Source organism: Oncorhynchus mykiss, chromosome 7 (genome assembly GCF_013265735.2).
Source record: "Oncorhynchus mykiss isolate Arlee chromosome 7, USDA_OmykA_1.1, whole genome shotgun sequence".
Taxonomy (NCBI): domain Eukaryota; kingdom Metazoa; phylum Chordata; class Actinopteri; order Salmoniformes; family Salmonidae; genus Oncorhynchus; species Oncorhynchus mykiss.
The window spans coordinates 75966069-76096574 of NC_048571.1; the positions used below are offsets into that span (position 1 = coordinate 75966069).

The 130506-nt window shown below is 42.2% G+C and overlaps 3 protein-coding genes across 4 annotated transcripts; 1 reads left to right on the forward strand and 2 right to left on the reverse strand.

The window, feature by feature from the left end:
• Positions 1-22751: 22751 nt before the first annotated feature.
• Positions 22752-80207, forward strand: LOC110528499 (histone deacetylase 7). Of its 2 annotated transcripts, XM_036984083.1 has the most exons (25): positions 22752-23583; positions 23885-23953; positions 39474-39655; positions 40065-40158; positions 41129-41249; positions 43612-43718; positions 47399-47521; positions 47964-48070; positions 53942-54188; positions 55434-55627; positions 55940-56128; positions 59003-59240; positions 59609-59742; positions 60459-60579; positions 62031-62080; positions 63360-63467; positions 63742-63797; positions 64585-64672; positions 65039-65158; positions 67077-67174; positions 73192-73310; positions 73964-74097; positions 74195-74276; positions 76046-76199; positions 78123-80207. In XM_036984083.1, exons 3-25 carry the CDS (start codon positions 39527-39529, stop codon positions 78166-78168), a joined length of 2859 nt encoding a protein of 952 aa, XP_036839978.1. In that variant the 5' UTR covers positions 22752-23583; positions 23885-23953; positions 39474-39526; the 3' UTR covers positions 78169-80207. The 2 variants fall into 2 exon arrangements, with proteins under 2 accessions (XP_036839978.1, XP_036839979.1); XM_036984084.1 differs by lacking the exon at positions 23885-23953.
• A 772-nt stretch (positions 80208-80979) lies between these two features.
• LOC110528500 (twist-related protein 2-like) lies at positions 80980-94321 on the reverse strand. The gene is made up of 2 exons (XM_021610603.2): positions 92277-94321; positions 80980-82339 (listed from the first exon to the last, which is right to left on the reverse strand). The coding sequence occupies exon 1, from the start codon at positions 93984-93986 to the stop codon at positions 93381-93383; it is 606 nt and encodes a 201-aa protein (XP_021466278.1). The 5' UTR covers positions 93987-94321; the 3' UTR covers positions 80980-82339; positions 92277-93380.
• Positions 94322-103006: 8685 nt separating this feature from the next.
• Positions 103007-119671, reverse strand: LOC110528501 (heme transporter hrg1-A). Its single transcript, XM_021610604.2, has 3 exons — positions 119229-119671; positions 109410-109577; positions 103007-105026 (listed from the first exon to the last, which is right to left on the reverse strand). The coding sequence occupies exons 1-3, from the start codon at positions 119356-119358 to the stop codon at positions 104890-104892; spliced, it is 435 nt and encodes a 144-aa protein (XP_021466279.2). The 5' UTR covers positions 119359-119671; the 3' UTR covers positions 103007-104889.
• Between the last annotated feature and the right edge of the window lie 10835 nt (positions 119672-130506).

A 130506-nucleotide genomic window follows, 5' to 3' on the forward strand; every position in this document is an offset into this window, starting at 1 on the left:
GGGCGAGGGTGAGCTTTGTACGCATCTCTGTGTGTGGAGTACAGGTGATCTAGAATTGTTTTCCCTCTTGTTGCACAATTAACGTGAGTGGTTTCCTGTTTGCTTATTTCCTTACTTGTAGATTACTACAAGTAATCTAGTAAAAACCACAGAAATCACAGGAGTATAACAAAATCATAAAACAGCTAATTAAAAACATTGAAAGGTCAAGGCATCAGCCTCAACATCCTTCATCAATGATTTAAAAACACCAACCGGGACAAGTTCTTCCAGTTTAAATATCAAGGCACAAGGTGAGACCCAAATGCATATGGTTGGAGTCTTACAATGTTTATTAATCCAAAAACGGGTAGGCAAGAGAATGGTCGTGTACAGGCAAAAGTTCAAAACCACTTCAGAGTCCAATAGGTACCAAAGGGCAGGCAGATTCAAGATCAGGGCAGGCAGGATGATCAATCAGGCGGGAAAGTAGTCCAGAGTCAGGCAGGATGATCAGGCAGGATGATCAGTCAGGCAGGATGATCAGTCAGGCAGGAAAGTAGTCCAGAGTCAGGCAGAGGTCCAAAACCGGGAAGACTAGCCAAATAGAATAGAGTACGGTGGTTGACTTGACTAAACATACAAGACGAACTGGCACAGAGAGACAGGAAACACAGGGATAAATACACTGGGGAAAATAAGTGACACCTGGAGGGGGTGGAGACAATCACAGGGACAGGTGAAACAGTTCAGGGCGTGACATTAAAACTATTGTGCAAGGAGTTCCAAGCCAATGGCGCAGAGTACATAAAAGGCCTTTTAACAAATTCAGTTCGGACATTTGGAACAGTTAGCAGGATAAAGTCCAGCGAACGAAGAGAGTACCCACCACATCTCTGAACAATAAAAACGCCCAAATAAAATGGTGGTAAACCTAAAATGGCTTTCTAAAGAAAAGTATACCAGTGCCTGAGCCTACGAGTGACTAGAGAAGGCCAGCCAACCCTGGTATATAAAGTGCAGTGGTGCATAAGGGTTTTGCAGTTTAAAATAATTCTTACAGCTCCATGGTAAAGGCTGTCAATTGCTCTCAAACACTGAACGGAAGCGTTCATATATAAAATTTCACAATAGTCTAGTATATGCATAAAAGTAGCTGATACAAGCCTCCTTCTGGCTTCAAAAGAAAAACAGCTCTTATTCCTAAAATACTATCCCAACTTCAGCTTACAATATTTTATAAGTTGTTGGATATGCAATTTAAAAGAGGCCATCATCAATTCAAATGCCAAGATATTTATATGAGGTTACAGCCTCAATCTCATTGCCCTGACATTTTGCACATTTTTTGTCTAAATTATTTATATAAACAGGGAATAAGAGGGGACCAAGTACAGTGCCCTGGGGCACACCATTACAGACAGACAATTTAACAGACATGAACCCATCAAATTGAGTGCACTGAGTTCTATCCGACAAATAGTTAGCAAACCATGCAACTGCATGCTCAGAAAGACCTACACTCGACAATCTCTGCCTTAGTATAGCATGATTAATTGTATCAAAAGCCTTAGAGAAATCAATAAAAAGTGAGACACAGTGCTGTTTATTGTCAAAGGCTTCAGTGATATCATTTAAAACGTTCATGGCTACTGTAATTGTGCTATGCTTCTTCCTGAAGCCCGATTGGTACATTGATAAAATAGAGTTAGTATATAAAAACTACTTTAGCTGTTCACTAACAAGGGTTTCAAGTATTTTCGCCAGGGGGTGACAGCTTTGAAATCGGCCTATAATTATTTAAAAGAGTTGGACCTCCCCCGTTTAAAAGTGGTAGGACAAATTCTGATTTCCAGATACTTTGAATGTAATAACTTTCCAGGGTTAGATTGAACAGATATGTAAGTGCTATGAAATCAGCTGCCAGATTTAAAAAGCAGGGATCAAGATGATCAGGACCGGCAGAATTTCTCTGATCTAAGGATTTCAGAACTTCATGTACCCCCTGCACTGAGAATGGCAAAAAGATAAAAGTTTGACCAGCTCTCACTGGTTCATCCATGCAGGGTTGTACAGAGACAGAGGACACTGAATCAAACAGCCTACCAGATGATATAAAGTGCTCATTGAAACAATTCAGCATTTCAAGTCCTTCAATACACATGATGGTAATGCATTAACATTACTGTTACCAGACATAGACTTAATAGCCTTTCAATACGTTCTAGGGTCATTCAGGGTTATCAGTGGTAACAGACATAAAATATTCAGACTTGGCCTTCCTGAGAAGAAAATAATATTTATGTGGAACATTTGTCAATTTCAAATCAATCTGGGTAGATTTCTCTGGACATTTGAGATTTGGGCGGGTGGGGAAGTTAATCAACTGGGTTTGCAGAGGGGGGTCTATAGCAGCAAATCACAGTTATAGAGAGACCATTTAAAACCTCAAGATTCAAAGCAAGAAATTCCAACTGTTTACAAATAGTTTCATACTTTGCCACTTTTACAAAGAATTTAGTCTTTACATATATGGCCACACACCCACCTTTCTTAGCCCGATCAGTGCCTGGATACAGCCATATACCACAAACCCCCAAAGTGCCTTTTAGCTGTTATTAACTGGTTACCAATGTAATTAGAGCAGTAAAAATACACGTTTTGTCATACCCGTGGTATACGGTTTGATATACCACAGCTGTCAGCCAATCAACATTCAGGGCTCGAGCCACCCAGTTTATGGTCATTTCAGGTCATTTCAGGTCAGTTCAGGGATCGAGCCACCCACTGTTATGCCAAAGGGATATTTCACTGTAATACCAAGTTAAGAATTTACAGTAACTGTCAAAACACTACCTTCCTAAAGGATATTTTTCAGTTAAGTTGTTCTTATGGGTGTTATTTGACTTCACTGTTTGTATTTTTGTACAGTGCATCCTGATACATTTCCTGCCATTGTCTATGTCTGCCTCTGGCTGTTACAGTCTCTCTCTCCCTCTCTCTCCCCCTCTCTCTCCCCCCCTCTCTCTCTCTCTCTCTCTCATTCTCTGTCTTACTGTCTGTCTCTCGCTCTCTCCCTCTCTCTCTGTCTCACTCTATCTCTCAATTCAATTAAATTTGCTTTATTGGCATGACGCTTACTTTGGATATTTACAATATTAATATAATAAGAATCAAAATTGTCAACAGTAACAACAATAACCAAGGGTCAAAATAACCATACATTGAACAATACCAATAAGCATACAGTAGAGGACATGTGCAGGTTGATTGGTCTGTCAGACACTGTCCCTCATCTTATGGCAAGCAGCAATGTAGTGCGCTTCCAACCCACAGCTCTCTGCATCCTCCCCCAACAGGACAGGTATTCTATTCTCATCAGAGAGGTCTTTGAATCCTTAAATAAGGGTTTCAAATTTGGGGAAGTGACACTCTAATTGTTTTATATTTTTGACGTTTTGTCAGGAAATACAGCTCTGTCTCAGGTTCTGCTGTGGTGCAGTGGTTGCACAGCCTTTCCTTTACAGGGAGCCAGGTTTTCCTGTCTACCCTTCTCAATGGCAAGGCTGTGCTCACTGAGCCTGTGCTTTGTCAGGGTTTTTCTAAGGTTTTGATCAGTAACCATGGTCAAATAGTTTAGCCAGTGTAATGTCGATTTAGGGCCAGATAGCACTGCCTTTTGCTTTGTTCTTGTGATTGTGTTTCCCAAAAAGCTTTTGACTGTGATGTAAATTATTTTATTCTGATTGATTGGATGTTCTGCTCCTGAGGCTTCAGTTTGTTAGTAGAACAAGTTTGTGAACTCAGCCCCAGGACCAGCTGGATGAGGGGACTCTTTTCTTTGCTCAGCTCTTGGCATTGCAGGGCTTGGTAATGATATGATAATGATACTGTATATGGTATGGTAATGATATCTCTCTCTCTCTCTCTCTCTCTCTCTCTCTCTCTCTCTCTCTCTCTCTGTTTCTCTGTTTCTCTCTCTCTTTTTGTTTCTCTCTCTCTCTCACACACACACACTCTTTCTCATTTTTCCTCTTCCTCTCCGCGTAGCTTCTGGCTCGGGTGCTACATTGACAAAAGTTACAGCAGACTGATAGAGCTGAGCAACTGTGTGAGTCTGAGAGAGAGCGAGAGAGCGAGAGAGCGAGAGAGCGAGAGAGCGAGAGAGAGAGAGACAGACAGACAGACAGTAAGACAGAGAATGAGAGAGAGAGAGAGAGAGAGAGAGACAGACAGACAGTAAGAAAGAGAATGAGAGAGAGAGAGAGAGAGAGAGAGAGAGAGAGAGAGAGAGAGAGATGTGTGTCAACAGTAACCTTGGGAAAATCCTCTGCATTATTATTAACAGCAGACTTGTACATTTCCTCAATGAAAACAATGTACTGAGCAAATGTCAAATTGGCTTTTTACCAAATTACCGTACAACAGACCATGTATTCACCCTGCACACCCTAATTGACAACCAAACAAACCAAAACAAAGGCAAAGTCTTCTCATGCTTTGTTGATTTCAAAAAAGCCTTCGACTCAATCTGGCATGAGGGTCTGCTATACAAACTGATGGAAAGTGGTGTTGGGGGTAAAACATACGACATTATAAAATCCATGTACACAAACAACAAGTGTGCGGTTAAAATTGGCAAAAAACACACACATTTCTTCACACAGGGTCGTGGGGTTAGACAGGGATGCAGCTTAAGCCCCACCCTCTTCAACATATATATCAACGAATTGGCGCGGGCACTAGAAAAGTCTGCAGCACCCGGCCTCCCCCTGCTAGAATCCGAAGTCAAATGTCTGCTGTTTGCCGATGATCTGGTGCTTCTGTCACCAACCAAGGAGGGCCTACAGCAGCACCTAGATCTTATGCACAGATTCTGTCAGACCTGGGCCCTGACAGTAAATCTCAGTAAGACCAAAATAATGGTGTTCCAAAAAAGGTCCAGTCACCAGGACCACAAATACAAATTCCATCTAGTCACTGTTGCCCTAGAGCACACAAAAAAACTATACATACCTTGGCCTAAACATCAGCGCCACAGGTAACTTCCACAAAGCTGTGAACGATCTGAGAGACAAGGCAAGAAGGGCATTCTATGCCATCAAAAGAAACATACATTTCAACATACCAATTAGGATTTGGCTAAAAATACTTGAATCAGTCATAGAGCCCATTGCCCTTTATGGTTGTGAGGTCTGGGGTCCGCTCACCAACCAAGACTTCACAAAATGGGACAAACACCAAATTGAGACTCTGCACGCAGAATTCTGCAAAAATATCCTCCGTGTACAACGTAGAACACCAAATAATGCATGCAGAGCAGAATTAGGCCGATACCCACTAATTATCAAAATCCAGAAAAGAGCCGTTAAATTCTACAACCACCCAAAAGGAAGTGATTCACAAACCTTCCATAACAAAGCCATCACCTACAGAGAGATGAACCTGGAGAAGAGTCCCCTAAGCAAGCTGGTCCTGGGGCTCTGTTCACAAACACAAACACACCCTACAGAGCCCCAGGACAACAGCACAATTAGACCCAACCAAATCATGAGAAAACAAAAAGATAATTACTTGACACATTGGAAAGAATTAACAAAAAAACAGAGCAAACTAGAATGCTATTTGGCCCTAAACAGAGAGTACACAGCGGCAGAATACCTGACCACTGTGACTGACCCAAAATTAAGGAAAGCTTTGACTATGTACAGACTCAGTGAGCATAGCCTTGCTATTGAGAAAGACTGCCGTAGGCAGACCTGGCTCTCAAGAGAAGACAGGCTATGTGCTCACTGCCCACAAAATGAGGTGGAAACTGAGCTGCACTTCCTAACCTCCTGCCCAATATATGACCATATTAGAGAGACATATTTCCCTCAGATTACACAGATCCACAAAGAATTCGAAAACAAATCCAAATTTGAAAAACTCCCATATCTACTGGGTGAAATTCCACAGTGTGCCATCACAGCAGCAAGATTTGTGACCTGTTGCCACGAGAAAAGGGCAACCAGTGAAGAACACACACCATTGTAAATACAACCCATATTTATGCTTATTTATTTTATCTTGTGTCCTTTAACCATTTGTACATTGTTAAAACACTGTATATATATAATATGACATTTGTAATGTCTTTACTGTTTTGAAACCTCTGTATGTGTAATGTTTACTGTTAATTTTTGTTGTTTTTCACTTTATATATTCACTTTGTATGTTGTCTACCTCACTTGCTTTGGCAATGTTAACACATGTTTCCCATGCCAATAAAGCCCTTGAATTGAATTGAATTGAATTGAGAGAGAGAGAGAGAGAGAGAGAGACAGACAGTAAGACAGAGAAAGAGAGAGAGAGACAGACAGTAAGACAGAGAATGAGAGAGAGAGAGAGACAGAGAGAGACAGACAGTAAGACAGAGAATGAGAGAGAGAGAGAGAGAGAGAGAGAGAGAGAGAGAGAGAGAGAGAGAGAGAGAGAGAACTTCATTATCTAGCACGGATCTGAACTCACATCCACTCACTCCCCCCTGTCCCGGCTATGAGATTGACCTGCTGACTGTGTTGGACCTAGCCCTGAATGACCTAACCTAATACTGGTAAGCCAAAATACTTTTACTGTTACAGTATGTTTCAGGTGGGTACTACTTGTGTTTCTCATGGGTTTATCTATGTTATTAAAGATGGGCTGACAAGATAATCAGATGTCACTTTACTTACTTTACTTGTCACTTTACTTCAACTTGAATTACACTGTACTTAACGTGACATGCTCAAGTTAGAGAGTAAGGACATTGGGTGACAAGTTTGCAGATGAGGAGACGTGTTGTTGTTGTGTTTATTTAAGCTGGAAAAGTTAGGCTTTATTGATTCATCATCGTTTTCATCTTGTTTGTTTGATTCAAGCTCCCCGAATTCTGACATCACAAGCAAATGTTTATGTGACTCTGGTTGTGAGCATTTTGACATCACCAGCAAATGTTCATGTGCCTCTCAATGTGAGTATTCTGACATCACCAGCAAATGTTCATGTGCCTCTCAATGTGAGCATTCTGACATCACCAGCAAATGTTCATGTGCCTCTCGTTGTGAGCATTTTGACATCACCAGCAAATGTTCATGTGCCTCTCGATGTGAGCATTTTGACATCACCAGCAAATGTTCATGTGCCTCTCGATGTGCGCATTCTGGTGCATGAATGGCTTTGGCTTGGTTTTTCCTCTCTTTGCATTGCTTCCCACACTTGTGTTGTTGTTAGTGCTAAATAATACCACACAACATATACAAAAAACACAAAGGTGTTCAGAGGAAAAGATCATCATTGTTTTTCCTTCCTTTTTCCGACTTGGCACAGGGAGAGGGGAGAAAATTGCAAACAGACCCACCCACCCCTAGGAGTGAGTCCACTCAGAACTAGGAAACATAAAACACCAGTGTCAGGGAGTGTGTGTGTGTGTGTGTGTTAGAGAGAGAGAGAGAAACAGAAAGAGTGAGACACACAGAAAAAAAGAGAGTACACAGGGTAAGGGGGATTTTCCTAATGATCCAATTTGTTTTGATAACTCTGATGTGCTCCTTTGCCCCATGCGTTAGTAGAGCTTGCAGAGTGAGAGGGGAGAGAGCGATAGCTAGAGGTATAGAGAGTGAATTGGGCTGCTTTCATAATCCGGCCAATGTCTTTCCATGTGTCTCATAGCCCTGATCACTGCCCTACAGGTCCCTAATAAGCAGGGAAATTAACACATCAACTAAATGTGCTTGCAATTTGTCCATATCATTTCCCGTCTCATCCCCTTCCTGTATATTGGCACACGTCATCTTGTTCCTTAAAAAAAAACTCTTTATGACAGTCATATTACAATTTGAAATTGTAAAAGTAATGACACAAAACAGTAATGAAACCAAAGTGTTCTCAGTTGTATAGCTACAAAAGCTGTCCTAGTTGAATAAGATGAACATTTGTGTACTTTACAACTGATAGTAATTCTATGGCGTGGGTCAATCTCAGGTAACCAAACAAAAATTGAAAATATAAATGAATCTTAAACGGGATAAAACGCCATCAAAATTACATGAATAGAGTGCAGAGTTTTCCCAGCTGTTGATTTGTTTTTCCCCACATGATTTTACAGTGCACCATACATAAATCATTTTTGATAAAAACACATGATTGAATGATTGGCTTAGCCTTTTGCTCGCTCTCTCGCCCAAAACACAAGAGTTTCTCTCTATTTTTACACTCCCCAGGACTACTCCATATATAGACCTATGTCTTTGTGGTCTGTTGAGCTCCTAAATCCTACGTTTTATGTCCTTTTTGACAATGATGGTCCATAATGATGACATTCACAGGTTATTTTGCTCTGACTTGGAGGTGACGAACTCAAATTACAGTCCAAGGAGTTGTTGTTGGTTTGAACTCAGACCTGGAGAGCGGAAAGATCTTTGTATAGAGGTTTGGACTGATGTCATCTATACCAAAATACTTTAGAGCAGCCAGAAAACATTAACTGGACTCAAAATTCATATTGTAGATGTGCACCATTTGATACATCAAATAAAATGTTATTGGTCACATATTTAGCAGATGTTATTGCAGATGTAGCGAAATGCTTGACATGCTCACTTCTCACTGATGAAGCTATACGAGACATACAGTAGATTAGAATGCATCGCACATAACAAACCAATGCAGTACTTCCATAACAGAAATGGTCACTCATTCCAGATCAACTCTTCCAGAGTTACAGAAAACAGCATACATTCATGAAACAGTGATGTTTCACAAAATGTCCTCGGTACATAGTTATGAAAAGTAAAACTTGATAACGTTTGCGTATTAACGACTATGATTGCCCTCAGGTTCACCATGTGTTATGCTTCTTGGACCTATGGTATGACTTCTCAGAACATAAAATTAATTTAAATTCAATCAAATAAAATCAATACAATTTTAGTGGAACAAAAACTCTCCCTGTGAAATGCCAGACTTGGCAATCGGCTTCCATTTTAATGACATATGGCCTGTGATAAATATGGCTTCTGTCCCAGTGATAAATCGTCCAAAAGTTTAATCTGTGGAGGTCAAGATGTCAAAAGGTCACTGTCAGCCAGAAGTAGCCTACTGAGACATAACTCTCTGGGACAATAGTTGACTCTCAGTCTTGGTATAGCAGTGACCTGGACCACAGGTCAAATTCAGAGAGGGAAGTGGGGGCATTATGGGTCTGATGGATCATTAACAATATTACAAATGTGAATGTCAATACCGTAACAATGTGAGAATGTGTATACCGTAACAATGTGAGAATGTCAATATCGTAACAATGTGTGAATGTCAATACCGTAACAATGTGTGAATGTCAATACCGTAACAAAGTGAGAATGTCAATACCGTAACAATGTGAGAATGTCAATACCGTAACAATGTGAGAATGTCAATACCGTAACAATGTGTGAATGTCAATACCGTAACAATGTGTGAATGTCAATACCGTAACAATGCTAACAGCAAGAAAAAGTGAGGTAAAATTCCACATTGAAAATTTAAAATGACAAGATGGTTCTTCGTTTGGCTCTATACTCCATGTTTGGATTTGAAATGATACAATGACTATGAGGTTAAAGTTCAGACTGTCAGCTTGAATCGGTGGAACCGTTTAGAAATTACAGCACTTTTTACATCAAGTGTGTGACTGCAAATTTGTTGCATACATTTGCTGTTTCTTTTGGTTGTATTTTAGATTATTTTGTGCCCAATAGAAATGAATGGTAATTAATATATTGTGTTATTTTGGAGTCACTTTTACTGTAACCTGTTATGGATGATGCGAATTTCCGCAGCTTTTTGTAAAAAATCGTGCAACATTACAAGTCCTGCTACTCATGTCAGGAATATAGTATATGGATATGATAAGTATGTGTGTATAGAAAACACTCTGAAGTCTCTAAAACTGGTTAAATCGGGTCTGTGGCTATAACAGAACGTGTTTAGGAGTAAAAATCCCTGGTAAAACTGTTTACCAAAAACACAAAAAAAATATTTGTCCGCCATTCAATGTATTGTTTAAGGCGACCTAAAATAAATGAGGATCCCCTGTAAACGCCTACAGCTTCCACACGATGTCGCCATTGCTGTCAATTTCAACTTGGTTACAACACGAATAGACCCCTCCTTTCTTGAGGCGCACCACAGTATGTTGTGAAACTGAAAAAATGGACGATGATTTCCAGACTTGCTGCTATCGAATACAGATCGCCCCGTGATCAATTAGATACATCATTAACGTTTATTAATACCTAAAGTTGGTTTAGAAAAGTCGTTTGAAGTGATTTGTAAAAGTTTATAGGCGACTTTTGTAATTTTAAAAAGTCTTGTAAATGGGCTTTTTGCAGCATCAGACTGGCCTTCAGCAAATTACATTTTGGGTATACAATGACGGATTTAATCGGGAAAAAGACCCAATTGTGATGTTTATGGGACATATAGGAGTGCCAACAAAGAAGCTCGTCCAAGGTAATGAATGTTTTATATTTTATTTCTGCGTTTTGGGTAGCGCCGGCTACCGCAAAATCTGTTGTTTACGTGTCGTGCTGGTATTTTGGGGGGGTGCATGCTATCAGATAATAGCTTCTCATGCTTTCGCCGAAAAGCATTTTACAAATCTGACTTGGTGGCTAGATTCACAACGAGTGTAGCTTTAATTCAGTACCTTGCATGTGTATTTTTATGAAAGTTTGAGATTTATCGAGTACTATACTCGAGTACTATAGGTGGCGCTCTGAAATTTCCGCTGAGCTGTCCCTGTGCAGGGACCACCTCTGTACCACATTGAACATTTAAAATGACAAGATGGGTCTTCGTTAGGCTCTATACTCCATGTTTGGATTTGAAATGATACAATGACTATGAGGTTAAAGTTCAGACTGTCAGCTTGAATCGGGGGAACCGTTTAGAAATTACAGCACTTTTTGTATGTCGTCCCCCAATATTAGGGGAGCAACAAAATCGGGACGAATTCACTTAATGTGTATTAAAGTAGTAAAAAGCTAAGTATTTGGCCCCATATTCATAGCATGCAATGATACATCAAGTGTGTGACTGCAAATTTGTTGCATACATTTGCTGTTTCTTTTGGTTGTATTTTAGATTATTTTGTGCCCAATAGAAATTAATGGTAATTAATATATTGTGTTATTTTGGAGTCACTTTTACTGTAAATAAGAATATAAAATGTTTCTAAACACTTCATATGGATGCTACCATGATTATGGATAGTCCTGAAAGAATCGTGAATAATGATGAGTGATAAAGTTACAGACACAGAAATATCATACCCCCAAGACATGCTAACCTCTCACCATTACAATAACAGGGAAGGTAAGCATTTTATATCATACACCCAAGACAAGCTAACCTCTCACCATTACAATAACAGGGAAGATTAGCATTTTATATCATACCCCCAAGACATGCTAACCTCTCACCATTACAATTACATGGGAGGTTAGCATTTTATATCATACACCGAAGACATACTAACCTCTCACCATTACAATAACAGAGAAGGTAAGCATTTGGGGGGGGGGGGGGGGGGGGGGGGTATGATATTTGTGTGTCTCAACTCTTTAATTGGGTGGAGGTTGTTACAGGGTGTAGAGCTTTAGTTGGGGGGGGGTTGTTACAGGGTGTGGAGATTTAGTTGGAGGGGTTGTTACAGGGTGTGGAGATTTAGTTGGGGGCATTGTTACAGGGTGTAGAGGTTTAGTTGGGGGGGTTGTTACAGGGTGTTGAGGTATAGTTGGGGGGGTTGTTATAGGGTGTAGAGGTATAGTTGGGGGGGGTTGTTAGAGGGTGTTGAGGTTTAGTTGGGGGGGGTTGTTATAGGGTGTAGAGGTATAGTTGGGGGGTGTTACAGGGTGTAGAGGTATAGTTGGGGTGGGGTTGTTATAGGGTGTAGAGATATAGTTGGGGGGGGGGGTTGTTATAGGGTGTTGAGGTTTAGTTGGGGGGGTTGTTATAGGGTCTAGAGGTTTAGTTGGGGGGTTGTTACAGGGTGTTGAGGTTTAGTTGGGGAGGGGTTGAAACAGGGTGTAGAGGTATAGTTGGGGGGGTTGTTATAGGGTGTAGAGATATAGTTGGGGGGGGTTGTTATAGGGTGTTGAGGTATAGTTGGGGGGGTTGTTATAGGGTGTAGAGGTATAGTTGGGGGGGATTGTTATAGGGTGTTGAGGTTTAGTTGGGGGGGTTGTTACAGGGTGTTGAGGTTTAGTTGGGGGGGTTGTTACAGGGTGTAGAGGTATAGTTGGGGGAGGGGGTTGTTACAGGGTGTTGAGGTTTAGTTGGGGGGGTTGTTACAGGGTGTTGAGGTTTAGTTGGGGGGTTGTTACAGGGTGTAGAGGTTTAGTTGGGGAGGTTGTTACAGGTTGTAGAGGTATAGTTGGGGGGGTTGTTACAGGGTGTTGAGGTTTAGTTGGGGGGGTTGTTACAGGGTGTTGAGGTTTAGTTGGGGGGGTTGTTACAGGGTGTAGAGGTATAGTTGGGGGGGTTGTTACAGGGTGTTGAGGTTTAGTTGGGGGGGTTGTTATAGGGTGTAGAGGTATAGTTGGGGGAGGGGTAGGGGTTGTTACAAGGTGTAGAGGTTTAGTTGGGAGGGTTGTTACAGGGTGTTGAGGTTTAGTTGGGGGGTTGTAATAGGGTGTAGAGGTATCGTGGGGGGGGGGGGTTGTTACATGGTGTTGAGGTATAGATGGGGGGGGCGTTGTTCCAGGGTGTAGAGGGGTTGTTACAGGGTGTAGAGGTATAGTTGGGGGGTTGTTATAGGGTGTAGAAGTATAGTTGGGGGGGTTGTTATATGGTGTAGAGGTATAGTTGGGGGGGGGGGGGTTGTTACAGGGTGTTGAGGTTTAGTTGGGGGGGTTGTTATAGGGTGTAGAGGTATAGTTGGGGGGGGGGTTGTTATAGGGTGTTGAGGTATAGTTGGGGGGGGTTTGTTACAGGGTGTAGAGGTATAGTTGGGGGGGTTGTTACAGGTTGTTGAGGTTTAGTAGGGGGGGGGGTTGTTACAGGGTGTAGAGGTATAGTTGGGGGAGGGGGTTGTTACAGGGTGTTGAGGTTTAGTTGGGGGGGTTGTTACAGGTTGTTGAGGTTTAGTTGGTAGGTTGTTACAGGGTGTAGAGGTTTAGTTGGGGAGGTTGTTACAGGGTGTAGAGGTATAGTTGGGGGGGTTGTTACAGGGTGTTGAGGTTTAGTTGGGGGGGTTGTTACAGGGTGTAGAGGTATAGTTAGGGTTGTTACAGGGTGTTGAGGTTTAGTTGGGGGGGTTGTTATAGGGTGTAGAGGTATAGTGGGGGGGGGTTGTTATAGGGTGTTGAGGTTTATTTGGGGGGGTTGTTACAGGGTGTTGAGGTTTAGTTGGGGGGGTTGTTACAGGGTGTTGAGGTTTAGTTGGGGGGTTGTTACAGTGTGTAGAGGTATAGTTGGGGGGGGGGGGTTGTTACAGGGTGTTGAGGTTTAGTGGGGAGGGTTGTTACAGGGTGTAGAGGTTAAGTTGGGGGGTTGTAATAGGGTGTAGAGGTATAGTTGGGGGGGGTTGTTACATGGTGTTGAGGTTTAGTTGGCGGGGTTGTTACAGGGTGTAGAGATATAGTTGGGGGGGGAGGGTTGTTACATGGTGTTGAGGTTTAGTTGGCGGGGTTGTTACATGGTGTTGAGGTTTAGTTGGGAGGGTTGTTACAGGGTGTAGAGGTTTAGTTGGGGGGTTGTTATAGGGTGTAGATGTATAGTTGGGGGGGTTGTTATAGGGTGTAGAGGTATAGTTGGGGGGGGGGGTTGTTACAGGGTGTTGAGGTTTAGTTGGGGGGGTTGTTATAGGGTGTAGAGGTATAGTTGGGGGGGTGTTACAGGGTGTAGAGGTATAGTTGGGGGGGGGTTGTTATAGGGTGTAGAGGTATAGTTGGGGGGGGGGTTGTTATAGGGTGTTGAGGTTTAGAGGTTTAGTTGGGGGGTTGTCATAGGGTGTTGAGGTTTAGGGTGTTGAGATTTAGTTGGGGGGGTTGTTATAGGGTGTAGAGGTATAGTTGGGGGGGTTGTTATAGGGTGTTGAGGTTTAGTTGGGGGGGTTGTTACAGGGTGTAGAGGTATAGTTGGGGGGGGTTGTTATAGGGTGTTGAGGTTTAGTGGGGGGGTTGTTATAGGGTCTAGAGGTTTAGTTGGGGGGTTGTTATAGGATGTAGAGGTATAGTTGGGGGGGTAGGGGTTGTTACAGGGTGTAGAGGTTTAGTTGGGGGGTTGTAATAGGGTGTAGAGGTATAGTTGGGGGGGGGGGTTGTTACATGGTGTTGAGGTATAGATGGGGGGGGGGGGGATTTGTTGTTCCAGGGTGTAGAGGTTTAGTTGGGGGGTTTGTTACAGGGTGTAGAGGTTTAGTTGGGGGGGGGGGGGGGGTTGTTACATGGTGTTGAGGTTTAGTTGGCGGGGTTGTTACATGGTGTTGAGGTTTAGTTAGGGGGGTGTTGTTACCTGGTGTTGAGGTTTAGTTGGGAGGGTTGTTACAGGGTGTAGAGGTTTAGTTGGGGGGTTGTTATAGGGTGTAGAGGTATAGTTGGGGGGGGGGTTGTTACAGGGTGTAGAGGTATAGTTGGGATGGGGGTTGTTACAGGGTGTAGAGGTTTAGTTGGGGGGTTGTTATAGGGTGTAGAGGTATAGTTGGGGGGTTTGTTACAGGGTGTAGAGGTATAGTTGGGATGGGGGTTGTTACAGGGTGTAGAGGTTTAGTTTGTTGGGGTTGTTATAGGGTGTTAAGGTTTAGTTGGGGGGGTTGTTACATGGTGTTGAGGTTTAGTTAGGGGGGGGTTATTACATGGTGTAGAGGTATAGTTGGGATGGGGGTTGTTACAGGGTGTAGAGGTGTAGTTAGGGGGGTTATTACATGGTGTAGAGGTATAGTTAGGGGGGTTGTTACATGGTGTAGAGGTTTAGTTAGGGGGGTTATTACCTGGTGTAGAGGTATAGTTAGGGGGGTTATTACATGGTGTAGAGGTATAGTTAGGGGGGTTGTTACATGGTGTAGAGGTATAGTTAGGGGGGTTATTACATGGTGTAGAGGTATAGTTAGGGAGGTTATTACATGGTGTAGAGGTATAGTTAGGGGGGGTTATTACAGGGTGTAGAGGTATAGTTATGGGGGTTATTACATGGTGTAGAGGTTTAGTTAGGGGGGGTTATTACATGGTGTAGAGGTATAGTTAGGTGGGTTATTACATGGTGTAGAGGTATAGTTAGGGGGGTTATTACATGGTGTAGAGGTATAGTTAGGGGGGTTATTACATGGTGTAGAGGTTTAGTTAGGGGGGTTATTACATGGTGTAGAGGTATAGTTAGGGGGGTTATTACATGGTGTAGAGGTATAGTTAGGGGGGTTATTACATGGTGTAGAGGTATAGTTAGGGGGTTATTACATGGTGTAGAGGTATAGTTAGGGGGGTTATTACATGGTGTAGAGGTATAGTTAGGGGGGTTGTTATAGGGTGTTGAGGTTTAGTTGGGGGGGTTGTTACAGGGTGTTGAGGTTTAGTTGGGGAGGTTGTTACAGGGTGTTGAGGTTTAGTTGGGGGGGTTGTTACAGGGTGTTGAGGTTTAGTTGGGGGGGTTGTTACAGGGTGTAGAGGTATAGTTGGGGGGGGGGGTTGTTATAGGGTGTTGAGGTTTAGTTGGGGGGGTTGTTACAGGGTGTAGAGGTATAGTTGGGGGGGGGGGTTGTTATAGGGTGCAGAGGTATAGTTTTAGGGGTTGTTGTAGGGTCTAGAGGTTTAGTTGGGGGGGTTGTTATAGGGTGTAGAGGTATAGTTGGGGGGGGGGTAGGGGTTGTTACAGGGTGTAGAGGTTTAGTTGGGAGGGTTGTTACAGGGTGTAGAGGTTTAGTTGGGGGGTTGTAATAGGGTGTAGAGGTATAGTTGGGGGGGGGGGTTGTTCCAGGGTGTAGAGGTTTAGTTGGGGGGGTTGTTACATGGTGTTGAGGTTTAGTTAGGGGGGTGTTGTTACATGGTGTTGAGGTTTAGTTGGGAGGGTTGTTACAGGATGTAGAGGTTTAGTTGGGGGGTTGTTATAGGGTGTAGAGGTATAGTTGGGGGGGGGGGGGGGGGTTGTTACAGGGTGTAGAGGTATAGTTGGGATGGGGGTTGTTACAGGGTGTAGAGGTTTAGTTGGGGGGTTGTTATAGGGTGTAGAGGTTTAGTTGGGGGGTTGTTATAGGGTGTAGAGGTATAGTTGGAGGGTTGTTACAGGGTGTAGAGGTTTAGTTAGGGGGGTTGTTACAGGGTGTGGAGGTTTAGTTAGGGGGGTTGTTACAGGGTGTAGAGGTTTAGTTAGGGGGGGTTATTACATGGTGTAGAGGTTTAGTTAGGGGGGTTGTTACATGGTGTAGAGGTTTTAGTTGTGGCGGGGGTGGGGGTGGGGTTGGAGGGTTGTCACAGGGTGTAGAGGTTTAGTTAGGGGGGTTGTTATAGGGTGTAGAGGTTTAGTTAGGGGGGTTGTTACAGGGTTTAGAGGTTTAGTTAGGGGGGGGGGGTTATTACATGGTGTAGAGGTTTAGTTAGGGGGGATGTTACAGGGTGTGGAAGTTTAGTTAGGGGGGTTATTACATGGTGTAGAGGTTTTAGTTGGGGCGGGGGTGGGGGTGGGGTTGGAGGGTTGTTACAGGGTGTAGAGGTTTAGTTAGGGGGGTTGTTACAGGGTGTAGAAGTTTAGTTAGGGGGGTTGTTACAGGGTGTATAGGTTTTAGTTGGGGCGGGGGTGGGGGTGGGGGTGGGGTTGGAGGGTTGTTACAGGGTGTACAGTGGTCTATGGCACAAAACACCCTGTCCTGATATGACAGGGAACAGGTGTAATGTTAGAGAAAGACAGTAAATAGAATAGACCATAAATATAAATACACCCTCCCCCCCAAACAATAAGATCTTCTAAGTATCAAAGCTAAAGCCCTGTTGTAATCAAGGTAGAAGATTCAGGTCTCCCTCTCCAAATTCCTCAAAGGAATGTGCCTTTGCCAAAACTCTAACTCATCCTATGCGTTGTGCACGTAATATGAAAAATTCTTAATGTTTTTTTGTGAAGAGAGGGATGTGATTTTAGGAGCCATAACAGATAATTGTTTTACATAAACAGTGACAAGTCATGCCCCTGGGTGAGGTCAGAGAGCGTGTCAGCCTGACGGAACCGCCCATTTCGAACAAATTGTATAAATTGGTGGGTTAAGAATGAACATATTGTCTAGTGGTGAACTGGAGCGTGGTAGAATGGATACTCTGTCCGTCCTCTCCCAGCCCACGTTTAGCGACTGCTGCTAATGCAACGGCTAGGAGGTATCACTTCTGGAGTGAATAAGAGTTCAAAGTTCACACCAAGTTGCCTTACTTTTAAGATCATTCTATATTCTGATTGGTATAGTTGAAATTCATCCTTCCTGGGTGTAGGTCCTTCACCTTCACATTGAAATGATATGCTAATTTTGTTAGGTTCTCTAAGGTTGGCTTAGTTCTGTAGGTGGTCTTTGTCCTTTCAATGTGGGGACCTCAAGTCCACACGTCTTTGGAACAGCTTATTTATTATCTGAGCCCTTTTAACGTAGGACTGTTGCCCTAACGTCCTCGGAACAGAAAGTTACATTTTCGTCAAGAGATTTATATAGGAGGGAAGAGAAGGGCGTCTTTCATAGTTTATAACCAATGTCTGTTCACATGGGCAGGGCCACTGAGTTGAGCATAGTTCACTCATGAAACCCCAATTCTCTCATTTGGAAGCTAAAATTAAATTTAATATTTTCACAAACAGTTTCATATTTAAAAATGTAAATTGCACAACAATTCCATGTGAATCTGATAACTAGAATGTGTAGACTTTCCAAGATACAGTTTATGTCATCCTATCATCAGTAATAATGTCTCAGACGCCAACTGATCTGGCATCATATTCATTTAGTACCAATGCATATTTTCAGCTGGTTGGATTATCGAAATATGGTTCCGTTCCCATCTTTTGAGGTCATCAGACTCTCTCTCAATGTTAACCAAGGGATTTTCAATAGTCACATGGGTAGAGTAGAGAGAGGAAAAAGGGGAAAGGCATTTATGGGGGTCATAAACCTCCCCCACTCAGGCCATCGTCATGACAGTACCAACGCTAAGTGTCTCTGTCTATCTCTCTCTTGCCTTCGCCATGTCTTCTGTAACAAGCAGCCATATTGTTGTCATTCTGCTAGGGACCTGTTTAAAACGTATTAAGTGTGTTGGTCCTGTGTTACCATTTAATTAGCTAGTAAATAAATAATTAACCAATTTGTGTAATACTTTGCTCTGGTTTTTGCAGATGCAATGAGGATATGACTGTTCAGAATGATGATATGATACAAGGTTATGATTAATAAATTGAGTGTTTATAGATGTGATAGGTAAAGACCTTTAGAGTTTAATCCGGAAGATGGTAACTCTTTAAAGAACCGCTCTCGTGCTGCCCCAGATCCTAGTTAGTTAATTGTTACATGATTAATTTAATCGGGTCACAATTAAACATAGTTGATTAGATAAATAACAGCCATCAGATTAATGTTAAAGTCAACTCACGACACTGGCTTGCCATTGGAAAAGATTCCCAGTTCCACTCAGTGACACAGCAGTCATTACTCAGAGGCCGTGATGACACACAGTGGCACGGGAGACGTGTTGGACATGGTTCGCCGCACTCGCACGCTGTTCTGATCAGCGTGCCCACACACATACAAAATGCACGCACACTCACAGAGAGAGACAGATAGACTGACAGATTTTGCCGTTGGTTGATGTTTTGGGACGGGGGTGCTCTGCTCATACAGGAGTGATAAAGGCCTAGTGCACTAATTTGGAGGACCCCCCCCCCCCCCAAAAGAAAACAAATAATTAAGTAGTGATTTATCAGGGGGTGCTCCCCTACATCCAGAACTCAACAGAACAGAGAAAAATAGAATAGACAGAGAGAGGCTGAGATAGATACGTAGATGGAGGGTGGTGAAAACAGCCTGTGCCTCTCAATGCGAGGATGGCCACCCAGGGATAGAATTTTCCGTATACCCATCGAAAGGTTCCTACAACCTAGCCTATGTATGAAAGTTTACAACGTGCACAGGTCGAGAGAAATTTGAGTAATCAAGGTAACAGACATTGACACATTCAATACCGCCATGAACAATCTTGCATGCATCTATCTACGTAGCTGATCTAGGGTGTAATCATTAGTCCAACAGATGTAAACAAGAGTATATATTGGACAAATTCAGGTATGATTATCCCCATTTTGTTCCGTTAGCTTCCGTTTAAGAAACGTTTTCAACAGAATCAGCGGAATGAATACACCCCTGATTACACGCAAACATAGTTCCCTTTCATAGCAGCCAGATACAAACATAGTTCCCTTTCATAGCAGCCAGATACAAACATAGTTCCCTTTCATAGCAGCCAGATACAAACATAGTTCCCTTTCATAGCAGCCAGATACAAACATAGTTCCCTTTCATAGCAGCCAGATACAAACATAGTTCCCTTTCATAGCAACCAGATACAAACATAGTTCCCTTTCATAGCAACCAGATACAAACATAGTTCCCTTTCATAGCAGCCAGATACAAACATAGTTCCCTTTCATAGCAACCAGATACAAACATAGTTCCCTTTCATAGCAGCCAGATACAAACATAGTTCCCTTTCATAGCAGCCAGATACAAACATAGTTCCCTTTCATAGCAACCAGATACAAACATAGTTCCCTTTCATAGCAACCAGATACAAACATAGTTCCCTTTCATAGCAGCCAGATACAAACATAGTTCCCTTTCATAGCAGCCAGATACAAACATAGTTCCCTTTCATAGCAGCCAGATACAAACATAGTTCCCTTTCATAGCAGCCAGATACAAACATAGTTCCCTTTCATAGCAGCCAGATACAAACATAGTTGCAGTACTAGCTGTAGCTTATGCTTTCAGCACGATACTAAACAAAAATATAAAGGCAACATATAAAGTGTTGGTCCCATGTTTCATGAGCTGAAATTTAAAGATCCCAGAAATGTTCCATGTCCACAAATTTGTTTACATCCTTGCTAGTGAGCATTTCTCCTTTGCCAAGACAATCCACCCACCTGATAGGTGTGGCATATCAAGAAGCTGATTAAACAGAAGGATCATTACACAGGTACACCTTGTGCTGGAGACAATAAAAGGTCACTCTAAAATGTGCTGTTTTGTAACGCAACACAATGCCACAGATGTCTCAATTTTTGAGGGGGTGTGCAATTGGCATGTTGACTGCAGGAATGTCCACCAAAGCTGTTGCCAGAGAATTGAATGTTAATTTCTCTACCATAAGCTGCCTCCAACGTCATATTAGAGAATATGGCAGTACGTCTAACCGGCCTCACAACCGCAGACCACGTGTAACCACGCCAGCCCAGGACCTCCATATCCGGCTTCTTCACCTGCGGGATCGTCTGAGACCAGCCATCCGGACAGCTGATGAAACTGAGGAGTATTTCTGTCTGTAATAAAGTCCTTATGTGGGGAAAAACTCATTCTGATCGGCTGGTCCTGGGTCCTCAGTGGGTGAGCCTGGCTCTCAAGTGGGTGGGCCTATGCCCTCCCAGGCCCACCCATGGCTGCACCCCTGCCCAGTTATGTGAAATCCGTGGATTAGGGGCCAAATTAATTTTTTCAATTGACTAATTTCCTTATATGAACTGTAACTCAGCAAAATCAAATCCACCCTGTCTACAAAATATGCTGTTGGTCCGGTCCATGGAGATAACTCTAACATTATTTGGGACGATCCACTTCAAGGGTCAAATAGGGGGATTATTGCTTGACGACTCATAATTAATTTAATTCCACTGCTCTATCTATCTCTACATACATCCAGTCTGAGACGGCCATTGTAGAAGTCCTTTCTGCTGATGTCAAAGTTTGGGGCATTGTACAAAACAAGTCATCAGCGATTGGATCGTCTCTAACCAATCTAACCAATTACTATTTCTGAAACACCGCTTTAGGCTCTAGCCCAACCCATCAGTTTCTGGGATCAGTCAAACCAGTTTGAATGTGTTCGCATTCAAGAAGTTTTCAGGGAGGGGATTAAATCTACTCATCATGGAGAAGAAATGTGTGTGGCGTTTAGCCGGAGAGATGTGGAAGGGTAGCCAGGCAAGGGGGATTAAACCAGATACCAAGACTCAAATTAGATCCATTCATCTTTTGGGATCATGTCACCCAGTCTGGCACCGTTTAGACTTCGTCTCTCCTAAATTCATCTGAAGGGAAATTACAACTACTAAAAACAAAGTGATATCAACGAGTTTATCAAAACCAGAATACAACACAGCTAGTGTCTCTCTGGTCTTCTTGGCGAGGGTGTTCAGCCCTAAATCATGAGTTTGACTGTGGCCCCAATCCTAATTTAGGATATGTGCTTGTCATTGCCACAGAAAGTAGTTTGGGGTGGGGGGAGTTTTTGCCCAAGCTGTAGACTGCTTTATTGGTCTGCTAATACCAGACTATTAAAGGCCCAGTGCACAACTTTTGCGCTTTTTTTTTTTTACAATACTTTCAGAAAGTATTCAGACCCCTTGACTTCTTCAACATGTTGTTACGTTACAGCCTTATTCTAAAATGTATTAAATACATTTAAATCTTCAGCAGTCTACACATGATACCCAATAATGACTAAGTGAAAACAGGTTTTTAGAAATGTATGCAAATGTATTACAAATAAAAACAAAAATACCTTATTTACATAAGTAGTCAGACTCTTTGTTATAAGACTCGAAATTGAGCTCAGGTGCATCTTGTTCCATTGATCATGCTTGAGATGTTTCTTCAAGTTGATTGGAGTCCACCTGTGGTAAATTCAATAGATTGGACACGATTTGGAAAGGCACATGCCTGTCTAAATAAGGTTCCACAGTTGACAGCCTATGTCAGAAGTAATTGTCCGTAGAGCTCCGAGACTGTGTTGAGGCGCAGATCTGGGCGAGGGTAGCAAAACATTTCTGCAGCATTGAAGGTCCACAAGAACACAGGGGCCTCCATCATTATTAAATGGAAGAATTTTGGAACCACCAAGATTCTTCCTAGAGCTGGCCACCAAACAGAGCAATCGGGGGGAGAAAGGCCTTGGTCAGGGAGGTGACCAAGAACCTGATGGTCATTTTGACAGAGCTCTAGGGTTCCTCTATGGAGATGGGAGAACCTTCCAGAAAGACAACCATCTCTGCAGAACTCCACCAATCAGGCCTTTATGGTAGTGTCCAGAATGATGCCACTCCACAGTAAAAGGCACATGACAGCCCGTTTGGAGTTTGCCAAAAGGCACCTAAAGACTATTAGACCATGAGAAACAAGATTCTCTGGTCTGATGAAACCAAGATTGAACTCTTTGGCCTGAATGCCAAGTGTCACATCTGGAGGAAACCTGGCATCATCCCACGGTGAAGCATGGTGGTGCAGCATCATGTTCTGGGGATGTTTTTCAGCAGCAGGGACTGGGAGACTAGTCAGGATCAAGGCAAAGATGAACAGAGCAAAGTACAGAGAGATCCTTGATGAAAAACTGCTCCAGAGCTGTCAGGTCTTCAGACTGAGGCAAAGGTTCACCTTCCAACAGAACAACGACCCTAAGCACACAGCAAAGACAACGCAGTAGTAGCTTCGGGACAAGTCTCTGAATGTCCTTGAGTGGCCAAGCCAGAGCCTGGACTTGAACCCGATTGAAAATCTTCGGAGAGACCTGAAAATAGCTGCGCAGCGAAGCTCCCAATTCAACCTGACAGAGCTTCTGTTTTTGTGTATAATCTCGAAATCCTCTTCATCAACACAATACACCACATCCTTGATATAGCCTATTCGTTATTATCGTAATGCAATCTCTAGATTGAGTGGGTGTATGTGCGTGTGTGTACGTGTGAGATAGAGTGCCAGTGTGTTTGCTTGAATGTGCTGTTTCTGTATCACGTACATGTGTGTGTTTAGAGTGAGCTGATTCAGTGTCAGTGTGTGGACATGAGTCAGACAGGTAGATCAGTATGATAAAATGGGCGCGCGCACTCTCGGACAAACGAGCGAAGTATCGTAATGGGTTCAGCAGGTGGAGCTCTGATTCAATAAACTGGTTCAGTTTACTGTTCCTGAAATGAGATGAACGTGAGATTGACAGAGCCGCTCAAAAACAGCTCCGCTTCAAGTTAGCTTCAACAATGCGATAGTTAGACAGATGAAGTCAACAAGTCTCGCTTACTTTTTAGTCTCGTCTTCGATTAAAGACGCGCATCGCTGAGGCGTGTGTCAGTGTATGTGTGAGAGAGAAGTTAACCATATTTTTTAGAGTTGTCAAGATATTTCATTAGCCTGTATCAACAACCTTTTTGTCAAGTGTGCTGTTGGACCAATCAAGAGGAACACATGAATCGCAAAATTGGTGCACATGTTGCTCACTTGTTGCATTTTATTCGCTAATTAATATCAATGTGGAAGACTTCATTCGTCAAGATGGTAGAAAACGGATCGCAAATGTGTCAAATAGCCTAGTGACTGAGGTAGGTTACTTATTTGGTCCACTCTTGTATTTTGTACAATTTGAATTTGCTATATCATCTTGAATCCTCGGTTTACATTTTAATGGAAGAATTGGGGCGATGTTTTAGCGCGTGTGAAATGTCAACGAGCTTTTGCATTTACACACGTTGATGATAATGCATGTATAAACAATCAAACCTGTTGCGTTGTCTTGTGCTTCAGAATTAACTCGAAAGTGATGATGCATCTAAAGGATGCACCTCAAAACGCGCTCAGTGCTGAATGTTGTAAAATCCATGATTGTTTTTCCTTACATAACAGATGGACCTATAGAATCTGGAACTGAAATAGAGACAGATGGACCTGAAATAAGTTTTTCGACAGTGACAGGTAGGATTCCATATTTCACCAATATCAAGGTATAGAGAGAGAGGAAAAAAAAACCTGGACAAATGAGAGTGTTACACACACACAGACAATAGGCTGGATAAGGTCATAGTGGTAGTGTGAGGAAATAGTTACAGTTTCACATGAGCCATGCCAGAGGAATTGACACCACAATTCCAAATCTCTTTCTCTTCCTCTCTTTCTCCATCCCTCTCAGATAACCAACTTAATTCACTGTGTGTGTGTGTTTGTCTGCATTTGTGTGTTGTGATTTTTAAAAATTATCTAAACAGTGTGGCATTGTATTAGTATCACTTTACCTGAAATGTCAATGTGAGGGTTACAAGTTAGTCAAGGTAATTTGTATTGGGGGTGGTTTCGGGGACATAGATTAAGCCTTGTCCTGGATAAAAGAGCATACTTGTAACGGTCTTCTTTAGGTGAAGTAGAGGCGGACCAAAATGCAGGGTGGTGGTTATTCATGTTCTTTAATATATAAAGACACTACACATGAAATAACTAACAAAAACAACAAACGTGAGAGAACCTAAAACAGTCCTATCTGGTGCAAACACAAAGACAGGAACAATCACCCACAAACACACAGTGAAACCCAGGCTACCTAAGTATGATTCTCAGTCAGAGACAACTAATGACACCTGCCTCTGATTGAGAACCATACTAGGCCGAGACATAGAAATACCCCAAAACATAGAAAAACAAACAGACTGCCCACCCAACTCACGCCCTGACCATACTAAATAAATACAAAACAAAGGAAATAAAGGTCAGAACGTGACAATACTCAATGGGGAATCTCCATTGAAATAGCTTTTAAACCCAGGATTGTCTGGAAAACCAGCCCATACATAGTCTTTTAGGAACTTGGTATATTTTTTAAAATTTATTTCACCTTTATTTAACCAGGTAGGCTAGTTGAGAACAAGTTCTCATTTGCAACTGTGACCTGGCCAAGATAAAGCATAGCAGTTCAACACATACAACAACACAGATTTACACATGGAATGAACAAAACATACAGTCAAAAATACAGTAGAAAACAAAGTCTATATACAGTGAGTGCAAATAAGGGAGTTAAGGCAATAAATAGGCCATGGTGGTGAAGTAATTACAATATGGCAATTAAACACTGGAATGGTAGATGTGCAAAAGATGGATGTGCAAGTAGAGATACTGTGGTGCAAAAGGAGCTAAATAAATAAATACAGTATGGGAATGAGGTAGGAATTGGCTTTGGGGGTGACCAATGAGACATACCTGCTGGAGCGTGTGCTACGAGTGGGTGCTGCTATGGTGGCCAGCGAGCTGAGATAGGGCGGGGCTTTACCTAGCAGAGACTTGTAGATAACCTGTAGCTAGTGGGTTTGGCGACGAGTATGAAGCGAGGGCCAGCCAACAAGAGCGTACAGGTCGCAGTGGTGGGTAGTATATGGGGCTTTGGTGACAAAACGGATGGCACTGTGATAGACTACATCCAGTTTGCTGAGTAGAGTGTTGGAGGCTATTTTATAGATGACATCGCCGAAGTCAAGGATCGGTAGGATGGTCAGTTTTATGAGGGTATGTTTGGCAGCATGAGTGAAGGAAGCTTTGTTGCGAAATAGGAAGCCGATTCTAGATTTAATTTTTGATTGGAGATGCTTAATGTGAGTCTGGAAGGAGAGTTTACAGTCTAGCCAGACACCTAGGTATTTGTAGTTGTCCACGTATTCTAAGTCAGAGCTGTCCAGAGTAGTGATGCTGGATGGGCGGGCAGGTGCAGGTAGCGATCGGTTGAATAGCATGCATTTAGTTTTATTTGCGTTAGTTTTAGTTTTATTTAGAGCAGTTGGAGGCCACGGAAGGAGAGTTGTAATGGCATTGAAGCTTGTCTGGAGGTTAGTTAACACAGTGTCCAAAGAAGGGCCAGAAGTATACAGAATGGTGTCGTCTGCGTAGAGGTGGATTAGAGAATCACCAGCAGCAAGAGCGACATCATTGATGTATACAGAGAAGACAGTCGGCCCGAGAATTGAACTCTGTGGCACCCCTATAGAGACTGCCAGAGGTCCGGACAACAGGCCCTCCGATTTGACACACTGAACTCTATCAGAGAAGTAGGCTAGTGAACCAGGCGAGGCAATCATTTGAGAAACCAAGACTGTTGAGTCTGCCAATAAGAATGTGGTGATTGACAGAGTCAAAAGCCTTGGCCAGGTCGATGAATACAGCTGCACAGTAATGTCTCTTATCGATGGTATATGTAAAGTATTGTGTAAAGTATTGTGTGCTATTGCTTGGATAATGTACAAATTGGACAGGGTGACAACAGGAGGCAGTTTGGCTCCAATACTAGGACTGTTTTCCTCATGGAATTAAGTATGCTTCATGTTTTGTCTGCTTGTCTGAAACTATTGTTTGATCGTCTATATGATTTCTGACAATCATTATTCTATTGTTTAAAAGAACACGGGGTACACACAAAACGTGCCAAGTTATTAATTAACAGTACATTTATTATTGAATATCAAATGGATGGCCATTACCCTTTCTCTTTAGAAAGAAGACCACCACAACGACTTTGGTTGCTAGTCAATTGATATGCATCAATGAAGTGATTGTTGTTGGAGCATTACAGAGTGGCACCCATTGGGCTACTACACCTAAAACCACCTGACACATTAGGCTATTGCAATTGTATGTGTGTATTTTCCTTTTTCTACTGAAAAACCACTGGCTAACCTAAAATCCCCAGTGCTTCCCGGCTGTGCGAGAGAGTGCAGTGAGAGAGAGCAGTGCTGACAATGGGGACAGTGTTGTGGGCTAGAAAAGACGAGAGGTGAACATCACTGTTGCCTCTTCCTGGTTTTACATCAATTCAGCTGACCACACACACACTTAAATGGTTTGGATGAATATTGAGTTTTACGGTTACGATTACCACTGAAGAATCTATTGATGTCATGTATGCCCTATTTCCTCCTTTATAATGCTGTGCCTGTCACTGTGGTTGTAGGTATTTACATTGGAATGTACACAGAGTGTTGGAATTGTGTGTGTGTGTGTGTGTGTGTGTGTGTGTGTGTGTGTGTGTGTGTGTGTGTGTGTGTGCGCGCGCGTGTGCATGCGCGCTTGTGGGCGCATGTTTGTCTCAAACTACAGTCCCGTGTGGCTCAGTTGGTAGAGCATGGCATTTGCAGCAACAGGGTTGTGGGTTTGATACCCATGGGGTACTGGACAGAAAAGAGGTATGAAAAATGTATGCACTCACTACAGTAAGTCACTCTGGATAAGAGCATCTGCTAAATGATGTAAATGTAGAGTTATTTATTGAGAGGTGCATTGATACAATATAAATATCAAATGCCTCATCAACAATGGTTACTTTTGGTGTAATGTGTCACACCTGTGTTATACCGTATCTATCATCAAGTCAGCACATGCATCAAGTCAGTCTCATGGCATTAGGGTTGGGCGATGTCAAATGTTGTCCTTTAAGTACACATAAAACATCATGATATACACGATGGTATCGTTTAATAAAATAAAAGACTGCTATAAAGGAGCTTGCATACTACAGGAGGGATGAGAGGGGATGTGGCACGAATAAGGTGTGTGACTGTGTGTGCCAAAGCCTGCATTTCAACACATTTTGCCATATGCATAGACAAAAATGTGCAGTTTTAAAGCAAATTTCGTGTTTATTGGTTAGGGTCCCCCTGGAAGTCGGGGGTCCCGGTGCACGTGTCCTGCGTGCCCGTTCGGTAATCCGGAACAAGAACAAGAAACTCTGCTGATAATTATTCAATGATTCACATTTTGCCTCATCTCCCTCTCTCTTATTAGGCCTAGGCTTCTGTATGTTATGTGTAGGTCCTATACATGACTAATGACAGGCTATGGAAATAGACCTACTCTACACTTTGTTTCTTTCATAAGCTTTGTTTAGCTGTAAGTTTTCTTTTGACTCCTCATTTGATTTTTCCATCTGGTCTCTGACCTTCAAAATTGTTCCCATTTGAAAGCTGCAACTTTAGGACATTAAACACGTTATTAGAATAGCCTATTTGGGAAATACTCTCAACTTGTATTAATGCTTTTGATAGGCTATTTTAATTAGTATGATTTTGCTTTAGTCCATTGGGTTATCAAAAGCAAAGATGCATGAATCATTTATTTTAGACTAAGCTTTGATCAACTGTAAGGTTTGTTCAAACTACTCATTCAATTTTTCTATCTTCTATCTTGGTTTGTTCAATCTCTCTTTATTTATTTAGGCCTATCATGTTTGTTTTTAGGGTATTCAAAAACAACTTCTGAGAACGCTGTTAGATAAATTCATTGTTTGATCATGAAGTGGCGGGAGGAGGCAGGAGAAAGACAGAATGCATAAAGTCATACTCATCAAATGGAGAGAAAAGACAAAATGAGGGTTTTAAAATAATTCAACACTGGAGTGCCTGCGATAAAAAACAAACCGCCATTGAGAGGGAGAAAAAAATGAACCTATTTTCTGACTGGATATTTTGCGCCGCCTTGGTGAACATCTTCGCTCTGTCTACATCGTTCTCTTGCATTCTGTCAATAGTTCATAACATATTTATTGAAATAAGTAATGCAGGCTATAGCAAAGGTAAGCATTTTACATTTCTTGACTGTTCGAGTACTCTCATGATTTTTTCCTAGAAATAAAATAAAGTAAACTATTTTTAGAACACAAGCGATGCACTGGGAAACAATATGTGAGCATTTATCTATAGGCCTCATAGTGAGCAACAATGCCTCATTTAACATAACCATTACAGATAACAAATCCTAATTGCTAAATTGCCCCATATACACTGAACAAAAATGTAAATGCAACATGTAAAGAGTTTGTCCCATGTTTCATGAACTGAAATAGAATATCCCAGAAATGTTCCATACGCACAAAGCTTATTTCTCACAAATTGTTTGCACACATTTGTTTACGTCCCTGTTAATTAGCATTTCTGCTTTGCCAAGATAATTCATCCATCCACATGACAGGTGTGACATATTAAGAAGCTAATTAAACAACATGATCATTACCGAGGTGCACCTTGTACTGGGGACAATAAAAGGCCACCGTAAAATATGCAGTTTTTTCACGCAACACAATATCAATGTCAAGATAAATTTATTGAAACGGGTTATATTATATATCAACTGGATATATTTCTGTGAAACACAATCTTCAAAAAGGCTGTAACCTCAGTAGTGGCTCTTGCTTATAGAAGCCTATGGTTGATTGGATAATTTAGCTGACACTCTTATTTCCCAAGCCCTTATCACTGTCTCATCCCGTTTGGGCAGCCACAAAGTACATTCCACTGAATAGTTTTACAGTATACATTTTTGTTGTTTAGCTCTGCTTAAAGATCGAGCTTTGACGTCCTTTTGAGTACACGATTACTCATGCCTATCCCTAGAATAGGCCACCTGGCATGACCCTGCTGTGGGCTGCCCGGTCAGCTCTTAACTGCTTGGTGCCAGTCAAGTTGAAATAGGCTATACATCGTCCGTCACACCATGATGTCGTCGCCATTGATAATGGCTGTCAATCATCTTCGATATCCGATACTATCGTAATATCGGCCAACCCTGCATGACCTTTTTATGATCCTCTCCTTCTGAGCATGTTACCACAGTTTTTACACTTTGTTTTCCGTACTTTTCAACGTTTACAGCCCAAAAATGGCTCTCATGACCTTCTGAACTGTCTCCCGAGAAAAAACAACAGCAACAATATCGTTTAACAATTGTGAGTCTGTTTTAGCCCTGAAAATTTCTAAAGTACTGGTGAGCTTGTGACTATCTATATTTTTCTCTCTCTTTTTGCACTCTCTCATGTTTCTCTTTCTCACATGTCTCTCTCTCATTTCTCTTTCTCTCTTTTTCTCTCTTTCTCATGTCTCTCTTGCTCTTTCTCACACGTCTCTCTTTCTCTAATCTCTTTCTCTAACTCTTTCTCTCTTTCTCATGTCTCTCTCTTTCTCTCGTCTCTCAACTCTGAGTCAGAGACCCCACATCTTAGCCCTGAGGGGATCGACATTGTGAAAGAACTTGATACCTCCATGACTTTGACCTCTGACCTTTTGATAGATTGGCCAATGGTGTTCCAACACAGTTACCATTGGAAAGGATGAATTACAGAATTAACAGAGAGAGAAAGAGTGAAAGAGAGCTACATAGAAAGAGAGAGTGAAATAAATAATAGAGAGAGGTAGAAAGAGAGTAAAAAAGAGAAAGACCGCTTGGAGAGAGAGGGAGAGAGTGAGAGAATGAGAGAGAGCGCCTCCATCCACAATGTCTTTGTGCCACCCAGTAGTCAAGTATGAGGAAGTATAGCTTTTGCCTTTGCAAAGTAAGTTGTTACTTCATCATTGTGGCTTTTAAAAATAAGGCGAATAGCTTTTCTATAAATAGTTGTCTAGTGTACACACTATGTAAGTACGACTTGGGCATGCACTCTATGCTGTTTTATGTGCGTAACATGGCCAATTGCATGGTTTGTTTAAGTTAACATACTCTTCCACACACACCCCCATAAGACTCCATACACACACACCCCCCCATAAGACTCCATACACACACACCCCCCCATAAGACTCCATACACACACACACACCCCCATAAGACTCCATACACACACACACACACCCCCATAAGACTCCACACACACACACACACCCCCATAAGACTCCACACACACACACACACCCCCATAAGACTCCATACACACACACACCCCCATAAGACTCCATACACACACACACCCCCATAAGACTCCATACACACACACACCCCCATAAGACTCCATACACACACACACCCCCATAAGACTCCATACACACACACACCCCCATAAGACTCCATACACACACACACCCCCATAAGACTCCATACAAGGCTGAACATATTGACAGGCACACACACCCTCCATAGGACTCCATACACACACACACGCCACACACACACACACAGAGATTGAAGTGTGTGCATGCAAATCGTGACACTATAAATACATTGACAGACATGCATATATACCACACACAAACACACACGCCATACACTCACAAAGACACATGTGTAAATGACAAGTTGGATGATGCTATATATACACTATATATGCCAAAGTATGTTTACAACCCTTCAAATTAGTGGATTCGGCTATTTCAGCCACACCCATTGCTGACAGTCGTATAAGATCAAACACACAGCCACACAATCTCTATAGACAAACATTGGCAGTAGATTGGCCTTACTGAAGAGCTCAGTGATTTTCAATGTGGCACCATCATAGGATGCCATCTGTCCAACAAGTCAGTTCATCAAATGTCTGCCCTGCAAGAGCTGCACAGGTCAACTGTAAGTGCTGTTATTGTGAAGTGGAAATGTCTAGGAGCAACAATGGCTCAGCAAAGTGGTAGGCCACACAAGCTCACAGAACAGGACCGCCCAGTGCTGAAGTTCGTAGCGCAAAAATTGTCTGTCCTCGGTTGCAACACTCACTACCAAGTTCCAAACTGCCTCTGGAAGCAACATCAGCACTAGAACTGTTTGTCAGGAGCTTAATGAAATGGGTTTCCATGGCCGAGCAGCTGTACACAAGCTTAAGCTCACCATGCGCAATGCCAAGTGTTGGTTGGAGTGGTGTAAAGCTCACCGCCATTGGACTGGAGTGATGAATCACACTTCACCATCTGGCAGTCCAACAGACTAATCTGAGTTTCGCAGGTTCCAGGAGAACGCTACCTATGCCCGAATGCATAGTGGCAACTGTAAAGTTTGGTCTGGGGCTGTTTTTCATAGTTCGGTTTAGGCTCCTTAGTTCCAGTGAAGGGAAATCTTACTGCTACAGCATGCAATAACATTCTAGACAATTCTGCGCTTCTAACTTTGTGGCAACAGTTTGGGGAAGGCCCTTTCCTGTTTCAGCATGACAATGCCCCCGTGCACAAACCGAGGTCCATACAGAAATGGTTTGTCGAGATCGGTGTGGAAGAACTTGGCTGGCCTGCACAGAGACCTGACCTCAACCCTATCGATCACCTTTGGGATGAATTGGAACGCCGACTGCAAGCCAGGCCTAATCACCCAACATCAGTGCCTGACCTCACCAATGCTCTTGTGGCTGAATGGAAGCAAGTCCCCTCAGCAATGTTCCAACATCTAGTGGAAAGCCTTCCCAGAAGAGAAGGCTGTTATAGCCTATGTAATGTAGCCTAGTAATGTAGTGTATATAGACACAAACACACACACACAAACACACACATGCATTTGAACATATGCACACTTTTTGCTGGAATATACACAGTGACACAAATGTTAACCAACATCTGACACTATAAATAAACGCCTAGTTGCCTACATGCAGTGCATTCGGAAAGTATTCAGACTTTTTACTCATTTTGTTACATCACAGCCTTATTACAAACATGTGCCTCATCAATCTACACACAATACCCCATAATGACAAAGCAAAAACAGTTTTTTTCGAAATTAAAAATAAATAAATAATTAAAGCAGAAATGCCTACAACTTGATTGGAGTCCACCTGTGGTAAATTCATTTGATTGGACTTGATTTGGAGAGGGACTGGGAGACTAGTCAGGATCAAGGGGAAAGATTAACGGAGCGAAGTACAGAGAGATCCTTGATGCTGCTCCACAGTGCTCAGGATCTCAGACTGGGGCGAAGGTTCACCTTCCAACAGGACAACAAATCTAAGCACACAGCCAAGACAACGAAGGAGTGGCTTCAGGACAAGTCTCTGAATGTTCTTGAGTGGCCCAGCCAGAGCCCGGACTTTAACCCGATCGAACATCTCTGGAGAGACCTGAAAATAGCTGTGCAGCGATGCTCCCCATCCAGCCTGACAGAGCTTGAGAGGATCTGCAATGAAGAATGAGAAACTCCCCAAATACAGGTGTGCCAAGCTTGTAGGGTAATACACAAGCAGACTCAAGGCTGTAATCGCTACCAAAGGTACTTCAACAAAGTACTGAGTAAAGGGTCTGAATACTTATGTAAATGTGCTATTATTATAATCTTTTAAATAAATTTGCAAAAAATTCAAAAACACATTTTTTTCTTTGTAAATTACGGGGTATTGTGTGTAGATTGATGATTTTTTTTTTGTTGTATTAAGGCTGCAATGTGGCAAAATACGTAAAAAATAAAGGGGTCTGAATACTTTCCAAATGCACTGTATACTACTTCAACGTGTTGTGCTCCCGTATAGAGACAAATGTCCACTAGTAACTTGACTGACACACACACACACACACACACACACACACACACAGATTTAAAGTACTTACAGATGTACGGTAGGATCTTAATTTGAGCCAATTTGCTACAGCAAGAAAATAATCCTGCAGCAACAGGAAATATGAACAATAATGTAGATTATAAATATTTTTTTATAGAGGTTGATATATTTTTCTTCAGGACAAATCAAGTCTGACATTTTAATGTACCTAACAATAAGCATCAATGCCTTCCTAAAAATCAATACTCAGAAGTATATATTTTTAAACTTGCACATTTAGTTAAAAGAAATGCATGTTAGCAGGCAATATTAACTAGGGAAATCGTGTCACTTCTCTTGTGTTCAGTGCAAGCAGAGTCAGGGTATATGTAGCAGTTTTGGCTGCCTGGCTCGTTGCGAGACCATTTCTTCCTAACAAAGACTATAATTAATTTGACATAATTATGACATAACATTGAAGGTTGTGCAATGTAACCTAGGTTGTGCGGCAGGTAGCCTAGTGGTTAGAGCGTTGGACTAGTGACCTTAAGGTTGCAAGATCCAATTCTCGAGCTGACAAAGTAAAAATCTGTCGATCTGCCACTGAACAAGGCAATTAACCCACTGTTCCTAGGCCGTCATTGAAAGTAAACATTTTTTCTTAACTGACTTAAATAAAGGTAAAATTAAAGATATTTAGACTTAGGGCTGGCTGCCACCTGTTTGATAAAATACAGAACCGTTATGTTTTTCACTGAAAGAATATATGTTTTGTTTACTAAATGATCGTTTCCGGATTTGACCATATTAATGACCTAAGGCTCAAATTTCTGTGTGTTTATTATATTTAAGTCTATGATTTAATATTTGAAAGAGCAGTCTGACTGAGCGGTGGTAGGCAGCAGCAGGCTCGTAAGCATTCATTCAAACAGCACTTTGCTGAGTTTGCCAGCAGCTCTTCGCAATGCTTGAAGCACAGTGCTCTTTATGGCTTCAAGCCTATGAACTCCCAAGATTAGGCTGGCAATAATATAGTGCCTATAAGAACATCCAATAGTCAAAGGTATATGAAATACAAATGGTATAGAGAGAAATAATCGCTGCATCATAATTCCTATAATAACTACAACCTGAAACTTCTTACCTGGGAATATTGAAGACTCATGTTAAAAGGAACCACCAGCTTTCATATGTTCTCATGTTCTGAGCAAGGAACTTAAACGTTAGCTTTTTTTACATACATATTGCACTTTTACTTTCTTCTCCAACACTGTTTTTGCATTATTTAAACCAAATTGAACATGTTTCATTATTTATTTGAGACTATATTGATTTTATTTATGTATTATATTAAGTTAAAATAAAAGTGTTCATTGTTCATTCAGTATTGTTGTAATTGTAATTATTACACATATATATCGACCGATTAATCGGTATCGGCTTTTTTTGCTCCTCCAATAATCTGTATCAGCGTTAAAAAAATCATAGTCGGTTAAACTCTAATACAGACATGCACACACATAGGTACACACACACACACACACACACACACACACACACACACACACATATACAGTGTATAATGCAAGAAATGGCAAGTAAAGTGATCCCATTCAACCGAAGTAGCAGCATCTGCTTGCCTAAATTAACCAGAAGGATGTCAATTGTGTAGACTAACTTTAGCAACAGGATGCCACTGTGTGTGTGTGTGTGTGTGTGTGTGCGCATGCAAGTGCGCGTGTGTGTGTGTGTGGTGTTAGGTTGTTGCAGCATCTTAGAGAGAATAATGATGGTTGTGAAAGTGAAGATTTCAACAGACTTTAAGTTTGTTCTCATGTCTATTTTTAGCCACAGACACCCTGCATCAAAAGACACACGGATCAGCAGACACTCAGATCAACAGACACTCAGATCAACAGACACACGGGTCAACAGACACTCAGATAAACCGATACTCAGATCAACAGACACCGATCAACAGACACACGGGTCAACAGACACTCAGATAAACCGATACTCAGATCAACAGACACCGATCAACAGACACACGGGTCAACAGACACACGGATCAACACACTCAGACGTGCAGATCAACAGACACACGGAACAACAGACACTAAGACTTGCAGATCAACAGGCACTCTGATCAACAGACACACAGATCAACAGACACGCAGATCAACAGACACGCAGATCAACAGACACGCAGATCAACAGAGAAGTTCATATCATTGTTGTTTCCCCCTCTATTCTTAAAACACATTGTGGATCTTATGATTTAAAGTTATGAGTAGCTTTCAGCATACCTTTACCATATCGGGCCCATATTCACAAAGTGTCTCAAAATAGGGCTACTGATCTAGGATCAGTTTAGCCTTTTAAATCATAATGAATAAGATGGAGGACCTGATTTGTGGAGTCACTGACCTGAAGTACATGAGTGTTATTCAGATAGTTACACATGTTATACGTGTCTCAGTGTGGTTATAAAGTATCCTTTGGCCTTGTCCTATTCCTGCCCTTCTCTTTGATGTCATGGTGATACTCTTTAGGTCTCTTCAAGGTGTGTGTGTGTGTGTGCGCCCCCCCCCCCCCCCCCCCCCCATTTCCTCTGAAAACACACTCTTCTGGTAATACATGCTATTCTGCTGCCTCTGGGTAATTCCCGTAGCTGTTTTTCTTTTGAAAGATGAAAGGAAATGGCAACGTTAATAGATTTGTCCATGCTGAAGTACCACACTGGATATTTAATAAATGCAAATCAAATCACATTTTATTGGTCACAATACACATATTTAGCTGATGTTATTGTCAGTGTAGCGAAATGTTTGTGTTCCTAGCTCCAACAGTGCAGTAATATCTAACAATTCACAATACACACACATCTAAAAGTAAAATAATGGAATTAAGAAATTTATAAATATTATCACGAGCAATGTCGGAGTGGCATTGACTAAAAAAGAGTAGAATACAGAATATACATATGAAATTAGTAAAGCAGTATGTAAACATTATTAAAGTGACTAGTATTCCATTATTAAATAGAAAGATTGATAAAAAAAAGATGGATAAAATGCCTGCATCTTCAAATATCATTAGGGTACCACAATTTGAGATGGAAATCAAAAGTGTAGTAGGCTGTATCACATCCAGCCGTGATTGGGAGTCACTTAGGACGGCGCACAATTGTCCAATTGTCGTCCGGGTTTGGTTGGCCTAGGCCGCCATTGTAAATAAGAATTTGTTCTTAACTGACTTGCCTAGTTAAATGAAGGTTAAATAAACAATCAAAAAAATATACACACACAAACACACAAACATACACACACACACATGCATACACACACATACGCACACATATACATACACACACATACATACACACACACAAACACACAAACATACACAAACACACACACACACACACACACATATGCATACACACACATACGCACACATATACATACACACACATACATACACACACACATACACATACACATACACACACACACAGAACCAAGGTTAAGGACACTTCAGACAGTCCACACCGTAGCTGTCATGGCTCATTGGTTGTCATGGCGACGTAATGAGGTAATATCGTACAACCATGCAGATTCTGTTTCGCTACACGGATTTCACAGCGGTAAATCAGTCTGGTAATTATGAGGCTAGTAATGATGGTCTATTATGCAAGAATGCACCAGTTATCCCAGTGGTACAATCTTACTGCACCACCTACCATTGTAAAGAGATCCCCAGATGTACTGGAGTCTGTTGTTTGGTGATGGGGCAGTGTGTCATGCATATTTATCTTACAGTAATAAGTGTGTGGGTGTGTTTTCCCTCTGAGAGTACTGTCGGTCTGAACACTCTTGCAGACATCTCTCTCTCTCTCTCTTCTCATCGTTTCTCTACTCAGGGACCGTATTCATAAAGTTTTCCCAAAGTAGAAGTGTTGATCTTGGATCAGTTTTTCCGGTCACAATGAATACGATTAGATGGACACAGGGCATTTGATCCTAGATTAGCATCTCTTACCCTGAGTCGCTTTTGCACAGCTTAGATACAGGGCAGACTTCAATCAAACCTGCAAGGTGTCAGTTCACATGGTTCCTGGATCTGCAATAATATTGGTTAAAAAGTGCTATAGTTCATCCCTTAAAAACATTGGGCTTGGATCTCTGATGATATAAAGTCTGTCTGTGGTACTGTGTACAGGTACGCTGAGTGAAGTTTGCTGTTGTTTTTTTGATGCAGTACTGTTAGTTTCTCATCGGACCAATGCTAAAGGGTATCTAACACTTTTATTATGTGTTAAGTTATGTTTATTATGTTAAGTTGTCTCCTCCCTCCTTGTCTGTCCATTCATTTCTATCAGCAGTACCTTTAATATCACATTCCATGCAAGGCCATTGAAACTGTTTGGAGGAGGATTCATGTATCAATCTTTTTGACACATAAACATGACATGGTGGTGGTGTAAGTTGAATCGGTAAACAAATCTAATATGGCCACATGAACTTTTGAGGAAATTCGGGCTCTGTAGTAACGAGCCTTGTGCAATATTGTTTTTCACAGGCAGGTACTCTTCCATCAACGCCCTATACATATTATGTGGTCAATTTCCATTCGTCTACACTTACTGCAGACAGACTGGGCATGACTAGGCTGACTCCTGACCCAGATAAATGAACACAATGTTTCAACAAGCATTTTTAACCGTGATGCCCACAAAATGTTCCTTCAATAACACGCTCCCTCAATATGACGCCGAAATATTTATCCTCCAGTCTACCTATTGTTACGGGACATGGCCCTGAGTTTGGTTTTATTGTCTCACTTTTTGTGGCTAAATTTATCCTTGTTTCCTGGTAAAAACTTGATTGTGGTGACAGATTCATGTACTGTATCTGACCCAAATTCCACACAATGTTGTAATCTACCTTTCTCCCCTTCACTTCTTTCAGTCTTTCATTCTTACTGTATTTCAGTCTTTGTCTTTCTGTATTTCAACCGTTGTCTTTCTGTATTTCAGTCTTTCAGGCTTTCATTCTTTCAGACTTTCTGTGATTGCCTGCTTTCTTCACTGTCTTCCCCCTCCTATTACTGAAGTCCATTTGAGAAGGATAACGATCCTCTTCCTGGGAGTCTTGTACGACGACTGTTATTCTACATAATATACAAACTATCAACACATAAACTTGACATACACTGAGTCACATTATGTAACAATGGCCTGTTGTAAGGACTGGTACTCTCTTACACCTTAATATCCCTGTATACTACCTACCTCCGTTGTACCCTTGAACATGGGGGACCACTGCTCTTCTCAGCCTCTGTACTACTCCCAGTGTGTCAGGTTGGGTACTGTGACAGCAACAAAATTAAGAATATCTGTGCAAATGGACCAATAAAGCATGTATTGTAGTATTGTATAATGAGACATCAGCCCATGTTTCGTTTCAATCTAATCTAGTTGTTCGTTGTCCTGAATCCTGAATAAATACTACAAAGCAGAATCAATGAGTTAGCCAGCTAACTTGCCTAAATCTTCTGATATAACTGTTTATTTTTTAGGAAGATAAGCTTGAAACGAGCATGGTCTAATTGATTCAACAAACAAAAACACAAACCCAAGTTTAACGTTTTTTTAATGAACCAGAAAATCAATAGCTTTTTCTGGTTACTTATTAAAGTTAAACTCGTTGATCCTATTTTGTAGTATATCCCTCAGGTGTGGGATACAGCTATTTATTATGGTGTGTGTGTGAGTCTGTGTGTGCGTGCATGTGTGTGTGCATGTGTGCATGTGTGCATGTGCTGGTGCATACCATCATTGGTATATTTTAATCGCACAAGTGTAGACTATTCCATGGGATCAGCTATCCCTTTTCCAGTGTGTTCCGGCACAGGCCTCATCATGGAGGCCTTGACTGGGGGACTTGACTGGGCCACGAAAAGAAACAACACAAGAGAAGAAGAGAGAGAAAAATAGAGGACAGAAGGAGAGAAAGGGAGAGTTATGGCTGGGTTTTCTATTTTGGGGATTTTGGACAGCCCAGATCCCACCGCTGACACCAATTCACAAGTTCAGTTGGGAGCTTAGAATGCAGCACCTCAGCTTTCAGCGTTCAGTCCCAGGTTATCCGTTCTCTCCAATGATCTAGTCTAACGAACAAAGCCTTGACTCTTCATCTTAACTAATGTCTTTCTCTCCTCTTTTATTTTCCTTCCCTTTCTCTGTAGTGGATGTGCAAGTTCCTTGCTAGGCTTCGTCACCACTCCGGACAGAGTGGCCCATGGACCTGCGTACCCAGAGGTTGGTGCATCCCGAGCCTGACTCGGTTATGCTGGAACCCCACCACTCCCTCTTCCTGGGAGCATTCTCAGCCCAGGACTCCCAGAAGCACCTGCCACAGCACATCCACGTGAGGAGCCCTTTCACAAACTTTATAGTTGAGATAGCCCTCCATGGCACTAGCCATGCTGTCACAGAAGCAATCAATGGCAAATATAGGAGGTGTGCCCTCTTTCCATCTCTATGATCCCTTTCCTTGGGCTGATATAAGTTCCTGAATATTGTCTATGGCCCAGTTTGCCAGTCATCACTAGTTACCACAACCACAAAGTCATAAACCACACCTATTTCAAAAATGTATCCTTTTCAAATGTGATTTTAACCCTAACCTTAACCACACTGCTAACCTTAAATTAAGACCAAAAAGCGCATTTTTGTTTACATGAATGTTTACGATATAGCCAATTGGGACTTTGTGATTGTGGTAACTAGTGAAAACCCATTGCGCTTAAATGCAAATCTGAATGGTCTCGTTTCAGTACGAGTACGACATGGAGCAGAGTCGCCAGGAGAAAGAGCAGGACAAGAGACAGGAACTGCAGCAGCTGATGTATAAGGATAAGAGTGAGCAAAGTAAGTAACTGTGCCCCCTGAAAGGTTTTTAGAAATGTTTGCAAATGTATTAAAAAAAACCAGAAGTATTCAGACTCTATGCTATAAGACTCTAAATTGAGGTCAGGTGCATCCTGTTTTCATTGATCATCCTTGAGATGTTGAATAAGTCAAAGGGTATAATATAAGGGTATGACAATATTCTGACATTGGATTTATTAACTACAAAGTTAAGTGTTTTTAATTATAGTGCCGCTCTGCACACACAAGCTTATTTGCTAGCTATATAGCTAACTAGCTAGCTAGCTGTAGTCCAACTTTAAGCCAACTCTTGGAAGTTTAAGACATTCAAAGTTCCTCCATAGAAGCCACTCCTCTGTAGGTATAATTCTGTGGGCCTAATTCAGATAATGCATGTCATAACAAGATTCCCAGCCCTTCAAGCCAAGCATCTTCCTCTACTCTCACCACCTGCAAAATTTCAGTCGCATCTTGTCTGTCCATCGTGTTTACCAAATATTGCCTGCTACATACAGTAGCTAGCTGCTCTATCTGCACTGATTGGTGAAGTAATTTAATCTTGAGCTAATGGATTTTTTTTAGGGAGATTTCAGAGGTTCAGAAAGGAACGATATTAACCAGTACTTTTTTAGGGTTCGAACCGGTTCAGAATGTAATTTTGCAGGTCGGAACAGTGAAACAGAACCAAAAAAAGTATGATTCTGTTCAGAACAAAACGTTAAATACGTTTAGTCAGCTTGGAATGCTGCACTTCAGCTTCGGTTCATTCTTGCTTCTGTCACGCTGGTATAAATGATTTGGGATGAACCAAACGAACCAACAGACATTGTTACAATAATGGACAGGACACTGGTAAACCAAGGGCACACTTATACAATTACTAATCACTGGGAATAGGGGCCAGGTGTGCGTAATGAATGTTTCGGAGGGATCCGTGACACTCTGATTGGGTGACTCTGTTGACGGACAGGTGCTGTGGCCAGTCCCCTGGTGAAACAGAAACTCAGAAGCCAAATCCTGAAGAGGACGGATCAGGCCGCCCTGGAGACGACCGCCTCCAACCCCACCAGAAACACGCCCAGGAGTTACAGGTGAGAATCGACCCAGGAGAGACATTGATTAAAGTTTCTACTTTAAAAAATTAATGATTGTGAGAGAGAGAGAGAGCTGTGTGTGTCCACTCATGAAAATATACTGTTATTAGACTCCCATGCCTTTGGTGGAACTACCATATTTTTCTTCTCACCTATCCAATCCTGTCCCATAGGGATGAAAGTAAGACAAATGTACCTCTAAAACAATCTAGATAGGCCTGAGTGACTCATTAGATTAAGTGATAGATTACAGGCCTGAGTGACTCATTAGATTAAGTGATAGATTACAGGCCTGAGTGGCTCATTAGATTAAGTGATAGATTACAGGCCTGAGTGACTCATTAGATTAAGTGATAGATTACAGGCCTGAGTGACTCATTAGATTAAGTGATAGATTACAGGCCTGAGTGACTCATTAGATCCGGTCAGTGGTCACCAACCTTTTCTGAGTCAAGATTACCTTCGAAGTCAAAAAGCAAGCCAAGATCTACCACTCAGATTTTTTTTAACATGACTTTTTAAAAAAAACATTAACCTTTTAAAAACTCTTCTGTAGGAATTACATTTGTGAAGTAGGCCTAATACTTTATCACAGCATATCGGCTAAATGTATGGCCTGACAATATTGTTCTTCTCAGACTTTATTATATTTCAAAACTCAAGCTTTGATAACAAAATAGATCAGTTGGTGTAGCACTTGCAAGGCACTGCTGAGCATACATTTGAATAATTTATAACAATTAGCAGTTTTATTTTACTGGACTGATGGTACTGTACCTGCATCTGACTGTTATGGTGCGTTCAAGACAACTGGGAACTCGGGGGGAAAAAGAGGTCAAATCAGGACGTCAGTGAACTTCAGATCGGAACGTCGGAGCTTTAGAAAGATGCCAGCGTTTCCGAGTTGTTCAAAACCATTTTCCCCAGTCGGATCTCATTATTTTCAGAGTTCACAGTTGTCTTGAACACGACATTAGTCTCAGTGGAGGGAAGAAGAGAGCAGGAAAGGGTCCGCTTCTCATGGTCACTGCTCTCTCCTTTTTCCCCTCTGTTGAGACTGACAAGAGAGAGGGAAACAGTCTTCCACCTGATGCCGTTAACTTGAGTAGCACCACATCTGCCTCAGGCACAAATTCATATTGTTCCTATGACCAGAGAAAGTGAAATACTCCTCGATATTAAAATAGACGAGCTGCTAATAATAATTCAAACGCAGGGCTATCGATACACTTGGCTACTCATTCATTGCAGCTGCATCTTGAGTGGAAGTAGAGAGAAGCACGTTTTATGTTTTGTAATAGTGTTGAATAAAAACATTGCTGACAGCCCTGAATAAAACTTAGACATGAACTCAGTCATAAAAACAGCAGCTGTTTGATGTATTCTTTCACAGTCCATGACTCTCTGGTCATGGTGTTAAATGTTATTTAATCTCACATAGACTTTACTGTGGCCAGGGTCGTGGGTAGGTGGGTAGCTGTAGGTAGGCACGGTGATTTGAGCTATCTGATTGGCCAGCACGGTAGGCCCACATGATTTAGCCACAGATCTCCCATTCCACCGGGTCGGCGGAGTTTGTCTTTTCAGACAAATGAAAGGGTACAGAATGGGAACACTGCCGACCCGGTACTACCAACAGAGCAACCCAGAGAAAGAAAAAAGGAGCACAAGCTTTTCTACAGAAATGTTTGGTGATCCACTAAGAATACCTTGAAGATCGTGATCGACCGTTGGGTGACCACTGGATTAGGTGATAGATTACAGCCTGACTAACTGGCCTGAGTGACTCATTAGATCATGTGATAGATTACAGCCTGAGTGACTCATTAGATTCGGTGCTAGATTTTAGCCTGACTGACTGGCCTGAGTGACTCATTAGATTAGGTGATAGATTACAGCCTGAGTGACTCATTAGATTAGGTGATAGATTACAGCCTGAGTGAATCATTAGATTAGGTGATAGATTACAGCCTGAGTGACTCATTAGATTAGGTGATAGATTACAGCCTGAGTGACTCATTAGATTAGGTGATAGATTACAGCCTGAGTGACTCATTAGATTCGGTGATAGATTACAGCCTGAGTGACTCATTAGATTAGGTGATAGATTACAGCCTGAGTGACTCGTTAGATTAGGTGATAGATTACAGCCTGAGTGACTCATTAGATTAGGTAATAGATTACAGCCAGACTGACTGGCCTGAGTGAAGCAATATTTTACAATACGATTCTTTACTGTCCATTTTCATCAACATTATTTTTGAGGCCACCAGTAATAGAACACAAAACAATAGACACTTAGCAATGGTTATTTAACATTTTGGTGGATGACTCTCAACTGACTGTCTTGGTTGCATAGGGAACTGGGCCCAGATCCTGACATGCCCCCAAAGCCTCACATGGTGACCCCTGTTGTCCATCATCCACCATGTGTCCAACGTAAGGACACGCCCCTCAGAAGAACAGGTGAGTCATTTTATAGTTTGTACATTTACTACAAGATTGTTTCCCGTTCTCACTATGGTGTCATCAGGTGACATTGTAAACAACATGCGGTCGACTCCTGACAATGGTTTGGGTCTGCCATGAAAGATGTGCTAAACCAGAGCACAGCAGTGCTCATCTAGGATCACTTTGACCTTTTAGAACATAATTAATCAGATTGCATGGACAGGGATATGATCCTACAGTAGTTCAGCATTCCTACTCTGATAGTTGTTGGGTGAGTTATGTAGTTAGATACATGTTAACACACATATACTGAACACTTATGTAGAGCGAGACAGAGACAGAGTTCAGAGGGGGGAGACACCAAGCCTAGAGGGCAACAGAGAGAAAGAACAAGAGAGTCAATTACTAGACAAAAAGAGAAAGAAAGCATGAAAGAAAGACCAAAAGTTAGTTACATAACTAAAGTATGTGTAAAACAAACCTTTTGTGAGAATGTCAGGCATGTCTGTCTTACTGACTGGGGGGATGAATAACATACGGACATAGTGTGTATGTCATTTTCCGCTTAGAGGAAAACCGTGCGGACGCGGGCAGCCGCCGCTCAGGAGGACTGTGAGCTCTCGTTCTCCTTGGCCGACTTGAGTAAGACATTTAAGCACGTTAATCTTAGCAAGGCTGCCAGCCCAGACGGCATCCCAAGCCGGGACCTCAGAGGATGTGCAGACCAGCTGGCTGGAGTGTTAATGGGCATATTCAAACTCTCCGTATCTCAGTCTGCTGTCCCCACTTGCTTCAAGATGTCCACCATTGTTCCTGTACCCAAGAAAGTGAAGGTAACTGAACTAAATTACTATCGCCCCGTAGCACTGACTTCTGTCTTCATTAAGTGCTTTTCGCATACTGCCCCAACAGATCCACTGATGATGCTATCTCTATTGCACTCCACACTGCCCTCTCCCACCTGAAACAACTATACGAGAATGATGTTCATTGACTACAGCACAGCGTTCAACACCATAGCACCCTCCAGACTCATCACTAAGCTAAGGACCCTGGGACTGAACACTTCCCTCCGAAACTGGATCCTGGACTTCCTGACGGGTCGCCCCCAGGTGGTTGTGGTTGGCAACAACATCTCCGCCACGCTGACCATCGCCACGGGGCTCCTCGGGGGTGCTTGCTTAGTTCCCTCCTGTACTCCCTGTTTACCCACGACTCTGAATCCGCCACCATCATTAAGTTTACTGACGACACAACGGTGGCAGGCCTGATCACTGACGATGATGAGACAGCCTATAGGGAGGAGTTCTGCCAGGACAACAACCTCTCCCTCAACGTCAGCAAGACAAAGGAGTTGATCGTGGACTACAGGAAACGGAGTGCACACCACGCCCCCATTCACATCGACGATGCTGTAGTGGAGAGGGTCGAGAGCTTCCTCTGTGTCCACATGACTAAGGATCTATCATGGTCCACTCACACCAACACAGTCATGAAGAGGGCACAACAACGCCTATTCCCCCTCAGGATGCTGAAAAGATTTTGCATGGGCCCTCAGAACCTCAAAAAGTTCTACAGCTGAACCATTGAGAGCATCTTGACTGGCTGCATCCCCGCCTGGTACTGCTTGGCATCCAACCGTAAGGCTCTACAGAGGGTACTGGAATAGGGAGAGATTGAATATGCCCATTAACACTCCAGCCAGCTGGTCTGCACATCCTCTGAGGTCTGGGCTTGGGATGCCGCACAGCCCATAACTTGGGCCGAGCTCCCTGCCAACCAGGCTCTCTATACCAGGCGGTGTCAGAGGAATGCCCTAAAAATGGTCAGATTCCAGCCATCCAAGTCATAGACTGTTCTCTCTGCTACCACATGGCAATTGCCAACAGGACCCTGAACAACTTCTACCCTCAAGCCATAAGCCTGCTAAATATATTGAACAAAAATGCAACATGCAACAATTTTAAAGATTTTGCTGAGTTACATTTCATATAAAGAAATCAGTCAATTTAAATAAATGAATGAGGCCCTCATCTATGGATTTCACATGACTGGGCAGGGGTCCAGCCGATCAGAATGAGTTTTTCCCCACAAAAGGGCCTTATTACAGACAGAAATACTCCTCAGTTTCATCAGCTGTCCGGATGGCTGGTCTCAGACGATCCCACAGGTGAAGAAGCCGGATATGGAGATCCTGGGCTGGCGTGGTTACACGTGGTCTGTGGTGAAGAAGCCGGATGTGAAGGTCCTGGGCTGGCGTGGTTACACGTGGTCTGTGGTGAAGAAGCCGGATGTGAAGGTCCTGGGCTGGCGTGGTTACACGTGGTCTGTGGTGAAGAAGCCGGATGTGGAGGTCCTGGGCTGGCGTGGTTACACGTGGTCTGTGGTGAAGAAGCCGGATGTGAAGGTCCTGGGCTGGCGTGGCTACACGTGGTCTGTGGTGAAGAAGCCGGATGTGAAGGTCCTGGGCTGGCGTGGTTACACGTGGTCTGTGGTGAAGAAGCCGGATGTGAAGGTCCTGGGCTGGCGTGGTTACACGTGGTCTATGGTGAAGAAGCCGGATGTGGAGGTCCTGGGCTGGTGTAGTTACACGTGGTCTGTGGTGAAGAAGCCAGATGTGGAGGTCCTGGGCTGGTGTAGTTACACGTGGTCTGTGGTGAAGAAGCCGGATGTGAAGGTCCTGGGCTGGCGTGGTTACACATGGTCTATGGTGAAGAAGCCGGATATGGAGGTCCTGGGCTGGCGTGGTTACACGTGGTCTGTGGTGAAGAAGCCGGATGTGGAGGTCCTGGGCTGGCGTGGTTACACGTGGTCTATGGTGAAGAAGCCGGATATGGAGGTCCTGGGCTGGCGTGGTTACACGTGGTCTGTGGTGAAGAAGCCGGATGTGGAGATCCTGGGCTGGCGTGGTTACACGTGGTCTGCAGTTGTGAGGCTGGTCGAACGTACTGTCAAATTGTATAAAACGACATTGGAGGCGGCTTAGGGAACAGAAATTAACATTACATTTTATGGCAACAGCTCTGGTACAGGGGTAGCTATTTTCTATTTTTCTGGGCCTGTAAGTAAGCATTCCACTGTTAGTCTACACCTGTTGTTTATAAAGCATGTGACTATAATACAATTTGATTTGATTAGACGTGATCAGTTGCAAAGATAGTAGGCTTTCCCTCTTTCCATTTCTATGAGTGAGGACTACAGTACTAAGGAGTGGTTCCTACTAACTGTACACTATGTCACCTGAAGTTCAATTACAATGCCATTATTTACCTGTATTACCCTAGCAGCGTTGGCTATTTTGCAGCTACACACCCCTCAGTCATCTGCGTCTTTTGTCTGGGCCAAGCCGCTCGCTGATTGATCATGTAGTTAAGCCTATTGTGCTAGTTGCCAAAATAAACATTAAACTTGAGTTTTTTGTTCTGCCGTGCTGTTAAAGAGCTTTGATAGGGTTTTGTTATGTACTGTAGAGGATTTATGATAAGATAGAACATTATGGATCTGTAGCCATTTTGATTTGCCTAAATTGATTGTGCTCAGCTTTTATGCATTCAGCTGACTGTTTTGTTGTGTACTGTCTAAGGATGTGTTAGAGAAATGTCCTGAATTGGCCAAACTATTAACATCCATTTGTATGTTGTGTCTGTGTGTACGTGCTTGTGTCTGCTCGGGTGTGTGTGTGTGTGTGTGTTCAGCTTCTGATCCCCTCCTGAAGGTGAGAAGTAAACTGAAGAAGCACATCAACTCCAGGCAGAACCCTCTCCAACGCAAGACCAGCACCCCGCCCACAATCAAGCCCAGAATGCCGGATATTCTGGGTACTCCTGCCTTGTTGTGTCCACTGTCTATCAAAAAAGCCTCTCATTTTATTTTCTCTTAGTGTTCCTCCTTCCTGATGCTGTACAGCCCCAGCCGTTTTGCCCCAGCCTAGCACTAACATACCTGGGTTGTATTCATTAATGAGCACAGGGGAAAAAGTAACACGCGTTTCTTATTGATAGAGTTCAGTGTGTCAAATCGGAGTGCCTGTTGTCCGGGCCTCTGGCAGTCTCTATTGGGGTGCCACAGGGTTCAATTCTTGGACCAACTCTCTTCTCTGTATACGTCAATGATGTCGCTCTTGCTGCTGGTGATTCTCTACCTGGTTAAATAAAGGTTAAAAGGTTAAATTAAAAATAAATTTAAAAAATGGCCATGTTCAGGTACACACACAGTTCAATGTATTATCCTGATTGGCTGTCCCTCTCTTCCGTCCTGCAGACTCCTCCCCCAGCAGCAGTACATGTAGCACTCCAGTGTCTGGGTGCAGCTCGCCCAATGACAGCCTTCTCTCGGACAGCCCACTTACTACCGGACTAACCCACGTGGTGAGCCCCTCTCAATCCCCCTCTCTCCTCCCACCCTCTCTCCTCCCACCCCCTCTCTCCTCCCACTCCACTCTCTCCTCCCACTCCACTCTCTCCTCCCACTCCACTCTCTCCTCCCACTCCACTCTTTCCTCCCACTCCCCACTCCCCTCTCTCCTCCAACCCCCTCTCTCCTCCCACCCACCCACCTCTCTCCTCCTCCCACCCCCTCTCTCCTCCCACCCCCCCCTCTCCTCCTCCCACCCCCTCTCTTCTCCCACCACACTATACTCCTCCCACCCCTTCTCTCCTCCCACCCCTTCTCTCCTCCCACCACGCGATTCTCCTCCCACCACGCTATTCTCCTCCCACCCCCTCTCTCCTCCCACCACACTATACTCCTCCCACCACCTCTCTCCTCCCAACACCTCTCTCCTCCCCCCACCTTCTCTCCTCCCCACACCCTCTCTCCTCCCCCAACCTTCTCTCCTCCCAACACCTTCTCTCCTCCCACCACACTATACTCCTCCCACCCCCTTCTCTCCTCCCACCCCCTCTCTCCTCTCACCACACTATACTCCTCCCTCTCTCCTCTCACCACACTATACTCCTCCCACCCCCTCTCTCCTCCCACCCCCTCTCTCCTCCCACCACCTCTCTCCTCCCCCCACCTTCTCTCCTCCCCCCACCTTCTCTCCTCCCCCCACCTTCTCTCCTCCCACCACCTTCTCTCCTCCCACCACCTTATACTCCTCCTACCCCCCTCTCTCCTCCCACCTCCCCTCTCTCCTCCCACCCCTCTCTCCTCCCACCCCCTCTCTCCTCCCACCCCCCTCTCTCCTCCCACCCCCCTCTCTCCTCCCACCACCTTCTCTCCTCCCACCAACCTTTACTCCTCCCACCCCCCTCTCTCCTCCCACCATCTCTCCTCCCATCCCCCTAGATTATAAGTGTTCAATCCCCTGAGTCAATACATGTTAGAATTACCTTTGGCAGCCTTTGGCAGCGATTACAGCTGTGAGTCTTTCTGGGTAAGTCTGAGATTTGCAAACCTGGATTGTACAATATTTTTTTTAAATTCTCAAGCTCTATCAAGTTGGTCTTTGATTATTGCTAGACAACCATTTTCAAGTCTTGCCATAGATTTTAAAGCCGATTTAAGTCAAAACTATAACTAGGCATCATTCAATGTCGTCTTGTTAAGAAAATCCAGTGTATACATGGCCTAATGTTTTAGGTTGTTGTCCTGTTAAAGGTGGATTTGTCTTCCAATGTCAGCAGACTGAACCAGGTTTTCCTGTAGGACTTTACCTGTGTTTAGCTATATTCCTTTTCTTTTTAATCCTAAAAACTCCTCAGTCCTGAACGATTGCAAGCATACAGTACCCATAATATGATGCAGCCACCACCATGCTTGAAAATATGAAGAGTGATACTCAGTGATGTGCTGTGTTGGATTTGCCCCAACATAATGCTTTGTATTCAGGACACACAGTTCATTTCTTTGCACATTACTCTGCTGCTACAACAGCCTCCACTCTTCTGGGAAGGCTTTCCACTAGATGTTGGAACATTGCTGCAGGGACTTGCTTCCGTTCTGCCACAAGAGTATTAGTGAGGTTGGGCCTTGATTTAAGGCGATTAGGCCTGGCTCGCAGTCGGCGTTCCAATTCATCCTGAAGGTGATCGATGGAGTTGAGGTCAGGGCTCTGTGCAGGCCAGTCAAGTTCTTCCACACCGATCTCAACAAACCATTTCTGTATGGACCTCTCTTTGTGCACGGGGGCATTGTCATGCTGAAACAGGAAAGGGACTTCCCCAAACTGTTGCCACAAATTTGGAAGCGCATAATCATCTACAATGACATTGCATGCTGTAGCATTAAGATTTCCCTTCATTTGAGCTAAGGGGCGTAGCCCGAACCATGAAAAACAGCCCCAGACCATTATTTATCCTCCACCAAACTTTACAGTTGGCACTATGCATTGGGGCAGGTAGCGTTTTCCTGCATCCCCCTGGAATTATTTTCCATGGAGGGCCACATTAGAATATATTTTTGCCATCGTGGACCAGAATCATATTACAGGATTATACAACTGTGTTGATATCTATGGAAATCACGTCCAGATATGCTACTTATTTTACTTTTTAACATCAACAGAAATAAACCACATCCATGTTCTCCTTTTTGTAGTATTTTCATTATTATTAAACATGCAATAAACTACACGCAGGGAAAGTACACTGTGCATTCAGCACCACGGACTCTTGTTAACGGGTATGCACAAAAACACAAGAAAGAGAGAGAGCTCAACATTACATTTAAACTACTCAATCAGTGTGAGGAGTGAAGTCTCTGATAGGCACTGACTAGAGCAGTGAAGTCAGGTATAGTTTCTGACGTCACTATGCGCTGGATTGCTGAGAGGTGAGAGTCAGTAAGAGATGATCTGTGCCTTAACTTATATTTCATCACTGAAAATGTCTGTTCACATACATAGGTTGACCCAAACAGTACAAACATCTTCTGAGCATGACTCCTAATCTTTGGAAAGTTTTGTTCATGCTGAGATGCATAGAACCTCGTCAGTGACATTGTTTTGAATAGTTCTCCAATCACTGCAGGTCAGTGGGAGAGTTATCCACATTGAAGATGAAAGGAGAGGAAACCAACAGCATGTCATTTTCCTCAAAACGACGAGAAAACACTGTTAAAAGCACACAGCAGAGATGTATACTTCTCCTGCTGGTCGTCTGATAGGGAACAGACTAGTAGTATCGGAAGGTGCGTGAGATTGTTGGCTTCTACTTGGCGAGTCAGGAGAAGTCATTTTCCCTTGAAGGCTTTAACAAGGCTGTACATCTGATGTGCAAAAAGGCCCTTCCCTTGTAGTTTGGAATTCAGTTCATTCATGAGGGCCATGATGTCCACGGTGAAGACAAAATCAGCCAACCATTCTTTATCTTGCAGTTGAGGGAAATCAACATATTTTTCTTTCATTTGCAAAAACTCATCAATCTCCGACTTCAGGTCCCACACCCTTCTAAGCTCCTTCCCGAAACACAGCCATCTCACATTTGTGTGGTGGGGAGACCTGCATGACCCGACTCTGTCTCTTCCAACAGTGAGACAAACTGCCTGTGGTTTAAAGATTTTGCTCTTATGAAGTTTACCACTTTAGTGACTGTATCCACAACAGGCTCATTTTCAGAACACGTTTGAGAGCACCACCTGATGAAAAATGCAATGCAGGAAATTCATTTTCTGATCTGGGTTCAGCTCAGCTATTTGATCTTGCATCCTTTTCAAAAGGACAATGTTTTTTCCTATCAAGTTTGGGCACCCATCAGTGGTCACACTGGATATATTTTTAAAACTCAGTCCCAGCTTTGCCACACACTTATTAACCTCCTCCAATAAATCTTTGCCTGTCGTTGTGCTCTTCATTGACTGCACCGAAGCTCCTCTGTAATTTAAAAGACTGGTGTTATGCCTCGTAAGAATATCAACAACTGTACCGTGTCATGTGCATCACTGCTCTCATCCAGGGCCAAGGAGAAATAGGAGAAATCCTTTACCTTGTCTTTCAACTGTTGTTCCATATTGTCTGCGATGTCCTCAACACGCCGTGTCACTGTTCGTCTAGACAGGGAAACATTTTCAAACAGCTCTTCCTTCTCAGGGTAAAGTATTGCTGCAGAGTCAATTAAAAACGCTTTAATGAATTCGCCCTCAGCGAATGGTTTGCTATGTTTAGCAATTTAGTGGGACAGTACATAGCTAGCTCTCGCAATTCCATCTGCTGAATGCAGTTTTGTGAAATGTCCTTGCTGCTTTTGCAACTGAGAAAGGCACTCTTTAGATGCCCACCGCTCAGAAGACATATTCCTATGTTTCTCTGTCTGCTTCGTCTGGAAGTGTCGGGACAAGTTGTAGTCTTTCACGACAGCGATGCTCTCTTTGCACACAAAGCACACAGCTTTCCCTGATACCTCAATAAATATATATGTAGATGTCCAGTCTTGCTGGAACACCCTACATTCATTGTCTGTTTTCCTTTTCTTTCAAACCTTTGAAAAACTTTTTTTTGCGCAAATTCTAGCAGCTACTATTTGTAACTGTGACGTGTGTATCTCAAATTCTACATGTCATCTGAGCATGATTCCGCGGTCCGTACTGAATCAGGTCGCAGGCCGCACACAGCCCCACACACAGCCCCACACACAGCCCCACACACAGCCCCTTTGCCCTGGTCTCATCCCATCGCTGCAGCTTCCGTATGGACTCGGGACAGGCGAAGGTCGGGAGCCATGCTTCCTCTGAAACACGATCCCGCCAAGCCGAACTGCTTCTTGACACACTGCTCGCTTAACCCAGAAACCGTCTGCACCAATGTGTTGGAGGAAACACCGTACAGCTGGCGACCGAAGTCAGCGTGCTGCCACAAGGAGTTGCAAGAGCACGATGTGACAAGGACATCCTGGCTGGCCAAACCCTCCCCTAACCCTGATGACGCTGGGCCAAACCCTCCCCTAACCCTGACGACGCTGGGCCAAACCCTCCCCTAACCCTGACGACGCTGGGCCAAACCCTCCCCTAACCCTGACGACGCTGGGCCAAACCCTCCCCTAATCCTGACGACGCTGGGCTAATCCTGACCCTGACGACGCTGGGCCAAACCTAACCCTGACGACGCTGGGCCAAACCCTCCCCTAACCCTGACGACGCTGGGCCAAACCCTCCCCTAACCCTGACGACGCTGGGCCAAACCCTCCCCTAACCCTGACGACGCTGGGCCAAACCCTCCCCTAATCCTGACGACGCTGGGCCAAACCCTCCCCTAACCCTGACGACGCTGGGCCAAACCCTCCCCTAACCCTCCCCTAACCCTGACGACGCTGGGCCAATTGTGCACCGCCTCATGGGTCTCCCAATCGCGGCTGGCTGCGACACAGCCTGGGATCAAACCCAGATCTGTAGTGATGCCTCTAGCACTGCGATACAGTGACTTAGACCGCTGTGCCACTCGGGAGGCCCTCCTCCACCAAACTTTACAGTTGCCACTATGCATTCTCCAAACTCAGATTCGTCCGTCGTACTGCCAGATGGTGAAGCATGATTCGTCACTCCAGAGAATGTTTCCACTGCTCCAGAGCCCAATGGTGGCGAGCTTTACACCACTCCAGCCGACACTTGGCATTGCACATGGTGATCTTAAACTTGTGGAACCCATTTCATGAAGCTCCCAATGAACTGTTATTTTGCTGACATGCTCCCAGAGGCAGTTTGGAGCTCGGTAGTGAGTGTTGCAACCGAGGACAGACGATTTGGAGATTGCATGGCTGTGTGCTCTATGTTATACACCTGTCAGCAACGGGTGTGGCTGAAATAGCTGAATCCACTAATTCGAAGGGGTATCCACATACTTTTGTATATAGTATATGTATTAATTGAATAAGGGCTGATTGAATAACATGGCAGTGGTGTACAGTTGTCCATCTCTCTCTCTCTCTCTCTCTTCAACAGGCCTGTTTAAAACATTTGGCCACCTGCTGTACTGTACCATGAATATTAGATTAGTGTTCAACTGACGTGTCCTTTTCAGTTTCCAATATTTTTCACCACTCAGATTTCAGCAAACTGATGCTTTTTTCTGCTCTTATACTTATACTAAAGGAATGAAACAGTCAATCTATTCTAACAGACATTGAAACATTGAGGACTGAACTTTGATAACCCGACAGTTAGTAGTTGACTGCACACTACCTACTGGAATTGAATCAAGTTTAAATTACTATAGTTTTTTGAGTTAACACTACTCAATTGATTTAGTGTGTTTAGCAGTTATGTTTGAATGTTTTGTGTTTTCCGGACCTGCCTCCCTCCTTCAGGCTCAGAGGTTGCTACTCCAGGATGGTACGCTGGCCCACTTCATGGTGCCCTGCTCCACCGCCCTGCCGAGCATCAGCACCGGGCTTCCTGGCCATGGTGATTGGGAAACGGGTAGTTATCAGAGGGTGGCCAGGGTACTGCCCCAGGTCTACCTGCCCATGGAGAGACACAGTGCTGCCCACCATCACCTCCAGCCCATGTTCATCCTGGAGCCCTCAGGACTGCTGCATACACAGCTAGTCACTGGTGAGACACACACAGATATACATACACACACACACACACACACACCTGTAGTCATCCTGGAGCCCTCAGGACTGCTGCATACACAGCTAGTCACTGGTGAGACACACACAGATATACATACACACAGACACACACCTATAGTCATCCTGGAGCCCTCAGGACTGCTGCATGCACAGCTAATCAAACAAACACAGAGCGACACTGCCCTCTATTGACCATTTGACTGAATGCCACTTACTTCATCCACTCATCAAACTGATCTATTTCCTGGTTACCCAGACTCATCAAACTGATCTATTTCCTGGTTACCCAGACTCATCAAACTGATCTATTTCCTGGTTACCCAGACTCATCAAACTGATCTATTTCCTGGTTACCCAGACTCATCAAACCGATCTATTTCCTGGTTACCCAGACTCATCAAACTGATCTATTTCCTGGTTACCCAGACTCATCAAACTGATCTATTTCCTGGTTACTGAGACTCATCAACCTGATCTATTTCCTGGTTATCCAGACTCATCAAACTGATCTATTTCCTGGTTACCCAGACTCATCAAACGGATCTATTTCATGGTTACCCAGACTCATCAAATTGATCTATTTCATGGTTACCCAGACTCATCAAAGCCTAGTAGTTAGCGCGTTGGGCCAGTAACCGAGTGATTGCTGGATCAAATCCCCGAGCTGACAATGTAAAAATATGTAATTCTGCCCCTGAACAATTAATCAATCAAATGTATTTGTAAAGCCCTTCTTACATCAGCTGATGTCACAAAGTGCTGTACAGAAACCCAGCATAAATCCGCAAACAGCAAGTAATGCGGGTGTACAAGGCAGTTAAACCACTGTTCCCCAAGCGGCTGTCATTTTAAATAAGAATTTGTTCTTAACTGACTTGCCTAGATAAATAAAAAACATTCCCACAACAGTCTACTTCCTCTCTAGTAATTTTCTTAATTTTTTTGTCAAACATGATGATCCTGATGTCTGTCTCTCTCCCTCTCCCTCTCTCTCTCTCTCTCTCTCTCTCTCTCTCTCCTTCTCTCCCTTTCTTTTTCTCTCTCTCTCTCTCCCCCCCCTCTCCCCTTCTCTCTTGCTCACTCTCCCCTTTCTATCTCTCTCTCTCTCTCTCCCCCTTTCTCTCTCTCCCTCCCTCTTACTCTCTTTCACTCTCTCTCTCCCTCCCTCTATCCCTCTCTCTTCCCCTTCACTTTCTTTCTCCCCACCTCTCTCTTCCTCCAGTGCGAGGTCTGAACCCAGGCCTTATCCAGTACCCCTCCTCCAGGCTGGAAGGACTGGCCAGCTTGGGCCCCCACAGGCCCCTGGGTCGGACCCGGTCTGAGCCCCCACTGCCCTCTCACCAGCAGCACCAGCTACTGCAGCAGAACCACAAACTGCTGCTGGAGAGACTCAAACAAAACACACACCTGGACCAGGTGAGAAGGAGCACAGATTGGACACACTCACACAGCTTGGGAATTGTCGAGCAACATGCTCATGTGCACGCACGCATGCACGCACACACACACACACACACACACACAGACACATACCTTGGGAATTTTCAAGCATCACACACACACACACACACATACCTTGGGAATTTTCAAGCATCACACAGACACACACACACACACACACACACACACACACACACACAGTACAATACATACTGCATAATAGTACTAGTGAGACATGAAGAAGAAGAGTGAAGACTAATACATGATGACCTTTGATCCTGTGAGAAGCCTCGTCTCACACAGATCTCCTCGGAGGACATGGACCCAGAGGATATCAGGTTAGGGGAGGAGGATGAATACCAGAGAAGTAGACAGAGTGGAACCAGCAGCTCTGAGTCAATGTGGGACACAGAGTATACATCCTCACGAGACAGCCATGGGGAACATATCAGGAAATACACACCTCTGGTGAATCAGGTACACGATCTCACATGTATGCACACATGCATACACGCACGCACGCACACACACACACACACACACACACACCTGTATCAGAGGAGCTATAGGAGGACAGGCTCGTTGTAATGGCTGTAATGGAATGAATTGAACGGTATCAAAGATATGGAAACCACGTTTGACTATGTTCCATTTAGTCCATTCCGCCATTACATTGAGCCCATCTTCCTATAGCTCCACCCACCAGCCTCCTCTGATATGCATGCATGCGGACGCACACACACTTACAACACACCTGAAGCGCTACCTAGGTCATACAGAAAATTATTCAATTAGTCCCACTTCCGACTACAGCTTCAGTTCAGACCAACTGTTTGGCTCACCAATAGAGGGCACCATAGAATCACAGCTCAATAGCTCAGCTCTTAGTTGCCTGTTTTATGTCATTGCTAAAGTAATGGGTAAACAAATAAACAAACAAAATAATAATACTCATCTTTTTTCTCTCTCTCTCTGTTCTGCCATTCCTCTCCCTTTCTCCTTCTATTCCTCTCCCTTTCTCCCTCCATTCCTCTCCCTTTCTCCCTCCATTCCTCTCCCTTTCTCCCTCCATTCCTCTCCCTTTCTCCCTCCATTCCTCTCCCTTTCTCCCTCTATTCCTCTCCCTTTCTCCCTCCATTCCTCTCCCTTTCTCCCTCCATTCCTCTCCCTCTCTCCCTCCATTCCTCTCCCTTTCTCCCTCCATTCCTCTCCCTTTCTCCCTCCATACCTCTCCCTTTCTCCCTCCATTCCTCCCTGCTTCTCCCTCCATTCCTCTCCCTTTCTCCCTCCATTCCTCCCTGCTTCTCCCTCCATTCCTCTCCCTTTCGCCCTCCATTCCTCTCCCTTTCTCTCTCCATTCCTCTCCCTTTCTCACTCTATTCCTCTCCCTTTCTCTCTCCATTCCTCTCCCTTTCTCCCTCCATTCCTCTCCCTTTCTCCCTCCATTCCTCTCCCTTTCTCCCTCCATTCCTCTCCCTTTCTCACTCTATTCCTCTCCCTTTCTCTCTCCATTCCTCTCCCTTTCTCCCTCCATTCCTCTCCCTTTCTCCCTCCATTCCTCTCCCTTTCTCCCTCCATTCCTCTCCCTTTCTCCCTCTATTCCTCTCCCTTTCTCCCTCTATTCCTCTCCCTTTCTCCCTCCATTCCTCTCCCTGCTTCTCCCTCCATTCCTCTCCCTTTCTCCCTCCATTCCTCCCTGCTTCTCCCTCCATTCCTCTCTGCTTCTCCCTCCATTCCTCTCCCTTTCTCCCTCCATTCCTCTCTGCTTCTCCCTCTATTCCTCTCCCTTTCTCCCTCCATTCCTCTCCCTTTCTCTATCCATTCCTATCCCTTTCTCCCTCCATTCATCTCCCTTTCTCCCTCCATTCCTCTCCCTTTCTCCCTCCATTCTTCTCCCTTTCTCCCTCCATTCCTCCCCCTTTCTCCCTCCATTCCTCTCCCCTTCTCCCTCCATTCCTCTCCCCTTCTCCCTCCATTCCTCTCCCCTTCTCCCTCCATTCCTCCCCCCTTCTCCCTCCATTCCTCCCCCCTTCTCCCTCCATTCCTCTCCCTTTCTCCCTTTCTCACTCTTCCTCTCCCTTTCTCCCTCCATTCCTCCCTGCTTCTCCCTCCATTCCTCTCCCTTTCTCCCTCCATTCATCTCCCTTTCTCCCTCCATTCCTCCCTGCTTCTCCCTCCATTCCTCTCCCCTTCTCCCTCCATTCCTCTCCCTTTCTCCCTCCATTCCTCTCCCTTTCTCCCTCCATTCCTCTCCCTTTCTCCCTTTCTCACTCTTCCTCTCCCTTTCTCACTCCATTCCTCCCTGCTTCTCCCTCCATTCCTCTCCCTTTCTCCCTCCATTCCTCTCCCCTTCTCCCTCCATTCCTCTCCCTTTCTCCCTCGATTCCTCTCCCTTTCTCCCTCGATTCCTCTCCCTTTCTCCCTCCATTCCTCTCCCTTTCTCCCTCCATTCCTCTCCCTTTGTCCCTCCATTCCTCTCCCTTTGTCACTCTATTCCTCTCCCTTTGTCACTCTATTCCTCTCCCTTTGTCACTCTATTCCTCTCCCTTTGTCACTCTATTCCTCTCCCTTTCTCCCTCCATTCCTCTCCCTTTCTCCCTCCATTCCTCTCCCTTTCTCCCTCCATCCCTCTCCCCTTCTCCCTCCATCCCTCTCCCCTTCTCCCTCCATTCCTCTCCCTTTCTCCCTCCATTCCTCTCCCTTTCTCCCTCCATTCCTCTCCCTTTCTCCCTCCATTCCTCTCCCTTTCTCCCTCCATTCCTCTCCCTTTCTCCCTCCATTCCTCTCCCTTTCTCCCTCCATTCCTCTCCCTTTCTCCCTCCATTCCTCTCCCTTTCTCCCTCTATTCCGCTCCCTTTCTCCCTCCATTCCTCTCCCTTTCTCCCTCCATTCCTCTCCCCTTCTCCCTCCATTCCTCTCCCCTTCTCCCTCCATTCCTCTCCCTTTCTCCCTCCATTCCTCCCTGCTTCTCCCTCCATTCCTCCCTGCTTCTCCCTCCATTCCTCCCTGCTTCTCCCTCCATTCCTCTCTGCTTCTCCCTCCATTCCTCTCCCTGTCTCCCTCCATTCCTCTCCCTGTCTCCCTCCATTCTCTCCCCGTCTCCCTCCATTCTTTCCCTTTCTCCCTCCATTCCTCTCCCTTTCTCCCTCCATTCCTCTCCCTTTCTCCCTCCATTCCTCTCCCTTTCTCCCTCCATTCCTCTCCCTTTCTCCCTCCATTCCTCCCTGCTTCTCCCTCCATTCATCTCCCTTTCTCCCTCCATTCCTCTCCCTTTCTCCCTCCCTCTCGTCCCCCCTTTTCTTTCCCCATCTTCTCCACTCTCTCTCCCTCCCTCCCTCCCTCCCCCTCCAGTCATTCCATTGGGAGCAGTCCAGGCACCTTCAGGTCCTGACAGAAAGGCACAGACAGGTGACCTACCTGGACCCCCTGGGTGTGCCTGTGGTTCTTGGCCCTTCCCACCGCCCCCTTGGCCGCGCAAAGTCCTCCCCTGCCTCCACCTCTCTTCCCCCTCCTCCACAGCCCACAGACACCCCGCTGTCTCTGGCCAGCACTGGTCCAGAGACCCCCACCAAGCTACGATTCACCACTGGTGAGACAGACTTGGGGAGTGCTGTACACAATGTTTTATGTTGTATCACATGGTCAGTTTACTATATATTCAGCTCTATGTCCCGTCTATAGAATTACATATTATAACTTCATTTAATAGGATCGCTGACTGGCTGGTTATCTGGCTGGCTGGCTGTCTGGCTGGCTCACTGTCAGACTGGCTGTCTGGCTGTCTGACTGGCTGGCTGTCTAACTGGCAGCCTGTTTGACTGGCTGTCTGGCTGTCTGACTGTCTGTCTGGCTGCTTGTCTGGCTGACTGTCTTTCTACCTATTTCGTATGGGTATCTAAACCACAGAGTGTGTGTGTGTGTGTGTGTGTGTGTGTGTGTGTGTGTGTGTGTGTGTAGGTCTGGTGTATGACTCTCAGATGCTAAAGCACCAGTGCACCTGTGGCGACAACAGCCGACACCCAGAGCATGCTGGGAGAATCCATAGCATCTGGTCCAGATTGCAAGAAAGTGGCCTCAGGAACCAGTGTGAGGTGTGTGTGTGTATATATATATATATATAGATATATAGTATTTGTGTGTTATATTCTGATATATTATACCAGTGTTTCTCAATTTCTGGTCTGTGGACCGGTGCCGGTCCCTGAGATGGTTTACTGACACCTGATCTAGAAAACCCAGAACTAGAATCTGACCTAATTGTGTCATCGCATGAAGAAAAAAAAGATACTAAAACGAGGAGCGGAAGCAGGGCGGTAGCTCCAGCCCTCTTTCGCTACAAGACTCAGGCAAGTCTATGGGCCAAATGTCCCTTCCCCTTCCGAATTTAGAAAGATGCGCACGCACGCTAAATCGTGATTTGTTCAAATAACCAGTGACGAAAAACCTGTGCACCAGATAGATAGTCATCGCATCCCACAGTCTTTTGACAGATGTTACGATACTATTTGTGTCCACGAGAGATCAACTGACACTTAGTAAACTCTACAGTGCTACTTTGTTCAAAGATGATGGGCCAATTTCTAACGTCTACTATGATCACTACTGTCACATAGAGTTAAGCTAACATTGCATCTACCATCTAACCAACTGTGTGAGTGTCTGTTATTTTGTGTGTGTGTGTGTGTGTGTGTGTGTGTGTGTGCGCACCACAGTCAGTTGAGTGGTGTGTGTGCGTGTGTCCATCCATGTGTGTATGTGTGTGTGTTAAAGATACAGTTTAATGAAGAGTGTGTGTTTGCTGCTGTAGTGTATCCGTAGCAGGAAGGCCTCTCTGGAGGAGCTTCAGTCTGTCCACTCCGAGAAGCACGTCCTGCTGTATGGCACCAACCTACTCCATCGTCTCAAACTGGACAACCGCAAGCTGGCTGGTGTGACACACACACACACACTCATCTTCACTCACTGACACATACAGTACACACACTCAAACCAACACAGCTCTGATAACACTCACACTCACTTGGGCAATAGCCAAAAATCTGTATTTTTGAACACTCATAATCACATACATGGACCTATACACATGCATGGATCATTTGTGACCGACCGCCTCGATTCGGTCTTACATTTTAAATGCACATTTTTACTTTGGATAAAAGTAGAGACTCAGTAAACAACCAAAGATTTCAAGACTTAAAGTGGTACAATTAGTAGCCTACAATAAGGAAAAACTCCAGGTAAAAATACACTTAATCTAGTCCTTTGCCTATACCCTAATCTGACTTTGGTTCAGGTCATGTTGTTCTTTATTTGTCACATGCACAGGATACAGGTGTAAACGGTACAGTGAAATGGTTACCTGGTTACCTGTATAGTAGCAATATAAAAAACAGAAAGTGTCCAGATAAAAATATTGTATAATTATTAGATGATTCTTACCCAGACACACTGGTCTAAACTGATGGGTCATGTGAAAGAAATACTATAACCATCCCCCAGACACATCTGGCTAACCTGATTGGTCGTGGAATCATCTGGCAAGTTTTTTGTTTAGACATGCAGCTAGCTAGCTCTAGCTATCTAAACAATGAACCATAATCCCAACCCATAGCTACAGTACAAACAGATTGTCATTAGCTAGCCACCATCCATGAAATGCTGTAGAATGAATCTGCAGGTAGCTAAAACTAACCAACTTGATTCAATTACACAGATCGTACATGGGAACGTTAGCTAGCGAGCCGGCAAGCTAACATTTGCTAGCTAGCTAACAGTAAGCTTCAACTTGCAATGAAAACGACTTTCTGACTAAATGTGAAACCTATAATATCTGAAAATGTAGTTAGACTCTTACCTGTATACATGGATGAACGCTTCACGGCAGACAAGGAACCAATCTAACTAAGTCGTCCTGTGGCTTTTCCGTTTTGTTTGTCACTACAGCTTGTTTGGCCCGTTGTGTCAAGTCACGCCGGTTCACACTGGCCGTGTGCAGAAAGTAGTCCATCACAACTTTTTCCCAATGATCTTTGTTGATTGTGCCTGCTAAATCCAGGGCAGCAATGTTGTTTAGAGCAGTAGCAACACTTTTGCTACATTATATCTTTCAAAAAAGCCACGAGAGGAAGGATTATCTACACATACTGAGCAGCTCATGTTATAGACAGAAGCATGCTACAGGGCAGACCAATCTGAACTAATCTCTTGGCATGTCCAGCCCATCCATTATCTCAACCAATCATGGCTAGCGGGAAGGTTCCCATCTTTTTCCATAGCTAAACCAACTAAGCTCTTAAATTAAAAATGTTATTCGTATTTACAGATGGCATTCAAGTGTGTTATTAAAGCACGTTAAAGTTATCTTATCTTTCTCTTGCAGGGATCTTATCTCAAAGGATGCGTGTGATGCTACGATGTGGAGGAGTTGGGGTGAGTTACTCAAAAGTACACACACACATACACAACACACACACACACTTACTGTACACAGGCACACAGCTCAACAGACCTTGTAATGCAAAATCAAAGATTGTGAAATCTTTCCACTTATCTAATCACATTACAAAATGGCAAACATTACATGCTTGATTATGCCTCATTACACAATTAAGCTAATAGGACTACAAATTATGGAGGATGTTGTTGTTGGCAGGGACTTGGTCGAAACGCCAAATAGATATCAAAGACAAAGAAAAGGTGAGAGATGAGAGAGAGAACGAGGGAGAGAGACAGGGAGAGAGAACGAGGGGGAGAGACAGGGAGAAAGAGGGAGAGAGGTGGACTTTATGGACACCAAAGAAGAGGATGAGGCAGGGATGAGTTGAAGAGGAATAAGAGAAAGGGGGGGGGGGGATTAGGAAGAAGTAGGCTTGTAATGGTGTTGATAAGGTCACAGTTGTAAATGATAACTTTTTCTCAACTAGCCTACCTGGTTAAAAAAAGGTGAAATAAATAAAAATAAGGAAGGAGAAAATGCGGACATTAAAGAAGACGAAGAGGAGATGAGAGGAGGAGGAAGGAGTTGAGAGAAACAGGGAGAAAATGAAAGTGGAGGAGGAGAGGATGGTTTGTATCAAAGAAGGAGAAAATATTTGCAGACACAGAAGAAGATGAAGAAGAGATGAGTGGATGAGGAAGAAGATGAGGGAGAATAGGAGGAGGAGAGGAGAAGGAAGGGGCTTTGTATAGTGTTGATAAGGCGCCTGATCTGTCTGGATTTCCGGCTCTTGGCTCCTCTGGTCAGGCACACTGATTGGAACAAGATGGCCAAGACGGTGATAAAAGAAATTCCTCTGATTTCATTGTTCCGTTGTGCCAAACCGCCAGAAATGTGGAGTTTTGAAACATGGAATAACAAAGGGAGAGAGAGAGAGAGAGAGGATCTGAGAACAGGAATACTTTACTACCCCCTTTACACCAGCAGTAAGTCAATGTTGTGGTGATTAGTGTGGGTAAATGTTACCCTTGCCAAATCCTTCCCCCTGGCTCCCAATAAGTCATGATACTCTTCATTTGGTTGGAATAAACAGTAGACTTTGGAATCTTTCCTACAACCTGTCACAACCTGTCACCTCGCTATTCCAATGGGTGACTTCCTCTTTACTCATTGGTCTGACACCAACTTGTAAATTATGCCCATGTTTCTCCCTGTGGTTATAATTTTTATCCCATCCCCTGACGTAACTTCTTGGTTTTGCGTGATTGACAGGTGGACAATGATACGATCTGGAACGAGATGCACACATCAACGGCGTCTCGCTTGGCAGCAGGCAGCGTGACGGAGCTTGCACTCAGGGTGGCACAAGGAGAGCTGAAGGTGAGACCGCCAATCGCAACCCCCTGTCCGAGCCGTAACTCAGCTGATCAGAATTGTCAATCCCGTAACATACATTAATACACATTGAAGCATACTGTATAGTCCTTTCTCTTCATGGTTTATTGAATTTATGAATTTCACAAGAAATTTGAATTTAATATGGCTATATAAAAACCTTTCAATGTCACCTGTATTCAACTAATATAAGTGAAATCGTAAGATTTATTCAGAGAAAGCCAGAGTCAGTGTTAAAGTTTCTATTCCATCCTCACAGAATGGCTTTGCAGTGGTGAGGCCCCCTGGACATCATGCAGCCCACTCTACCCCCTTGTAAGTACTGCACCACACACAGACACACACAGACACACACAGACACACACAGACACACACAGACACACACAGACACACACAGACACACACACACAGACACACACACACAGACACACACACACACACACACACACACACACACACACACACACACAGAAACAGGAGGTCTCTAAAATAATTTCAAAGGGTTCCCTACACATGAAAAGTACCTTTCAGGTGTGTGTTATGTGTGTGAATGTGTGTTACTTGCCCAAGGCTAACAGCAATCTACTTGTACCCGCGCTGCTCAATTCATGCCCAGCTTTCAGGACATTGTGCTGTCAGCCTATAGCACCACCTCTAAGTGTGTGCATGTGTGTGTGTGTACTCAGCAGTGCCTGTCAGTAGTTATTTATGTGTCGATAATGACTCTGGAGGAGAAGAGTTGGACAGCAGATATGATCTACAATTTAGTTCACAGTCACCGAGTTTATAGCTTCTGCTGTCAGCACCGCTATTTCCCATCATTCATACTTTGCAACCCTACATTCTGGTACTGTCCAGCCATACCGTGCCTAAACATGAGTGCATGTTCAGTGAAACACAGCATGTTTGACCCATTGGCACTAATGTCTTCACATCACCTAGTTTGTGTATAGTGAGAACGGCCTCACATTATCATGGAGATATCTCCTGGAGACCTTTCACTTAAAAAAAGCCTTGACTTTACATCGGGTGTCTATGGTGTCATTATGGGAACATATTCTCATAAGTATTCCTATGTCCCCACATGTGTCTCTCTCCAAAGGGGTTTCTGCTTCTTCAACTCTGTGGCCATCGCAGCCAAGCAGCTCCAGCACAAACTCGGCGTCAGCAAGATCCTCATCGTGGACTGGGTGAGAGACGGCCGCTGTCACTGGTCCCCACATGGGATCTAAACACAGACACACACACGTGCTCACTTTAACACCATTATTGACCATAAACTTGGTGTCAGCATTCACACCGATGTCTGCTTTCCACATGAGTCAGACCTGCCACGAGTCTGGGCCTAGGCGCGCACACACACACACACACACACACACACACACGTACACACACACACACACACGTACACACAACTTATAAGGACAAGTAATTGTATGTATTTTAGTGTGCACTAAAAGGGATTATGCAAACATTAAGGTCAAGTAATGGACTAGTTTAGTATACTACAGAATTAAGAGTCTGACTGCCCCTTGACCTTTCTCACCAATGTTCAGGATGTTCACCATGGGAACGGTACCCAGTCGGTCTTCTACAACGACCCCAGCGTGCTGTACATCTCCCTGCATCGCTATGACAACGGCAAATTCTTCCCCGGTAGCGGGGACCCAGCTGAGGTATATTAGGTTGTACTATCCACCACCGTATACATCATGCTCTCCTATTGGTAGATGGAACTGTCCATCAAATACATGATCGGTGTGACCATTTGGAAAAGAAAATGTCTGAGCAAGCACCGAACAGATTGGGTCGGCCCACTAGTCTGAAAACCCCTTCAGCATCTGTTACCACCCACCAAATACCACACCATCCACCTTCATTTTCCCATTCTCACAAAACTGTGAGGATGAAAAAGTGGATGTTTTCACATAACCTTCATCATGAGGGGATGGTCCAAATGAGGCTGTTCTGGCTTGGATGTGGCTTTGCCTTAAATGGCCCCTCGACCTCCACTGAGCTGTGTGGTAAACCTCTGTAGTCTCTGTGTCCCTCCACTACAGCACCATGTACCAATATAACACACTAGGGGGTAGCGGTGATGTCACCATAGCACCATGTACCAATATAACACACTAGGGGGTAGCGGTGATGTCACCATAGCACCATGTACCAATATAACACACTAGGGGGTAGCGGTGATGTCACCACAGAACCATGTACTAATATAGCACACTAGGGGGTAGCGGTGATGTCACCTTAGCATCATGTACCTATATAACACACTAGGGGGTAGCATGATGTGACCAGGGGTACTACACATAAACATCAGGGTATCCCTAATCCACTCCAGCATCTTTTAAACATGAGGGGAAAGACAGAAAGGGAAATAAAAGAGGAAAAATGAAGAAAAGGAATGAAGAAGAGAAGAACAATAGAGTGATGGATAGAGCGTGTGTGTGTGCGTGTGTGTGTGTGTGCGTGTGTATGTGTGTGTGAGAGTGACTAGTTGGCAGTGTATGGCGGAGCGCATGTGTTTTGAATTTACCCTGTGGACATCCAGTCCACCGAGAGACATTCTGCGATGCACATCATCACACACACACAAAGGAAATGACCACGGTTTGTTGCCAATAGGGTGTCACTCAGTCCTCACTCTCTTCTCACCATGACATTGAGTGATGTTGGAGAGGTTTTCAAAAGCTAAATAGCCACCCTAAATAGCTACAGTAAATAGCTAAATAGCTACAGTAAATAGCTACAGTAAATAGCTACAGTAAATAGCTAAATAGCTACAGTAAATAGCTAAATAGCGACAGTAAATAGCTAAATAGCTACAGTAAATAGCTAAATAGCTATAGTAAATAGCTACAGTAAATAGCTAAATAGCTATAGTAAATAGCGACAGTAAATAGCTACAGTAAATAGCTAATTAGCTACAGTAAATAGCTAATTAGCCACAGTAAATAGCCACTAGCAGGACTAAAAAGAGAGGCAGGCATTTTAAGGCCTACTCTTAAGACCAGTGGCTCAACTATTCTCCCACCCCATTAATGTGAGGTCAAATCAGGTTGTGCCTGGCATTTGGTGAAATGTACTCTCTCGTGACAGACGTTAACATTTGGTTCTGGGTGCTGAGTTTTGGTGAAATATAGCTAGATACTAAATATCGACAAGTGCCAACTCAAGAAAATATGTCTCTGTAGTGTGTTAAAACTGGGACATATTCTGGGTGTAGTTTTGTGATTTATGAGCAGATTTGACAAATTGTATCAAAAATAAAAATTGTTGAGTTGATGGAGGCGTTGAATTAATGTCCAGCCGTCTTTCATTTGGAAATTGTAATCACTCCCTTATGTCATTGAAATGTGACACAGCTTTTCCTCAATGGCACAAATGTGCATTTTGAAACTATGGTGCTGATTGTGTGTGAACATTTGATGCAAAATATCTCACGACCCTCCCTCAGCTCTCAGCATAACTTTCAATGAAGTAAGATGTTAACATGATCACTATGAACATTAATGAATAACAATGAATATCTCTATTTCTCTCTCTCCCATCTCTCTTTCTCTCTTTCTCTTCCTCTCTGTCCAGGTGGGAGTAGAAGCAGGTGAGGGCTTCAATGTCAACGTGGCGTGGACGGGAGGCTTGGACCCCCCCATGGGCGACGCAGAATACCTAGCAGCATTCAGGTACAGAGTTAGAGATACACCTAACCTACCTCACCTTACCTCCAGCCGAAATCACATTAAGACAAAACCACAAAAGTGCAAAGATGATATTTTAGTCAATGGGGTGTGCGCGCAATTGATTCATAGAAAGTCTTACCAAAACTCTTCACTCATCCTTGAAATACTACGCACAGCTGGGATATAACAGACTTGTACAGTATCATGTGTTTATATTGTGGTGCGAGTTAGATTTTTGTGATGCCCTCCATTATATGGTGTGGATCCATGCCACTGAATGGAGGTGTGTCTTTTTTCTGTGCACCGCACTTTCCACTTCATTCAAGCCTCAGCCCCTGAATGAATAGCTGCTCGGTTTGCGGCGTTATGAACTTTGAGCGTTCCTGTCAGCGGTGTTGGCTCGCCACCAGACGATGAACAGTATGTGAGGTCCGTATGGTGCATACACACAGTGGGTGGGCCAAGCTCGTCAAACTCAGGATTCTAATGGCTGAAGCCATACTGTACCGTTACGAGCCATTGATTCCAACAGGCAGACGCTAGGCTCAATGTTTACCCATAGCATACAATGCTAATTGCTAACTCACTGAGAGCAGTATGGTCTGTGTTGATTCACTGGTTGTATAGAAGAATAAGAACACCTAGTAAGTGTTCCCTAGTTTAGGTGTGTGTTACCTAGTGACTATCTTCGTTACGTGTACAGGTGTACCTAACAACTGTCACTTCATTTTCATTACAGGTAGATGTTACCTAGCAACTGTCACTTAGTTTTCATTACAGGTAGATGTTACCTAGCAACTGTCACTTAGTTTTCATTACAGGTAGATGTAGCAACTGTCACTTCGTTTTCATTACAGGTAGATGTTACCTAGCAACTGTCACTTCATTTTCATTACAGGTAGATGTTACCTAGCAACTGTCACTTAGTTTTCATTACAGGTAGATGTTACCTAGCAACTGTCACTTAGTTTTCATTACAGGTAGATGTTACCTAGTAGCTGTCACTTCATTTTCATTGCAGGTAGATGTTACCTAGCAACTGTCACTTAGTTTTCATTACAGGTAGATGTAGCAACTGTCACTTCATTTTCATTGCAGGTAGATGTTACCTAGCAACTGTCACTTAGTTTTCATTACAGGTAGATGTTACCTAGTAACTGTCTCTTCATTGTCATTACAGGTAGATGTTACCTAGCAACTGTCACTTAGTTTTCATTACAGGTAGATGTTACCTAGCAACTGTGACTTAGTTTTCATTACAGGTAGATGTTACCTAGTAACTGTCACTTCATTGTCATTACAGGTAGATTTTTCTTAGCTCTTAGTACAGGTGTATGTTACCTAGTAGTTTTTTCTTACAGTAGCTCAGATGTCAATACAGGTAGCTCTGTTTCTTGTAGACATATAGCCAATATCCTCATGTGGAATTTGAAAAAAAATGACTCTGGGAAATCCAAATGTAAAATCCCATGAATTCACCTTAGAAACACATTTTTACAAGTGAAAATGTGTTCACTTTCCCACGTGTTCCCCCACCCAATTCCACCAACAAACATTGTAAGCAATAAAGTCTGTGCAAGGAAAATCTGTGACTGGGCCTCTATTCCCCAGACGTTCTGTACAGCCAGAAAATATGCACCCAATTTCTGCATTGGCTGTATTTTATGCATCTTGAAATACCATAAATGTAATAACCTGGTTCAATGCAGCCTGCCATCCTTCTAATTTAATTCATATTCATCTATCTTTCACTGTCCTTTTCATTGTCTTTTTACTGTTGTTTTATTTCTTTACTTACCTATTGTTCACCTAATACCTTTTTGCACTATTGGTTAGAGCCTGTAAGTAAGCATTTCACTGTAAGGTCTACTACACCTGTTGTATTTGGCGCACGTGACAAATTAACTTTGATTTGAGATTTCCATCTTCCAATGGGGCCATCCTGTTAATTTCACATCTTGCCATTCAGGAGGTGAGGGATCTTGGGTTTGCCTCCAAAATGCCACCCTCTTCTGTATATTAGTGAAGAAGGTGGCATTTCAGCTAGTCTTGCAGTTCAGTGGCTATAGGATAGAGGTAGTGGATGATTGGGGGGTGGGGTGGTGGGTTGCGGTATAATCTGGTAGATTCCTTTAGTTGCGGGATACAACGTGTGTGTGTGTGTGTGTGTGTGTGTGTGTGTGTGTGTGTGTGTGTGTGTGTGTGTGTGTGTGTGTGTGTGTGTGTGTGTGTGTGTGTGTGTGTGTGTGTGTGAGGGACTGCACAGGCTGCATGGTCTGGTAGTGCAGACCGGGAGGGGGTGGTGGTGGGGGTGGTGCATTGTTAGGGAATCCAAAGGCGGCGTAATTAAGCCCAATGGATCCCAGATGGCTGGCTGTCAGTGACGTGAGAAGAGGGCCGAGCCCCTAATGGGAACCAGACGCACGCCGAAGCGCTTTGAACTGCCGGCCGGAGAAAGGGTGGGGGGAAAGGGAACGAGAGAAAGAGAAGAAGAGAGAGGGGAATCAAACTCGGCATGGGCAGTGTGTGCTCGCTAAATCACTGGCAGCAGCAACGAGAGGAGGAAGAGGCGGGTGAGGAAGAAGGGGAGGAGGAGAAGAACAAGGGAAGTAGTTCCAGAAGATGAAAATAGAAAGGTTGACGTCATCCTCCCCTCTGGACATCTCTCTGTCTTGGTCCTGTTATTTGTTTACTAACGCTTTAGATAAAGCCCTTATTGTTATGTAGTCAGTCTTTAACTGCTGTGGTACCCAGAATGTAGCCTAGTAGATACTCATGTGTAGCTGGTAACTGCATATAACATAAAACAATTATTGAATTTTAAGGTACAGGCCAAAAGTTCTTTTAAATTAAGTTTAGTGACAGAAATCCCCCAAACATATTTTCCTTATTTTACCAGGTAATTTGACTGAGAACACATTCATTTACAGCAATGACCTGGGGAATTGTTACAGGGGAGAGGAGGGGAGATGAATGAGCCATTTGAAGGGTCAATCAAATGGTGAAATGTATATGATGTGTAACTATCGTTAGGCTACAAGACCTATATAATAGGTGGTGTCAGAGGAAAGCCCATAAAATTGTCAGACTCCAGTCACCCAAGTTATAGACTGTTTCCTCTGCTACCGCACGGCAAGCGGTACCGGAGCACCAAGTCTAGGACCAAAAGGCTCCTCAACAGCTTCTACCCCCAAGCCATAAGACTGCTGAACAATTAATAAAATCGCCACCAGACTATTTACATTGGCCCCCCCTCCCTTTTGTATACTGCTGCTACTCGCTGTTTATTACCTATGCATAGTCACTTCACCCCTACCTACATGTACAAAGTACCTCAACTAACCTGTACCCCCGCACACTGACTCGGTACCGGTGCCCCCTGTATATAGCCTCGTTATTGTTATTCTTATTGTGTTGCTTTTATTATTATTTTTTACTTTAGTTTATTTGGTAAATATTTTCTTAACTCTTCTTGAACTACTTTGTTGGTTAAGGGCGTGTAAGTAAGCATTTCACGGTAAGGTCTACACTTGTTGTATTCAGTACACAAGTTTGATTTGATTTATCTGGCAACTTGATGTAATTTATATCCATCTAGTGTTAGTGTTAGTGATAGTGATAGTGTTAGTAATAGTGATAGCGATAGCGATAGTGTTAGTGATAGCGATAGTGATAGTGATAGTGTTAGTGATAGTGTTAGCGATAGTGATAACGATAGTGTTAGTGATAGGATAGTGTTAGTGATAGTGTTAGTGATAGTGTTAATGATAGTGTTAGTGATAGTTATAGTGTTAGTGTAGTGTTAGTGATAGTGATAGTGACAGTGTTAGTGATAGTGTTAGTAATAGTGATAGTGTTAGTGATAGTGATATTGATAGTGTTAGTGGTAGTGTTAGTGATAGTGATAGTGATAGTGTTACTGTTAGTAATAGTGTTAGTGATAGTGTTAGTGATAGTGATAATGATAGTGTTAGCGATAGTGATAGCGATAGTGATAGCGATAGTGATAGTGTTAGCGATAGTGATAGCGATAGTGTTAGTGATAGCGATAACGGTAGTGTCAGTGATAGGATAGTGTTAGTGATAGTGTTAATGATAGTGGTAGCGAGAGTGATAGTGGTAATGATAGTGTTAGTGATAGTGTTAGTGATAGTGTTAGTAATAGTGATAGTGATAGTGTCAGTGATAGAGATAGTGATAGCGATAGTGTTAGTGTTAGTGATAGCGATAGTGATAGCGATAGTGATAGTGATAGTGATAGTGTTAGTGTTAGTGATAACGATAGTGTTAGTGATAGTGTTAGTGATAGTGTTAGTGATAGTGTTAGTGATAGTGTTAGTGATAGTGTTAATGATAGTGGTAGTGATAGTGATAGTGTTAAGTATAGTGTTAGTGATAGTTATAGTGTTAGTGTAGTGATAGTGACAGTGTTAGTGATAGTGTTAATTGATAGTGATAGTGATAGTGTTAGTGATAGTGTTAGTGATAATGTTAGTGATAGTGATAGTGTTAATGATAGTGTTAGTGTTAATGTTAGTGTTAGTGATAGTGTTAATGATAGTGATAGTGTTAATGATAGTGATAGTGTTAGTGATAATGTTAGCGATAGTGATAGTGATAGTGATAGTGTTGGTGATAGTGTTAGTGTTAGTGTTAGTGTTAATGATAGTGTTAGTGATAATGTTAGTGATAATGTTAGTGATAGTGATAGTGTTAGTGATAGTGTTAGTGATAGTGTTAGTGATAATGTTAGTGATAGTGATAGTGTTAATGATAGTGATAGTGTTAATGTTAGTGTTAGTGATAGTGTTAATGATAGTGATAGTGTTAATGATAGTGATAGTGTTAGTGATAATGTTAGCGATAGTGATAGTGATAGTGTTGGTGATAGTGTTAGTGATAGTGTTAGTGTTAATGATAGTGTTAGTGATAGTGTTAATGATAGTGATAGTGATAGTGTTAGTTATAGTGTTAGTGTTAGTGTTTCAACTTTCATGTACTTTTATTTGGTGTCACACTGTGTCACATACCTGGGTATGTTACCTGGATGTTTGTTGAAATGTTTCTGACAGTTGGACTGATCAGTGGTAGCTTGGTTCCGGATCTGTTTGTGCATATTGACAATGACTGTAGGTGTTGGCAAGACAGCACAAACAGATCTCAGACCAGGCCCGATCCATGGGACATGGGTTTAATTTGACCATGTCTCTTTCACTGGGTAGTCAGTGATTTATTTGCAAATGAACATGTCATGCGGTCCTAAATATACTGTACACATCTCCCTCTTGAAGAGCATGTGTTATACAGTAAGCAGTAAAGCACAGTATGTTTTGTGTGTCACAAGAGACTAGCGTGTTGAAAGGGTCAAAGTCAAATGCAGAAACCTGTGTCCACTGTGAATATTATTTGACCCTGCTGGTCATCTATGAACGTTTGAACATCTTGAAGAACGATCTGGCCTTAAGGGCCATGTACTCTTATAATCTCCACCCGGCACAGCCAGAAGAGCCTGGTTCCTGTCTAGGTTTCTTCCTAGGTTCCTGCCTTTTTAGGGAGTTTTTCCTAGCCACCGTGCTCCTACATCTGTATTACTTGCTGTTTGGGGTTTTAGGCTGGGTTTCTGTATAAGCACTTTGTAACATCTGCTGATGTAAAAAAGGGCATTATAAATTTGATATTGATTTGATTTTGATGTCATTCTGTGACACTGCAGAATCTTGTTAAGTTCTTGCGAGCAACTATGTTCCTCATTACACACAGGATATGTTTCTATAAAGTGTAACTCAGTGTTGACTTTCATGGCTTCACTAGATGTCAAGGTTCCTTGAATTATTTTTCGTGGGGTAACAGTGTCTATGAATACCCTCTTCACAATGGATTATAAGAAAATTGATAAAGCCTTGTAATGACCTATGCTATTTTTAAATGATTTTCAGACAATTTAGGAAGGTTTTTGCACAACGTACCTTTTGGAGTGCTTTGACCTACAACAGCGTTGACCCTCCCCTATCTGTCTCCAGGACTGTGGTGATGCCGATTGCCTATGAGTTCTGTCCTGACGTGGTGCTGGTCTCATCTGGTTTCGATGCCGTCGAGGGACATCTGGCGCCACTGGGGGGCTACAAAGTGTCAGCCAAGTGTAAGCACACTATTCACTGTTCCTCACAAAATCGTATGCGGGACACACAGGTACATTTTATTGAACATTTTTAGTCATTTAGCAGACACTCTTATCCAGAGCAACTTACAGTAGTGAGTGGGTACATTTTTGCACTTTTTCATACTGGTCCCCTGTGGAAGTCAAACACATAACCCTGGTGTTGCAAGTGCCATGTTCTACCAACTGAGCCACACACGCCCACAGTGTTTCCACCTCATCTTCACAGTCTTATGAGTCTCACTAAATTATTCTGACTGTTCTATATTCTACACCAGGGATGGGCAACTTTGATGGGGGGAAGGCCACAAAAAATCTGACCTCACCATGAGGGGCCGCAGTGGATCGCGAGTCGGTGTACCCATATCAATACCCACACATGCAGTCAGAGCTCTAGCCTTTTGAGAGCAAAACATTTTAGCAGCCACGCAGGAGAGAAATATTTTACGTTAGAGTTCATTTCCTGTAAGTCTACACATTTTGCCATGAGGTTTAGAGGACATGTTGCAAGTTTAGTCTCCTGTGTGTGTGTGTGGAAATATGGAGGACTTTGGAATGCATCAGTGAATTTTGATTGTAATTGTCACTTGTAAATTTAAATAAATAAAGTATTTAAATGTGTCTCCCCCCCAAAGGTTTTGGTTTTCTAACACGGCAGCTGATGGGGCTGGCAGGTGGACGGGTTGTCATGGCGCTGGAGGGGGGTCACGAGCTCACGGCCATCTGCAATGCCTCTGAGGCTTGCGTCAGGGCCCTGCTGGGCATCCAGGTCAGTAAACACAGGATCAGCTTACTTCTCCCTAAATCCTACCCTTCACCATGGGGGAAACAACACTATACTGACCCCCCCGTGTGTTCCCCATCAGGAACCCCTGTCTGAAGCAGTCCTAGAGAGGAGACCCTGTCCCACCGCTGTCCTCTCTCTGCGGAGAGTCATCCAGGCCCAGGGTGAACATCTGATACACTGTCGTTCTATCTCTCTCCCTATCTCTGTCTTTCTTTCTATCTCCCTCCCTATCTCTGTCTTTCTTTCTATCTCTCTCCCTATCTCTGTCTTTCTTTCTATCTCTCTCCCTATCTCTCTTTCTTTGGTCCATTCTCTCTATCTGCCTCACTTTCTCTCTTTTTATCCCATTTCTCTGTCTTTATCATTCTTCCCTTTCTCAAGCTTTCTTTCACTCTACAGCAGAGATAGGCAACTGGTGGTGGCCTGCGGCCCCCATTTTGAAGGTCCTCAGATCAACTTCCCCCTCAAAATTGGGGAAATCAGTCGGAGTCTCAACTTTCTTTTGCGAGATAGAATAGTAGAATACACAAATACAAGGTGCAGTTTTGCTCTTGTTATGTCAGTCACTGATAGTCAGTCAATTAGCCAATGTCTGCTACAATTTTTGGTTTGCTAAATTAGTTTAGCAGCCAGCTATCTAAACTTGTTATCATGGTCGAATTACCGGCCGGATAGCGATAGCCCCTTTTGATTTTGTTAGTCAGTCTCACTCAGATATCATATTAAAAATGGCAAACATTTATTTCTCCCCACCATGGCAAAATCAGAAGAATTGTAGAAAATTTGTAAGAAAAAAGAAAAATATTCTCTCTGCCCCATGGCAAAATATGGGTACGCAGACCCGTGAGCTACTGCGCTCTCACATGATAAGTTCAGATGTTTTGCTCTACAGTATCGTCCCTCTCTTTCTTTCAGTCTCTCTATCTCACACCATCTCTCTTTTTCTCGGTATTCTCTCTTTCTCCTTCTTTCTCTCAATCTTCTTTTCTCTCTTACTCTGCATCTCCCTTTCGTCTTCTTTCTGTCCTCCTCCATGAACACCTCTCTTGCACATCCATTCTCTGTTCTTCTTCTCCTCTCTCTCTCCACATCTCATCAATCTCTACCACTTCCATCTCTGTCAATCTTATTTCATCCCTCTATTTGTATGGTCTGTTTGGATGTTATTTCTCTCTCTCTCTCTCTCTCTCTCTCTCTCTCTCTCTATCCGACCACCTCTCTCGTCGTCCCATATATTTCTCCTCCCCACATCCCTCTCATCATCCCTCCTTCTTCCTTCTCATTCTTTCCTTCCTTCCTTCCCTCTCTCTCTCTCTCGCTCTCTCACTCGCTCTCTCTCTCACACAGACACACACACACACACACACACACACACACACACACACACACACACACACAGAGAGAGAGAGAGCCGGCCACTGCCTTCCTGGCTCCAATTATCTTCAAACACTTCTCTACCACACGATCTTCACAACATCCCTCCTGATTGCGCACAAATGTTATCCCATTCCAATTAGATTAATTAAAAATATTTGCAAAGCCACAAGAATGTTAAGCCCCTTCATTTAGGCAGAGGGTGAAATATATGTCTGGTGAATACTGGGAACACACACAACTTGGTCCTCTCTTTCTCTCCCTCCACATGTGCGCACACATACACACACACCAAGGCCCTTTGGCACAATTGTGTGATTTAAATTACACGAATGCTGAATTAAAATTGTGGTATTGGTGAAGGCTGAATTAAAATTGTGGCATTGGTATTTTATTTTGACCACACACACAAGTATTAACTGTAGTATTGCTTAGTATACAATATAGTTCACATACTTCAAAGACATAATAGCTCAACTTTTAAGAGAGTACTCTGCAACGATGCAACATGAAAACCTGAAACAATGACTTTCTCTCTCTATCTCTCTCTCTCTAGGTGAGTACTGGCGGTCGTTGAGGGTGGTGGCCCACACAGTGGATCAGTCATACATGCAGGCCCAAGGACACAGTCTGAGACGTGGCTCAGAGGACCACAATGACACCGTCTCTGCCCTGGCCTCTCTCTCCATGGCCAGCCTCACCACAAACAGGTGACATCACTGACACCACATAGTAAAAGCACTGACACTATGTTGTAACAGCACTGACACCATGTAGTAACAGCAATGACACCATGTAGTAACAGCAATGACACCATGTAGTAACAGCAATGACAGCATGTAGTAACAGCACTGACACCATGTAGTAACGGCACTGACACCATGTAGTAACAGCAATGACACCATGTAGTAACAGCAATGACACCATGTAGTAACAGCAATGACACCATGTAGTAACAGCAATGACACCATGTAGTAACAGCACTGACACTATGTAGTAACAGCACTGACACCATGTAGTAACAGCAATGACACCATGTAGTAACAGCAATGACACCATGTAGTAACAGCAATGACACCATGTAGTAACAGCAATGACACCATGTAGTAACAGCAATGACACCATGTAGTAACAGCAATGACACTATATAATAAGAGCACTGACACAATGTAGTAACAGCAATGACACCATGTAGTCTTAGATAATATCAATATAATATCATGTAACATGAGATTAGATTTAAAACACCCTGTAGTCTCGTATGATATTAAAATGATATAATAAAATATCAAGTGAAGTGTTATAACATTAAATTATAGTTAAAGGGATGGTTCACTCAAATACATATTTAGGTTATTTAGTTATTTTCAGCAGCATCTGGCTAGCATTGGCTCTCCTGAACTGAAAGCTAATGGAATCATAGGAGACATTTTCTTTACAACAGTTATTTCTCTACAGCAGCCTACTGTAGGTATGTGGAAAATCATGTACATGCGTACTACGAGTGAACCACCACTTTAAATATGTATTAGATGAAAACTTAAACATGAAATCCTTAGCTGTCAGCTGCATCTCATCACACTGCTTTGGATTAGTGATCATTTCCAACACCAGTCCCTAGATCAGCTTTTGAACCAGAAGATGAATCAATTAGTGTTCTAATTGTATTTTGTGGGAGACAGTGTGAAAATTCAAAAGACACAAAAGACACAGCACTGTCTCTCTCCCTTTAAAGGTGCAATATGCCGATATCCGCCATTTCCTGGTTGCTAAAATTCCATTAGTTTGACTCATTTCATTTTATTTGACAAAACAGGCAATGTATAGTGTAGAGAATCATTCTACCATCTAAACCTCTGTGAAAAGTATTTTCAATAACAATGCATAGTGTAGAGAATCATTCTACCATCTAAACCGCTGTGAAAAGTATTTGAAATAACCAAAAATATTGTATTTTCAGCTGTTTGAAGCTGGTGTACAAACGTTAAGAATGGGAAGCGTAGAAAAAGAGCACACTGAACCGATCTACCGCTTGTAAGACTTGCTTTCAATGACAATGACAGATCTATAACTCACATTTTTATATGAATTTGGTCGGGTCGCCCAAAAAGTTACTTTAGTTTATTTAGTTCAGATTTTCTTAACTCTATTTCTTGAATTGCATTGTAGGTTAAAGGCTTGTAAAAGTAAGCATTTCACAGTAATGTCTACTACACCTGTTGTATTCGGCGCATGTGACAAATACACATTTATTTGATTTGATATTGCAGCGTTACAACCCTATTTAAACAGGAGTTGTCTACAACCACATGAAGATAATTGCATCAGTATGCTCTAGAACTATTTGCAGCATCTGTGTCCTGTTGAAATTTAATACAGTGATATATATATATATATATATATGATGGTGTAATTCCCTGGGTGCCGATGATGTGGAGGTCGATTAAGGCAGCCCACTGCACCTCTCTGATACAGAGGGGTTGGGTTAAATGAGGAAGACACATTTCAGTAGAATACATTCAGTTGTTCAATTGACTAGGCATCTCCCTTAGTTTATACTGCTGTAAAACGACAACAGGTTATATATTAGAATGCTATACAATTCCCTTCTCTCCTCTCTCCCTCCTATTCAGGACACAACCAGATGAACTTATGGAGGGGGACACAGACTCCATGTAGACAAGTGCACTTTCCGACAAACCTAACACACACACACACACACACACACACACACTGTGATCCACTCGGCCCTGCTTCACTTGACCAGAATCCACTGTCTCCAGTTGACACTGTACAGACCATATCCTGACCACTATAGGCAAACTGAGTAGCTTCCGCCTCCCACACTCTTACACCTCATCAGAACACAGTTCTACTGGCCTTACTACGACCACTCGCTTGATTCGACCGCATCTCAACCGCACACTGATAACACATCCCATTAACAGGGTACAGGAGGACCAAGAGAGAGGAGAATGAACACTGTCTTCATGACATGCCTCTGCATGCCTCCCTCGTGTGTAACATTGTGAACTGTGAGGACACAGAAGGAGAGGAGTAGCAGACTTGAGCATAAACTGGAGAGGGGAAAGATATACCATTATAAACATCACCGGGGGGGAGGGGTTGAGACTTGACTTGTAGCATGAAGTGACTTGACAAAGACCAGCTACATGACTGGCTGTAAGCAGAATCTCCCTGGGGAAGTGAGCTTCTTGTTTAGCCTTCGGTCACAGGCTACCACTGCACATCGCCAGGCCGACAGAACCGAATCACACAGAGAAGTAGGAAGTAGTCCCACGTCCCCACAGAAGTTACTATGAAGGAGAACCGACATCGCACCCTCACCGGGGGGACACTTATCTCTTATTGATAATGTCATTTGACAACAAAATGAAGAAAAAGAAAGAAGACTTTGTTCTGACTTTTTTGCACTGTGTATTTTGTAATGTGAACCAAAGAGAGAATGACAGAATGGACCTGGGATTGACAATAAAACCTGTAAATTATCATACTCATGTTTTTAAGCTGATTTAAATATTGTAAGTTTGATTTATTGCGTATTGTATATCAAATGTCAATACATAATGGTCATGTTTTTTAAGTAGCAAATAGAGAAGGCCTAGAACCCTGTGATTCAGAGATTTTCTAGTTGTTTTTCTTCCAATGCAAATGTGGGGTGTAAGACTCCCTCTCAGACAGCACTTAAGGAAAAGATGAAAAGGTATTATTTATATCTCAAGTTGATGGCATCCTCATTCTTTGTCATTCTAATGATAACATTTATTAGGAAATGAATCTAATGACTCACTGTGACAATTCAGGAAACCACTTGTTAGTGAGAGAGGAGTCAGATTAAACGTTCCAAAGGTGTTTCAGGCAAGGACACACACCCCGCCATACGGTCCTACTCTACGCTCGGCCACTCACAAAGTGTTTATGCATGTGTATGTAAATCACTGCATCTACATGTTGTCAGCAGGGTATTTCAACGTAATGAAGGTAAAATACAACTAATGTTGCTGGGTTCAAGGCAGATTAATAGCACAGTTGAACTGACTTCATGGTCTTAAACTCTGACTGGCACTTAAAAGCTGTCTGTTGACTTCATGGGACTCAAACAAAACACAAATGCACTTACAATGTCTTAAATGTTGGGATTGTGTTTTAGTAAAATTACAAAGAAAATGTACATGTCTATTCCACTCTGACAATGCCTTTTTTTTATTGTTGTTCTGTTGTGATTTCACAAAGACCAGTTTTTTAACATGTGGATTTATTGACATGCCTGTTGTATTTTGTATCTTTGATAGGCTGTATTTTTTTTAATGCCTAGTTTTCTACTATGAAAGACAAGTGAACAAGGATTTGTTCATATCAGATTATCTACCACTCGATTTACAAAAAAAAGTCAGGTATTTTTGTTCCTGGACCGTACTGCAGTTAGCATATAACGTTTGAAGTTAGCACTTAGTTGTTGGAGTCAGCTTGTTAAGCTAGCTGACTATAGTATGTAGAACAATTGAGCACAGGTTGAGAGTCAAAAGCCTTCTGTGAACAGCATCCCATTCGTAAAGTGGTATGGCCTCTGAACATAACTTCAAAGACTTTTGTGAATTCCTGATTGTATTTGTATTTAAACAGAGGTTTTTGTTCTTAATATTAAAAAAATATGGATTAAAAAACTGCTTACAGTTCTTGTTAGCACTTTCCATTAAATAATGATTTATTTGTTACCCATTTAATGTTATTGCAGTGCCTTGCTTATGTATCGTATTAACACAATATATTTATCTCACAGTGCTACAGATTCATTTGTACTATAATGTTGAATTGTTCCAGTACTTTTTGGTGCTTTATAATGTACATTATAGAACCAATACTTTACATGACAAGACCCTGCAAGAGGTATATGGTATTTGACATTGACATGGTGAAAAGGTGATTATTGATAATGAAACAATACATTTGACTATGATTATGTGGAACAAAATGGCCACCATGTATTATTCATTTTCTTTCAGAAGGGTTCTGTGTTATATTTGATCCTGGTTTAGGTTTATTTCTGCTTTAATTAAGTACTTTTGAGAACACTGTTATCTGTTTTCCTCATTAAAAGGGAAATAGAGTTTTCTCAGCATACATTTTTTCCTGAAGTTGATATATTTTTTATCCCTTTAAATATTGGGCATTATTTGTATTTAATGTTGCCCTTACACCAAGCACTCAGCTATTTTGGGAATATAAAAACGCATGACTTGGTAATGTAACACAGTTTGACACAAATCTTGGTTCCTGCCTTGCATTGATACAAAAGGTATTGCAGTTAACTTATTTGTTATATATAACTTATAAGACATTGTCTTGTCTTCCAATGTACTCTGTTATACATAATGTACTCTGTCATTGTGTGCAGTGTTAGAAGAGTTGCTTCGAGACAGAAAGATGGAAAAGTGTCTTTGAAAATGGTCCTGATCAGACTTTCAGTGGTATTTTACCAAAACTGTTTTTATTATTATCCACAGGAGCTCATGTAATGAAAAGCTGGTGACAAACAATCTGCCAAAAGAACTACATCTGAGCACGAGGATAAAACATATTAACCAACTACATTTTCTGGAGACAGTATATCAGATATTCCCACTACCTACCATTACCCAGTAGCAACAAAATCTGAATTTATCACATTGTAAAAAAAAGTACAGTTTACAATTTTCATTACACTCTCAAATTACTGATAGCATATTGAAGTATTTCCTTAACGGTATCTTAAAGAGAAATTCCAATGAATTACTAAACTTACAATATTCAAACTATACTTTTATCTTTAATTTACAAGTACTACACTGCTACTTAAAACTATAAGTACAATGGTACTTAAAACTATAAGTACAATGTTACTTGTATATACAACAATGTACAATGTCACTCCTAATTGTATCTTTACTTTAATTAAGAGTGTCCAAATAATATGTAATATGTTACTCTGATCCTACTGTATTACCACGTAGTTATTTAGTATGTTAAGTTTTCATACTTAATCTATCACAGACCTTAGGTTTAATGGAATCTATCCACTATGTCTCATCTAACCATAGTCTGTGCATGCTACAAAACTGTGTGTACTACTGTAGTCATGTGTTGTAGGGAGCCAGCATAGCTTATCGCTTATTACTTACTCTGATATAAAGTCATTGTAATGTAAAATGTAACCTTTATGAATAAGCAAAAAGCATATGCACATGCTAAGTCCACTCACTATGAAGGGACATAATGCAAACAGAGAAATACATGAACACAGGCAACAGACAAATCAATCAGATACATTTATATAACTGTTGGAAACATGGCAGGCTTCTGTGACTTTTCCTACCCATCAAATGGAGGTGGAAGAGCCTACAATTATTAGCTTATTAGCATCTTTGCTGTAAACATTCATTGGGCTGGGACCACCAGCTATCCATCCCTTTGGCGTCATTATTATGGCCATTATCGTAATTATCATGAGCGTAAGTCATCTCAGTTGTCAAAGAATCTTCCTCTGTGGAGTCTTTGAAGTGGCGTATAAATTGAGGATCTTCGTCATGCCTCAGTGACAGTCACATACTGTAATAGAGCATTATAAAACGGTCTGTCTCTCTGTCAGGCTGCATGTTAATACTGTCTGTCTGTCAGGCTGCAAAAGGAGAGTCGACTGGATATCTGTCCTTAAATCAATGCCTGTGTTCGCTCCAATGCCCATGTCTGTGGGCCAGGGCTTCCGAAGAAGGAGAGATGGGGTATGCAGGGGAGGATGGACACGACAGACCTTTTTAGAGGTAAAGAGGAGTCCATTCGTTAGATGTCTGTCCTAAAAGGAGAAATAAAAGAAACAGTGACCTGATGCAAGTAACACATGTTTTAGTTTGTTCATTGAAGAGACATTCATGTGCATATTTTTGTCAATATAGGAAAATAATATATATAAGTCGCTAATGTGTAGTGTGTGCTTGTCGTTTTCCCAAACAAACACATAAACCAGGAAACAAAGCTAATTCCTCTCACACAGTGTAGAACAAAGCCCACAGTGCTTAACTTCTGCTCTTTCTCCTGTTTAACAAGCAAATATTTCATCTGGAGCTTTCTCAATTGTCTGTAATTACAGTGCAGCTTTCCATGCTGAGAACCAGAAGAGAGAGAGAGAGAGAGAGAGAGAGAGAGAGAAAGAGAGAGAGAGAGAGAAAAGAGAGAATGAGAACAAGAGAGAGAAAGCTATCCAGTTAGCATGTGTGTTGTGGGTGTCCTGTGACTACACCATAATACACAAATTGCCAGGAATTTGTTGCTTTCTCGTATACCAAACGGGGGTATGCTACAGCAGCGAATAACAAGTTGTGATCTTAGCGTCACTTTGGACTAAAGTAAAGTAGATCCCCTCCTACTGACTGGATTTGGGTAGAGCCTCCTTGGCATTTGTTTATCTCTCTCTCTCTCTAGCAAAATGAAAATGTAAGTGCGGTTGATTTACAAAGAAGCAACTGATGCAGTACTAGGTCGCACGCACGCACGCACACACACACACACACACGATAGGAGCATTTTAGTCTTCATTGACCTCATCTGTAAGGTTTCTGAGACAGAAGCCTACTCATGTTAGGGATAGTTCAGCGATATTACATACTTAGTGTTTCCTCTCTAAATATTTCACTTCTCTGAACTATCCCTTTAACACATAGATAAATATAAACGCAACATGTAAAGTCTTGGTCCCATGTTTCATTATCTGAAATTAAAGATCCCAGAAATGTTCCATTCGCACAAAAACCTTATTTCTCTCAAATTTTGTGTACAAATGTGTTTATATCCCTGTTAGTGAGTATTTCTCCTTTGCCAAGATAATCCATCCACCTGACAGGTGTGGCACATCAAGAAGCTGATTAAACAGCATGAAAGGCCACTCTAACATGTGCAGTTTTGTCACACTACTCAATGCCACAAGTTTTGAGGGAGGGTGCAATTGGCATGCTGACTGTAGGAATGTCCACCAGAGCTGTTGGGGGGGAATTTAATGTTAATTTCTCTACCATCGTCTAATTTTGTTTTAGAGAATTTGGCAGTACGTCCAACCACGTCAGCCCAGGACCTCCATATCCGGCTTCTTCACCTGCGGGATCGTCTGAGACCAGCCATCCGGACAGCTGATGAAACTGAGGAGTATTTCTGTCTGTAATAAAGTCCTTATGTGGGGAAAAACTCATTCTGATTGGCTGGGTCTTGCACCCCAGTGGCTGCGCCCCTGTGAAATCCCAAGATTAGGGCCTAATACATTTATTTAAATTGACTTGATTTCCTTATATGAACTGTAACTCAGTAAAATCATTGCATGTTGTATTTATATATTTGTTCAGTATAGATCTTTTACGTAGTTTTCTTTTCTTATTGTCTGATGTGAACTGGAACACTGAATTGATAACGATAATGGAAGAAGAGCCGTGATTGAAAATAAGAATTTGTTCTTACCTTGTCTAGTTAAATAAGGTTAAATAATATAACAAATAAAAAAATCAAAGAGCAATGTCATACATCTCGTTTGCATTAGACCAACATCCTTATATGGACTATATAGTTTCTACACCCTCCGATGGTGGTCAGTGCACTGCTCTTGTACAACGTGTCAAACCCAGAACTCTGTGATGCACAATGTGTCAAACCCAGAACTCTGTGATGCACAACGTGTCAAACCCAGAACTCTGTGATGCAATATGTGTCAAACCCAGAACTCTGTGATGCACTACATGTCAAACCCAGAACTCTGTGATGCACTACATGTCAAACCCAGAACTCTGTGAAGCACTACATGTCAAACCCAGAACTCTGTGAAGCACTACATCTCAAATCCAGAACTCTGTGATGCACTACATGTCAAAACCAAAACTCTGTGATGCACTACATGTCAAACCCAAAGTATAGAACTCTGTGATGCACTACATGTCAAACCCAGAACTCTGTGATGCAGTACATGTCAAACCCAGAACTCTATGATGCACTACATGTCAAACCCAGAACTCTGTGATGCACTACATGTCAAACCCAGAACTCTGTGATGCACTACATGTCAAACCCAGAACTCTGTGATGCACTACATGTCAAACCCAGAACTCTGTGATGCACTACATGTCAAACCCAGAACTCTGTGATGCACTACATGTCAAACCCAGAACTCTGTGATGCACTACATGTCAAACCCAGAACTCTGTGATGCACTACATGTCAAACCCAGAACTCTGTGATGCACTACATGTCGAACCCAGAACTCTGTGATGCACTACATGTCAAACCCAGAACTCTGTGATGCACTACATGTCGAACCCAGAACTCTGTGATGCACTACATGTCAAACCCAGAACTCTGTGAAGCACTACATCTCAAATCCAGAACTCTGTGATGCACTACATGTCAAACCCAGAACTCTGTGATGCACTACATGTCAAACCCAGAACTCTGTGATGCACTACATGTCAAACCCAGAACTCTGTGATGCACTACGTGTCAAACCCAAAGTATTGAACTCTGTGATGCACTACATGTCAAACCCAGAACTCTGTGATGCACTACATGTCAAACCCAGAACTCTGTGATGCACTACATGTCAAAACCAAAACTCTGTGATGCACTACGTGTCAAACCCAGAACTCTGTGATGCACTACGTGTCAAACCCAGAACTCTGTGATGCACTACATGTCAAACCCAGAACTCTGTGATGCACTACGTGTCAAACCCAGAACTCTGTGATGCACTACGTGTCAAACCCAGAACTCTGTGATGCACTACGTGTCAAACCCAGAACTCTGTGATGCACTACGTGTCAAACCCAGAACTCTGTGATGCACTACGTGTCAAACCCAGAACTCTGTGATGCACTACGTGCACTACATCCACACTACAGCTGTTGGAACAGCCCAGCCCATGCAGCACATCCATCCATCCATCCAGCACCTGCTCTAGCATCAGCTCAATGTTCAAACCCCCAAAACTAAAGATGAGTAGCAGAAGCCCACAACTCTTGGAACCATCGGCCTGTTTGCAAGGCTCTGAAGCTCTTAAAAGCCAGATGTGCCACAGAGGATCTATAACAGCTGGTCCTAGATCAGTGCAAAGTAACTGCAACTGCAACCCTCAAACACATGTAGATCCAGAGGTTCCGGCAGAGGAAAGAACAGTGACAGCTCTTTAATTGAAGAATAAGCAGAGTTGAGCGCCACTTGTTGTTGCCAGGTTAAACACAGCAGCGTATTCTAAATCACACACACACATGAACCCAGCAACATGCACATCTGCATTTACACACACATATACACACATCCAGTAATACACACATCCACTTAAATACACACACATGCTACACACACACAAATGCAACCAACAACACACACATCCGTATAAAACAGCCACACAAATGCACCCAATATGAACCCCTCATATAAACACACACTTTATCCAAACACTCGTTACACACACGAAAAAAGTTCATAAACACATGCACGTTTCATTTACTGTAGGAAGGAATTTCAGTTTCCACAGTTTAGTGAATAACGTAAGGAAGCAGAACAGTTCAGTCGATAGCGTTAGGAAGCAGACCAGTTTAGTGAATAACGTCAGGAAGCAGAACAGTTCAGTAGATAACATCAGGAAGCAAAACAGTTCAGTAGATAACGTTAGGAAGCAGAACAGTTCAGTAGATAACGTCAGGAAGCAGAACAGTTCAGTCGATAACGTTAGGAAGCAGAACAGTTCAGTCGATAACGTTAGGAAGCAGAACAGTTCAGTAGATAACGTTAGGAAGCAGAACAGTTCAATAGATAACGTTAGGAAGCAGAACAGTTCAGTCGATAACGTTGGGAAGCAGAACAGTTCAGTGAATAACGTTAGGAAGCAGAACAGTTCAGTGAATAACGTTAGGAAGCAGAACAGTTCAGTGAATAACGTTAGGAAGCAGAAGAGTTCAGTAGATAACGTTAGGAAGCAGAACAGTTCAGTGAATAACGTTAGGAAGCAGAACAGTTCAGTAGATAACGTTAGGAAGCAGAACAGTTCAGTAGATAACGTTAGGAAGCAGAACAGTTCAGTAGATAACATCAGGAAGCAGAACAGTTCAGTAGATAACATTAGGAAGCAGAACAGTTCAGTCGATAACGTTAGGAAGCAGAACAGTTCAGTGAATAACGTTAGGAAGCAGAAAAGTTCAGTGAATAACATTAGGAAGCAGAACGATAACATCAGGAAGCAGAACAGTTCAGTAGATAACATTAGGAAGCAGAACAGTTCAGTAGATAACATTAGGAAGCAGAACAGTTCAGTCGATAATGTTAGGAAGCAGAACAGTTCAGTAGATAACATTAGGAAGCAGAACAATTCAATAGATAACATTAGGAAGCAGAACAGTTCAATAGATAACATTAGGAAGCAGAACAGTTCAATAGATAACGTTAGGAAGCAGAACAGTTCAGTAGATAACGTTAGGAAGCAGAACAGTTCAGTAGATAACGTTAGGAAGCAGAACAGTCCAATAGATAACATCAGGAAGCAGAACAGTTCAGTAGATAACATTAGGAAGCAGAACAGTTCAGTCGATAACGTTAGGAAGCAGAACAGTTCAATAGATAACATTAGGAAGCAGAACAGTTCAGTGAATAACGTTAGGAAGCAGAACAGTTCAGTGAGTAACGTTAGGAAGCAGAACAGTTCAATAGACAACGTTAGGAAGCAGAACAGTTAAGTAGATAACGTTAGGAAGCAGAACAGTTCAGTAGATAACGTTAGGAAGCAGAACAGTTCAGTAGATAACGTTAGGAAGCAGAACAGTTCAGTAGATAACGTTAGGAAGCAGAACAGTTCAGTAGATAACGTTAGGAAGCAGAACAGTTCAGTAGATAACGTTAGGAAGCAGAACAGTTCAGTAGATAACATTAGGAAGCAGAACAGTTCAGTAGATAACCTTAGGAAGCAGAACAGTTCAGTGAATAACATTAGGAAGCAGAACAGTTCAGTAGATAACGTTAGGAAGCAGAACAGTTCAGTAGATAACGTTAGGAAGCAGAACAGTTCAGTGAATAACATTAGGAAGCAGAACAGTTCAATAGATAACATTAGGAAGCAGAACAGTTCAGTTGATAACGTTAGGAAGCAGAACAGTTCAGTAGATAACGTTAGGAAGCAGAACAGTTCAGTAGATAACGTTAGGAAGCAGAACAGTTCAATAGATAACATTAGGAAGCAGAACAGTTCAGTAGATAACGTTAGGAAGCAGAACAGTTCAGTCGATAACGTTAGGAAGCAGAACAGTTCAATAGATAACATTAGGAAGCAGAACAGTTCAGTAGATAACGTTAGGAAGCAGAACAGTTCAATAGATAACGTTAGGAAGCAGAACAGTTCAGTGAATAACGTTAGGAAGCAGAACAGTTCAGTAGATAACGTTAGGAAGCAGAACAGTTCAGTGAATAACGTTAGGAAGCAGAACAGTTCAGTAGATAACATTAGGAAGCAGAACAGTTCAGTAGATAACCTTAGGAAGCAGAACAGTTCAGGTAATAACATTAGGAAGCAGAACAGTTCAGTAGATAACGTTAGGAAGCAGAACAGTTCAGTAGATAACGTTAGGAAGCAGAACAGTTCAGTAGATAACATCAGGAAGCAGAACAGTTCAGTAGATAACATTAGGAAGCAGAACAGTTCAGTCGATAATGTTAGGAAGCAGAACAGTTCAGTAGATAACATTAGGAAGCAGAACAATTCAATAGATAACATTAGGAAGCAGAACAGTTCAATAGATAACATTAGGAAGCAGAACAGTTCAGTCGATAACGTTAGGAACCAGAACAGGATGTAAAGACTATGCTTCTCTTCAAGGATAGACTCATCCACATTTAGAGTTTGGGTTTCCAACCACAGTGGTGGAACCTTCAAAGTCTGGCTTTTGATGCTGCTGAGGATGTTATAGTAATGTAAAGGGAATACCAGGAGACAGCACAACTAGTGTGTGTACGTGTGTACGTGTGTGCACGTGTGTGTGTGTGTTCTACTCAACATTTGTGTGTGAGTGTGTGTGATTGTCTTTAAGTGTGTTTTATGTATGGGCATTTGTACATGTGTGTACACATTTTATTTGAATGTTTTATGTTATGTTTGTATAACATTGTTCATATTTCTACTGAAAATGTGTGAGTGTGTGTGATTGTTCAAAACATTAGGAACACCTCATTATGACGGATGGCCTCTGCTCCCTGCACCTCATCGTCCTTTCTTTGGCTCCTTGTTCTTTCCTACCTCTCCCTTTTAATCCTGTCTTCCTGGTTCTCTTTGATGGGATTTTCAGTTAGCTCAAACTCATCTTTTATCTTTCAATAAAAGCTTATCTTCTAGGTTCTTATCTGCATTCAGAAGAGTTGCCGCTAATTCCGCCAAGTTTACTTGTTTTTTTCCAAGAGACTGAGAGGAAAGGCAGATAACAAAAGCTAGAAATGGCATACACACACAGACATGGATATACACTCACACACACGCACAAGGATGTACACACACACACAGACATGGATATACACACACAGACATGGATATACACACACACACACACACACAGACATGGATATACACACACACGCACAAGGATGTACACACACACACATACACGTAAACACACAAGTATACACATGCCAGTGCATAGGCTACACACAGTGATACGAACGCACAAGAACTCCACATAAACAAGCACACACACATATACATCGGCTCACTCACACACACGCAGCATCAAACTCTCCCCTGGCACACACACCTTCCTAATGCCTCACAACTGTTTCCAATCTAAAGGTTCCTGCTTGTCTGGGCCTCGGCAGGCCCTGATTAGATGACACTGGATACAAGATCCTGAGGAGAAAGGGCAAGGCTGCAGGGGAGAGGCAGGGAGGGAGGCAGGACTGCTTTTTCTCTATCCCTCTCTTTTTTCAAACTGATATTCCTGATACAACCTGATATACCTGATATAACCTGATATACCTGATATAACCTGATATAACCTGATATAACCTGATGTAACCTGATTTAACCGGATTTAACCTGATATAACCTGATGTACCTGATATACATGATATACCTGATATAACCGGATATAACCTGATATAACCTGATGTAACCTGATGTACCTGATATAACTGATATACCTGATATAACCTGATGTACTTGATATACCTGATATAACCTGATGTACCTGATATACCTGATATAACCTGATGTACCTGATATACCTGATATAACCTGATGTACTTGATATACCTGATTTAACCTGATGTACCTGATATACCTGATATAACCTGATGTAACCTGATGTAACCTGATTTAACCGGATTTAACCTGATATAACCTGATGTACCTGATATACATGATATACCTGATATAACCGGATATAACCTGATATAACCTGATGTAACCTGATGTACCTGATATAACTGATATACCTGATATAACCTGATGTACTTGATATACCTGATATAACCTGATGTACCTGATATACCTGATATAACCTGATGTACCTGATATACCTGATATAACCTGATGTACTTGATATACCTGATATAACCTGATGTACTTGATATACCTGATATAACCTGATGTACCTGATATACCTGATTTAACCTGATGTACCTGATATACCTGATATAACCTGATGTACCTGATATAACTGATATACCTGATTTAACCTGATGTACCTGATATACCTGATATAACTGTGCAGGACCCCGGTATCTGATAACACCAGAGAGAAAAAACATAACTGTTTCTGGTCTAGTCTGCCTGAGGTATGTTAGATAACGATCTGGATAAAAGGTTTGTTAAGAGTGAGTCAATGGTAAAACTACATGCAAAAATTGAATTGCTCATTGGTGTACTTAAAAACGTTTTAGAAAATATAATATGATATTACAAACATGAAAAATAATTTTTAAGTACATTATTAGTCCACAATTAAATGGTTATATTGTCACTATAACAATCATTTGACAATTTTCGCGTTGTGGGCTGCTGGTATTGGATTTGGCTGGTTGGGTTTAAATATTATGTAGAACTCCAAACTATTGTCAGTCATTCTATTTTCTGATCCACACAGGTAATCATGATAGATAGCTATATATTTCTGCCTAAAACTGTAAAATGATTTAGGATTATACTAGATTGCTACATATTACAGTACAATGTTTCATTAAAATGCTATTTTCATGAAATACGACATTTCGTAACTGCAGCATCATTTTTTTATGTTAGGAAATTTGATTGATAATACATCTTATGATGAAAGGACAGGATCTTTATACTAATTTGATTGATAATACATCTTATGATGAAAGGACAGGATCTTTATACTAATTTGATTGATAATACATCTTATGATGAAAGGACAGGATCTTTATACTAATTTGATTGATAATACATCTTATGATGAAAGGACAGGATCTTTATACTAATTTGATTGATAATACATCTTATGATGAAAGGACAGGATCTTTATACTAATTTGATGTAAATTAAAATAGTATATTAAAGTGTTTGTTGTCAAACTGCACACCATATGTTTTAACTAAAGAAGAAAGCAAATTGAATATTGTAATTATGATTCCACATTACTAGATTATTTTATTTGTAATTTAGGCTATTATACAATACTACAATTTCCTAATTTGTCATTCTGTTTTAACTATATAAATACTTTTAATTATGTTACGGAAAAATATATTTTGTTTAAATAGTTAACCAATAGCTACGAACATACAGAGATGCACATGCATTCATGCACATGGGCAGTGGACATGTGACAGTCAGATATTTATCAAATAAGTTGACCTACTGATCCGTTGGGAATAGGCTTTTCCTATTTATTAATAGCATAATGCATTTTGACATATTCAAATAAAGACAGTCAACTCATACTCTTTCCCACTTTGCAAATCAATATCTGAATTTTACAGAGAAGGTGAAAAGCAAGAACAACTCACTTTTCTAAACATTCCGGAGTAGGAAGTTCAGATTTGTTTGGGAATGTTTAATCAGGTTAGCTTGTTCTCCCATCATTCACCCTAAAGGGTCACTCTGATCAGTTAAATTAGAAAAGGCATATTTCCATTAGTTCGATGCACAGATATGTCAGATGGTTCCGCTTTCCTAACCTGTGAATTATAACACATGTTCTCATCATTGTTGTCACGCACGTTCATAAAAGAAATACGTAAAAGTAAAGCATTACTACATGGTCAACCAATTGAAACAACAAAGTAAAAATAAAAATATTTGCAGTACATGGTTTTTTAATACCTCATAATACCTGTAGACTGATCAGTATGACATATTTAACTTCCTTGTCACTAGCGTTGCTAGCCTGGGCCTGGTTTCCCCTTAACGATGGAGCTAAGTTACGAGTGTGTTCAAGCGTAACGTTAGTAACGTTTGTTTTGGGAAACAGCTAGCAGATTCAACGATGCTCCTGTAAAGGTTTTAACCATCATCATCTTAAGATGCTTTTGGGAAAGCACAGAGGCCCTGGCTGCTTGGCCATATTGACATGTGTGTGTGTGTGTGTGTGTGTGTGTGTGTGTGTGTGTGTGTGTGTGTGTGTGTGTGTGTGTGTGTGTGTGTGTGTGTGTGTGTGTGTGTGTGTGTGTGTGTGTGTGTGTGTGTGTGTGTGTGTGTGTGTATGTGTGTGTGTGCGTGCGTGTGTGTGCGTGTGTGCGTGTGTGCGTGTTCATGTTTTTAAACATACCTGCAGAGGTGTACCGTAGAGTTGTGGAGTTGGGGCTAAATTGTTAGGCGGCATACAGGGGCATTTTAGGTGGAAAGGGGGGTTGGGGGGGCAAAGCTCGAAGGGTGAACGGGTACAGTGGGAGTGATGGGGCAGTGGTTAAGTTGAGTGTTGGGGCAGTGGGTAAGGTGAGTGGTGGGGCAGTGGGTAAGGTGAGTGTTGGGGCAGTGGGTAAGGTGAGTGATGGAGCAGTGGGCGATTAGGGGAATGAGAGGGTAAGCAAAGAACAGTTTGAAGAACAGTAGAGAATAGAGAATATTGAAGAGAGGGAGGTAGTGGGTTAGGAGGAAACAGTGTGTTTTGGCTTAAAGGAGGGCCAGAGATAGTGGCTTAAGGGAGGCCTTGGATGGTGAGGTTACAGGGTACAGAGATAGTGGCTTAAGGGAGGCCATGGTTGGTTGTGTTACAGGGTACAGAGAGAGTGGGTTAGGGGAGGCCAGGATTGGTAGGGTTAGGGGGTACATAGATAGTGGGTTATGGGAGGCCAGGGATGGTGGGGTTAGGGGGTACAGAGATGGTGGGTTAGGGGAGGCCAGGGATGGTGGGGTTAGGGGGTACAGAGATAGTGGCTTAAGGGAGGCCTTGGATGGTGAGGTTACAGGGTACAGAGATAGTGGCTTAAGGGAGGCCATGGTTGGTTGTGTTACAGGGTACAGAGAGAGTGGGTTAGGGGAGGCCAGGATTGGTAGGGTTAGGGGGTACATAGATAGTGGGTTATGGGAGGCCAGGGATGGTGGGGTTAGGGGGTACAGAGATGGTGGGTTAGGGGAGGCCAGGGATGGTGGGGTTAGGGGGTACAGAGATAGTGGGTTAGGGGAGGCCAGTGATGGTGAGGTTAGGGGGTACATAGATAGTGGGTTAGGGGAGGCCAGGGATGGTGGGGTTAGGGGGTACAGAGATAGTGGGTTAGGGGAGGCCAGGGATGGTGGGGTTAGGGGGTACAGAGATAGTGGGTTAGGGGAGGCCAGGGATGGTGGGGTTAGGCAGTACAAGAAGGAAGTAAGAGAAAGTAAGGTTAAGACAGAGCAGGACGGGCAGAGCAGGATGGAGGATGGAGAGGGGACACTAGTGGCTGGCAGACATTGCCCAGGCACCCTCCATCCTCCAGACGGAAAAGGCGTAGCTGAGGCGTTCGTGGGCTAGGTAGTTGCAGCTAGCCAGCTTGGCGTCCATCTCATCACTCTGCAGCACCTGGTACAGGAAGTCGATGTAGCGTGACGCCAGTTTCAGGATCTGTATCTTGCTAAGTTTGTCGGAGGGCAGAGTGGGGATGATCTTACGCAGCGAGGCAAAGGCGTCGTTCAGTGACTGCGTGCGCTGGCGCTCGCGAACGTTGGCGATCACTCGCTGAGTGTGCAGGTCCTCGAAGGGCTCGCCGCCCGGGCCCAAACCAAGGCCGCTGGAGCTCAGCACGGATGGGGCCACACACACCACCGACGTGGGGGAGCTCTGTTGCTTCTTCTGCCGCTTTGGCCCTGACGGAACAAGGCAGTTGGGGCTCCCGCTGACCACGGCCCTCTCCTCGGCCCGACCCAAACTGTCCTTCTTGGGGTACGGCACCCGCTTTCGCCCCCCTGTTGGCCCACTCTTCTTGGAGCCCCTCTCCAGCTCCTCCTCGCTGGCCCCCAGCCCCCCTTCAGGGGAGTTGGCACAGGAAACCTCCTCACGCATAGCCACCTCCCTCTCAGGACACCGTCCTTCTTCCCTTTCCAAGGCAGGCTGGTTTTTGCTCTTCGTTCCTCTCTCTCTTTCCCTCTACTTCTCTTCTTCAGACAGCCGCGTGGGAAGTTCTGGTGGAGACACACAGGTTTAGAAGTTTCGTCTTCTTCCTCCAGTGAAGGACGATGAGTGATACGCTTCACGCTTCTAAACTGCAAACTGTTGAAGATCCATAGGTTTGGCTTTACTCCCAGTCAGTCAGAAAGCTCTGTCTCGTTCCTGTGCCTCTGTGGTGAATTCCTCACCTCCAGTTTCCCATCTCCTCAACCCGTGTGTAGAACAACAACAAACCATCTACTTCGTCGTGCTGCCTCCCATGCTTTTATACTCGCCCCGCGAAAACGAGGGGCCTGCGGGCAGCTGCAATTGGTCAGAACCAGCTTCTTAGGGTGTGGTTTGGAAGCAGGAAGTGAGCTCGAGGTTGGTGGGTGGCTGGGAAGGGGGTAAGTGGCCTTCTCAGCCAATTGCGAGAGGCCTTGCTAAAAGCTGCAGAAGTTGTCTGCGTCTTTATAGGTTCCAGATTTCTCCTGCCAGAGCACTCCTGTCATTCTCCAGCACCCGCGTGTCTGTCTGTCTCTCTTCTCATCAATTCATTACATGCTTCGAGGCTCCTACGTTTGTCGTGCACTTTCACTTCTAAGATATTAAAACATTTTTCTTCGTTGATTGAGGGGATTAGTACTGAATGAATGCGCTTGGTATGTTCAAGATTAAGTAGATGTAATATCTACAAGTTTACAGTGTAAACCTTTTATGCATGATATCTCAAGGACTACTCCTTTTTTATTATAAAATAAAAATGTTATTATTTCTCAAATTAGAAAGAACAAGTGTGAGTTCACTGTGTCAGAAGTGACCTCTCTAATATTTATGTGGCATCCTTATTATCTATCACATGACACTATAAAGACACATCACTCACACCAAGTGTCAATCCTACAGGCCAGTCTGGGCAAAAAACATGTGGATTAACATTAGACAGATTTTCACTTTAAACAATAAACATTGTGATGTCACATTTCTGTTTAATAGTACCCACATAGAAATGGTGCCATGACAACTGGGATTATTCCTTTAAACCTTTAAAAAATACTGCCACTGTGAATATGCCTTTTGTTCAGTATAAAAATAGAAAATATGTCACAAAACCCAGTAAATGAAAATAGTATTTTCAAGATACAGTATGTCATATGAAGAATTTTTAAAATAACTTTTCAAATCAGATTTCCCATAGAAATATAACAACCAGAATGAATGTCCTTACTTTAGCAATTCCATTTCTATGCATTATCCACTGCAATCTCTATATGTGAGACATGTAGCCATGGCAACGGCCAATCGAGGACCCTAAATAACCCCTAACCCTGTGAGCTTGTGACCCCAGCTCACTAAGGTGAGAGGGCTGCTAATTATGCCATCCATGCCCTCTGGTGGAGGAGACACATGTTCTCTCTCCACACCAGGAACCCAGGGGAACACACATCTGGACCTGCGGGGACACACCACAAGGGACACACACACAAACGCAATACAACTCCTAACCAATATCTCTAGACAATCTCCTGAAATGTAATCAAACATGATGCCTCGAAAACTACACATTTATCAATAGACATGAATAGTTAATTCAAGTAATGTATATGAATTGTCATGTTATGACAGACTTTATATTAGTGTTGATGGTTTTATCACAGGACACAAAGTGTGATTGCCTCTGCATTTGAAGGAGGTGAGTGGAGAATTTTAGAGGGGCTTTTTTTAGTGAACTTTATGAATGTTATATAGCCATATACAAGAGAGCTGGGATCAACTACACTCAACTGCAGTCAATCAACTCAAAAAATGTATTCCAGTCACTGAGATATTGAAGTGGAGGTTAGACTTAACATGCAGGAATAAGAATGCACGCAACACATTGGAATTATAACAGGCCTTACTTAAACAAAATGCACTTTCATTTCAACCGAAATTCCCAAATCAATTCCCAGATTAACTGGAATTATAAATACATTTTCTCCAAACTCCGGGTAGGGTTCCGAAGAAGGACAGGAAGCCAATTGTTGTGCGCTGGGCTGTCCGGGGCTAACCTTGGGGCTGCTTACCTTAGCAGAGCATGCCTCCATGCCACCATCATGGAAAGAATGAGCGAACGACAGGCTAACAGGAACAGCATGGAACGTGCACCCCTCGCACAGAACAGAGGGAAAAATATTGAGAGAGGGAGAGAATGGGAGATGAATAAAGAAATGGAAAAGAAAGGCAAAAAGAGAGAAAAAGAAAGAAAGGAAGGAGAGGAAGAGAAAAAGAAAGTCCAAACAGAACCAGATGCAGGAGTGGGGAGGGTTGTTTGATCTCCCTCCTCATAGGCTGATTGATGTTGCACATTTCATTTCCTTGTCAGAGTCTTGACATAATGTTTCACTAAACACTCCGGACCCTTTTTTTCTTTTGACTTTTATTTTTGGGGGTTAATAATGAACCCCTCCTGTGGCTGCAAACAGACAGCACGATATCAAGAGGACGTGTATAGAAATGGCTTTGATATCAAAGAGGAGTATAGGCCATCGTAATGTGTACTTTAGGTTTTGCCCATATGTTATAGTCCGAACTGATCCGTAGTATTGAAATACTGTACTGGGGAAAGTGTATGTTGAAAGAGGAGGGTGATATTTCTTAAATCCATAATACTTGAATTTGGTTACTGCCTTCCTGCCAAGTTCTAAGAAAGTCTTGAGTAAAGACAACTGATCAACGGCAAAAGGACCTTCCATCATAAGTAAGCATTGAGTAACGTGGTTCCTGTTGAAAATGAGTCCTAGAATACACTGTTCACCAAACTTCTCACCTTAACAGATGGCTCATCCTCATCACACTGTCTTGGAATTAGTAGAATAATCACCTAATCACTAGCCCAGGGTCAGACATTTCCCCCTCCTTATGGATATGGTCAGGATTTGGCTGTGGGGTAATCTGATCTTAGATCTGTGGATAGTAAGGCACAAGCTTCTATCTACCACAAGCCTCTGTCTTGGAAGGAGTTCATTGCCCAGCACCCCTCCCCCTACCGCTGCTCCTCCATCCCTCCTCTGGAGCCCAGTGGGACACATGCAGACATCTGGGACCCATTTCCCCCCGTAGAGCAGGACTTCCTGTGGGGTATCAACCTAGCGGGGGTGGAGGGTGAGGGTGCATGGGGGTGAAGGACGGAGGTGCAGGACCGAGGGGGAAGGGTGATGTATATAGATATAGAGTATGGGTAGTAATGAGGGGTTGAGGGGTTTGAAGCTGGGAGAGAGGGCAGGTCTGGGGCCACTTCCATTCACTTCAACCGCCAGCAAGTCGCCTCAATCTGTTTGTGTGTATACATTAAAGATGTAACATTTCCATTTTTTCTCCCCTTTTCTTTTTGATGGCGGATTAAAATAAATCAATGTATTCTTATGGCAAATCTGGTCCTTGGAAACACACACACAAACAGAGATTGTCACTGTGCCGTGTCTGTGTCTGTGTCTGTGTGTGTGGGCAGAGCAAAGCAGCACTAAAGAAAAACCCCCTGAAGGTATTTTTCTGTTGAGACAGATAAAAAAAACAATCCTGCTTTAAAAGCATTTTTTCTCCTCCATTGCATGCTAATCTGTGTTATTTCAGTTTGCCTGAGACTTAACTCTTTATATTAGGCTATAATTTATCATAATATTTAGTGCTCAAGCTTCCCTCAAATGTCCCTGCTTTCATGTGCAATTTGGCCAATATCCTGCGCTGGCTCTGATTACAGTGTTTAAGTCCCAGGGTCCATCCATGGCACATTACAAACAGTACCAGTGGAGTTCACAGCCAAGAAGAACTACAGTATATAGGGCACACTAGGCTAGCATGGCTAACTCCAGCTCACAGCCAAGCAGAACTATGTAGGGAAAGCTAGACTAGATTAGCATGGCTAAGTCCTCTACCCTCACACCTGTCAGGAAATGAGCGTAGACCGAACACGTGTGGAGAGACTTATCCACACCAGAAGTCCTATCATTACTTGACATACAGCACATTTATCTAGCTAACACAGCCAGCTAACATTGCCCATTGGTATTGATATGTAGAACATGTAGATTTAGATCAAAGTTTGTGCGGGTTTCTACCTCGACGGTGTGCCAAAACCAATGCTGGGCCGTTCCAATAGATGGTGCATCCAACTGAGGTAACCTTAGGTCACAGACATGACAGTGATCTATTACTACCCCTCAAGGAGTCGGTGTGTCAGTAGATGCCCTGTTGCATTGAGAGGGTGGATCACACATGTATCAACTGGAGGTAGACATTAACATGAGCTGGGCATTCAATCTGGACGCAACTATAACTTTCAACTCTTCCAAACCAATCAGAGTGAACCAAGAAGTGGCGCAGCGGTCTAAGGCACTGTATTTCAGCACTAGAGGTGTCCCTACAGACCCTGGTTTGATTACAGGCTGTATCACAACTGGCTGTGATTGGGTGGTGCACAATTGACCCAGCATTGTCTGGGTTAGAGTTTGGCTGGGGTAGGCTGTCATTGTAAATAAGAATTATTTCTTAAAACTGACTTGCCTAGTAAAATAAAAGATGTCTCTGACCGGGCCCTCTGTACCACTGGTCACAGAACAGGGCCATCCCACTGGGCAAAAAAACTTGTTTCCACATCATTTAAAAAATAAAAAATAAGCAATGTGATGATGTTGAATCAGTAAGGAAAACTGATTTGATTTGCAAAATGTCATCAACGTCGGGGAATTTCTTCTTTTTTTCACCCAACTTTTAACCTAAATCCAATGTCATGATGACATTTTTTTTTCACATTAAATTCACGTCAGTTAACAATTCAACCAAATGTAAATCAAAACTCAACTTTGATCTGATGTCTTTGGCCAGTGGGATTGCATTAGAAATATCAACATAACTCTGTAGCTAGCTACAAAGCATAATTCTTTCAAGTCGAATCAATCCCCCTATTATTCCATTAGATTAGATGACCTTACCAAAGTTATGTTCAGTTATATATTTTTTTATCCCCTGTTCTGATACTGGTTCTCCCTGTGAAGCCACAAAAAAAAATGCTGCTGCCATGGCATATTGTATTATAAAACGTCAAATATGTGTCTCATAAAATATTTCAGATGTGAGGTTCTGTGGTCCACAGGCAGACTAACACAGTAAACAAAAGAGTTGGAGAGGCAAACATTGATTGAACCTGAAGGTTGGACATCTTACTGCACTGCAGCCAACTGGGCTTAATCACCTGATGTTACTTAGAAAGAAAGAAAGAAAGAAAGAAAGAAAGAAAGAAAGAAAGAAAGAAAGAAAGAAAGAAAGAAAGAAAGAAAGAAAGAAAGAAAGAAAGAAAGAAAGAAAGAAAGAAAGAAAGAAAGAAAGAAAGAAAGAAAGAAAGAAAGAAAGAAAGAAAGAAAGAAAGAAAGAAAGAAAGAAAGAAAGAAAGAAAGAAAGAAAGAAAGAAAGAAAGAAAGAAAGAAAGAAAGAAAGAAAGAAAGAAAGAAAGAAAGAAAGAAAGAAAGAAAGAAAGAAAGAAAGAAAGAAAGAAAGAAAGAAAGAAAGAAAGAAAGAAAGAAAGAAAGAAAGAAAGAAAGAAAGAAAGAAAGAAAGAAAGAAAGAAAGAAAGAAAGAAAGAAAGAAAGAAAGAAAGAAAGAAAGAAAGAAAGAAAGAAAGAAAGAAAGAAAGAAAGAAAGAAAGAAAGAAAGAAAGAAAGAAAGAAAGAAAGAAAGAAAGAAAGAAAGAAAGAAAGAAAGAAAGAAAGAAAGAAAGAAAGAAAGAAAGAAAGAAAGAAAGAAAGAAAGAAAGAAAGAAAGAAAGAAAGAAAGAAAGAAAGAAAGAAAGAAAGAAAGAAAGAAAGAAAGAAAGAAAGAAAGAAAGAAAGAAAGAAAGAAAGAAAGAAAGAAAGAAAGAAAGAAAGAAAGAAAGAAAGAAAGAAAGAAAGAAAGAAAGAAAGAAAGAAAGAAAGAAAGAAAGAAAGAAAGAAAGAAAGAAAGAAAGAAAGAAAGAAAGAAAGAAAGAAAGAAAGAAAGAAAGAAAGAAAGAAAGAAAGAAAGAAAGAAAGAAAGAAAGAAAGAAAGAAAGAAAGAAAGAAAGAAAGAAAGAAAGAAAGAAAGAAAGAAAGAAAGAAAGAAAGAAAGAAAGAAAGAAAGAAAGAAAGAAAGAAAGAAAGAAAGAAAGAAAGAAAGAAAGAAAGAAAGAAAGAAAGAAAGAAAGAAAGAAAGAAAGAAAGAAAGAAAGAAAGAGAGAGAGAAAGAGAGAGAGAAAGAGAGAGAGAAAGAGAGAGAGAAAGAGAGAGAGAAAGAGGTACAGCAGTAAAAGAGAGAAAGAAGAAGACGAAAGAGAAAGGGTCAAATAAGCGAAAGTCCAGAGACATGTTTCAGTTTGTAAATAAAACAGATAATTGCTATGTATATTGCTTAAATATCTGTGTGCTTTGTACTGCATTTTGCGGAAGTTCCTCAGGAATAATTTCAAAACTACCTTCTCCAAAATGCCAAAATGCCTTTTTAATGTCAAAGCAGCCATCTGGTTCTTTACTAATTCAAGATGTTTGCTTTTCATTCACGTATTTTCCCCTCTTTACTTAATTTCTTAAAATAAATACTCATAAAACCAAAGTATCTTTGAGGCTGAATGGGTCTTTCCTAATAGTATATTTTTTCCTCACAATTAATTTTCCTGTCACACAGATGTAGACTTACTTCCAAAACACACAACCAATATAGAATCTTGTTCATATTTAGACGGTTATACAAATAAATGTATAAATGTGTTCACCTTATAAAGAAGGCAATACCTATGGTATCATGTGGACATGGCCATATAAATTCTAGACGACCCCTACATAGATGTTACCACATTATGAAGTTTTAAGTACAAGAAAAGGGTGAACAGGTTAAGGCTACTGTTACTGTCCCATCTGCACTGTATCATGGTGAAGTTCATCTCTTAATCTGATTCGTCATCTGCGGCTCATCAACACTTCAGGTGCAATTGCTGTTTGGCATTTACCAATACGTTTGAAGTATGTCTGATTGATTCAAATAAATCAAATACACGATGATCACATTTCCGATTATTAAACATGATTTGAATTCATTTGATTAAGATGTGTAGTGTCACATGACACGTAAGGTTTCACTTTTACCTTTGTTCTTTTTTTTGTCAAACTGAAGTTTTAAATATTTCTGTCTTTTTCAAGTTTTACTCTCCTCTTTTCAGTTTCACTATCTCTACCAGTTAAGTGCTAGACGACTTCCTTCCTTGATTTCGCTGGAAAGGAGTCCCATAACAAAATGTAACCCCTCCCTTTTTTACATACCACACAAAAACACACACATTTTACAGCCTACAGTATAAACTATTTTGGTCCAAACCCTAAAGCTTGTTCATTGGAAAGTAACAAGACTTGTTTTTTTGTGTCTTAATGTAAAACGTCATAATAAGCGAGATACCATGTTATTTTGTTTGTATGGCGACTTAACCACAACATTGCAATTAACTTGATACAAAATGACTCAGAGGGCTTGCAAACAAACCAATGTGATGCAATAAAGATATAGATGAGGGCAGCGAAACATAATGATGGTATCTTATAAAGGATCCCGGTTGAAGATACTTAATGATTAAATCATTGGTAGATCTCTGTGCTTCCTTCACTCTACACGCTTTCCTATGTTGATATTTAAAAAAAAATCTGTATTCAAATAAAAGTAGGCAATCTGCCAACATTTGCATCTGTTGCATCAATCACCTCACCAGAAAAAGTACTATACCAAGGTAACCAGCATCTACATAGACATGTCATTTTACCTATTTTTCATATAAACTTCAAAGTCTCTTTTATCATACAGATGCCTAAACCGAGCCATATACCAAAAGTCCTTGCACCCCCCCCACCTCCCCTTTGAAGGAGCAAAATACAAATGTGGACGGATTGAATAATTGCCAAACTTCAAAGCGCAGGTTATTGCCCGAGCGTTTACTGTTGCCTGTAGTGCTATGGAGTGTTTTCTTTTATAATGTGGGCTGGGTGAGAGAGAAAATGTCTGGCCCTACCTCAGTGTAAATCCCAGTCTAACGCCGGGATCTGACCCGGGTGGCCTGAGCTAAATAAAAATGACAATGTTTCACTCCCACAAGAAAGACACTGGGCTCCCCAGACACTCTTACCATAATCCCCTCCTAGAATATTTCTGAGAAACCCCATCGTGGAAACTATACGACAACTCCACCCCACAAATACACACAGGTGTTAAATTTGGATTTTGTAGGTGGCATAATCACTCAAAGGAATCGCTTTCCCTCTATCAGTTTAACAGACACAAATATGGGTAACACTTTACAATTGCTTTTAGCACTGGATAACAGCCTGCAGGTATAATGCATTATAACTTGTATATAACCATGTATGAGCCTTCATAATGTCTTGTAATAAGGCTGTTATGTCATGACAAGTCCTATGATGCATATGATTTATGTTGTTTCCAAACATAAGGCGCTAGAGGTCAGTTCTACTTTTCTCCATCAATTAAACTCGTTTCCGGGGTACCCCACAGCAACAGTGCAACAACTTCCACAATGTAGTTAAGCTAAGCTTTTCCATCAAAGTACACCATTAAGATGAGGGTGCTTTCTATCTGCTAGTAAAGCTTTCAAAAGAACGGAGCACATCTTTGTAAAATCACTTTGCCCTATGCCTAGTACACACTCACATTGTACAACTGAGGTTGTTCCTTTAAACTTCTGTGTATAAGGTAGTTGTTGTGAAATTGTTAGATTACTGGTTAGATATTACTGTATGGTCGGAACTAGAAGCACAAGCATTTCACTACACCCGCATTAACATCTGCTAGCCATGTGTATGTGACCAATAACATTTGAGTTGAGGTACAACACAAGGTTCTAACTGTTATGACATTGTACGAGATGTACTACCAACGCAATAAAACAGTTGTCCTACAATTATATTTTATTAATATGGCTCTCACATACATACATACATACATACATACATACCTGTACAACAGACATACATTCCTACACACACGCAAGTGGATATACATCATTTCATGTTTCATTATTACAATATGCTAGATGTGGTAGCTCACATAGAAACAGACTTTTAAAAAGGAAGAACAGGATCAAATTCATCTCCACAGGCAGCAGTATGATGACCACCAATATTTTTGGATCGGAGAAGCAACAAACAAATGTTTAGGATTACTGAAGCATTCACGCAATTAGTCCTTGGTCCGTCTGTAGTGCACTATCTAGGGAGTAGGGTACCTTTTCGGACTCGGGTCCGTGTGTTGGGAGTCAAAGCGTTTATCGGAATAAAATTGGTCAAAGGCTCATATTATTAAGCCCCAATGGTCCCCTCTCACACTTGTGACATCATTGGTTCGGTCCTCGCTCACTTTGTTGACAACTTCCCATCATGGCAATAATAAAAATGCTACGAAATATCTCCATTCAAATACGATGAGTACTAAAAAAAAGAGAGACATTTGAAATTAATTTGCTTACTGTTATAAAAGCAGTTGTTCTTACATTATGGGATGGTAGTACAATCTTTCTTCATATAATAATTTTATACAGTGGTGGTGGGATGCTGTGATAGTGGCTAACACTGGCAGGTATAACGCTATAAGACATTATAAAGGGCGGGTCAAACAAGTCTTATGATAAGTCTTAGAAAGCATTATAGCTGCATAAAAAATGCATTATACCTGCCAGCATTAAGTCAAGTGTTTCCAAATAGTGTTGAGACCCAACAAACTAAATGTAGTGGCTTCGTCACATTACTGCAGGTGACAGTAAGTTTTTATGAACCCAAGCGCAAAGTGCAAAAACAGATAACACAGAACAGTCATACTAAAATCCAACTACTTAGATTTCCCAAACATGTCTGTGATGTGTCCTATTGTTGTCTAGAATTGATGTTCTATGATTTGTGCAGGTAGAGTACAGTTATACTACACCGAGATGAATTCTGAGAAAGGCTTACATCTAAAAACAAACATTTTCCATCTAAAAACAAACATTTTCCAACAGCCAACGCATTTGATGGAGTGACGCCCCCTTGTGGCAAGATAATGGAAGTCAATTCTGTATCATAACCACAAATAAATCAGAGAAGGAATATGAATATATATATATATATATTCAGCGCCTGCTAGCCAGTCTATCCACAAGTTCATCCCTATTTTATACTGTTTATGAATTTTACTGTCTTCATATACATATGTATGTGACACTTGTCTGTGTTCCTGTTGTATGTCCTCTAAAGTTGTTTTAGTCATGCCAATATCTCTCTCTTTATTAGATAGTAAAAAAACATCATAGGTAGATGTACATGATCATCAAGGGTTAGATACAAATTAATCAAATAAGAACCCCTAATCTCATAAAGAGAGAGATATTGGCATGACTAAAACAACTTTAGAGGACATACAACAGGAACACAGACAAGTGTCACATACATATGTATATGAAGACAGTAAAATTCATAAACAGTATAAAATAGGGATGAACTTGTGGATAGACTGGCTAGCAGGCGCTGAGCATTCCCTGTTTCTGTGAGCTTTTTAAGATTCTATTGTGGATGTTCTATTTCTTTCTCTTTGATATTGAATACTACATTGTTAAGGAAGAGCTTGCAGGTAAGCATTTCACTGTACTGTTTACACCGGTTGTATCCTGTGCACGTGACAAATTAACGTTGATTTGATTTCACAGACATAGGAAAAGAGGGGGTAACCTAAACGAGGAGGCGCGGGCATAGGTGGAGATCATGGTACTCATTCCCTCACTAGAGGGGTTCAATGGCCCTTATCAAAAGTCACTGAGGATGCTGATGTCAGCAAACTCTTTGCGGTAGCGGTGGGAGTAGAGGGCCAGCAGGATGGACCACTTCAGGGTCATTAAACTCCACACGCCCGACAGGAACAGGCTCCTCGGGTCGGTCAGTGCTGGAAATGACAGAGACGACAGATATTAGTCTTACGGACTAAAATACCTGATTGGCACACATTTCATTGACTCAGGTACTTCTCAATGAAGGTTTCTGTAGAAAAACCACAGCTTTAGGCTTGTAACACAAAGGCAATGAATTTCACATGGAATAACCCCAACTTATGGGAGATCACAGCACAAAATCTCTGGGAAGCAGTCATTTTGTGTGGAAATAGATGTAATCATGTGCCCTAAGAGCTGAAATATGCAATACTAATGACTAAATTAAAAACAAAAAACTAAGTGAAGTGAGAAGTAGGCATTGGTCTGAAGTCGAAAAAGAAAGGAAATTCACGAGCACCACAATAACTACTCCCCCTATGCTCTACCAAGGTTTTCCAGCACACAGCTTTGACCTACTACAGTAGCTATGTTGGTATTGTACTTCAAATAATGTGTAGGCAGGTTGCTTAGGATTCAAACCTTCTCAAACAGCCTAATTCATACTCTTAGAGGTGCTGCCACAATAATGTGATTTGTACCGCATACATGTTAAAGTATTGGACTCTTCACACATCCCATTCCAGTACCAGCTCAAGCATTTTAAAATTATATGAAAGCAAGCTTTGCTTTTATACTTACAAGACCATCACACTTGATTGAGCGAGTTGTTTTGTCTTGTAGTAATGTGGTGCCTGCCTGTATTTCATTAAACCGTTATTTTAGCAATACATGACATTGAGGAAAAATAGATATTTGATAACATATTTTTTGGGTCAGTAGGCACCCAACATAACAACAGGTTATGGTGTGTTGGATACAGTCACTCTTATAGAGGTCTACAGAGCCTGTCTGTATTCCTGGTTTCTGTAACCGTTAGATTACCTGTGTAATATCCACATCAGCTCAGAAACACTTGTTTTGCAAACATGGTCCTGTTTTATCAATTGCTGTGCGGATCAATGGGCAGTTCATTACCTATGTCAAATGAATATGTAGCTTAAAGTTGTGTGCATTTCTATTTCATGTTACAATAAAGATGGCGATGATAAACTAATAATACACATTTACAAAAGGCCTATATCTAAAAATACTTCTCTCTCATTAGGCTGCACACACACACACACACACACACACACAATACCATTCAAAAGTTTGGGGTCACTTAGAAAGGTCCTTGTTTTTGAAAGAAAGGCACATTCTTTGTCCATTAAAATAACATAAAATGTATCAGAAATACAGTGTAGACATTGTTAATGTTATAAATTACTATTGTAGCTGGAAACAGCTGATTTATAATGGAATATCTACATAGGCGTACAGAGGCCCATTATCAGCAACCATCACTCCAGTGTTCCAATGGCACATTGTGTTAGCTAATCCAAGTTTATCATTTTAAAGGGCTAATTGATCATTAGAAAACGATTTTGCAATTATGTTAGTACAGCTGAAAACTGCTGAAAACTGCTGTCCTGATTAAAGAAGCAATAACACTGGCCTTCTTTAGACTAGTTAAGTATCTGGAGCATCAGCATTTGTGGGTTCGATTACAGGCTCAAAATGGCCAGAAACAAAGACCCTTCGTCTGAAACTCGTCAGTCTATTCTTGTTCTGAGAAATGAAGGCTATTCCATGTGAAAAATTGCCAAGAAACTGAAGATCTCGTACAACGCTGTGTACTACTCCCTTCACAGAACAGAGCAAACTGGCCCTAACCAGAATAGAAAGAGGAGTGGGAGGCCCAGGTGCACAACTGAGCAAGAGAACAAGTACATTAGAGTGTCTAGTTTGAGAAACAGATGCCTCAGAAGTCCTCAACTAGCAGCTTCATTAAATAGTACCCGCAAAACACCAGTCTCAACATCAACAGTGAAGAGGCGACTACGGGATGCTGGCCTTTTAAAATGATACAACTTGGATTAGCTAACACAACGTGCCATTGGAACACAGGAGTGATGGTTTCTGATAATGGGCCTCTGTACACCTATGTAGATATTCAATAAATAAAAATCAGCCGTTTCCAGCTAAAATAGTCATTTACAACATTAACAATGTCTACACTGTATTTCTGATCAATTTGATATTATTTTAATGGACAAAAAAATTGATTTTCTTTCAAAAACAAGGACACTTCTAAGTGACCCCACACTTTTGAACGGTAGTGTATATACACATTATTTAATAGCAGAACACAGTAAAGTCCATTACTCCACTGAAGAGTATGAATTAGGCTGTTTAAGAAGGTTTGAATCCTTAGCAACCTGCATACACATTGTTTGAAGTACAATAGACAAACATATCTACTGTTGTAGGTCAAAGCTGTGTGCTGGAAACCTTAGTAGAGCATTTGGCTTCAGACCAATGCCTACTTGTCACTTAAAACATTGTTTTTTACACCGGAAGGTGATTTTCTGTTAAAGGTGCATTATACAACAATTTCACAAAAAGCCTGACTTTTTTCCCCACAATCAAAAGTCAGTCATCGGCAGTGCTATTTTACCCTTTAAAATCAGACTCCGCCAAAAGGTCTGGGCCTTAACGGCACAGGTGGTATGCTTGCATAACTGCAAGCGTTGCTGGTTTAAACCCTGGTCTGCTGGATGTTGCCTTCTAATAACTCAAATCAATTTTTGAACTGTTTGTAGAATGTGTTGAATTTACCATGGATAAACAAAAGTAATTGTCTGTAGTTTTCAGAAGGTGAAAAGCTCAATTGATTGTGACAGTCTTACATTGCAAAATATTACTCAATTCCCGTTGAATGCAAAGTAAAAGAAAATGGTTAAGTCATAACATTTTGAAGGTTAAGTCATAGCCACTTGTTTTCTCAGCTACAGTTTGAATTGTGTTCTGACAGTGAAATGTGGCTGGCTCTTACAGCACCTTGGACTATGGAATAGGTAGCTAGCTAGTGTTACAATGCATGCAATGGGCTTTTGCAAGGTAGCACCATGACAATTTGCCCAAAGTTTAGTGTTGGTTTGAACTGATGTAGCTAGTGAGCGATGTTTTGTGGAAAAATGTAGGACTGGCATTTGGACGTGAGCTAGCTAACGCAAATTCACTCACTTTTGTACATCGCCTTGGTCCGTACAATTGACCTTATTTTAGAGCCCAAAAAACATAATACTTCCAGATCAACTGTAATATCAATACCAATGTAAAGCACATTTTCTCCCCTTTCCAACTAAATTAATGACGAGACCTTCATGATGCCCATCTCTGCATATTTCAAGAAGGCAATGAGCTTTGTTGGGTCTTTTTAAAAATGTTGGGTGGGTAGCGAAAGCTACGAAGTGATCTTGAAAGGGGGAAATATGTTGTGTGAAGAAACAGGTTTTTTTTTTCCCCCACCCGATTTGTCCAACTAATCAACTTTAAAATGTAAATAAAACAAAGAGTTTATGTAATGTCTCATCACATACCTGTTTGAAGGGTTGTGTTGAATTTGAAGAGTGATTTAGGGCTGCGCTAACGTGAGCCTCACAAGTAAACTGCAGCTGTTCCGGCTTTTGAGTGTCATGATGGCTCGCAGTAATGACATGCAACAAAATGCAATTGGCACTCTAGTCATGAAATATTAGCAATAATTATATTAATTTAGACAAAAATCATGAAGTTTTCTTACAAGTGTATATGGTTAAGCATGATTTTAATCTGCGAGAGAAGGGCTACCCCTGGTGGAAAGAGGCTGTACGGCACAAAATGAGTCAAATGCACGCTGTACATTACGTAGTGACACGTCACGATGTAACATACATCAGAGGGGTCAGTTCTCTCATCTTTTCTCCAATACTGTTAGTCCATTACCATGTCAATCAATGTTGAAACGTAGTTCACACCCCTGGATTTTGATGCCAACACAGTCACTACAGTCCCATTCGTTTTAATTGCAGCCTCGTTTGAATGTCGCGGTTACCCACATTTGTACGGAATGGGGTGAGGTCAGCTGTTGTTTGGTTCTAGCTAACTAATGACTTAAGTAATTCCATGACCAAATATAGCTTGCTGCCTTTCTTTTCCTGTTCGTTAGCTGGCTAGCTTTCAGCTGACTGGTGTTAGCTAGCTACAGAGGCTAACTGCTAGACTTTGGATAAGCAAGCTAACGTTACCCATCTAACGTTAGCCAACATAAGACTGTATAGTTAGCTAACATTGCCTAGCTAGCTATCATAGCAGCCAAGGACGTTCGCTAGCTTATTTGTGCATATTTGTTTGTGCTCGGATTATACGCAAGTGTCTAGGTCAGCAGTTTACACAGATGACTTCAGCCTTATATGAAAAACAGTGGTTAGAGAATGAACAGTAGAGCAAGTGAAGGGCAGATGAGAAGCAAATTAGGATCAAAGAAGGAGTGAAGGAATAAGAGAGTGAATAGAGTGTGTGTGTGAGAGACTCACACTCTTTGTTGGTGATGGCGAGGGAGAGAAAGGTGATGAAGGCCACCACTGCCAGAAGGGCAAAGAAGACACCCATGAAAAGGAAGAACTTGAGGCCCTTCAGCCAGGTGCGCCAGTAGTCCTGCAAGTACATGATGTGGGTGATGAGGGCCCAGAAAGCCAGCACACCTGAGGGGGAAGAGACACGGAAACACAGACAGTCAGGGGCTGGTTGTTCAAAATCCTTACACTTTGAGTCAAATTCCTGACATGATGAGACAAGCACTAAGTAACTAAGTATTTAATTGAAAGAATTTGAGGATGAAGATTTCCTCTTTGTTATAAAATCTTGAACTGCCTTCAATGAATCAAATGGATTTATAAAGGCCTTTTTACATCAGCAGATGTCACAAAGTGCTTATGCAGAAACCCAGCCTAAAACCCCACAGAGCAAGCAATGCAGATGTAGAGGCACGATGGCTAGGGATAAACACCCTAGAAAGGCAGGAACCTAGGAAGAAACCTAGAGAGGAACCAAGCTCTGAGGGGTGGCCGGTCCTCTTCTAGCTGTGCTGGTGGAGATAAGAGTACATGGCCATTGAGGTTAGGCTACTATAGGTTATTGTGTGGAGATGTGTTAGGGGTGAACATATTCTGACACAGCACATAACATTTTGCTGTGTCATTTGTGTCTCAATTCAAACTGTTGTCACTCACTCCATGTTCCTCTTTTACGGTGTCAGCTTCATAACAACAAGTCCATTTGACAACGTATAGCACTGTCTTTCGTGATCCACTTTCACCATTTCTTACACAATATTTCAACTGTCCTTACTCATTGGGCATGCTAGGTAGGACAAAGTGGCCATATTCACAATGAGTCTCAACGCAGGAGTGCTGTTGACAGGCCTATAGAAACAGTCTTACCATTTAGATCATAATGACTAAGTGTAAATAATAGTAATATAGTTACATATTGGGATAATATTAAAACACACAGCCAGGGCAACTAAGGAGTGGCTCCGTAAGAAGCCTCTCAAGGTCCTGGAGTGCCCTAGCCAGTCTCCAGACCTAAACCCAATAGAAAATCGTTGAAGGGAGCTGAAAGTCTGTATTGCCCAGCTACAGCCCCGAAACCTGAAGGATCTGGAGAAGGTCGGTATGGAGGAGTGGGCCAAAATCCCTGCAGCAGTGTGTGCAAACCTGGTCAAGAACTACAGGAAACGTATGATCTCTGTAATTGCAAACAAAGGTTTCTGTACCAAATATTAAATTCTACTTTTCTGATGTATCAAATACTTATGTCATGCAATACAATGCAAATTAATTACTTAAAAATCATACAATGTGATTTTCTGGATTTTTGTTTTAGATTCCGTCTCTCACAGTTGAAGTGTACCTATGATAAAAATAACAGACCTCTACATGCTTTGTAAGTAGGAAAACCTGCAAAATCAGTAGTGTATTTTTATTTATTTAAGTATCAAATGCTTGTTCTCCCCACTGTAAATCGTATCGACAATATTGCAATATTTTTGAGCTAGTTGGCTGTACCTGTACCAAAACACCAGTGATCCTCCTTTATAGTTTGTTCTCCATCTTCTTTTTAAATTGGGAGCAAAAAAAATAAAAATAATAACTTTTAAAAATTTTAAAAAGTGTTCAGCACTTATTTCCATGACCGATCAAAACTTGTTGTTTTCTCATGGCTCGCTCTTGTCCCTCTGCAGCAGACACATCGTGAGCAATATGTTTGGAACATCAAATCACAATAATTCACAGTATCAAATCACAATACATATAGAATCTGCATCTAAGTGGGCATTCGTAAATTCACTCTGGATATCTACTCCGATTTCAGAGCACTCTCGTCTGAGTGTGACAGAGCGCAGAATCACTGCTGAATTTACAAACGTGCTACACCCATTGAATACGACCAGTTTCGGTAAACGTCAGCAAAAAATGCATTATTAAATTGTTGCCAGGACCACAGTTCGTCAACAACGCTCTAGATAACATGAAAACAGCCTAACTAGCTATGCTAGGGCAAGTAAAATGGTCAGAGTGAGGTACTCTCATTTGTGCCTGAAAGTAGCTAGCAAGCCAGTCAACTTTAGCCAGTTCCAACGGCAGTCAAGCAGCCAAGCTGAGGTCAGAACACTCGGCTCAACCCTACTCCCCGGCCAAACAAAAGTTTTCACTCCAGTACAAAACGCAACTGTACAAAACAAGTTAGAGAAACAGACCCAGCCAAAAATAAACACTCTGAATTTATGAAATGCCCAAAGCGCACTCTGGCACTCCAGAGTGAATTTACGAACACACCCGAAGTATCATGATAATATCGTATTGTGAGGTCCCTGGCAAATCCCAGCTCTAGTAAAAATAAGTGTATATAGACAGGGAGGACCAGACCCTGGATCATAACCCACTGACATATGTTTTGAATACAGGCCCAGAACTAATGAGCAAGTAGCCTACATAAACTTTATGTTCTTTCTTCAGGGTTGGGGGTTAAAAGGTTTTAACAGTGTTTGAGGTTTGAAAGTACCATTCTGGCTTCCTTTCAAACATGGTCAGATAGTGATTAGGGCTGAGTCTTGATTCTCCACCCTTTTCCTGAAGTGTGCACTTGCACACTTCCTGTCGTGGATTTAACAAATGGTGGAAACTCCCTCCTACCAATGCTTACAACAATCCAAAGCTTTTAAATCAATGATGGGTAGTTTTTTGGGGAAAGTGCAGAGAATTGGGATACAGCAAAGCTACTAAGTTCAATTGTTAGAGGGAGCTTCATGTTTTATTAGTCGTATGTACGGTATACACCTAGTATACACCTGGTATGCAGGTTCCCTTCTCAACAAATAAACAATAAGAAATAAAACATAAGAATACGAATAATGCCTCTGTAGAATAGAACATTTTAGCATAAGTATAATACAGGAAGGCACCATTTATTGTCCAATATTTACACATGTTTTGGAGATCAGCGGGGGGTGGCAATAAGAGTCCGATAGCAGCAGTTGTGATGCGTGTGTAGCATGAATGTATAAGTATGTGTGAAAGAGTCTATATCTGTGTAAGTGTGTGCTAAGGAGTGCAGCTGGTCAGTCCAGTTTAAGAGTTCAGCAGTCTGATGGCTTGTAGATAGAAACTGTCTCTGAGTGTGTTGCTATCAGACTTCCTGCTCTGATACAGAGAAGGCTTGTCTTATTCTGCTGTGTCAATCTGCCATGCTGACCCCACTAATTTCCACATCTCATGGTTTACAATCATATGACCAAGCACAAGAATTGCACCTTTATTGATTGTTTCTCTATTGGCACAGGCACCACACATCACATGCTGCTATCATGACCCCAAAAGAAAAAAAGTGGATTTGGCCTTTGGAACATTAGTGACAGCGCACTTTATAAAAAGTAATTTGACTTCACATAGAGATGTACACTGTACGTGAAATATACATACTGTAATGACCGGACTAGATCATAAAGGACCAATTGTTCAGACAGAGGATTCAGTTTACGAATTGACGGTTTATTAACCTAACTTTACACAGGCTACTGTTTGGCTGTAGCCCACGCCAAATAAATGAAGGATACCCTATAAAACAACTGTGACCTTCTCTTGTGAAGGCCAGACGTAAGAGAGAGAACAATGGCTAAACGTGGTCTTAACTTCCAATGCTCCATCCCCCTGCCCAACCCCCCACCACGCCACTCCGCCAACCACCAGGATGCCCGGCATCAGAATATTCCAGGCATTCCCGTGATTGGCAGATAGCAGGTTGATTGGCATGTCGGACCCCGCGAACACTGGGTACTGGTAAGTACAACACAACCAACTAACAGCCTAACACGTAACACACAGCTGTCTGTGCGGGTCGCTACAATACAAATATATTACTAAATCGGCATCTGCAGCTACTATTCTCTTTGAAGAAGTAGTATGAGAAGTTTACAACAATAAGAGAGAAAAGTCACACAGATATCAACTGGCTGACCTGAGAGGATGAATTAACGAGAGCTCAAAGTTCGCAGCCACAAATGCACCACTAATTAACTAGATCATTACATAACTGACAAAAGGGGTGCTCTTAGCGTTACACTGTCAATACCTGTGTTTTACACCACATTATAAGATAAAAACACATAAATAATACTCTAAAGGCACTTAAATGCAAATACTAGGCAATATAGAACTTAATTATAAAGTACATCATTTATTGTACAATTACTATGCATGGTTGGTAACTAGGCCTTAATGTTCCTCCGACTGCAGAGTAGCCAATGTTCAATACTTGAAAGTTTAACTGCTTTATGGTAGGCGCAGGCTTCCACTCTTATCAGGTCAGCAAATTGTAATGGTGATGCGGAGATAAGTCCTGCTACTCATCCCATTGGAAGTTGTGTGCCAAGTTCATCTGAGGAGACTGTTTAAAAAGGCTGTGTAAGCAGAAATACAGTACAGTTTGAGTTGACACCTGACAGGTTTTTGACCAGTGTTTTAGAATCAGGAACAAACATTCCAGGTTAACCAGGAAGGCTTTCAACCTAGTCTTGAAAGTTGTAATAGTAAAATGCACTAGAGGTCGACCGATTAATCAGAATGGCCGATTAATTAGGGCCGATTTCAAGTTTTCATAACAATCAGAAATCTGTATTTCTGGACACCGATTTGGCCAATTTTTTTTTTTTTTTTTTTTTTTTTTAACACACACACCTTTATTTAACTAGGCAAGTCAGTTAAGAACACATTCTTATTTTCAATGACGGCCTAGGAACGGTGGGTTAACTGCCCTGTTCAGGGGCAGAATTACAAATGTTTACCTTGTCAGCTCAGGGATTCAATCTTGCAACCTTACAGTTAACCTGTTGTGTGTAGGGGGGAGTATTTTGATGTTTGGATGAAAAACCTCCCAAATGAAACTGCCTATTTCTCAGGCCCAGAATATGCATATAATTGTCAGATTAGGATAGAAAACACTCTAAAGTTTCCAAAACATTGTCTGTGAGTTAACAGAACTGATATTGCAGGTGAAAACCTGAGGAAAATCCAACCCGGAAGTGCTGTTTTTCCTGAAAGCTCTCGGTTCCATTGCCTGCCTTCGCTCCATTTAAAGGGATATCAACCAGATTCATTTTCCTATGGCTTCCACATGTTGTGAACAGTCTTTAGACATAGTTACAGGCTTTTGTTTTGAAAAATGAGAGCGAAGGATCACATCGCGTCATTGGATGGCTGGGTGTCAGCAGCGTTTTGCATGCGCAACAGAGTGGAGCAGACATTTTCGCTCTCTCTCTCTCCTATTGAAGAAGCTACTGTCTGGTTGAAATATTATAGATTATTTATTGTAAAAACAACCTGAGGATTGATTATAAAAAACGTTTGACATGTTTCTACGAACTTTACGGATACTATTTGGAATTTGTCTGCCCCATCGTGACCGCTCGAGCCTGTGGATTTCTGAACATAACACGCCAACCAAATGGAGGATTTTGGATATAAAAATAACAAAAGGAACATTTATTGTGTATCTGGGAGTCTCGTGAGTGCAAACATCCGAAGACCATCAAGAGGTAAGCGATTAATTTTATTGCTTTTCTAACTTTCGTGACCAATCTACTTTGCTGCTAGCTGTTTGTAATGTTGTCTGCTGAGAGAGATGTCCTAACATAAACGCTTGGATAGCTTTCACCAAAAAGCTTTTTTGAAATCTGACACGCCAGGTAGATTAACAACAAGCTAAACTGTGTTTTGCTATATTGCACTTGTGATTTCATGAAAATTAAATATTTTTAGTAATTTTATTTGAATTTGGCACTCTGCAAATCAGTGGATGTTGACGAAAATGATCCCGCTAATGGGATGGGTGCGCCAAAAAGTTAAAGGGAGTGCTCCTAATCTCAGTTTGTTACATGTATAAAAGACACCTGTCCACAGAAGCAATCAATCAGATTCCAAACTCTCCACCATGGCCAAGACCAAAGAGCTCTCCAAGGATGTCAGGGACAAGATTGTAGACAAGGCTGGAATGGGCTACAAGACCGTCGCCAAGCAGCTTGGTGAGAAGGTGACAGTTGGTGCGATTATTCGCAAATGGAAGAAACACAAAAGAACTGTCAATCTCCCTCGGCCATGCAAGATCTCACCTCGTGGAGTTGCAATGATCATGAGAACCGTGAGGAATCAGTCCAGAACTACACAGGAGGATCTTGTCAATGATCTCAAGGCAGCTGGGACCATAGTCACCAAGAAAACAATTGGTAACACACTACGCCATGAAGGACTGAAATTCTGCAGCGCCCGCAAGGTTCCCCTGCTCAAGAAAACACATATACATGCCCATCTGAAGTTGGCCAATAAACATCTGAATGATTCAGAGGACAACTGGGTGAAAGTGTTGTGGTCAGATAAGACCAAAATGGAGCTCTTTGGCATCAACTCAACTCGCCGTTTTTGGAGGAGGAGGAGGAATGCTGCCTATGACCCCAAGAACATCATCCCCTAAATGGTCTAGTCCCGCTTCATAACTGGGTTGACGATCTGCTGCTACTCTGTGCTGTACTCCACTCAATATTTATTTTTGGCTTAACTACACTGCTTGTAATGACTATATGCTGTCTTCTTATACATGTACCGCCTAATAGGATTTAGTTTTATTTTGTATATGTGTGAGTTAAGTTTTGTTTTGTCCTCTAAATTCACCATCCCATTCAACAGTACAATGAATGTCATTGTTAGTATTGCTGTCTTTTTTTATTTGATTTTTTATTGGAAAATAATAAACATATTATTTTTTTAAAAGAACATCATCCCCACAGTCAAACATGGAGGTGGAAACATTATGCTTTGGGGGTGTTTTTCTGCTAAGGGGACAGGACAACTTCACTGCATCAAAGGGACGATGGACGGGGCCATGTACCGTCAAATCTTGGGTGAGAAGCTCCTTCCCTGAGCCAGGGCATTGAAAATGGGTCTTGGATGGGTATTCCAGCATGACAATGACCCAAAACACACGGCCAAGGCAACAAAGGAGTAGCTCAAGAAGAAGCATATTATGGTCCTGGGGTGGCCTAGCCAGTCTCCAGACCTTAATCCCATAGAAAATCTGTGGAGGGAGCTGAAGGTTCGAGTTGCCAAACGTCAGCCTTGAAACCTTAATGACTTGGAGAAAATCTGCAGAGAGGAGTGGGAGAAAATCTGCAGAGAGGAGTGAGAGAAAATCCCTCCTGAGATGTGTGCAAATCTGGTGGCCAACTACAAGAAACGTCTGACCTCTGTGATTGCCAACAAGGGTTTTGCTACCAAGTACTAAGTCATGTTTTGCAGAGGGGTCAAATACTTATTTCCCTCATTAAAATGCAAATCAATTAATAACATTTTTTGACATGCGTTTTTCTGGATTTTTTTGTTGTTATTCTGTCTCTCACTGTTCAAATAAACCTACCATTAAAATTATAGACTGATCATGTCTTTGTCCGTGGGCAAATGTACAAAATCAGCAGGGGATCAAACACTTTTTTCCCCTCACTGTATATATTTTTAAACCTGCATATTTTGCTAAAAGAAATCCAGGTTAGCAGGCAATATTAACCAGGTGAAATTGTGTCACTTCTCTTGCATTCATTGCACGCAGAGTCAGTGTATATGCAACAGTTTGGGCCGCCTAATTTGCCAGAATTTTACGTAATTATGACATAACATTGAAGGTTGTGCAATGTAACAGGAATATTTAGACTTATGGATGCCACCCGTTAGATAAAATACGGAACGGTTCCGTATTTCACTGAAAGAATAAACATCTTGTTTTCGAGATGATAGTTTCCGAATTCGACCATATTAATGGCCTAAGGCTCGTATTTCTGTGTGTTATTATGTTATAATTAAGTCTGATTTGATAGAGCAATCTGACTGAGTGATGGTAGGCACCAGCAGGCTCGTAAGCATTCATTCAAACAGCACTTTCGTGCGTTTTGCCAGCAGCTCTTTGATGTGCTTCAAGCATTGCGCTGTTTATGACTTCAAGCCTATCAACTCCAGAGATTAGGCTGGTGTAACCGATGTGAAATGGCTAGCTAGTTAGCAGGGTGCGCGCTAATAACATTTCAAACGTCACTCGCTCTGAGTAGTTGTTCCCCTTGCTCTGCATGGGTAACGCTGCTTCGAGGGTGGCTGTTGTCGTTGTGTTCCTGGTTCGAGCCCAGGTAGGGGCGAGGAGAGGGACAGAAGCTATACGGTCACACTGGCAATACTAAAGGGCCTATAAGAACATCCAATAGTCAAAGGTATATGAAATACAAAAAGAAATAGAGAGAAATTGTCCTATAATTCCTATAACAACCTAAAACTTCTTACCTGGGAATATTGAAGACTCCTGTTAAAAGGAACCACCAGCTTTCATATGTTATCATGTTCTGAGCAAGGAACTGAAACGTTAGCTTTTTTTACATGGCACATATTGCACTTTACTTTCTTCTCCAACACTTTGTTTTTGCATTATTTAAACCAAATTTAACAGGTTTAATTTTATTTGAGGCTAAATTGATTTTATTGATGTATTATATTATTAAGTTAAAATAAATGTTCATTCAGTATTGTTGTAATTGTCATTATTATTATTATATATATATATATATATTTTTTATATATATATATATATATATATATATTTTTTTTTAATCGGCTGATTTATCAGTATCTGCTTTTTTTTGTCCTCCAATAATCGGTATCCGCGTTGAAAAATCATAATCGGTCGACCTCTAAAATGCACAAGGTGAAATTTCGAAATTGGGTAGTGCATCATCAGTTTTCCTCTTGTCATGTCAGTCATTGCAGATCTTAGGGAGCTATTTATAACTTGTCAGAAATGTCCAGATCAACAAGCCCATGGCAGCTAAATGTAACCAATGTGAAATGGCTAGCTAGTTAGCGGGGGACGGAAGCTATACTGTTACACTAACGTTTTTAGCTAGGTTTTTATTTTCCCATAGGTTTTGTAGTAATGTGTGAGTCACTCAAATATCACATGAATACAAATTAGACATGGCAAAACGTATAGAATTGCAAGAAAAATTGCTTTAAAACTGCTAAATGATATCTGCGCCCTATGACAAAATGTGTAAAATTGCAGGAAATAAATGTTAAACCTGCAAAATGGGTGTGAACAGTGTGTCCTGAACAGAGCTTATGCCCATAGAAAAAGAAAGACGTGGCGGGGCGCGGGGGTTCCCCAACGCTAGAAGGGGTGCTGAGTGAAACCCTGTAATAGCTGATGCTAAAACGCTGATGTGCAATAAACTGTTTTGGAAACGCGAAAGTAGACATAAAAGTAAATAGACATATGTCCAATATATGTAATGTAATGTACAGAGATGTAGTAGTTTATAACCTGGTGTGTAGAGATTTAGCTATTCTCTTCTGAAGTCAAGTTTACCGATTCAACTTCGCTAGTTAGAATACCTTGACCTGGGGCATGTTGTTCAGTGAGGGTCGTGTTGCAAGGCTTAGAACTATAGAATGTTGCCGGCCGACAGATGATACAACATCTTCATACAATCATATCTGTCTCGGTCTGTCTCTGAACATTCTGTAGCTAGCGTTCCATTTTCTTTTGGAAAAATACATTCGAGTGTGTGCTTCTAAACATGTGTCACTCCAAACTCGAGGACTGTAACACTTGCAACATGAGATGGGTACCGACAATGTGTCAATATCCAGCTCATGGGAGTCAGATGGACAGTTGCATCCTGAAAATATTGCATAAGCTATAATGTTACATCATGTCTGCAGCCTCATTCACAAAATAAATAATTGTTTACATTCTGGCTAATACTTTACCTGATAATCCTCCCATTGCAGCTGTCCATGATTGTTTGTACGCGATGTTCCACACGAGAAACGCAGAGAATCCTATAAGCATGCCCAAAGAGGCATACCCCACACTGATGTACGTCTTATTGAACCCCATTGGGCACGGATGACACACGAGAAGAAGACTTAAATAACAATACCGTCAACGTTTAAAAACAAGTGCTTTGCTTTGAGAAACTCGCTTCTGTACTCCACGACTCAAGCTAGTTTAACAGCTGCATGGTAGTGTACTGGGATAAAAACGTCCGAACGACAGTAGCTAATACGACAGTTGCTGCAAATGTGAGCTAAATCGACATAGTTAATATAAAAGTCTACACAACAACACAACACGAACGATGTGCCCTATTTGTAAGCCAAAAACGGTTGTTGTTATTCTTCTTCTGCGTTTCCGACAGAATAGACGCTGTATTGCTGCCTTTCTCAGGTCGGAGTGCGAATTACACATTTGTGACCGACTAGCTCGATTCGGTCTTACGTATCAAAATTTGAAATCGTGTTTTTTACATTGGATAAAAGTAAAGCCTCAGAGCTAGAAAATTATATATCATACACTACAGTAGAGTAACAATGGAAAGTAATTCTGCTTTGAAAGTTGATACATTTTGTAACCTCACTTTTGAGCAAATGGCCCTTGAATATTTTTGGTACACTAACTGGATAGCTCTTCTTTGTCTACACCCATTCAGCATCTTTCACACCCTCTTAAGCCTTAGCCCCACCCAGCTCTTTAGGGATTTACATGTGAGGTCATATAGTAAACAAACAAAGATTTCAAGACTAAAGGCTGGTTTATACTACGGGTATGTTCGTAAATTCAGTCTGGAGTGCCAGAGTGTGCTCTGGGTATTTGTAAACTCAGAGCATTGTCAGATTGTCTTTTCGTTAATTCAGAGCGTTTTTCTATTGGATCCGAGAGCTCTGACCTAACAATAGCAGTCAAGCACCTAAGCTAACTGGCTAACATTGGCTAGCTTTCTAGCTACTTCCAGACACAGATGAGGAACCAGTTTACTCGACCTAGCAGAGCTGGTTAGGCTGTTTTTACGTTATTCCGAGCGTGCTGCTGGCAACTGTGCTGCCGGCAACAATTTAATTACACTTTTTTGCCAACATCTACTGACACCGGCCATATTCAACAGGTGTTGAGCGTTCGTAAATTTGTCAGTTATTCTGCACTGTGGCACACTCAGACGAGTGCTCTGAAATCGGAGTAGATAGCCAGAGCAAATTTACCAGCTACATCTATGACAGTTGTTGCAGTGACAACATGAACATTCTATTGACAGGGTTACTTACATAGAGGAGTCTTTTGTTTAGACATGTAACTAGCTAGCTAAACAATTAACCATAATCCCAACTCATAATGTTACTACCCTGCATGAATCTGCAGGTAGCTAACCAACCAGGTTAGCTACCTGAATCTGCAGGTAGCTACCCCACATTCCTCACACCTCCCATCTGGGTGTTTCCCCACTAACACTAACCAACTTCCCAATCCAAAATGACCCCACCTCAACTTCCCCATCCCTCCCTAGATACCTACTGACCTTCCACACATTTGCTTGACAATGCTGTTATCTAATATTCACAGCTAATGATAAGGCATCAATTAAATCCTTATGCTGCATTCATAGCCAGTTGGGAAGGTGGGAATTACCAGTTGTGAAGTGTTAAATATTTTATTTATTTATTTATTTATTTTACCTTTATTTAACCAGGTAGGCAAGTTGAGAACAAGTTCTCATTTACAATTGCGACCTGGCCAAGATAAAGCAAAGCAGTTCGACAGATACAACAACACAGAGTTACACATGGAGTAAAACAAACATACAGTCAATAATAAAGTATAAACAAGTCTATATACAATGTGAGCAAATGAGGTGAGAAGGGAGGTAAAGGCAAAAAAAGGCCTTGGTGGCAAGGTAAATACAATATAGAAAGTAAAACACTGGAATGGTAGTTTTGCAATGGAAGAATGTGCAAAGTAGAAATAAAAATAATGGGGTGCAAAGGAGCAAAATAAATAAATTAATTAAATACAGTTGGGAAAGAGGTAGTTGATAGGGCTAAATTATATGTGGGCTATGTACAGGTGCAGTAATCTGTGAGCTGCTCTGACAGTTGGTGCTTAAAGCTAGTGAGGGAGATAAGTGTTTCCAGTTTCAGAGATTTTTGTAGTTCGTTCCAGTCATTGGCAGCAGAGAACTGGAAAGAGAGGCGGCCAAAGAAAGAATTGGTTTTGGGGGTGACTAGAGAGATATACCTGCTGGAGCGTGTGCTACAGGTGGGAGATGCTATGGTGACCAGCGAGCTGAGATAAGGGGGGACTTTACCTAGCAGGGTCTTGTAGATGACATGGAGCCAGTGGGTTTGGCGACGAGTATGAAGCGAGGGCCAGCCAACGAGAGCGTACAGGTCGCAATGGTGGGTAGTGTATGGGGCTTTGGTGACAAAACGGATTGCACTGTGATAGACTGCATCCAGTTTGTTGAGTAGGGTATTGGAGGCTATTTTGTAAATTACATCGCCAAAGTCGAGGATTGGTAGGATGGTCAGTTTTACAAGGGTATGTTTGGCAGCATGAGTGAAGGATGCTTTGTTGCGAAATAGGAAGCCAATTCTAGATTTAACTTTGGATTGGAGATGTTTGATATGGGTCTGGAAGGAGAGTTTACAGTCTAACCAGACACCTAAGTATTTGTAGTTGTCCACGTATTCTAAGTCAGAGCCGTCCAGAGTAGTGATGTTGGACAGGCGGGTAGGTGCAGGTAGTGATCGGTTGAAGAGCATGCATTTAGTTTTACTTGTATTTAAGAGCAGTTGGAGGCCACGGAAGGAGAGTTGTATGGCATTGAAGCTTGCCTGGAGGGTTGTTAACACAGTGTCCAAAGAAGGGCCGGAAGTATACAGAATGGTGTCGTCTGCGTAGAGGTGGATCAGAGACTCACCAGCAGCAAGAGCGACCTCATTGATGTATACAGAGAAGAGAGTCGGTCCAAGAATTGAACCCTGTGGCACCCCCATAGAGACTGCCAGAGGTCCGGACAACAGACCCTCAGATTTGACACACTGAACTCTATCAGAGAAGTAGTTGGTGAACCAGGCGAGGCAATCATTTGAGAAACCAAGGCTGTTGAGTCTGCCGATGAGGATGTGGTGATTGACAGAGTCGAAAGCCTTGGCCAGATCAATGAATACGGCTGCACAGTAATGTTTCTTATCGATGGCGGTTAAGATATCGTTTAGGACCTTGAGCGTGGCTGAGGTGCACCCATGACCAGCTCTGAAACCAGATTGCATAGCAGAGAAGGTATGGTGAGATTCAAAATGGTCGGTAATCTGTTTGTTGACTTGGCTTTCGAAGACCTTAGAAAGGCATGGTAGGATAGATATAGGTCTGTAGCAGTTTGGGTCAAGAGTGTCCCCCCCTTTGAAGAGGGGGATGACCGCAGCTGCTTTCCAATCTTTGGGAATCTCAGACGACACGAAAGAGAGGTTGAACAGGCTAGTAATAGGGGTGGCAACAATTTCGGCAGATAATTTTAGAAAGAAAGGGTCCAGATTGTCTAGCCCGGCTGATTTGTAGGGGTCCAGATTTTGCAGCTCTTTCAGAACATCAGCTGAATGGATTTGGGAGAAGGAGAAATGGGGAAGGCTTGGGCGAGTTGCTGTTGGGGGTGCAGTGCTGTTGACAGGGGTAGGAGTAGCCAGGTGGAAAGCATGGCCAGCAGTAGAAAAATGCTTATTGAAATTTTCAATTATGGTGGATTTATCAGTGGTGACAGTGTTTCCTATCTTCAGTGCACTGGGCAGCTGGGAGGAGGTGTTCTTATTCTCCATGGACTTTACAGTGTCCCAGAACTTTTTTGAGTTAGTGTTGCAAGAAGCAAATTTCTGCTTGAAAAAGCTAGCCTTGGCTTTTCTAACTGCCTGTGTATAATGGTTTCTAGCTTCCCTGAACAGCTGCATATCACGGGGGCTGTTCGATGCTAATGCAGAACGCCATAGGACGTTTTTGTGTTGATTAAGGGCAGTCAGGTCTGGGGAGAACCAAGGGCTATATCTGTTCCTGGTTCTAAATTTCTTGAATGGGGCATGTTTATTTAAGATGGTTAGGAAGGCATTTTTAAAAAATATCCAGGCATCCTCTACTGACGGGATGAGGTCAATATCCTTCCAGGATACCCCGGCCAGGTCGATTAGAAAGGCCTGCTCGCTGAAGTGTTTCAGGGAGCGTTTTACAGTGATGAGAGGAGGTCGTTTGACCGCTGACCCATTACGGATGCAGGCAATGAGGCAGTGATCGCTGAGATCTTGGTTGAAGACAGCAGAGGTGTATTTAGAGGGGAAGTTGGTTAGGATGATATCTAAGAGGGTGCCCGTGTTTAAGGCTTTGGGGAGGTACCTGGTAGGTTCATTGATAATTTGTGTGAGATTGAGGGCATCAAGTTTAGATTGTAGGATGGCTGGGGTGTTAAGCATGTTCCAGTTTAGGTCGCCTAGCAGCACGAGCTCTGAAGATAGATGGGGGGCAATCAGTTCACATATGGTGTCCAGAGCACAGCTGGGGGCAACTCAAATATGAGTTGAATGCATTCACATTTTGAAGTGGGAAATACCATGGAGGCCCATGGAGATCATTAGAAGGCTTGTGATTGTTTTGCAATTTTTTTGCCCATAAAAATTATATCCAGAGCTGCTTTCACTTTTTACAATCATAAATGGAAGATGAACAGAATACATTTTGTATGAACAATTTATATTTTGTTCTTACCATAAACAAATACTGATGAAGATGCCTCCATGCTTGCTGTCTTTTTTGTTGACAAATTACATCAGAGAGGTGCAAGTGGGAAACTCAGCGCACAGGGATGATAGACGAGTTTCCCAAAGTAATTACCAGCTGGAGGGGCATTCAAGGGGATTTTTCCCAGTCGTATGCTTGTATTTAAGAAAATAACGAGATGTTGCGAACGCGGCATCGCACCAGAGAGAGGTGTCAGGCTCAAGCGACTGCGGAATTATGAGAAACCACCGCCCACTGTGGTATTGGAAGACTTGATAGAGATTGCTCAGTCGTTCTGTGGTATTCTTGCACACCAGCAGGCAAAAAATATATAACATCCCTCAGCACCAAATACCCTAGTTTTGTACTCCCAGTTATTCTTACACCTCTAACGACTCTTGCCACTTCCTTACCTTAGTTCTCGGAAGCTTGACCGTACAGCACTCTATTGACATCTATAAATTGTGCAACTGGAGACCACTGCTCAGAGTGGAACAGGGGTCATGGTTAGAAGGGATACAGCTTTTGTCAAATTAACGTCAAGTTAAATTATAATCTAATTATCCTAAACGCCTACGTTATTTCTCCTAACTTACTGTGCAACTTCTCCTAACATGCTATGAAAAGTGAAATCTGACAAAAGCTGTATCCCATCTAGTCGAATCCTAGAACAGTGGCTCTAATGCAGTCTGTTAGCTTAGAGCAGTTGTCACAAACCGGTCGATCTCAATCTCCAAGGCATTCCTAGGGTGCGTACATAAATTCACTCTGGCACTCCAGATTGAACTTCAGACACACCCCTAGTCAATCACCAAACATTTCTGCAAAAAACAACAACGATAAAGCCACAGATAGATATTTCACCTGATGTATAGTTCACTACCAAATATGGTAGGGAGAGGAAGCTCAGTGGCCGACAGCAGGAGAAGATGGAACGAGATGGATTTTGGCCGACATTGTGCAAATTTTCTCATCGATGAAACATTTGATCTCAATACAGTTTGCTGTTCTCAAAACTACAATCTGTTACGAACAGAGTGGACTAAGTTTTGCAGACTTTACCCTTTCCCAAAGTAATTCTTTTGTTGCTCAGATCACTGTGTCTGCAAAGTTTCCTCGAGCCATAGACTGTAAAAAGAAACCTCAAACGAACGGTAACGTTGATAATGTGAGACAGTGGCGACCCATCATTCAGGGCAGGTGGGGTTTTGAGACCCACATTTTTAGCTAAATTAAATTAAATAAAACAAAAAAAATTGGCAGGGGGCTTGCCTGTTTTGCATGTTATTTTGGCATTAATACATGTCACGTATCAGTTTGCAAACAATGTCAAAAAATAAACAAGCATTGCATTAATAAAGCTGCATACGAGTAAGGCAGCTCCAAAATGCAGGTGTTTCAGCCTAGCTCAGCGCTTTCCGTGGTGGTGGGGCAGCCAGCAGAAAATACTTTAGGGGTTGATAATGTTCTCTAGTTGCGCCGTGATTGGCTCAGTGTTCTGTCACTCATGAGGACACTACGTCCCCCCCAAATCTAAGACTACAACTCGAAAATTCAAGCCCCTTGGGTGCTGCCACCCGTATCGGTGCTCATCAGCCATTGGACATAAACATTACACAACAATTTGGAAATCGTAAATCCAACAATGAGTGGTTTGGAAGGAATCAGTGGCTAACTACAAGCACTGCAAAGCAATCACTAACCTGCTATTCAGTGGAGTGGTTGTGTGGTCCCAAGTCTGGGTTTAAGGGTCTCTTTTCCAAGCTTAAAATGATAAACATTCAATATTGGCTATGGTGTCAATCCGGGAAATCTGACTTCAGTGAGTTCAAGACAATTGGGAACTCAGGAAAAAACTATCTCCGACTGGGAAAATAAGTTTTGAACAACTCAGAATTGTAAATCGGGAACTCGGGCCTCTTTCTAGAGCTATGACCCGAAGATCACTGACGTCATCATGATTCCACCTTGTTTTTTCCAAGTTCCCAGTTAGTTTTTCCAAGTTCCAGAGAATGCCAGACTTTGATGACAAAGTTTGATGACAAAATTTGCCCACAAAGGACTGCCGAGCCATCTTCTTGTTCAGGTGAGCACATACAAAAATGTCTTGTATGCTGCTGCATAAATTATGTAATATGCCAGGGAGATATGTACATCAAATCAAATCTAATTTTATTGGTCACAGACACATGGTAAGCATTGGTTAATGTGATTGTAGCAAAATGCTTGTGTTTCTAGTTCCGACCATGCAGTAATATTGTCGTGTCTTTGGCTATGCCGGATTAAGTGATATGACATGCTATTCTATAAAATCATTTCTCTGTAATTAATATTACCTGATTAAGCTAATCAGGTAGATAATTAACTAGAAAGTCAGGGCACCACGAAATAATGTTTCTAGAGCTGTAATCTTCCGAATAAACTCTTAAAGACCTAGTAATCTTTTACATCAATAGCAGTCAATATTAATCGTCACCTTATTTCAGTCTCATCTGAACATCGTAGAATTCTTGGTTATCTTCACGAACACTGGCTAACAAGTTTAATCAGCAATACAAACTTTGGTTTAATTATTTATTTACAGGGGGTTGGGTTTGAGTGAAAGAGCGGGAAGACTGAGGAACAGAGGGTGAAGCTATGCTATCGTCAATACAGTATCTTATGCATTCTAAATTACCGGCCATTTGAAAAAGGAGAATGCAATAAATATTTACTCTGAGCTGCGCTTCGGTAGGTTGGTCGTAGATGCTGTCCGTGTTGCCCAACAGAGATCTTCCTTGTCCTTTGAAGAGTGTCTATGGTGGTAAGTAAACAACTCTGACAACTCAACGGCTAGGAGGTATCACTTCTGGAGTGAATAAGAGTTCAAAGTTCATACCAGGTTGCCATACATTTAGCTCATGCTATATTCTGGCTGGTATAGTCGAAATTCATCCTTTCGGCATGGAGGTCGTCACCTTCACATTGAAATTCTATGCTAATTTCGTTATGTTCTCGCTGAGGTTGGCTTAGTTCTGTAGGTGGTCTTTGTCCTAATGTACCCGGAACAGCTTATTTTCTGAACACTTTCAACATAGGACTGTCGCCCTAATGTCATCTGAACAGCTTACTATCTGAACACTTTCAACATAGGATTGTTGCCCTAATGTCATCGGAACAGAAAGTTATATTTTCGTAAAGGGCTTATATAGTGGAGGGAGAGAAGGGTATGTTTCATAGTTTATAACCAATGTCTCTTCACAGGGGTGGGCCACTGATTGAGCAGAGCTTTAAACTTATGAAAACCCAATTTGTCATGTATTGTCATGTTGTGTCTTGTTTCTGTCCTTTCCCTTCACCCTGTCTCCCTCTGCTGGTCGTTATTAGGTTACCTTTTCTCCCCCTCTTTCCCCCAGCTGTTCCTTGTCTCCTCCTAACTACCTCGTCACCCCTTTTCCCACCTGTTCCCTTTTTCCCTCTGATTAGTCCTCTATATCTCTCTCTGTTTTTGCTCCTGTCTTTGTCGGATTCTTGTTTGTGTTATTCATGCCTGAACCAGACTATCGTCATGTTTGCTGCAACCTTGTCCTGTCCTGTCGGAATCTGCCGGTCCATCTGAGCCTACCTATGTTTTGTCATTAAAGAAGCTCTGTTTACGTTAATTCGCTTTTGGGTCCTCATTCACGCACCGTAACACAATTCTCTCATTTGGAAGCTAAGATTACATTTAATCTTTTCACAAATAGTTTAATATTTAAACATTTAAATTGCACAACAATTTCATGTGAATCTGATAACTAGAATGTGTAGACTTTCCAAGATACAGTTTATGTCATCCTATCATTAATAAGAATGTCTCAGATGACAACCGAACTGACATCATATTCATTAAGTACCAACGCATATTTTCAACTGGTTGGATTACCGAAATATGGTTCCTTTCTCCCCACCTTTAGATGTTCCCAGACTCTATATGTTTAACAAAGGCTCTTCAAGAGTCCTTCTGTAGAGTCAAGAGAGAGAGGGAAGGGAGAAAGGTATTTATGGGGGGAGGTCATAAACCTACCCCAGGCCAATGTCATGACAATATCTAACAAGTAATCTAACAATTTCACAACAACTACCTTATACACACAAGTGTAAAGGAATAAAATAAGAATATGTACATAAAAATATATGGATGAGTGATGGCCGAACGGCATAGGCAAGATGCAGTAGATGGTATAGAGTACAGTATACAGTGGGGAGAACAAGTATTTGATACACTGCCGATTTTGCAGGTTCCCCTACTTACAAAGCATGTAGAGGTCTATACGTCTATACATACAGACCTTCTCCAGATCCTTCAGGTTTTGGGGCTGTCGCTGGGCAATACGGACTTTCAGCTCCCTCCAAAGATTTTCTATTGGGTTCAGGTCTGGAGACTGGCTAGGCCACTCCAGGACCTTGAGATGCTTCTTACAGAACCACTCCTTAGTTGCCCTGACTGTGTGTTTCGGGTCATTGTCATGCTGGAAGACCCATTCATGACCCATCTTCAATGCTCTTACTGAGGGAAGGAGGTTGTTGGCCAAGATCTCGTGATACATGGCCCCATCCATCCTCCCCTCAATACGCTGCAGTCGTCCTGTCCCCTTTGCAGAAAAGCATCCCCAAAGAATGATGTTTCCACCCCCATGCTTTACAGTTGGGATGGTGTTCTTGGGGTTGTACTCATCCTTCTTCTTCCTCCAAACACGGCGAGTGGAGTTTAGACCAAAAAGCTCTATTTTTGTCTCATCAGACCACATGATCTTCTCCCATTCCTCCTCTGTATCATCCAGATGGTCATTGGCATACTTCAGATGGGCCTGGACATGGGCTGGCTTGAGCAGGGGGACCTTGCGTGCGCTGCATGATTTTAATCCATGACGGCGTAGTGTGTTACTAATGGTTTTCTTTGGGGTTTTTTTCCCAGCTCTCTTCAGGTCATTGACCAGGTCCTGCCGTGTAGTTCTGGGCTGATCCCTCACCTTCCTCATGATCATTGATGCCCCACGAGGTGAGATCTTGCATGGAGCCCCAGACCGAGGGTGATTGACCGTCATCTTGAACTTCTTCCATTTTCTAATAATTGCGCCAACAGTTGTTGCCTTCTCAACAAGCTGCTTGCCTATTGTCCTGTAGCCCATCCCAGCCTTCTGCAGGTCTACAATTTTACACAGCTCTCTGTTCTTGGCCATTGTGGAGAGGTTGGAGTCTGTTTGATTGAGTGTGTCTCTTATACAGGTAACGAGTTCAAACAGGTGCAGTTAATACAGGTAATGAGTGGATATTGGATATTCAGCACAACAACTTCATAAAAGGCATCTGGCAGAAGTAAATTCATCCAAAAACACATATAATTCTATATACACTGAGTGTACAAAACATTAAGAACACCTGCTCTTTCCATGATGGCAGACTGACCAGGAGAATGCTATGATCCATTATTGATGTCACTTGTTAAATCCACTTCAAACAATGTAGATGAAGGGAGGAAGGATTAAAGAAGGATTTTTAAGCCTTGAGACAGTTAAGACATGCATTGTGTATGACGTGTATGTGTGCCATTCTGAGGGTGAATGGACAAGATTTAAGTGCCTTTGAACAGGGTATGTTAGTTGGTGCCAGGCACACCAGTTTGTGTCAAGAACTGCAACGCTGCTGGGTTTTTCATGCTCAACAGTTTCCTGTGTGAATCAAGAATGGTCCACCACCCAAAGGACATCCAGCCAACTTGACACAACTGTGGGAAGCATTGGAATTACACATGGCCCGACATCCCTGTGGAACGCTTTCAACACCTTGTAGAGTCCACGCCCCGATGAATTGAGGCTGTTCCTGAGGCCAAAAAAACACAATATTAGTAAGGTGTTCTTAATGTTTTGTACACTCATTGTTTATATGAAATGATGTGTTTTCACAAATGTCATGATATAATCGTAAAGCCCGTTCAAAAGGTTTTTGACATTTGGTATTTTATTAGGATCCCCATTAGCTGTAGGATGATACGGAAGTAAAACGGAAGAGGTGATTAGATCACAGTAGCCTACATCAGCCTTGCTGCATACCCACTGGGCACAAACTGGTTGAATCAACTCTGTTTCACAATCATTTGTCAACGTATTGTGACGCAGCATATACGTGGCAAATACATTGGATTTGAAAAAAGTTATCAACTTTGTTTTTAGGGTGAAATTTCAACCACGGGATTGTCACCATGGTAACCACATTTCAACAGACAATGTAATGATATATAATCCATATCATCTACACTCAATCACAGTTATTACTTAGCTTCATTGTTATCCTTTCTAATCACCAAAATGAAATTCATAAGTATCCACCCCTTTTCACACAACATGCGTGTCCTAAAGAACCACCTCATGCCACAACACAGCTGGAGCAGAATTCACATGAAATAACTGACTAGATATTTCAACACACAAAAATATG

Coding starts and splice junctions, on each gene's coding strand:
- LOC110528499 (XM_036984083.1), top strand. CDS start 39,527: ATGGACCTGCGTACCCAGAGGTTGGTGCATCCCGAGCCTGACTCGGTT. Junction 63,468..63,741: donor TGGCACAAGGAGAGCTGAAG/GTGAGACCGCCA, acceptor CCATCCTCACAG/AATGGCTTTGCAGTGGTGAG. Junction 74,277..76,045: donor GAGAGTCATCCAGGCCCAGG/GTGAACATCTGA, acceptor CTCTCTCTCTAG/GTGAGTACTGGCGGTCGTTG.
- LOC110528500 (XM_021610603.2), bottom strand. CDS start 93,986: ATGCGTGAGGAGGTTTCCTGTGCCAACTCCCCTGAAGGGGGGCTGGGG.
- LOC110528501 (XM_021610604.2), bottom strand. CDS start 119,358: ATGGGGTTCAATAAGACGTACATCAGTGTGGGGTATGCCTCTTTGGGC. Junction 109,578..119,228: donor TGCAATGGGAGGATTATCAG/GTAAAGTATTAG, acceptor CTTCCCCCTCAG/GTGTGCTGGCTTTCTGGGCC. Junction 105,027..109,409: donor CGCCATCACCAACAAAGAGT/GTGAGTCTCTCA, acceptor TGTCATTTCCAG/CACTGACCGACCCGAGGAGC.